Raw genomic sequence first — 143,107 nt, 5'->3', positions numbered from 1 at the left:
TGGATGAGCAAGGAGCTCCTGGCAAAACTAAAACAAAAGATGAAATTACACAGAATATGGAAGAAGGGACAGGCCACTTGGGAGGAATATCAAAATGTTGTCAGAGTATGCAGGGATGCATACTCTCCATCATCTTTGAAAGGTCCTGGAGAACTGGAGAGGTGCCTGAGGACTGGAAGAAAGCCAGCATCACTCCAGTCTTCAAAAACAGCGATAAGGAGGACCCAGGAAACTGTAGGCCAGTCGACCTCACCTCCATCCCTGGAAAGGTGATGGAACAGCTCATTCTGGATGTCATCTCCAGACATATGGAGGATAAGAAGGTGATCAGGAGTAACCAGCATGGATTCACCAAGGCGAAATCCTGCTTAACCAATCTGATAGCCTTCTGTGGTGGAATGCCTGGCTGGGTAGATGAGGGGAGAGCAGTGGATGTTGTGTACCTTGACTTCAGCAAGGCTTCTGACACTGTCTCCCATAACATACTCCTAGATGACTCAGGAAGTGCGAGTTAGATGAGTGGACAGAGAGGTGGATTGAGAACTGGCTGAAAGGCAGAGCTCAGGGGGTCGTCATCAGTGGTGCAGAGTCTAGTTGGAGGCCTGTGGCTAGTGGAGTTTCCCAGGGGTCAGTACTGGGTCCCATCCTGTTCAACATATTCATCAGTGACCTGGATGAAGGGACAGAGTGGCTCCTCAGCAAGTTTGCTGATGATACCAAACTGGAAGGAGTGGCTGATACATCAGAGGGCTGCGGTGCCATTCGAAGAGACCTGGACAGGTCTGACAGGAGAAAATTGGGTGGAGAGGAACCTTATGAAGTCCAACAAAGGCAAATGCAGGGTCCTGCCCCTAGGAAGAAATATCCCCATGCACCAGTACAGGCTGAGGTTGACCTGCTGGAAAGCAGTTCTGTGGAGAAGGATCTGGAAGTGCTGGTGGATGACAAGTTGACCATGAGCCAGCAATGTGCTGTTGTGGCCAGAAAGGCCAATGGTCTCCTGGGGTACATTGGGAAGAGTGTTGCCAGCAGGTCAAGGGAGGTGATCCTGCCACCCTCCTCAGCCCTGTGGAGGCCACAACTGGAGCACTGCATCCAGTTCTGGCTCCCCAGTGCAAAAGAGACATGCAGCTACTGGAGAGAGTCCTACATAGGGCTACAAAGATGATCAGAAGACTGGCACATCTGCCCTCTGAGGAAAGGCTGCAAGAGCTGAGCCTGTTTAGTCTGGAGAAGAAAAGACTGGGAGGAGATCTTACCAATGTATACAAATACCTTAAGGGAGGGGTTAAGAGGATGGGGCCAGACTCTTCTCAGTGGTGTCAAGCGAAAGGACAAGAAGCAACAGGTACAGACTGAAACTCAGGAATTTGCACCTGAATGTGAGGGAAAACTTCTTTGCTGTGAGAGTGACAGAGCACTGGAGTAGGTTACCCAGAGAGGTTATGGAGTCTCCTTCTCTGGAGATATTCAAGGCTTGCCTGGACACAATCTTGTGCAACATGCTCTAGGCGACCCTGCTTGCGCAGGGGAGTTGGACTAGATGATCTCCAGAGGTCCCTTCCAAGCTCTACCATTCTGTGAAAGCAAAAAAGATAGAAGGAAGGAGGAGAAGGGTTCCTTTTGATAGTCAAAACAACTGCTGGATTGCTCCCCTTAGCATCTCACTTTTCATTTTGTCAGACTGCAGCACTGTATTTTTGACCGGATTCTGATTTGAACACTAATGATGTAATGCATGATGCAGTCACTGCAACCAGACTACTATAATGACTACTAAAACCCAGAAAATATGACTACCAAATTCAACAGGATTAGAAAAACATTACAGCTTGATTGGTATTTTGGAACACTGGAAACAGAGATTACCTGGCAAAGAGTGAGTCATCCATTAACAGTCTAGAGGACAACAGCCATGTATAGGTTCTGAGGCTCCTGACCAACTTAAATAGGCTGTAAATTCAGTAGGAATAGTGCGAGTCAGAGAAAAACACAGAGAGAGAAAAAAGCATATGGTCATAGTCTAAAAAGTGGATGAAAGTTTGAACTGGAATAACAATTCTAGGGGGAAATCACTCTCTTCTGCTTAAGAATATAAAGTAAATTTTGTTGAGGAGATTGTGTATGATATTTGTTGCAGGCAAATAATTTGAGAAAGCCTCAAATGGCTATTTTAGTTCTGGATACCTCTGAACTTAATATTAGTTTCCAATTTCCATCCTTATCTGTGTAGTAGGCATGTGACTTGAACTCTTATGAAATCCAGATGCTCTGACCCCCCCCTTCAATAAAACACAACCTTTAGGCTGCTCTGAAGTTATCTGATTACTATTACGAGGTGACTCAGTAATTACACCCAGATGTTAAAAGGTTGTGAACTAAAGCTTTTTATAGAAGAGCTTAACTAGCATGGAAGCATGAGAAAGGTTACCTAGCTCTGCAGAGACATGAGTGATGTTCCTTACCAGCTGGCAAAGTAGCTGGTGTCCTATGCAAGTGGTTTCAAGTTAAAAAATTTCTTGTTAAGTAGGCAGCATGTTTTGGAAACCTATTTTTTTTTGTACAAGTTCCCTGATGAGCAATGCCTTCTCTTGAAGAGAGTTTGCACCTCAATGTCATTCATTTTTTGTCTATGTGATTACTAAGCTCTGTGCTGAATAAGAGCTTTTGTATGAGGACAACCAGCAGTATATAGCTTTGCAAGACCCCAGGCAAGATACCATTCTGAATAGCAGAATATACTCAGTATTGATAATTAATCCCAAGCATCTCTGAGATCTGATGACAAAAAATTTACTCGAGAGCTTATTTTATAACACATACACAGTGACACATTGTTTTCTATATAAAATGGCATGGTACTGTAAAGTTTTACTTTTGGTGAAAAGAATTCATGTTAGTAGGAAAACTGAAGTGGATTGAGGCTGTGGAGTACTGACAAACTTACACTCAGTATTGCAAGGATTTTATCTTGAGCATTATCATACTTCTGGTTTGTGTTCTTTTGCCTTTCTGGAAAGCTATATTTGAGACACTCATCACATTGCACCTCAGTCAGGTCATGCCCATTTCTGAACGCTCCTTCTGCATGGTGAGGCAATGGTGGCTACTGGGACAACTGTGACTAGAATCAGGGGTTGTGCTGTGTTTCTTCAAGAACTGACCCAGGAGCACCGTGCTCCTCAGGCAGCATAATGAAAGCAGCTGGTTAGACTGGAAAAGAAGGAACTAGTCTGGATCTGCTGAGCAAAGGCTGGGCTTGCAGTCTGCAATGAAAATAGGGGATAAATGCTGACCAGTTAAAAGCTGTCAGCCAAGTTTTCAGGTGGGCAGAAGAAGCAATTAAAGTCAGCTTTCGGGTGACTTGATACTTTCAGAAGGTACAAAGATACTAGAACTGTGCTTGTAGTAAGCTTTTGGAGGGAAGAATATCTGCGTTTGGTTTAGCATAAGTGCAGTGTGCATTGACCGTATACAGCTGTGGACAATGGCTGACGTGTGTATCTGCCTTCTGCTTAAGCAGAACTTGTGGTCTTGGAGAATACTTGTTCTGGCAAGCAGGTACAGAAATCTTATGTGGGTGTAGTTGGGTGGCATAGTCACAAATACAAACCAGAATTCATTGTTAATTGTTAGTGTAGATTTACCCTTTGTCCTTTTTATTATGGCTTTAAACAGACATAATAAATACTGTTCATTACTCAGTTTTATTCTGAAGGAGTCTAAACTTTCCCAGCTCCCTCTCTTTAATAATCCCCTGGCTTAAGCTTTTGTCTTTCCTTCCAAAATGCTAGTAATAAATAAAGCTGTTGAAATGGTCGCAGAAGTGTGGCAAGCCTGCTAACTCATACATCATTTTGTATTTTTTTAAACTATCTAATATACAGCTTCTTTATCTCTCCATGTCAGAGACTTCAGAACTTAAGTATTTATCAGCCTGCATTCTTCCTCAGACGTCTTGTCAAATGCCTGCTAATAGTTTTTCAGTAATGTTACTAACAATGACAGCCAAATAAGAAAAACAAGAGAGCAGCTGGTTGATAACTGGGGCATAGGACAGGGAGTCAGGGAAATGTGCTGCTCATTTGTCTCCATCTTGGCTTCCATAACTGTACATGAAGAGAAGGGATGTGCTTACCTGTGATACAGATTTTGGGCACAAATTGAAATACAGAAAAGTCCATTTAAGCATAAGAAAAGCTTTACTGTAAGGGTGATTGAACACTGGAACAGGTTGCCCTGAGAGGTGGTGGAGTCTCCATCCTTGGAGACATTCAAAACCTGAGTAGACATAGTATTGGACAGCCTGCTTGAGCAATCAGATTAGACCACATGATCTCCAGAGGTCCCTGCCAGCCTCAGCGATTCTGTATCTTCTCATCTGTGACATAAAAATGCTGCATATTGTTGCTTTGATATCTTATTTTCATCATCTGTAAAACAGCTATTACCTCTTCCTTTGCTGTGGTTGCTGGGAATCTTTACTTACAAGTATTTTTCTAAAGCATTGGATGGAAGCTACCAGAAAAATTCAAATGACTTCTAGCTGTTGGAATCATTAATGAATTTGTCCATCAGAGACTGTCACCTGCATTTACCAACGGATGCAAAAGCAAATTAAGACTTTTCATTTTGGTGCATGCAAACAGGGCAGTTACAGAACAATTTAGGAGACACGGTCCATTCCATACTGAATTTGAACTCAAGAAGATGGAGATTTTTGGATCCTTCTTCACACATTGGTATATATAGCTATCTATTAACACAAACTATTATTATGATAAATAATTTTGGAAGGTGGAAGCTCAAAGGTTCTTCAGGCTGGAAGGCTGCACTTCTAGATATTTGTGATTGGATTCAAGGTTAAGGAACAAATCAAGATAGATGCTCATTGGAAAGCTAAGGAGGAATGTCACTTCCCTGGTTCCTGGACCAGTCTGGTCTGCTCAGTCCCCCAGAAACATGTGCACTACAAGAACGAATTTCCACTAAAGGTAAAGTAATTGCTTCCTCTCTATAAAGCTGTATTCAGATTTTTGTATTGCTTGCGGAGGTATTCTAATAGCTATATCTTTTAGAAAATCATATGTTATTGAAATATGTATTGATCATATGTTATAGCACAATATACACACTTGCAATGAGTGGTTTTTTTTTATAGATGTTGGAGACTAAACAGAAGGAAGAGTAATAAAATCTTAATTGCTGAATTTTAACAAAACCCAGTCTTGCTCTGAGCATGTGATCCAGAAGATAATAAAAATTAGTTCCACTGAGAACTCTTGAGTATTGTTTGGAAAGTTTTACTGATGGACATTAGTACCTTTTCCCTATTTGCTCATTTGTATTCTTCATTAGTACTCATGGCCTCTACCTGGCTCCTGTGTAACTAGAGGAATCTGCTCTTAGGTGAGAAGCAAACATGATTATACAGCTTCCACTCCTAGGTAGGTCTGAAATCCTTACTCATATTGTTAATGGATGTTCTATCATATACCAAACTCCTTTTTTGAAAGTAACACATTATGATTTTTACTAGTTATTGAATCTCTTTGTGTATGCCCACAAACGCTTTGCTACCCCAGTAGTTCTCAGATCTCAGCTGGCCATGGGATAATGCTGTGTTCTTTCTTTTTCAGACAAGTCTGCCATATTTTGATGCCAAGTCATGCAAAGCAAACAGGAAAAAAGGATATAACATATAGAGAAATCATCATTACAGCATATTCTCTCTACTGCATTGCAAGAAAACAAGCCAGGTATTACAAGAAATCTGAAAGTCGGTGTGAAATAGGAGCAAGAAGAGATAATAGCATGCATTCAGCAATCAGAGATTCCAAGACTGTTGTTGATTTGGAGAAGTTAAGGCTGGAAAGGCAGCTGACCCCAGAAAAAGCACAGAACATAGTTTAACTCCGTAACTTCCTCTCTGAATCTCTGGAATGATGGATCCATGATTAATTTATTGCTCTAGTAAATTCACCCAGATTGACAGTGTCAGCTGCATTGCTTTCAGTGGATTGAGTTTAATTGTTTGCATAAGACAATACTGATAGAGGAACTGTATGATGAAAGGTAATGTGAGTTTAAGCTATTTAGATTATTGAGAAAGAGTTACACTGTACAGTATTGCTTCATCCAACTTCTGTTTTTAAGTTAATGAACTCCATTACACAATTGTAATCTATCTTTTTTGTGGATTGCAAGCATTAATCAATCAGAACACAACACTGATTAGACTGGAGATGTACTGATGGCAAACTCCTCCTTTGGAGGAGAAGCTAGATATTTGCTTGAAACCTGAAGAAAACTTCAACTGCCTAAATAAACCTGAGACATTACACATTAGCAAATAATCAGCTCAGGACAGTTCTAGGATATCCCTGCAGAAAGAAAATATCATAATCTGTTTGGTATAGAGCTGTCAAGCACTGAAACAAAGACAATTTGTTCTCGTTTGGATTCTTTTGGCAAAGGTCTCAAAGACCAGGGTGTGACTTCTTTCAATGCTGCTCACTAAGTATTGGGCATGTTTTCACACGAACTGCCAATCACAGTCAAAATGCCAAGGAACTGCAAGGTCTCAGCATTCCCTCTAATTATTTTCCAAGCATTCACCAGAGTTAAAACTTTTAATTCCAGTTCCTCCATAGTCTGTCATGGTCAAGTCATTCAGTCTCACCGTAAATCAGGGATAATATTCAAGCAGTGATCTTAGAATAATTACAATGATTTCATATATATGTTTATGTGATAGCAGTTCTCAAGGTATATGGCCTTGAGCAGATTTCCAATCACCTACTTCTACTTGCCAGCATGTTTTCATAAGCACTCAAAGTCCTCTATATAGTCAAACTAGAAGAGATTTTGATTATATAAAGAAAACAACCAAACAAAAAACCCAAGCTGCTCTGGGAGAGCTTACTGAAATTCTTCAGAGGACTTAAAGAAGAATAAACAACTAACTTTTGCTGATTTCTTCTTGAGACTTGGAAAAGATAACATTAAAAGGAAGAGGATCTAAGTTTTATTGAAAACAAAAGCAAAGCTTGTCCTAAAGCCAGAATGGAGTTGGCATTTCTTCCCAATATATGAAAAAGGCAATAAAAGAAAACATCTGGAAACTACCAATCTCAGAATCCTAGCTACTATTAGATCAAACTTAAAATAAAGTTTGATGAGTATGTTCAATAAATTAAAAACTAAACACAAAAAAAACCTTATGTGAGTTCAGGAAGTATAAAGCTGAAAACAATTATGGATGAGATTTTCCCCATATCCCCATTCTCAATTTTCCATTGAGAATGACAAAGTACTCCACAAATATGAACCAGCTAAAAATCTTTACTGATTAAAATTAAAAATCAAACCATTTTTAATTTTACCTTAGTAAAAATGTCATATTTAGGACAGCATTGCTATTTAGGAAAGATATGAAAGCACAGATACAAAATTTTCATGCTTACAAGTTTTCATATGATTCATTGAAAGATTTTAGAATGCCGTGAATCTAGGATATTGAAAAAAGACAGTGCTGCATTAATGCTGTGCTCAAGCTGTATCTGAGTTCTTGGAAATGCAGGGGAAAAGGAGCAACAAGGAGGAATATTTGTATATTTCTTGGGCAGTGCAGGCATCTAAAAATTGCCTTCTCTACCCTAACCATGGAAACTGCAAATACTCCTTTGTCCTGAGTCAAGGTAAGCAAAAATACAAAAGAGACAATGTATCCAGAGGGTAAAGATATACCTATAATGATAAAGTGCGAGACAACCTCCAAATTTGTGTGCACACTGGCTGACATGCAACACATGGATTCTGGACAGTTTTATCACATTTTCTCTATGCTACAATCTAGTCTGTAAATAAGTATCAGTTTTGTGAAAGATACCATCTTTTGTTTAATTCTATCTTTGTTCCTGATAAATAAAAACAGCAGGTGCTGACCTGACTTCAGATATACTAAAGTGAGCACAGAGTAACACAGAGAGACTGCAACATTAAACCTTCTGGGAAAGTGATGCAGGTTTTCCTCTGAAAAAGAGATAATGAATGAAATCACAAATTCAGAAAGGAATGCCTAGGAGTAGCCCCAGGTTAAATTCTCCCAGATTTCCGCAACTGAAAATGTGTCTCAGGAAAGGCCACGGAAATTATGTATATAGAGCACATGCTTAAATCACTCTGTCTTAATCTCTGTCATGGATAAGGAAGTGCTTTCTAATGCATTTTCAGGATAACCGTGCTGTTATCACCTATACAGCATCATTTAATTTAGCTTCACTCTGGAAACAATGCACAAAACAATGACAGGAAGCCTCCTGACGCTTCTAATGGCTGGTTTCGTTCCTGCATGATCTGCAACTTTCCATCTACATCAGCAGTCAAAAATAACAGTATGTTGATGTGCCCCCTTGCTCTTGACTGTAATATCTGTCCCAGGTTACTCTGTTTCTACTGCTTTTGGCTATATCTTCATTTCACCATTGCCTTTTGCAGCTGCTATGGAGCATTTTTATTTATTATGAGATGGGCCAAGTTCCAAGATCAAAAAGTAAATAAATCATTAATGATGCCTGGACCAACTTACAATGTCTCCAACCTTTCCACTTCTATCTTCACTTATTCTATTAATTTCATGGCTGGAACAAGTCTAAATATAAACAAAACTTCCTCCAGCTGTCCATCCACATAGACCAGACACAAAGCTTCAAAAGTTGCTGACAATGTTAAAGAAATCCTACAATATGAAAATCTACCAGTTCTCAACCTTTCCTAAACTGCTGCTTACAAGCTCTAATTTGAGATGAAATCAGGAGTCTTCAGCCCAATAAATAACACAGGAAATGGAGCATATCCATTACTCTGACACGTGTTCACAATTGTTCTTAGGCCTGGGGCTTCTCAGGCTAAAAATTCATGCAGAAGACCAGACTTTTCTGTTTTGACTGAAGTAAGTCTGGTAGCCATGAATATCTGGGTTGAGATTGCACAATGGCTGAGAGACTATGACTTATCTTTTAGAAAATATCATCAAGACCAAATATCTGGAACCTGCTCATAGCAATGTGTTTTTAAGACAGGGAAATCTCCTACTGAAAGTGGTTAACACACTCATTCAGAAGCCTTTCAAAAGCAAACCTCACACTGTTACTTAAGAGTAGGTGAATGGAAGAATGGATGACTTCAAGGGTTCCTCACATTTCCAAGCTCTGTAATTCCGTTTCTTTCTCTGCCTTCGTACAGTATTACTCAGCCCAGATGCCTCCAAAAATGGACAGAGTAGCAAATGCATCGAGGTAGAAGGTCTTGAAGAACACTAAAAATAAACAGATAAACATAGAATCATAGAATCAGTACAGTCGGAAGGGATCTCTGGAGATCATCTAGTCCAACCCCCCTGCTCAAGCAGGGTCACTTAGAGCATCTTAGACAGGGCTGCATCCAGGTGGGCCTTGAAGATCTCCAGAGAAGGAGACTCCACAACCTCTCTGGGCAACCTCTTCCAGTGCTCCGTCACTCTCACAGGGAAGAAATTCCCCCTCACGTTCAGGCAAAACTTCCTGTGCTTCAATTTCTGCCCATTGCCTCTGGTCCTGTCACACGGGGCAACTGAAAAGTGTTTGTCCCCGTCCCCTTGACACCCTGCCTGAAGGTACTTGTACACATTGATAAGAGCCCCCTTCAGTCTTCTCTTCTCCAGGCTGAAGAGGCCCAGCTCTTGTAGCCTTTCCTCAGAGGGCAGGTGCTCCAGCCCTCTGATCATCCTTGTAGCCCTATGCTGGAGACTCTCCAGTAGCTCCATGTCTCTCTCGTACTGGGGAGCCCAGAACTGGACACAGAACTCGAGATGAGGCCTCACCAGGGCTGAGTAGAGGGGCAGGATCACCTCCCTCGACCTGCTGGCAACACTCTTCCCAATGCACCCCAGGAGACCATTGGCCTTTCTGGCCACAACAGCACATTGCTGGCTCATGGTCAACTTGTCATCCACCAGCACTCCCAGGTCCTTCTCCACAGAACTGCTCTCCAGCAGGTCAGCCCCCAGTTTGTACTGGTGCCTAGGGTTATTCTTCCCTAGGTTCAGGACTCTGCACTTGCCCTTGTTGAACCTCAGGAGGTTCCTTTCCACCCAACTCTTTAGCCTGTCCAGGTCTCTCTGAATGGCACCGCAGCCCTCTGATGTATCAGCCACTCCTTCCAGTTTGGTATCATCAGCAAACTTGCTGAGGAGCCACTTTGTCCCTTCATCCAGGTCACTGATGAATATGTTGAACAGGATGGGACCCAGTACTGACCCCTGGGAAACTCCACTAGCCACAGGCCTCCAACTAGACTCTGCACCACTGATGACGACCCCCTGAGCTCTGCCTTTCAGCCAGTTCTCAATCCACCTCTCTGTCCACTCATCTAACTCGCACTTCCTGAGTCATCTAGGAGTATGTTATGGGAGACAGTGTCAGAAGCCTTGCTGAAGTCAAGGTACACAACATCCACTGCTCTCCCCTCATCTACCCAGCCAGGCATTCCACCACAGAAGGCTATCAGATTGGTTAAGCAGGATTTCGCCTTGGTGAATCCATGCTGGTTACTCCTGATCACCTTCTTATCCTCCATATGTCTGGAGATGACATCCAGAATGAGCTGTTCCATCACCTTTCCAGGGATGGAGGTGAGGTCAACTGGCCTACAGTTTCCTGGGTCCTCCTTATCGCTGTTTTTGAAGACTGGAGTGATGCTGGCTTTCTTCCAGTCCTCAGGCACCTCTCCAGTTCTCCAGGACCTTTCAAAGATGATGGAGAGTGGCCTGGCAACAAATCTGCCAGCTCCCTCAGTACCCATGGGTGCATCCCATCTGGGCCCATGGATTTGTGGATGTCTAGCCTGCCCAGGTCTCTAATCCTATCCTCCTCAACCAAAGGAAAGTCTTCCCTTCTCCAGACTTTCTCCCTCACGTCCAGGTTCCGGGATTCATGAGGGCTGCCCTCAGCAGTGAAGACTGAAGTAAAGAAGGCGTTCAGTAATTCTGCCTTCTCTGTATCCCTTGTCACCAGGGCCCCCGCCCCATTCAGGAGCTGGCCCACATTTTCCCGAGTCCTCCTCTTGCTGCTGATGTATTTGAAGAAGCCCTTCCTGTTGTCCTAGACATCCCTTGCCAGACTCAATTCCAACTGGGCCTTAGCCTTCATTGCAGCATCTCTACATACTCTGACTGCATTCCTGTAAATCTCCCAAGTAGCCTGTCCCTGCTTCCACAGTCTGTGTACTTTCTTCTTCTGTCTGAATTTGGCCAGGAGCTCCTTGCTCACCCATGCAGGTCTCCTGCCCCTTTTGCTGCACTTCTTACTCATAGGAATGTACCACTCTTGAGCTTTGAGGAAGTGATACTTGAATACTAGCCAGCTCTCCTGGACCCCCCTTCCTTCTAGGGCCTTAACCCGTTAGATTCCACCAAGTAGGTCTCTGAAGAGCACAAAGTCTGCTCTCCTGAAGTCCAGGGCTGCAATCCTGGTTTACTTCTTTCCTGCAGGATACTGAACTCCACCATCTCACGGTCACTGCAGCCAAGGCTGCCCCCAACCTTCACATCTCTAACCAGTCCCTCTCTGTTGGTAAGGACAAGAGCCAGCAGGAAACCCTTCCTCGTAGGCTCCTCCACTATTTGTGACAAGAAGTTATCATCAATGCATTGCAGGAGCCTCCTGGACTGTTTGTGCCTAGCTGTGTAGTTCTTCCAGCAGATGTCAGGGTGGTTGAAGTTCCCCATGAGAACCAGGGCCTGTGATCATGAGGCTACTTCCAGCTGCCTATTGAAGGCCTCATCAACTTTCTCTTCCTGGTCAGGTGGCCTGTAGTAGACACCCACAACAGTGTCCCCCATACTAGCCTGCCCTTTGATCTTCACCCATAAGCTCTCAACTGGCTCCTCCTCTCCACCTAGGCAGAGCTCGATGCATTCCAGTTGCTCTCTCACATAAAGAGCAACTCCACCACCTCGCCTTCCTGGCCTGTCTCCCCTAAAAAGCACATAGCCATCCGTGGCAGCATTCCAGTCATGTGAGCTATCCCACACGGTTATAGAGATCTAAGCAGTTACATACTGGGAAGGACTTTTGGTCCACTTCTATCAACCTGTTTTTAAGAAAGGCTAACATCATATTTCCACTGTCTCCAAAACATGTAGGTATAAATTAATACATAAGATACAGGGTACTTTTGTTCTTTCCCTGACTATTAGACTGTGAGGTTTGTTATCCCCAATTTCTATCTATGTATTAATGGTCTATATACGTGATTGATTGACTAACCATGCCTGGCCACAGAAAGTACAGTTTTTGTTGTGCAGTCTTTTCTCCTAATATAACAAGAAAGAAATCTGAGTCACCTGGGTCACCATGGCCCTGTGAGGCTCTTTAGGCAGTCACCACAGTCAATCTCTTTAGTAAACAGTATAGCGCAAGGTAAAGTTCATGAAATTGATGAAACTTTTACTAAAAATATCATGTGAAGGAATATTTCAATGTATAGCCATCTTAATTTTCTCCATATATGTCACTGTAAGCTGCTCCTATAATACCTAATGAGTATAAAACTGCCTAAGAGAACAGTCACTGCACAAAAAAAGTTGGGCTTTGGATTTTTGCCTCTAACATACTCTGTATTCTTCAAGGCTAAAGGAGACCACTGTGATGTCTAATTTGATTTCTAGAACAGAAACTGTAGAAATTTTGCCCACTAACAGCTGCAATGAAGGGTATTAACCCATCTTGCTGTGTGAAAAAAACTTTCATCAAGCTCAGTTAACTGCTTATGGAACTAGACAGTACCTTTTATAACAGCTTCTAGTCCTGATTTACTTATTTGAATGCTGAAAAATTAACTGCTTCTCTTGATAGCCTGGTTCAGTTATGGCCTACCTCCACTATTACACATCCATCCCATGTTCCTGAAGTGCATTTTCCTAACTTGAGTTTTCAACCCTTGAATTTTGTTATCCCTCTGCTAGGCATAAATAATAGTACACCCTGTTCTTTCTGGGATTCTCTCTTGTGATATGTCTCTGTGATATAAGTTTCATTTGCCTCAGGCAAAAACTATGGTGAAAGCTTTTTTTTTCAGCTCAGCTTCTCACTGTGCAATAAACAGCACCCTGCACTGCACTTGGTATGAAGCTGTGAGCTTGAGTTTAGTGCCAATCTATTATTGAACACTTGCTTGTTACACCCACGCAGACATTACCTGATTCCCACACGTCCAGCACTGTTGCACACCAGTGTCACACTCCTGGCACTGTTGCACTCAAAGTTATCCTTTAACAGATGTGCTTGTGTCTCAGGGCTAATCCACCTCGTACTGCTTCCAGCTATGGCTACCCATGCAATGTACCCACCAGCTTTTGTTCGTGCCTGTGTGGGAAATAATACAGCATTGCCCAAAAAATGAACTGAGAACCTGACAAAAACACGCACATCTGGGAGATGGAGTGAGGTGATGTGGGAGTAAAGAAGAATTATTTTTCCCTTTGCATACTTCTCTTCAATGCCTTATATTGCTTTTACATGTCTCCGCTTTCTAATCTTTTATCATATTGTATTGGTGAGTGCAAATCTGACAGGCACTGTGTTACCGACTTCTCAGTTCCATTGCTTTCTTATTAGTATTGGACTATTTGGGCCTTGAGCCTTTGACCTCATCAGTCAGTTGCTGGCCCCTAAATTACTTCTACCGGAGACACATTCCCCGTTGTCAGCTAACAAGAGTTTCTTCTTCCATCAGAGTGGATTATCTCTCTCTCACACACATATACAAACACCCAGCTCCACCCACGCATTATCCGCTTTCCCATTCCTCTTTTCTCTATTTGCTCTCCCTGTATTGAAAATGAAAAATGCCATTTCACTTCTGGCTGTGACTATACTCAAAAATAAAAGATAAATTCCTCTAAGTATTTCCTTTCCATGCATAACTCTTGTCAGATTTCACAACTCGTACAGGGTACCAGTTTTTGCAATGGTACAAGGATGGAAGGAGATGACACTGACTATTTTTTCTTACATGCTGGCCATGGGGATCTTACAGAAGGATCACATCTGCATGCTTTTTCCAATAAAAAGCAAACTTACAAATGAAAATATGATATAAGCATGGCAGGACATCAGCATCAGAGACAGACATTCATATTTATCTTGTTACAGATGTCCCAATTCTGCCTACCAGAGTGTAAAACAGAAATTCTAGCATCATTACTGCTTTGTGAATTAGGTCAGGCTCTATTTTATGCCTGGATTTTTACAGTCCTTGCCCCAAGACTTTCCAGTCTAGAAAAGAAACACAGACTAGTAGCACAGACAAATTCACAGGAACAGAGAACATGAGAGATATCCCATGTTCTTCATATCTTTGATCACTGCATCATATGATTCCACCCAGAAAATTATCAAACATCATTGTAAGAAGTAATTACATTGTTTTCCCTCCTCTTTTCTGCTCCTAATGAAAGGAAAACAGGGCAAACTCATGCACACAGGGTTCTCTGCTTGTTTTAGTCCCCTGGCTCTCTAGTTAAAAGACAATCCAGATACTTCTATCCTATATGGCACTCTGTACTTTGAGTATAACTCTGGTCTTTGTATACTAGGCTCTTTGTTTCCTTATCAGCTGATATTCTTTCTTGCCTTTGTTCCAGTTTGAGTTTTAGTTAGTAAATCTAGTTCTAAGACAAGCATGTTGGAACAGTGGCACAAGACAGAGTTGACACACCATTTAATTCCATTTGTAATCTGGCATCTTATAAAAACCATTAGAACACTGACTGTGAAATTCTTATAGGATATACGAAAGGTGCAGCTCAAAAATACAGCAAGGAACTACTAGGGAAAAAAAAAAACGAAAACAAAAACCTGATATCCATCCATTTCCTCCTCAACTTCTTGCTCTACAGAACTATCAGCTCCCATCAGACCTCACACAAACGAATCTCTGTGGTCCGTAGGTTGTAACATTGCTTTCTGCTGAGGACACAGTGACAAACAATAGCTTTGATCAGCTAACCACTGCAAACTTTTATTTATTTATTTAATTTTCACATAGCAGGCATGGTTTTGCAACCAAAGGTCATTCGAATAAAGCAATTTGGCCAGTGCCCAGTGCAGCAATGTTTACCACAGTACACTCCGTTCAACTGTATTGACTCTAAAAGTAACTATGTCTACTGTTTTTTTTTTATCATCATGATTATTATTTATATTTTTGGATACATTACTTTTACTTCAGCTTTTTGAATGGAATAGAATAAATTTTTGCCTGAGAAGTTTGGTCTTTTACATTTTTACTGTGTCAGCGCCTGTTTTAGTGACAATATTGTTTCAGTGTCCATTCAGCATTTGGTGTTTGTTTTGGGGTTTTTTTGTTGTTTTTTTAACTGCTAAATGATTTAACTTCAAATCCATGAGAAAACAAGTGATGCAGATAACCAGGGAACTGAAAGCCGACTTGACTGAATAGTGTAGCTGTGTTTGGAGACAGGTCTGCCACAGGCATCTATCCAAGCAAGCGCAATAGCACTGCAGTTGTCTCAGTGGCAACATGAAAGAACGGAGTGAATTTTTTCTCTTTTCTAGATCTACTCTGGTCTTTAAAGCAGTACGCTATTACTTACATCCACTCTTATGCTACAGATCTGCTCCCTGTGTGACTCAAGAGTGCCATTTGCTTTCTTGAAGGGAAGTAAGATGTCATTATCTTTTATTCTGGTCACCACTGTAGGCAACTCAGGAGGATTCTCTTACCTTATGCACAGGTTCCACTGATTTTATTTCATTTCAGTGAGGTGTTAATACGCCAAGCCATGGAGTTAGAGCATTTTCTGAGGTGTCACCAACTGTGTAAATCACTGAATGTGTAAGCCAGAGGCAGAGGAAGAACTGGCAAAATTTGACACAAATTTTACCTTTGATTGGTGATGCAAGGTGAAGTAAGGCTGATGGCTAGCAGCTGGAAACAACTTGAACAGATTTAACATGGAAGTGATAGGGCAGAAAAAAGACAGGACAGTGCTATTTTTACAGCATCTTTGTAGACGTAATTAGTGCAGTAACCTGTAAATATTTGGTCACTTTCCTTCATCTCTAAAGTCACATGCCATAATCTTACATTACCCTTCTGCCATCACCCTGTACAAGTCCTTTATCCGGAGATCAGCTTCCTAAAAAATAAGTGCTGAAAGCAAATTTGTTAACAAGGAATTGAAGAGTTAGTTAGGAACAACTCAGGCTTCCCCAGAAAAGATTTCCAGTGCATTCTAATCACAACTTTAGTACTATTATATTCTGCCAGGCCTGGATTTCTCCATTACCAAAAATTGCCTTACAGCCCAGTTTATATGGTAACTTTAATTTTAACAATCACTAGGTGTTGAATTAGTATATGTTCACAGAAAAGAAGATGAAGTGTGGATATAGACAGAAAAGGAAAGCAGAAAGGCCAATTTCTTCTTCACTCTTTTGTATCCTGTGATTTGTATTTTGAGAACAAATACATATGCACTGGGTAGATTTAGCAGGGAAATGACACTAATGAGAACACAAGACAGTACTCTTTCCACAGCATCCTTATAGATGTGAGTAACACTACAACCTGCAAATATCAAAACCAACTATTCATACATTTTAGCTTTGTGAAAGCTATGTACGTGTACATCTGCTTATAGATCCTGTTTTTTCATGACCTTTATAATTTCAGGCTTTGAGGACCTTATAAAGTTCCATACCTCTGCTGTACTTATGAAGTGTTGTTACACTAATTTTACTGACAAGGAAACACCCTTTTAGATGAAGTGACTTGCTCACACAGAAATAAATGAGAGTTTCAGAATCAGAGCCTGGACACCTAGAAATCTCATCTGCAGTAATATGAATCGTAATATTACCAAAGAGAATAGTTAGAACGACAGATCTCCTGTTGAATTTCTGAAGTACTAGAAAAACTATTGTACTTAGTAAAAATAAAGCAGATTTAGATCCATCACCTTTCACTAAAGATGACAAAGTTCTATGCTCTCCACTGATACTCCTTGGTGCCAGCTGAATCTCTTCCCTTCCATCTTGTATAGCACAAAAATCTTAAAATATTAATTCTTAGATCATCTCTTATGGAATTTGTTGGATAATTCCTGAACTACTCTTCCTTTACTAAATCCTTTTATATGGGAAAAGGAGTCCTTCTCCGCTCTGCTTGGATAAAAGTTAAGACAGGGTTTTGTCTTCATGTAAATTGCAGTATTGGGGCCCTTGTTTTCTATTTCATAAATATCTTTATTAATCAAGAACAAGACAAGGGGAATGTAGCAAACTGCTGACACAAAAGCAGACATGGTTGCAAGGAGAATGCTTTCCAAAGCTTGCCAAGAACTGACAGATGTTCAGTAACTTTCTTAATTTAATAAACAATGAAAAGAGGGTGCAATTTAATTCTGCATGTTAGAAGATAGGGAACTTTAACCTATTTAAAGCCACTAAGATCTGCATGCTTTACAACAGAGATAAATTTAGTCCATTACCTTTTTGATTTAACAGTAAGCAGCAACTCGGTCATTATTAAAAACAGCTTTGTGTATAAAAAGCAAGTAATTATGTCAGTGCAAAGTAAGCTATATTAGAATGAAGCTGAAGGAAAAAGCTTTGTGAAGATAATTACTGATGACTGATTTCTCTTTAGAAAACAAATTTATTTTGTAATATCCACTGTTGAAGAGCGAGCTAGCCCATTTGCCAAGCTAAGAAGTTACAAAGTTTGGCTTCAGAGCTGAACTCAAAGCTATTGGCATTCAGATTATGTTTGGCTCTGCCAAGTTCTGGGCTGCCTTGCATTTCACTTATTTCATAATAAGTTTTTTCTCGTGGTTACTCAAGAAGCCAGGCATGATTGTTTTTTAAAGAGAAAACTATATTGTATATGAGGTCTCTCAAACAGTCGTGTTAAAAGAAAGATCATATTGTTTCTATTTAGTAGCATGTTGACTATTATCAATATATTTGTCAATTTTAAAAATAATTTTATGAATGGGTTAATTGCATAAAAGCAACTCGGGCTTTACAGAAAAAGTGAAAGGCTTCAGTTATCTTTTTTTTTTTTTTTTTGAGGAGGGTTATGGGCCCAATATTTCAAGTGCTGCTACTGCTCAAAAAGAAGAAAATTTTGATTGATTGATATGCACGGGAAAGAGTCTCAGCCTACAAAAGAATCCCTAAAGCAAAAAGGTTTTGGATTCTCGGAATAAATAAAATTCTACTCACTAAGTGGAGACCTTGGGGTGCTTTTCAGCACTGTGTCTTCTGAGCATTTCTAATGATGATCTTTTGAGCAGAAGTAAAACTTAAAATATGCAAACCTTCAGCCAGAAATTTCTGGCTGTCTCTCAGCAGAAAGGAGCCTCTTGCTTTTGACTTTATAGCTTCAAATTATAAAAGACAATAAAACAAATAGAGGGCAGAAGAGGCCATGATAAAGTTGACCTACAACTGTACTTGTAAGACTTGAATTTGCTGGGAAAGTGGAATAACTGTAATTATGAAATGGAGCAATGGGAAACAAAATGAGCAGCAGGGAAATTGAAGTCACTAAGAAAAAGTCTCAAAATCTATTTTAAAAGAAGAAAAACTATAGATCTTAGCACTGTTAAAAGAATAAAATGCTAAAACAAAACTTTGTTTATGCTAAAACAAATGCTAAAGTGAGTAATTCAGATAGAACAAGATGGAGAATCTGTTCAGCAACTTGCAGTTGATATGTCTATTTTCAAAAGGCCCAAAGTTCAGGAGATAGTAGTTCCCCAAATCATACAAACCAGAATGGACAAAGGGACTAGCAGAGTTACTGACAGAACTTCAATCATGAAAATTTTGCTCAAAGATGTGATCACTGCTCCACACATATCAGTGAAGTGCAAAAAGAATAGAAGCTTTGAGGTATGTACTTGATTACAGCAAATAAGAAGGGAGAGAGGGGCAGGCAGCAGTTGAATCACAGAATAACTGGCATTAGAACGGACCTTTAGAGATCATCTGGTCCAACCCCTTGGCCCAAGCAGAGTCAGCTACAGCAGGTTACCCAGGACTATATCCAGTCAGGTCTTCTAGAGGTCTTGAATTTGTTACAGGATGTTGGAAAACTTGAGCAGAACAAATGTTCTGTGTACTACTCTAAATTAAATGTTTGTTGCATGGTTATGCACCTGGCAAATGACACTAATGGAAAATGGTGAGTTAGGTGGGGAGTCCCATCTGGGAAAGTTTTCATTATCACTGAAGAGATAAATTAAGATAGCTTAAGGAAAAAACTCATGTCCCTTTCTCAAAGTCTTTAAAACAAACTCCATTCTACCAAAAAGTGGTAAGCTAAACAAACAAAAAATCATTCATCTAATAGAGCAGAAGAACAGGGGAGTAGAGAATATTTACACAGCAAAAAAGAGAAGATAGAGATGTTTATTCTGGAAGTTTTCTGAAGTATGTGGATTGAAGCATTTCTTCCTGATTATATATAGAGATAAACCATAGCACTACATATAATAGATGAAGGGCTTGATATTTTCAAGCATCTAATTCATTTTCCCAAAATAAACTCTCATCTATTTAAAGTGAATATTATATCATCACAAAGAGAAAAACTGTAGGGAGAAAAGCCCAGCTAGTCTTTCCTGGTCGTCTTATGTAACAACCCCTGACACAACTAGGATGCCCCTAAGAAAAAATGTATATGAAAGAAAACATTCCAACCTTTTCTGGTCAATCATAAATATATACTGTAAATCTCCAGAGAAACACAGGTCCCTTCTTTCAGCTTGCAAAATTGCATTAAGAGAGAATAGGAAGTTTACAGAAAACACTTGGCCAAGACCGTTGCAAGGCCAAGTCAATTTAGAGTGATCATAACTTCAAAGGAGATAAACAATCCAACAAGACTCCAGACTAAAAACTGAATAATGGCACTGCCTGGCAAATGTACAGCAAAGTGAAAATGTATATGAAAGATTTTAATTGAAGATTCACAAACATGTTTAAGCTATTTTACTATTGTTATGTCTGGACATCTTATACATGAAATCAAGAGATTCTTGATAACTTAGATGGTAATTCAGTGTCCATTTTTGATCACAGAGTTTGTAAGCAATGACAACGCTCACTTGGTAGCCCTCACTACACCATGATGGTTAAAAGAATGTGTTCACACTCCCTACCAGATGTCCTATAGCATGCCAGGACTTTGGGGAAAAAGTACTCTAATGACATAAGAACAAAACAACAGAATCACAGAAAACAAAGGTAGAAGGGACATCAGAGACCAGCTAACCCATCATTTAGCACAAACCAAGTTTAATAAAAGCTATCTACTAGAAACTACTATTTTAATAAAATCACTCCCGACAGATGCATGTCCAACTTATTCTTAAAGACCTCCAGTAACAAAGGCTACACCACCTCTTCAGACATCCTATTCTAGTGATTTCATTGCCCCTTGCCAATATTTTTTTATGTCCCACTTCAATCACTCTTGCTGCAATTTAAGCACTTTATTCCTCATCCTACCCAGGATGAAGCTAAAGAACAGATTATTCCCTTTTGTGCCTTTTACATATTTGCAGACAGCTATCATGTCTCCTCTGTTGGCTCCCCTCTTTCAACTAATCACTTTTCTTTCTGTCTTTATAGGTTATGTTTTATAGATCTCTGATGACGTTTTGTTATTCTGTCTGCAGTCTGTCCAGTCAGTTCATTATCTTTTCTGGAGAGCAGCCCTAAGGCTACTCTTTCTATATGAGGCTTTACCAAAACTGAATTGAGATGCAAGATTACTTCATTTGTTTTACTGGTCATATTCCTAACTAAGCCTCATATTATTATTTTTCTTTCCTCTCTCCAAACAGTGAAAGTTTATTTTGCATTCAGTTTGTGATCCACTATAACTCTCTGGTCCTTCTCTAGTCAGCCATTCAACTCCCATCTTGGATCTCGACATTTGGTTACTCCTAAGTGACTGACTGTATTGGTGTCTTTATCCTTTCAGTACAAAATCCTATAGTTTCCCAATCACTCTTATTTGCCGAGAGTACTTAGAAATGTAATATTCAGTGTCTGCCACCTTATTTAGTCTCTGCAACTGCAATTTTAATAAGTTTACTCCACATTTCTTCACGCAGCCCATTAAAGAAGACATTGAGCAGAGTCAAACCTAGACCAGACGACTCTGAATTCTCATCTGAAACATTTTATCAAAAATTGTTGATGAAGTCTTCCTGGGTACTGATTCCAAGCACTTTTGTACCCAATAAGTTTCCTATTGCCTCTGTTTTTCTAGGTGCTTACGATAACATCACATAGAATCAGTAAGGTTGGCAAGGACCTCTGGAGATCATCTAGTCCAACCCCCCTGCTCAAGCAGGGTCACTTAGAGCATCTTAGACAGGGTTGCATCCAAGGGCCTTGAAGATCTCCAGAGAAGGAGACTCCACAACCTCTCTGGGCAACCTCTTCCAGTGCTCCGTCACTCTCACAGGGAAGAAATCCCCCCTCACGTTCAGGCGGAACTTCCTGTGCTTCAATTTCTGCCCATTGCCTCTGGTCCTGTCACATGGGGCAACTGAAAAGAGTTTGGCCCTGTCCCCTTGACACCCTGCCTGCAGGTACTTGTACACATTGATGGGATCCCCCCTCAGTCTTCTCTTCCCCAGGCTGAAGAGGCCCAGCTCTCACAGCTGTTCCTCACAGGGCAGATGCTCCAGCCCTCTGATCATCCTTGTAGCCCTATGCTGGAGACTCTCCAGTAGCTCCATGTCTCTCTCATACTGGGGAGCCCAGAACTGGACACAGTACTCGAGAAGAGGCCTCACCAGGGCTGAGTAGAGGGGCAGGATCACCTCCCTCGACCTGCTGGCAACACTCTTCCCAAAGCACCCCAGGAGACCATTGGCCTTCTTGGGCACAAGGGCACATTGTTGGCTCATGGTCAACTTGTCATCCACCAGCACTCCCAGGTCCTTCTCTGCAGAGCTGCTCTTCAGCAGGTCAGCCCCCAGCTTGTACTGGTGCCTAGGGTTATTTTTCCCCTAGGTGGTCAAACTTCAAATCACATTTCACAGAATCAGCAAGATTGAAGGGACCTCTGGAAATCACGTAGTTCAACCTCCCAAAGATTTCCTGGTGCTGGTTCCACTAGGGCTTGAACCCAGGACCTTCAGCATGTAAAGCAGATGTGATAACCACTACATTTTAGCCATCCTCTCTATCTATAATGTCTGTTAAGCATGTCATGACAAGAACTCCAACAATTTTGACATGATTTATTCTTGACACCTTCATATTGATGCCTATTCACTTCTGTTATCTTCCACTTTTATCTATCAGTATTTATGTATAGCAAAGACTTCAGTGAATTATGTCTATGACAATAGGAAATCATTAAAAATTAGAAAAAAAAGTAGAATCAGATTATGGCCAAGATAGAAAGGGACTTCAGGGAAGATTGTTATTGCGGCATTTGTTTTAAAGAAAAATAAGCACTATTTAGGAAGCATAGTGTTATCTGAGTAAACAGGAAAGATACATTTTGAATAACAGCAGTGTAGTCAGAAGTATACTGTAGAGTGTGGAGTGGTTGCTTCATGATCTGTCTAGTCATGGCATACACAATGTATAGAAAATGCTTGAGGCATGGATTTACCAAGTAAGTAAGTCTTGTACCAATGTCAAGAGACTACTCCGAGTAGCATTTGAACCCAGAACTTCAGAATGTGTGAAGATAAACTACAAGGCAAATGCCTGTAATCACGGTCAGATTTTGGAGCTCTCAGTTATTTTGCCACAAAAAATTATTCAGAGAAGGTGAACACAGAGGACCGTTAATTATCAATGGACTGTTAATATACCCAATTTATGCATACAAGATTAGACTCCAAAAATATTTTTTCAAGAACAGTTTTTGTTCAACTAGTATACATGCAGGACATGTGGGGACAATCTCTGCAATTACAGCAAATCATTGTGGCAAGTCTATTTGCCAATGAATGACTATAAACTATGGATTTAAATAGTGGGAAAAAATGTCTTAATGAGCTAACACCTGATCAAGTCAGAGATTACAAAACTGAAAGAAACCTAGAGCCTAAAGAAAGCAATTATAATTTGAGTTTGAAGGAAAGAAAAAAAACACTCTATGGAGTTCAACAGAATGAACATAGCTTCCCACTAAGAAGCAAGTATGAGACAAATTTGCAAGAACTGCAGGAGAAGGATTATTAGCAAATCTAGCCAGAGTGCGCTACTTTAGTCCAAAATGTGGCACTGCACAGAGTATCATGTCACAGGAGATTGTGGTGCAAGACTACCAAGTACTTCCTAGTATATTATCTATATATAATTCCTATGGTACTAATTAAAATGAGGTACAACATACACTTTTCTTTATATGACTGATTTGACTGCTTTGGTTTCACCTTGTAATTAGTAAATCTTGTAAAAGTTGCTCAGAAAAATTATGTTACCTGAGTTTATAATGAATTTGGATTCTCCAACAAGACATACCATGGTAAAGGAAAAGAATATGAAAAGCAGCTAGTCTTCCAAAGAAGAAATCCTGAAGTGTCTGAAGTTCCAAAATAACTCCTTCTTATCCTCAAGAGAACAGACATGATTTTTTTAACTAGGCTTCTCTCCACATTCAGCCTTTAAAAAAGCCTATCTTTTAAAAAAAAAAAAAAATAAGGACAATAAACCAAGAAGACAATTTGAAAAAAAATTATAAATCTGTAATACACAGAGTAGCCATTTTCTTCACTTTTTCTCTTTTATGATCATGGAAGCTATGTATTTGCTTACATATTTGGACTAAGACTAACAAAGGAATGTGGTAACTGTCAAAGAAATGGCAGTTACCCAAAGAAGCAGAATTTTACAAGACTGTATAAATCTACTGAATCATATTTGAATGAAGTGCTATTACAGCAAAGTGTAAAACTCTGAATGGACCTTCAATACTATTTACTGGTAAGGAAGTACAAACAGGAATAAAATAGAGCAGAGAAGACCATGAAAACAATGAGAAAAGGTAAAAAAGCTGGACATACGAAGTTAACAGAAAAATGGAAAAGTAGACGTAGAGTAATTCACCACAACTTGTTAATGTCTTATGATGAACACCAAGGTCAAGAGAGATCTAATGGGGACACGTTTTCAGGAGTGCTTTCCCAAAGAAGATTATGTTCTGGAGGCCCTGAATACACGAAAGGAGAAAATGTTGAACTTGTATTGATTTCATCTATTGACATAAGATGAAACATCCTTCAGAGATAATCAAGGAAATGACCAAATCCTGCCATGAGAAAATTAATTGCATGTCTGGAATAATCTTGACATAGGAGAATTAATTCCCTCTGTTCAATCTTTTTTGGAGAGAGAGACATGTTTACTATCATTCTAGCACTGAGAGCAGCATGCTCACATCTTTCATATGCAAAAGTATTCTTGTCAACAACAGAGTGACAACAGTGATTCCTTTTAAAGAACAGCTCAACAAATAACACTTTTTGTCCAGAAAACAGGACATCTGGACATTCAACTTTTTCTCCAGCTCTTAAGTGTAGAGCATGAAGGACACTTAAGGCATTGCACCTTTTCCACTCCACCTTGTTGAAGCTGGGCCAGGATGCAGCAGACAACTCAAGACATTAGTTACACTGCATGAGAATCTTCAGGGCGATAAACTCAAACCAAGACTTTCACAATCCAGTATGATGGCCCAAGCAATAGGCTACAGAATTATCCACATACTCTCTTTCTGGCTCCAAAAAAAAAAAAAAAAAAAAAGATGAACTTTTTTTTGGTGCAAGAGCATCTTTCATTGGAGAGGTGGGGGGTGCACTTGTCTTCTCCAAGGCTACTGATCAGGGCACACATTTTAGGTATCTACTTTATCCCAAAACCCTGTGTAATGTCCAACTCAGTGTCAGGTGTAATTCTAGCAGGGGAAAAGCACTTATTTTTCATGAAGGATTGTTAAGTGATAGCATACATATTGATAGCCCATGTTATCCATAAAATAAGAAAGCATTGTAAACTCAAACAACGCAGGTAGGGCACAAGTAGTATTCAGACTAGGCACCGTATTTGCCTAGTTATTTAAAAAAAAAAAAAAAAAGTCTGGCAAGGTAGTCAAAGCCCCTAACCAAGGCACTTAGGGTTACTATGAAGTCAAAAAGCAGTGTAAGTATTGAATGTCTAAGTCAGACTGGATAGAGAGCCTGGTATTTACTAAGCAATTCACTGTATCTGCAGGCTGATAGGGAATCTCTGAGCGCAGAACAATATGCATTGAGTATGTCTGACCAGGCACCTGTTCGTCAGCTCCTTTGGCTCTTCACCAGTTAGAATGTGAAGACACTGCTGTAGAAAAGGCACTTAAAAGAGGAAGGGTTCACAGTGCTCACTTTTTTGCAAACCTAGTGGGTAAAGCAATCGCTCCCAAAGTACTTTTTAAACTTTCTAGGCTTTCTAAGCCACAGACGTTTCTTAACCACTTCTCCAGCATGCCATTCTCAATTGCAGAGCCATCACTGTAACAAGAAGGCTTTGCATCCTTTCTTCTGAAGAGGAACAGTTGTGCGGTTATTAATGCAAGATTACAAAAAAGAAAAGAAGACCAGCAAGAGAAGAAGAAAGAGAGCTTGATTCTGAAGCTCACTCATGAGGACATGGCTGGAGTTAGGAGGCTCTGCTTTTTGTAACCAGTGCTCTTTATATATTTTATCCAATGATTCCTTTAATACATAAATACAAAAGTAACCCCCAGAACACAGGATTCTCCATCCCCTTCTTTAACAGGATAAGAAAATCAGGTTCCCCTTTGTCTTATTAGCTATGGTCCTTGCTTGTCTAAAAGATTGATTCCCTCTAGAGAGCTATGTGAAGCTGAAGCATCTCCATGCCTGGCTTTGAACCCTGATGGGACTCAGCTGTTTTGAGCAGGACACTTCAGAACACAGAAGACACATAGGACACTTGTAGTTTGGAGATCCAATGAGGTATCAGACATGCTCTAAATCAGACAGTGCTGAATAACAGATATTTTAGTCATCTCAAATCCATCAAGGTCTGGGTAGGAAAACAGTGAGACTTCCCACTTTGGTGTCAAAGTAACTTTCTCTAGCCAGCCAATAACTCAATGGTAGACTTGCATACTGGATGGAGCTCTCATGAATTTCATGCATGTATGTGCTAGAACAAAACTGTTAGGCTCTTTCAAATGTGAAGTGGAATCTAGTGCTTAATTGCTTTTGGCTAGAAAAGGCAATTAAAGCTTCCTATACAATCAGCAAATGAACACCTAAGTTTAGTTATATAATTGCCCCATGCCAGCTTTTCATGTGATGAAGTAAGTTCATCACAACTACACTGTCCTTAAAAAAATGTTAGCATTATTTTCCTCCTACATTTTCTTTGGAACATCTGAATTTCTATGTTGCAGAATATCATTTGCGGCTCATATGGGACAGACAATGAGAGATGTCAGACAGTTCAAAGACTGTTGTTTGAGATTCCTGTTGCTGAGGTATCCAAAATGGATTGGGAAAACTTTAAGCTGGAACAATATTGTGTTCCAGGTTTCAAACAGAATGTCCAGACTTAGTTCCAGCCAAGCCCATAACATGAGAACACCACCTTCTCCGTGGGTCCTTTGGTACTTTTTCTTCTGCCCAATGTCAGGAATTTTAAGATACATGAAAGAAAAGGGAAGGGAGCTAGTGACTATTTGAGGCCTTTCAGAAGCTTCTGTCAAGTGGACATAGTGAAGGCATGTGGCACTTTTGACTTGTCTCCATTATTCCTCCCACTGTCTGATGTTACCTGGTACCTGTACTTGATACCTAGTTCCCTGGTGGTACCTGTCAGCATCCCAATAGCACATCTGAATAAATTCAGAGTAGTTATCAGCTTATCCTGTCATCAGTTATCAGCTTATCTTGACATCACCTCCTCATTTCTGCCCAAGAGAAAGAGGATGCATTTCTACAGCAGCAAGCAAGGGATCTCTAACAGCCCTACCCCAGCCCCAGGGCTCTTATTTCAGTGAACTTGGCCTTAACTTTCCTGAAAGCCATGTAATACCTCCTCTACCACGTATGACCAAAGCACAGACTGATACAGAAGCGTTACTCCAGCTTACAAACTAAAGCAAGAGCCCGATGTCAATATGCAGCACATCCAGCTTCATATCCAACTCCAGGGGTGATGACAGCAGAATTTTAACAGGTAAATTCAATGTTAACACACATAGTCCCGGAACACAGACAGACTCATCCCATTCTTAGTGGCCCTCCTCACCAGGGCTCTCTATGTCATACTCTAAATCTCTCAGTTTGTATCCCTGTCATCCATTTCCTTGCTGTCATTACTTCAGCACCACTTTCTATAGGGTTTGCATAAGGTTTGAGAGGAATACTCTTGGCAAAGACATACATTCTTAAAATAATCTGTAAGAGAGTGCCCAAGTTAGAAGAATACGGAGCCTTTTGTACTAGATTATCTAGTTATATGAGCAGGTTGTCTTCCACTATGGCTCTGAAAAAGACTTAGCGGTTCTTCAGTTACCTTTTATTCTGTTCTAATAAAGTAACCATCCTTGCAAGTCATCTAGTATACGGAGGTCTGCTGCATATGAAATGAGAAAGGTGCATCATTAGCATAGATTTGAGGAGAAGAAAAGAATCCATTGAAAATTGACATTAAGTTATTTTGAACTCAAGTACCAGCTGCCCGTGAGGAAAAGGTCCTTAATTTCCCCTAGCTTGTAATCATCTATAGAGGTTATGCCAAAACTGCTGTCCGATTGACACACTGCTGAGGCAGGTTTTACAGGTCACGATGACTCCTGTGATGCCATGGTTGGACTGCTACTGGTGCTCAAGTACAACTACATCAAGTACCCCTATCACACTACAGTCGCTTCTGAAGCAGCAGGCTGGACATCTCCAAAATCTTCATCAACCAACAATTTTGACTGGAGGATAATTTTCTGCTTGGCCTCAGTTGTCCTTGCCCAGTGAATGATTCACGATATCTTAGTTGCAAGAAAAAATCATGTTTTTATTTGGAATTCAACTGAGATTTGGAATAATTTCTCTGTGACTAAACTGGTCAGGGAGCAATAAATCTAATGATACTGTGACTGGGTTTTGATTATGCTGTTCATTGGGATTTGCTGAGCATTCAACTTACAAATCCTGCCCATAAATAACTGCCTCTAAATCATGTTACTCTTTTGCTTTTACTAACTATATGTGAAGATACATTATATTCTGTTAGGAATTAGTTTATGGCTATTATGCTGAAGACAGTTAATGTTGCACACTGATTGAACAGTTAAAATTTCAGGAGTGTACTTTATGACTCAAGATTTTTCTGCTAGATAATCTGGTAAATTTCTGAATCACAATGGGATTTAGATCAGGCAGTATATATATCACAGAATCGGTAAGGTTGGAAGGGACCTCTGCAGATCATCTAGTCCAACCCCCCCCTGCTCAGCAGAGTCACTTACAGCATAGTAGATAGGGTTGCATCCAGGCAGGCCTTGAAGATCTCCAGAGAAGGAGACTCTCTGGTGCCTAAGGTTATTTTTCCCTAGGTGCAGGACTCTGCACTTGCCCTTGTTGAACCTCATGAGGTTCCTCTCTGCCCAGTATGAGGTAAAGATACCAACAGCTTGATTTTTTTACAGTCATAGACATGGCACAGATCTCTTTTTAAAGGCTGATTATTTCCAGGCTTTGTGTATTGTGCTGTATTTTTGATGTCAACATGATCTATACATTAACACCCATCATAATGCACACTATTGCTAACAGTTCCATTCTATCTGACAGAACTGAACACTGCTCTCAAGAACATCATACATATTCTTCCATATGACAGGGATATCAGGGTGAATCTTCAAGGTAAACAGCTAAATCTAGCTAACCTGATAAATTCTGCATCACAAACTGCTTTGGAGTCTGCTTTGAAAGGCTGTTTTGTTCCTACAGTATTTGTACAGACTCCAGGAATGAAAGAAATGCTTATTTGTGAATGAGGACAGCAACCAATTATAGACATTCTCTTGACCTGGCTTTGTTAGCTGAACCTGATTCATCAGCATCCATACTCTGAAGGCCTCTGCTCTCCCAGTTTCACAACTGAAAGCACTACGCTAACCCAGCATGTTGTGTCTAGAAGGGAGTGCTCACATGAATCCATCTGCCAACAGAACTGTGGGGGTGGTAACTTCTAGCTTGCAAGTGGAGCTGAGCAGCTGGGACACTGCTGTCTTCAGGCAGCACAGCTGTTTGCAAAATTAATGTCTTTTTGTGGTCTTCCAGGACAGGTCACTGAAGAACACAGTGCTAGCCATTTAAACTAAAATAGCAGAAAGAGACTGTGAGCAGGCATAATTTCAAATTGTTGCTCTCAAAAAAATGTCTACAGAGAAAAGGGATTAGAGGAGCTCATTTCACTGCTGCCAGCTGCACTGATGAATCTTTCATCAGAAATAAGAAGTGGAGCATAGTGAAACGAAGCCCAGGTGTACAATCTCACAAAGACCCCCGAAGGGGTGTGGCACAATTTGAGAGCCTACCCCTCACTAACAGAGAGTTGTACTGCTTCTCCTTCAAACCAGAAGAGCATCCTTAGGGTTTTGCAGGCCCACTAGTGACCCAGGGCTGGGGAAGAAGGAAGCTCACATTCTTCAAGCTATGCCTTAAGCAGGCCTCAGTGCCCATCCATGTCATGGGAATCATAAACGCAAATGTCATTAGTTCAACAGATAACATCTTATTTTGGAAGGTTTCTGACATGTTAAATAACCAGGAAGTGTCAATACCAAAAAGCTACCGTGAATGTTGCCAGAATGGAGGAGGAAAATAATTTATCAAAACACAAGGCCTAAATGAAGGAAAGACTTTTCAGAAACCTTAGTTCAAAAATCATGCTGTAATAGTACTCCTATGTCTGTGGTATTGTGCTTTCTTGGAAACTACGTATTAGCAGAGGAATGAAATGCTCCAATAAAAGGAGTATGTTAAAAAGTCAAAATGACTCAGATCACGCTTGCCTGGTTCTATCATATTTACTCCAGTTTGGAGAGGAGATGGGTAGAGACATGGACCTGTGTGTCATTAGCTCAGAGTGGGTGGTCAGAAGGCAAAGGTATAAAGCTCATTCTCCAAACTATTTTGACAGTGTTTCTCCACAGGAGTGAGAGAATACTCTAGGTAGAGCAATTCAGACCAACATCAAGAAACCAGCCTGTGCGTGCCTAACTTGTACTCTGTAAATTGCTGAGCTACCCCTGTTTGTGACCTGCAGACTCCACTGGCTAGACCTTTGATTACAGTTCCCACAAACTCCTGATGCCTGTTGATAAATATGAAAACATTTGTTTTTCACAACTTTCCTTTTCTCTAACTCTAGTTTTAGTATTACCTGTTCCTATCACTTTATTTGCACTTAAAATAAAATTTCTCCTGATAATAGGTATTTTTCAAACCACAAAGAAATCTGTTATGCAAAGATTTAAAGTTCTTACTGGACATTTTTCCCAAATGTCAATCACTACATTAATATTTAGAAAAGAGAAAGAAAAAAGGGGTTTGCATCTATAATTTGCCTGGCAGTTGCAAGTTTAAGGCTCTGTTTTAAATCAAGATCACTATTTTTTTTTAAGAGAATGTTCTAAATCTGCTGGCAATTTTTCCTTCTCTTATTACAAATACATTTTTCTTTTAAAAATTTGACTGTTCTTTAAGATATAATTTGCCAGTTGTCATCTGTCTCCACCAAAAAGCTTTGGATAAGTTCCATTAAATCTTAAACTACATGGTTCAAAACCAAACTGGACTCCCAGAACACCTAATGTATATAATATTCAGAGACACAATAGTTGTAGAAGACTTCTCTTTAAAACTTGAGTTTAAATTTTTTTTTTACACATAAGGATAAGATGAACCCACATCTATTATATCCACTCAGAAGATCTAAGGACTTGGTCTTTAGTTAAAGACATACAAGCAACAATGCACTGAATGCCTGAAGCTGTGTGCATTCAGTCAGCTGCCTCAATATTAAGCACTGGTTGCTGAATGCTGCAATACCCATGAACTTTCATGGGCTTCACCCTTGCTGTTCTGAGCCTCAGTTTGCAGCCTGTTAAAGGGAATCCTAAACAGATGCTACAGTAATGCATGCCATATAAATATGGAGTATGTTATTATAGCTGCATAACATCTATATAACATCTGTTCAGAACATAGACTCAAACTGCAAAATAGCCACATCTATTTATTTCACCATCTTAAAATGATCTCACTAGTCCTCTGTAACAGAGTAAGACTAATCAGCTTTTAAAAGTAAATGCATAAAGGAATTAAGAAGATGCTGCCCCAGCTTTTAAAGTATCTAAACAGACACACATATTTATGTGGAAGAACAAACATACATCACAGAAGTCCTTAAAAACAGGTTAAAATATCTTTGGAAAATGTCTAAATGCAGCTGATCCTACTTAAGGAACGGGGATATGCAGAAGATGCTGCTCCTTCTAACCTAATAGACTAATGATTTTTTCCTGTGGGCAAAGGTTAATGTAACTAAAAAGAAAAAAAAGAAATGACACAGAATAAATCTAGCTCCCTAGTTCCTGCACCAGGTCACTTCTTTTTTACCTGCTAAGCTATAGCAGACATCTTTAAGCACTTACTGGAGAGATGAAAGAGATGGTAACAGCCAGGAAAAAATAAATCTTAAGAAAAAAACCTATTATTAAACAAGCTTTTAGCTAACCTTCAGTAATTATAATTTTAAACCACTTTCCTATTAAGCTTTATAAATTCTAGTTTAACAGTAAAGTTACTTCATTCTGCTAGACAACAAATAATTCTCTGGCAATTTCCCCACCTTGGGTGTATGTTGGAGCACTTTCTGAAAATGCTGCACTTAATTCAAACATCTCACTGAGGCTGATATGCACCAACTGTTGCAGTAAGAAGAAAATCCATATCCAGCTGAGTTACATAAGCAGCATATGTGTACCCAATAAATATGACTAAAGATCAGAAATTCTGTAGATTGGCACTACAGCTACATGCTGTCTCAGCTTTTCCCTTTTGGGAACAATGAGGAAAGCATTTAGCTAAAGCATTTGCCTAGGTAATGTTGCCTTCTTACTTTTGTTCTGAAGTGACAACTGAATGCATTTTAAGCATGAAATATGGAGCACAAATACTACTCCATCAAGAGGAAAACATATTATGCAGTAGAGGTTCAAAAAAGAAAAGGAGATTAAAGGGCCATTAAGACTCTTGCATTGGTTTTAATAGCACTAACTCACAAATATTTTTGCATACTGATGGCCTGTCTTTCACCACAAATTCTACATGTGGACTCTGGGACTGCTCAAAAGGAACATAGCTGTATATCAGCATTTGCAAAGACTGAAGAAAATGATACAAAAGGACTGAAAAAAAGAAGTTTTAGGACTGTTTGTTCCACTATCAGCAAATTTAGAAACGTCAGGGGAGTACTTAGACAAAATTTCAAACTGTATGATAAAAGATCTGAGAACTAGTGAACATCTGACAAATGAAGAGTCCTGGGTCATGTCTGTGCACTTTTTCATTTTGCATCTATGAACATTGCACGTATTAATTTGCCTAATATAAACCCATAAATGATTGTCTTAACTTCATCCAGCTTCTGTTCATGTTGCCTATGGTCTTGTACACTTAATAAGATAGTTCTCCATGTCCCTACACTTGTTCATCCCATCACAATACTAGCTTACAGTCAGCACTCAGCATTATTGACACGACAGGGCAACTCTTAGTGATTTCCAAATGAGGAATATGCCTAAATCCTGTCTGCTCCCGCTGCCACTGCCCAGGCAGAACACCTCATAGCAAAGAGGTGGAGGACGGGGTAAACATCTGGTGTTGGAAACCGCTCAGCAGCAGGGAAGCTGTCTTGGCTGCCTGGGACAGCCCCCCCAAATGCCTTGTGTGAGCTGGGTCAGCCTCTGCCATGAAGGAAAACACCTGGAGTTCACTCCAAGGGCAATGATCATGTGTCCTCCTGCCCTCCAGCCACAGCTTCCAGACATTGCAAATGCAAACGACAAAAGCAATTCCTTTATATCCTACAGAGAATTGGAAACATCACTTTTGTTTCCAAATGAGGGGGATCCATTTTAGTCAGTGTCAAGCCTCAGCTGCAATTATTTCAACAAAGCTGTCCTCAGCCACTAACTAGCATTCAGCCCTGGTGCGAGCAGCTACCACAGGGATCCTCTAATAGCTCAAGCACATTACATCAGCTGGCAGTGACTCCAAGGCATCTTCCCCATGCTCCCCTTCCTGCATCCTCATCACACAGAGCCATAGCAAATGGACAAAAGCTTCAGCCAAATGAATAACTTCGACTGCTGCATGCTTTAGACTCAACCTATTCCCCTCCAGCCAGGGGTTCTGGAACAGCCCCTGGGACCGCCTGTCTCTGGGCCCAGGCCCTGCCTGCAGTTCTGCCACTGTGAAATGCAGCTGTGCTGGCGGGTCGCAGACAGCGGAGCAGCGCGGGCTCTGCAACACGCCGCAGTGATACATGGTGCTGCAGATTTACATGAAGCTTTGGAATGCATTCCAGAAGCAAAGGACAGGTCGGTGGGTTATGCAAAACAATGCCATTATTTAGAATATTTAAGCTGTGCTTTTTTGCTAGATGCTGCTTTCTGCATGTCCTGTGAATTGCAGGCTACATCACAGCCCACCTGAATTGGTTTAGATACCTTTGGATAAAGCAGCTAGTGCCCACCTGAGAGAAACTGCAAATGCTATTCTAATGCAATCATGTTAAACCAACATACCAGTCCTGTTTACCACAGCTGGAGCAAGTAAAAGAAAAAAAAATGCAACAAAATATTGGTAAATACATTTGCCCAGACTAGTATTTATATACATACATACATATATATATATATACATATACACACACACACACACACATAAAGCTATTTTTCCTCCAGAATATGAGTTCTTAGCAATATAAAGCAGGAAAATCAAAGATGAACCAAAATGTTTTTACCTTTCTTAAGGAAAAATCCTGGGAAGTGCTGTTGACCATCTTCTCCTATCGAAGGCAACAGAAGAAAGTGGATGAGCAATGCCTTAGCAAAGGGACACTGATTAAAAGCAGCACTGTGTAGCCAAAAAGAAACTGCTTTTCTGTAGAGCTTACTTCTGATTTAAAATTCGGCTCTTAAGTCCACGTACAAAGAGTCCTGTGCCGTTTTTCTCCTCTCTCAAGGAAGCTCGTGGTCGCACTACCGTGGTCGTGCTCCCTTGAACAGCGGCAAGGCGGCAGAGCTGCTGCGTGACCGTGGTCACCGTGCTGCCCCTTGGCCTGTTCTTACTTCTGCCAGCACTTTCTTTCCTTCCTCCTTTATCTTTCTTTTCTTCCCCTCTCGCTGCTACGACATGGCCAAATACCAGAGGTCTTTCTGCATGAAAACCTCAGTAAGAGACCATCAGGTATCAGGACACCAGGAGCTGCCACGTGCCACTGTCAGGCCCCTGCGCTGCCATCGGCGCCTCCTCAGATGCCACCCTAGGAGAGCCAGGTCCCGCCGGCCCCCACGGCCCGGCCCGTGCCACCATCGGCGCCTCCTCCAGAGAGCCAGGTCCCGCCGGCCCCCACAGCCCGGCCTGCACCGCCATCAGCGCCTCCTCAGATGCCACCTGAGGAGAGCCAGGCCCGCTGGCCCCCACGGCCCAGCCTGCACCGCCATTGGCACCTCCTCCAGAGAGCCAGGTCCCGCCGGCCCCCACGGCCCGGCCTGCACCGCCATCAGCGCCTCCTCAGATGCCACCTGAGGAGAGCCAGGCCCCGCCGGCCCCCACAGCCCGGCCTGCGCCGCCATCGGCGCCTCCTCCAGAGAGCCAGGCCCCGCCAGCCCCCACGGCCCAGCCTGCGCCGCCATCGGCGCCTCCTCCAGAGAGCCAGGTCCCGCCAGCCCCCACGGCCCGGCCTGCGCCGCCATCGGCGCCTCCTCCAGAGAGCCAGGTCCCGCCAGCCCCCACGGCCCGGCCTGCGCCGCCATCGGCGCCTCCTCCAGAGAGCCAGGCCCCGCCGGCCCCCACGGCCCGGCCTGCGCCGCCATCGGCGCCTCCTCCAGAGAGCCAGGCCCCGCCGGCCCCCACGGCCCGGCCTGCGCCGCCATCGGCGCCTCCTCCAGAGAGCCAGGTCCCGCCGGCCCCCACGGCCCGGCCTGCGCCGCCATCGGCGCCTCCTCCAGAGAGCCAGGTCCCGCCAGCCCCCACGGCCCGGCCTGCGCCGCCATCGGCGCCTCCTCCAGAGAGCCAGGCCCCGCCGGCCCCCACGGCCCGGCCTGCGGGGGAGCTCACCAGGCATCTCGACGCTCCAGAGGCAGCGCACGGCGCACACTCGGGGCGGGAGCCCTCAGGCTGCCGCACGCGGCGCCCCAGGCCCTTCCCCACAGACACGCAGGCGTCACCGAGCGTCAGGCGGCCCTCGGCACAGGCTGCGCAGTGGTAACGAAAATGACGGTTTCTGGACAAAGCTGCCAAATCCCATTTAACTCTTTACTCAGACACCTCGATCCTTTTCCGCCTAGGAGTCCAGAGTGCACCATTTGTTTTTTGAAGTCCCTAGGGCTGAGCAAATTTTCCAGGAAATCTGCATAAAAAGCACATTCTGAGAGCAGTCTCAGGCTCTGCCTCAGACAAACCACCACAGGGAGCCCCGAAACCCACAATTTAACGTCAGCCCGTTAAACTCGCCGAGATTCAGGCACGTGCGGCGACCCCGCCCTGGGGGCGGGGCGACGGGCCCGGCCACGCCCAGCCGCCGCCCCACCGCCCCTTGCGCTTGCGCGGTGTCTCAGCCGCCAGGCGAGCCCGAGCGCCCTGCCGCGTGGCCCCGCCCCTGCGGCGTGGACACGCCCCCCGCTGCGTGGCCCCGCCCCCGGGCTCTCGTTCCCGCGGGGTCGAAGGGGGGTGGCGCCATCTTGTGCCGCGTTTGTCGCCCCGGGGCGGGAGGAGCAGCGCTCCCTCGGGGGGCGCCCGCCCGCCCCGGCGCTGCCCGCGGCCTCTTGAAAACCCACCTCAGCCCTCCCTGCCTGAGTGAAGTGTCACAGTACTGCAGCGCTCCGCTGTGATACCTGTCGGTGTCAGAATTGAGTGCTGAGAAGCGCCGATGAGGGGTGGTGTAGGGAAAAGACAACATCCCTGGCGTGAAATGTGTCTGCTTGTCTTGTTTTTGTGGGTGTGCTGCTGGCTCCCTTGGAGCGGTGCTTCAGTGAAGGCTCGCTGCCTCCCCTTGCCCAGGCTCTCCCTCCTCCTCAACTTCACCTTTCTTCCCTTTCTCATTCCATTATGCTGTTAATGATCAGGGATGCGTCGCAGCTCCGCTTCCGCACGCGGGGAGGGAGCCGCGCGAGCGCGCTGGACGCCCGGCTGCTGTGTCGAGAAGCTGTCCCATCCGCAGCTCCCTGAGAGCGCTGGTTGCTCCAGGCGTGCTTTTCTACACACCACAGAGCAACTTCATGCCACGTTTTTGCGCCCATTTGTTTGAAAAGTTTTTTCATCCTTTGTACTTGTCTTGCTTCTGCTCTCTCAACATACTTGCATAAGTACTTAGAACCTCTTTAATTTACCTTCATTTCTATTTTTGTTGTTTTTTTTTCTTTTTCCTACCTTTACCATTTCCTTGGCAAGCTAAGATTTAGCAGAATGCGCCAGATTTATTTTTCTCCTTCTACCTCTGAGAAACTTCTGTCAAAGCCACCTCATCGGTCCCATTTCATGCAGTTCTCTTCACGGTGAAACTGCTGTGCTTTCATCGTCATGACTTCGTATTCCACTAGTTTACTAAACCCTGTTTAACCCTGTGAAAGTTTAAGTGAGGAGTGAAAGTTAGATGTTACTTGATGAAATGATGGTATTTTCTCTACCCACTTTGCCCTGGTGATACCACAGATGCCAGGCATTGGAGACTGTGTATACCTTAGGACTTTCTTTACCCTGCCACAGCTTCTTAATCACTGATTTCTTTCCCCCACCTCCTGTTGTTGGGCTGAAACCATCCCTTACTCAGTTAGCATACCCCTGTTCTCCCAGGCTCCCCAGGCAGTCTCATACTCGCCCATCAGTTCCTCCCTGCACAAATCCAAAGAGGCTAAGATGCTTCTTTCATGATGCAGGTATCTGGCTGTCTTTGTTACCTACCGACAGCTCCCCGAGTAGCCCACATTTCTGAACTTTCCCTCAGTGGTAATCAAGAATTCACACTCTCTTCTGGTTTTGCTTTAGTTTCCTTCTGTTTGGTTTCCTTCCAAAAGGTTTAGGATTCCAGCCCAACCCATTAATCAGTCATATTTGCCACAGTCAAACTGTAATATCTTAACATGGTAAATATTACAGATATACAGAACTACCCTCCTGTTAAGCCTTGCTTTTCTGCCTCTTTTGTCTACTGTGCTTTTATGAGTTCTGGCATGCCACTGAAGAAGCTTAAGTCACTGAATTATGCCCACCTATGCACATCACCAGTGAATCTCCAGTTTTCCAAGAACTCCACTCTTACATTAAAAGGGATATCATTGATGGCTTCTAGAATTCAGTACAGAATACATAAATTAAGGAGGAGTGGTTCCCTGTCACATAGAGCATAAAGCTTCTTCTTTTTTTCCTACATCGCTTCAGAACTTTCTCCACCTCGCTCTGACCTGAACCGCTGCCAGATTTATCAAAGAGGTCACTGCGGAACAGCAGGCAGCATTCACTCCCACTCCATACAAGCTCCACTCAAGCTTTATGCTTTTTCCAAGCCCTGCTGCTAGCTCTGCAGTAAAGCAGTCAAACCCTAGGCACAAATCCACAATATATTTATGTGCTATAATGCCACTGGAAGGCAAGGTCAGCCTGGCAGCATAGGGTATGTGTTTCATATGTAGAGGTTCTGGAATTACCATATACGGAGTCAATATTAGGGCTCCAGCTGTAAAAAAAAAGGTACTTTTACATTTTGTCTGCTTGATTGCCTTGTCATGTGTTGGGTTTGCTTAGAAACTCAAGAAGCAAATCATTCAGCAAGTCTTCTTGCTTTCAGTTCTTCAGATCTGGTTCTTCTCTTTCCTCCTTTATTGTAACATGGCCTGTTGCCTTCTAGACTTCCATTACTGACATCTACTTGTTCCCCCCTCCCTGTTTTTAATCTGTAGTGGTTTTACATTTCAATTTCTTTTCTTGTAAGCTATGATACAAAATCAGAATATCTGATATCTATGACTTGTGTACATCTTCCACTTACAGTTCCATTCACTCACCTAGAGAGCAGGAAAAGAATCCATTTTTGGAAAAAAAATACTTTTTCACTTTCCTGTTTCTCTGATCATGTAACAGTAGGATAGGTGTCTTCATTGAAAAAAGTCCTTCTTCATGAGCTTCCTTAAAAAGAGAGAAAACACAATTTAAGTCTGCCTTATTAAAGAAAAGCAGCTGTTCAATCAGAAGATATTAATGATTGCTAGCAAACATGCTTGTGATGTTGGCAGTCAAAGTTCTAGATAAAGCTGATGGGTGAGCTAGCTACCTTTCATCCAGGCTAGTGGAAGATACCATAACGCATCTTTCTGTAACACCAGTATAAACAAGGTAAACCATTGGCCAGGATGAAATGCTGCTTTGCAAGGCCTGAACAAGAGCTAACTCAAGGGAAATGTTTTTCTCGGAAACTGGCTAGCAATGCTGAAGCGACATTGCAGCTTTGCCTGACTTTGTGTTAGTGGCAGAAAGCAGTTGGAAAGCCTGAGAATTCTTTGGGAGTCTGATGCAGGGAGAAAATAGAAACAATTCTGTGGGGCATGTGACCGGCTAAAAAGGTGAGCTTGGAAACTTTTGGCAGTGAAACTTCTGGCTATTGCTGGCCTTTACTGCGTTTACAGAAACAGTACTTTGGACACTTGTAAATAAGAAGGAATGAACTGAAACAAGATCTGACTCACATCATCATTTTCACCTCCTAACAGAAACAATTTGGTAAGGCTTCAAGTACTGGTCATGTAGGCCAACAGGCAACATAGCTTAAACAAGCTGTCTTTTGAGCACTGCCACCTGATTTCTTTATGATTATGCCTTCTACATCCTTTTTCATCTCTCCCAGCAGCACTCTGATATCTTGCATTGCAGAGCCCACCCCTGAGTTTTAGTCCTTTATTTTACTCCGTCCCCTCGGCTCCCTCCCATTCTCCTGACTGCCATCCTGGTGACAGGCTGCACACAAGCCAACTAGCTTAAGCTGCATGTTGACCGGCCAGCCAGGAGAGCCAGCAGGGGAGAGAGCACCTGGGCTTACACTATAGCTCTTTCTCTCAAGATAGCATTAGTTGGGGTCTCTCTCATCCATTGTCACCACTGCTTGCATAAAACTTATTAACAATAAGGGTATTAACAAACAGGCAAAAGGACAGAAAGGTGGTGTAATCACATAAGCCTTATGTACTTAGGAAACCATGTTAAAAAGAGGTGTTGACAGACAGCTGCTCGTATGTTCTTTCAGGATAAGCAAACAGTAATGCGGTTATCCAGTTTACACATTCTAAGCTGAGGCCCTAAAATATCAGGACACAATGCCTAACAAATCATTCATTATTCATAATTCTCAAAAAAGCACCATGGAATTTTTTTTCTTGAGTATTTTTGAACTTTCAGAGTATTTTTTGGCTATCCTGTGCAACTGAGAGGGTTTTGCTTTCAGGTTGTGCTTTAAAAACAAAACAAAACAAAACAATGAGACTGGTGTTTGAACATACTCATCTGGCACCAGAATTTGCAACTATAAAATCTGAACATTGCAAGATTAATGATGAAGTTCTGGGATTTGGCAACATGGAGTGAGTGACAGTTCGACTGAAATCCAAGTTTCAAACAGTTACCTGTAGGAGCTTCCCCTAATTGTTGAAGAAACTCTCAGTGTTTCCTCTTTCTGCAAAAGATTTAACTGATTCCTTTCTCTTAACAAAACAACTTGTGACACCGGGTAAGAAAAAGCTTCCTTGAAAATAACCTTTTGACTTTTTATTAACACCTGATTGATACCAGACTATGTTCTTTTTTCTTTTTAAAAGAAAAAGATATCCTATCTAGTTCTTGTTATTCTAGTTTTATATTAAGCATATAAGTGTGACCCTGTACGGTTTTTCCTACTGAACTGAAATCTGTAGAGTGGTAGTAATGTTCTTTTTTTTATTTAATCTAAGATTATTTATTTACGTTAATGCTAGGAATTGATATTTTAAATATCAATGACTGAATCAATGTTAATCAGTGCATAGCAGGGAGAAATATGTACACATATTTTTTGTCTGTGAAATTTTAATGACCAAATGCAAATGAGCACATTGATTTTTATGTTCAATATCTGCAAGAACAATTCCAATGATTATTGATTATTGCTAGAAATACTCTGAGCAGTGTAGGCTGCAAAATTTCCATACCGATAGAACTTTTTATTTCAAAGTAATACTGTTACTTAAGTCTTGGCAATTAAATCATTGTTTTTAATAGGATGGGATTTAATTATCAAACTCAGTCATTTCTGTATTCAAATTCTGTCTAAAAGATTAGACTAATGGATCCTTGGGGAAGAGTGATACAGAACTCATCTTAGTTAGATGTGCATCCCCAGGCCAAGAAGCCAAGACATTCCTATTTTATCGTTTGAATACAAAATGGTCTCAGCAAAGTGAAAGTTAGCCATTTTTCCTGGATATTTAAATGATGTAAACAAATTTCAGATTATTATCCAAGTTCATTGATGTCCTCACATGAGATTTTAAACCTTATCTACTTCAAATGTCTAGGTTAAGTTTCTAGTTCCCCAGATAGTCAATGTACAAAGAGAGAGAAAGACAGACAGATTGGAAAGCTTCAGAGGTGTCAAAGACAGAAGGGGAATCTCTCTTTTCCTCTCTCTGGCAGGTCATTTTGATTTAAGTGTATATAAATAGTTATGTGATACTGTCCCCCAATATTTTTTATGTTTTTTCTTTTGTTTGTAGTGCCAATGTTAACCCAATTGTCCTCAAGAAGGAGAGTTTTCTAAACATCACTTTCCAGACAAGTAACTTCTTTGACCTAAAGATATTTTGTGCAATGAGGCTGGCTTAGTCTCACTCGAGGTGGAGTAGAGGGCAATCTGGAAGGGGCCTTCCGATCTTACATGCTAACACCATGCACAGAGATGGTTACCAGTTGGCACATTCCCCCTTTTTCTGGAATGTGACCTCTCCCTTTCTAAATCTGCTTAGCGCTGATTTTTAGACAGTTACTTTCTTTAATGGCCAATGGGAGCTTTGAGTACTCAGTCCCTCTAGACAGTTAGGGTTGAAATTTTAGTTCCAAAGGAATCACCAGGTCAAAGGTAAAAATACAACTTCTGTCTTTTTGATCAGTGAAACAGTCTGACTGGCATGAGCCCTGGCACAGGGTGGGAAATGGAGTCCAACGTTCAGTCTATTGTTAGCTCTGAATATTGCATTCTCTGAATGCTGATTAGTTACCCCCCTGCTTTGATCATAGCAATATGCTATGCTACCTTCTGAGAATATTCTAGAAGCAAAGAAATGCACACTGAACAATATTGAATTAGTCTTGTAAATGACCTGATTTACACTACATGTGTATTTAACTGGGAGAGCTGCCAGGATGCAGGTCTAATGCACTGGACTTTGGCAGTGTTTTGTAATGAATAATGGAAATCAGATGATCAGTCTGCTCCAGGAATACCCCTAGTGATTTTGGAAGCACACTCACAATAATTAACACATTTGAACTGGTGCTCTCTGTAAAAGGGTTCATGCTGTGTGGATCTTTTGTTCGCAACAGACATCTCTAGCATCTTCTGCCTGTTAAATGAGTGATTCTTTCACTGAGACAGTTACTAGGATCTTGTGTAATCCTCTGCACAGGAAAGAAAAGTCAAGTCTTCTTGCTGCAATACTGTCCTAAAAATTCTTCCTGACCCTCAGGTAGTGCTGACATACGCTCCAAAACTTCATATCTAGGAGGTTAGTGTTGTTTCTTTCACTACATTAGTGCATATGCAGGGGCAAACGTTTAGAGCTACTGTCAGTTCTGGTTTACTTGCAGTGAGTATCTGCCCTTGTTATGGCTCTTGCCTTCCAGTTTTGTGCTGTTCCCATATTACCGTCTTTATTAGTGACATCAGAACAATTAGTATGAGTGTTAATTCGTTCTGTGATGGGATGAATGAAGTACTCAGCTTCTTGGTACTTTCACTGAGTATGTTTCATTATATGCACTTCTGTTAGGCGCATTTTGATACCTCTCCCTCTAATAGTGGGAGTCCATGGGAATCCCTGTATTCTCAGAGGAGGGAAGGAGGCTATTTATTCCTTTTACTGGCAGCAGCACATCATCTCTTTTGTTTCAGTTGCAGGGCTAGCTGATTGGTTACCAGAATTTCTTGTGATTCAGAGGGAAACATATCTCTGGATGACTCCTCTTCATCTTGCTTGGCTCATGGTCACTCAGGCAGAATTTAAAGATTAATAACAATTCAATAATAAATGTAATTTATTTATAATAATGTGTGAAATGAGAACTTTGTGGAGGCCAATTTCTTATACTTCTGTTTCATCAGCTAATTCCCAAAACCTTTCTGCTGCTATTATATTGCTCTCAGTTGCCTGCACCTGTCTGCGATTAACCTGTCTGTGTTCATCTTGCAGGATGCCACATCATGTACAGTTGAAATGATAGAAAAGATTATTAATGTCAAACATAATATAATGTCTCAGTTTGGACTGTCTAGTTATGCAATGTGTTACAAATGGAAGCGTGGGAAAATGCATTGAATGGCCGTGGCCACGCAGAGGTCAAGCGTGAAGCCAAACTCTGAGGTCAGGATGAGGCAGAGTCAGGACCTGCAGAAATCCATGGAGGCACCTGGTCAGAGGGTGAGGCATGACCAAAGGCCAAAAGACCAGGACTCGAGCAGAAACTGGAGTCTAGAGCACTGGTGTGACAATGAGATACAGACCAACAAAAATTGTTTGTGCGATTTGCTTATGTAAAAATTTGTTGGGGAATCCTACCAGTGTGGATCACAAGCCTGATTTCAGCTGGTAAAGTTTATCAGGCCCTATGTTGTCATGGATCCTGGCTGTGAACTGCTTCAGGGTTGGAAATTACCAGCTGGCCAGCTGTAGGTCAGGGTACAGTCATAGACATGTTCACTGCTCTGCTCAAATGCATGGAATATGCTAGGTCTGCTCTTAAGTACAACGCAGTGATCCTTACTTGCTGACTGAACTAAGGTAGATCATTCTATTAGTTCTCTTCAGAAACAGTAAAATTTGGAGCTTGTGTTCTTAAGATGGCATAAGCTGCTTTCATTCTTCAAGTGTCTACTTATGGGTCCAAGATCATTAAATCACGGGTGGAAACAGGACATGATGATAGCCATTGATAGATGATCTTCCTAAAGGCTGTTTTTTAAGAAGGCCTTAGGCATCTCCAAGCAATTTTGATGTCGTGCAATCTGTCTGGGAAGTTGTGCGCAAAGAATTTCTTGCTGTGTTTTAGCACTTCCAGCTGGGTCACAGATACATGCAGACAGGCTTCCTTGCAATGTTTTGGCACTTGTTTTTCTGTTTTGGGTTGAATGTGTTGAGTAAAAGAGTATTTCGCTATTAAAATTAGGCAGAGTTCCAGTTCAGCCTGACTTTAGATGAAAAGTAAAACAGAAAGTGAGAGAATGATTTTTTTTAATTGATAAGTTGAAAGATTCAACATCAAGAGGTACCGTCTGAAGTGGCAAACCGATGGTGCTTTTTGAAGACATATGTCTCTATGTTCTTAAACGATCTAATACCACATAAATTTTTTTTACACAGAGCAGGGCTTCTGATAACATTTTTTTGGTCAAAGAGGAGATTTCTCGTACGAGGGATTTAATTATATTCATTGCAGAGATACATAGCACATTTTCCCTCACTGAAAGCAGTCACTTGGAAGACATTAAAGGTGTTATTTCAGGTATCCTAATTTTCCTCTGCCTCTCCTTATTTGTTGATAACAAAGAGGGATTGGAACAGAAGATAACTTCAATCTTTGCTTAGTACAAGATTGCAGCTTGTACATTCCTGAGTCTGTTACTAATGCATTTGCATACTAGAATTTGGCAGGGATATTCACAGTTCGTTTTAAGACACTCCAGAACAGATCTGAATTGTGCTGGTCTAATCATCCACTCAGCATCCAAATTAATGTGCAAATCAGCTTTCTATCCAGAGGTTATTGGAGCCTGAAGAGTAGATTCACATGGCTTTTTATGCAGTGGCTCAGTGAGTGGGAAGTAAACAGCTGTTTCATTTAATGCTACAAAGTTCTTCTACAGCTACTTGCCTCCCCAAGTCTGTCAACTTTCTTTCAAGGTAGGCTGGCATTTGCAGTGTTAGTTGGCAACTGAATATTCTTTAGAGGATGCTGATCCTGTTTTCTAGAAGCAAAGGGATGTATCAGTTGCTTCAGTTACTGAGTAAGATGCACAGTAACCCAGTTTGGTTAGCATTTATAGACTGCTGCTTCTGTGCAACTGTGGAGGAAGTACCGAAGAAGAGTGAAGAAGAGCTATTTCTGTCCTGAAATTTGACTATGTCTAAGTGATGTATACTGACTTATGCCTTTTTGATATTTCAGTCTGCTCTCATGGAGACTCTGGTTCCAACTCTGAACTCCGACCCCAACTCTGACATGGTTTTAACAACTTATGTGCTAAAGTTGTAGAAATGTGTGATTTAGAGCTTAATGGTCTGTGATTAAGCACTAATACTGGGATGTTCAATTTCAAAATATAAAATGCCTCATAATTTCCAAAAGCAATCATGATCATTAACTGGTATTAAGAGGAGAGGAGAAAAAAGAATAGAAACTTCCAAGGAAGTATGCTGTCTCAGTCTAAAGAGATTGTGTTCAGTGCCAGACTCTCACTTGAACAGGCCGTTATGTCCTGAGATCTGATTAGCTATTACTTTTCTGATACTTATTTGCCTGATTTGTTTTATATTTTCACTTTCTATTTCCTAAAAATGAAACACACCACTAACTGAATACTTGGGTCAAGTATTATTTGTCACTTCAATTTATTTTGGCTACAACCTGAAGTCTAATACACATAAGAGAAAGGGTGGGTAAAAGGAAAATAGACCGAATGTGAAAGAAAGTGATCCGAAAACATGGTCAGCAAGCTAGACTGAAAAGATCTTGTGTGAAACTCACCACTGGGGTCATTTAAGATGGCTCTTTAGAAGTTACAGTAGACATGATAACAATATGAAGCTTGCCTATTTGGTGGGCTAGATGTGACCGGGGCCATCTTATTAAATACATTCCACAGGTAGCTCAGTTCCCCTATTTTGTTCATCTAACATATTCTGGTGTCAGCAGTGCTTCACACTTTGGTATATTTTCTGGCGTGACTGTTATCAGTAATATCTACATACTGTGTGGGATAGGAAAAAAGATGAATGTGACAAGTAAATGTTTAGGTTTATATCTTTCAGGTTTGTTGTCACATAGCAAGGCACAGAAAAATGTAGCTTGGTCTCGTGAAAAGTTTTTTTTTTCTTTAAAGAAATTAATGTAAGGAAAAATGAGTTCAGCACACACACACATTCAGAGAGCGGACACAACTGACAGTACTAAATTAGCATGCATGTCCTGAATAAATATGCTAAGGCAATGGAAGAGAAGATAGTTGGAACTGGAAAACACAGCACATCATCTGTCTTCTAAAATGATTATCATGAACAGAAGCAATCTTTAACTGGCCAAATGCAGAGAGAAATCAATTTTATTTTCCTTATTATATTTGTTGATATTCTGCAGATGCTATTATTGCCAGAACCTTTTGGCAAGAGGATTTAAGGGAAGATGCTTTTTATCACCATTACCATATTGCTCAGCTAAAGGAGTAGGAATAAAAAGAAAGACAAGCAGATCTTTGCAAGTCTGATAGCTACCCTCCCAGGGGGACTATTTGGGTAATGATTCATTTTGTTTTGATGCATGAGAGTAGCACGATGCCGTTGCTCTTGCTGTGTTGCTAGATCATCACAGAGCTGTTTCCACTACACCTTGGTCTTGCGTGGAATGGACATTGAGCATTGAGCACCGCGTGGTCAGAGGTTATGGATATAAAGTTATTCTTTGCAGAAATTAGGTAGTATTTTATCATCCAGGAGGCTAGAGAATTGCTGAGCACATCCCTTGAGCAGAGGTGTTCTTCTTACAAGAAAATCAGTAGTGGGATGGGGGGCATGGGAGGAGGAGGAAGAGTAACATTTAAAGTGAAATAAGAGAGACGTTTATTTGTTGTGTGTTACACTGACAGCTAGGAAACTGTGATGACAGACACTGCAGAGGGCTGGAGATTTACTTACTAGTTGTACAAATACAGGGATCTGTTTGCTTTTCCCCCTTAATAAAACATACTTTGCTCTCCTACCGAGTGTGACAGGCAGGACAGAGTGGAAAGAACAAAGAAGACTGCCTGTTAAAGGCTTCTAGGAAAGAAACCTTGTTTTGAGGGGTTTCTTAATTTGGAGAAGAATCTTACATGTTTGAACCTAGCCTTCACTGCTGCAACAGATATCAGTTGAAGTAGTGAAAAGAAAACATATTAAATAATCTAGGACAAGATCATAAGGATGACAGAAATCCAAACTAGCTAGGATACCATTGTGAAAGGACCATCTGCTAATACATGCTATCAGCATCTCCATGTTTCCATAGATAAGACAGTATACATTGATTTGATCTTGCATATATGCTTTCTGATTCTAGGTTGAGCATTCTCTTCACATTTTGTTTTCACTCTGCTTTCCCCAGGTAACAGGACTGCAAAATGTAGTCAATATATCCATTATTATTTATCACTTACATAATGTAAGATGTACATAATGTCCTTTGCAGATAGTAAAATCATCAAGGTCTTGAAGGTCCAGCCACATGTGTCATCTGAAGTTTACTGTACCATGATAATTGCATTATCTTGTGATTAAAGTGTTGAAGTAGCACTTCCTCAGCGGTGGTGTTGTGTATGGACAGGAGCATTTCTGATAGTTCTGCAAGGGCATCAGTTGTATCACATTGATTTTCATGAGGAGAAATACAGGTAAGAAATTAGGAGTATGCAAAGATACTATAATGCAACAGCAGCAGAGAAAACTTTTGCCAAGTGAATATGCTTAAGATGGTAACCTGTAGCAGGGAAGATAGAAGGCCAGGAGCAAATTACTTCTTTCCTGTCTTTTCTGCTCATTTTTTGTTGTTATATCACATTAAAAGGAGCCAGTAACATACATCTCACGAGAAATGAGCTTTGGTTTTCCATATGTTTTTCAGTGAAAACTACTTTTTTGTAAATGCAGATGTTCTAGATAGTGTTTACCTTAGAAAAGTTTTCAGTATTGTTCTATAATAGTTTTAGTGTATTTTACCAAATTTTATCTGAAAATATTTTTTGAAGTCAACAGTTGCATTTATTATTTTACCAATCTGTGATGAGAAAATATATCAATCTTAAAATTGGAGGGTTTTTTTAAGATAAAATACTGCATTAAAAGCTGGATACAATTTCAAGAATATTTCTAGAAAAACTGAGGAGTTCTGTCAAAAACTAGCTAAAGGTCAGTCTTCACTGATGCTGAACTCTGTGAGGTGAAATCAATTTCAAAATGTAATATCCCTCTAAAATCTTTTTCCTATTTCTCATTCAGTTCCAGTGCTGTTTCCCTGTGTAGAAAATTTCTGGATTTATCTCAGGACTGTTGAGAGAGTTCCACTGGGAGGGAAATTGTGCCCAGGCTCACAAAAGAGAAGAGTTATGTCCACAAAAATACCCATTTAATAGAGCACAGTCCAAAGTATGAGTACTTTGGAGTGTGGCCTGTTCAACAAGCCAAAAAGCATAGCAAAAAATATTTTACAATTCGAATTGCTTCCTGATAGTCTTTTACTTTCTTCTCCATTTTCTGGGGACACTTTTCCTAACTCTGCTTCACATCATGTTCTTCAACAGCTTACAGTAAGAAGGCACTCATACTTCTACTTTTACTGCTACAGTTGTTACCTCAAGCTGCCATGAGTGGCTTTTACAGGTATCCTGACAAAACAGTTTTGATGGTAGGCTTTGTTTGTTTTTCTTCTTCTAGCACATGTAGAAAATGTGCAAAGCTAAAATGCAGAATAAATGCAGCATAGGCAACAGCTCTACGAATGTCATCTGAACCATATCATCATGCTTTTCCTTGAACTGAAAGGGAGGATACCTGAGGCTGAGAAATGCTTCATGTTAGTTTGAGAGTGCTGATCAGACTGTGTTTTCTTGCCACATTTTCTGCATGGAGCGCACCTGTTGGGCAAAGAGGGATAAGCGTCATTTGAACAAATGTCCTATAGTAACTCCCTCTCATGACTCACCTGTGACCAAAGGTCAAACCAAGCTGGAAAACCTTGAGCTGTAGGAATAAAAGTACCATCAACAACTACCTGAGATATTCTGCTGACTCTTAGCTGCTATCATGAACAGCTTGGGCTCTGTTACTCTTTTTGCTTCTAACAGGAAAAAAATGAATGATCCCTCTAGACCAGAAGGTAGCATTGCCCATCAGGAAGACAAAGTTCTATTTATTACCTTCTCCTAAGTTCCCTTTGGAGTCAAGGATGTTGCATGTGAGTGAGCAGCTACAAAAGAAAAATTTAATTAAGAACTAAAGCCATAAATCTGTGAAAGTTTGTTTTCACCACAGCTGAAAGGCCCAAATGGTTTTATTTGATATTTGCCTTGAAAAGAGTCAAGGGCAAAAATGACTATAATGAATGAATTGATAGATTCATGTATTGTTTTCTGTTACGACAGTGGAACTCAGAATCATGCAAGCTGGCTGCGAAAGGCGTCCTCCCTTCATACTGTCAGAGACAAGTCCATGACGCTAGACACAGTGGTCTTGGTTAATCATCTGTGCTTTTGTTCCACAGTACGTCAAACCAACCTCTCATTTTCCAGACTTCCTAGAAGTACACTAATGCATACTTTATTGTGATACGGGTAAATGTATGTGGTCCTGGAAATACACAAATGGTGTATATTTTCTATGTAAATGAGATTTCCATAGCACAGAGCGTGCTTTCCTCTGAATGTACTAGCACTATGGGAGAGGAAGAGCCTTGCTGGACCAAGGCACAGCAATACCCTATCTCAACTCCCCAACTCCCAACTCCCCTGTTGGAGTTCTCTTTCTCATTTCACTTGAGTGTTCCTTGACTTGGTGCCAGACGCTCATCCCCTAGCAGCTCTCATTTTCAGACACTCTCCCTTCCCTAATGTTTTTCTTGTGTGTATGTCTTCCTATTCGGATGCCCACACCATTCCCCTTGTATGGCAAATCAGGCAGGAAAATGGGCCTAATGAGGAATGCCTGATCCTTCTCTCACTGGCTACTGGATTCTGATTTACTGAATTTATCTAAGTCCTTGTGCTGTAGGGAGTCGTTGAGGTAGTGATTGACTCTGGACATACTTCATCCTGTAGGAAAATTCAGAACTTGGATAAGTTGAAGTCTGTCATTAAATGAGCAAAATAAGAGTTGTATTAAAACTGTTCAGATTGAATTGATCCAGAGAAGAGTCTGGAAACAGGAGGAAAAGAAAATAATCTGATTTGCTTCTATATTCCAGAAGAAAATGAGCCCAGAAAAAAACAAATAGTCAAATTGCCTAGATTCCTAAGTGACTTTTCTGGGAGCTCCAGTAGCCTGGGCCAAGAGATCTTTAAGCTATGAATGCATTAGGTATTTGTGCAAATGACTGTTCAGCACTCTCCACCCAACCTTAAGAGAAGATTTGTGCTCTGCCCACTTTCACCATGAAGTATATATAGAGAAATTATGATCCAGGCCCCTCTTTAAAACAGGTTTGTATTTTTAAGGACATGCATATCTGTGTGCATGGCAATGCTAATACTATCTGCCCCACAGCAGGCCAGCAGAGAGGTTCTGGCAGGCGGCCTGCCCAGTGTTTATGACCAGTGTACTGTGAAAATGACCTGGAATACTCTCATGGACACAGCTTCTGGTTTATAGTACAGCAGAAAAGTCATTGTCACTGCCAAAAAAAGACAAAAGGCCACCAAACAATAACACAGCCATAAATATAAAGGCTATAAATATGGAGATGGATGGTAGATAACTACAGGCCTTCTCTCACACACATAGTATCCAGCTTGGAAAGTGTCCTGTAGGTCAGGTTGTTACTCGTTTGATGTGACATGAGAGTTAGGTCCAGCTCCCTATTTAAACTCCCAAATAAAAGGGTGCCCTTGCTTATAGCCCTCGAGGGACTGTGGACACTTAGAAAACCTTGACTCATTTCTAGAAATTTTTGCTTTATTCATGCTCTAAATCCTAAACGAAACAGGATTTTTTCCTCATCGTGTCTTCCAATGGCTGTGTATCTACATCACTAGTCTGGTCTACTGTTGGCCCCCTTCCTGAAGGTGACATCTCAGAGTGGTATAACAACTACTCATTTTTCTGTAGGTCCTTTCTTCAGTTGTGACTCCCAAACACTTAAGCTCTAGTTGAGCCATTGTTTCCCAACAGCAGAGAGGGCAGAACAGAATGGCAGAACTGCTCTCAAAAATCAAAGCTCTTCTGGGTATATGAACATTGGTAAAGTTGTATGAAGAGGATAACAGAGAGAAAGGCAGAAAAGGGGCTTTCTTCCTGTATTCTTGTTGGCCTTTAAATGATGTGCTAAATGCAGTTCTACTGGATGTTAGTTTTTGTTGTCCTCCTGCGAGACTATTGTATGGTATTTAGGGAAATGGCCTGGGAATCAGGAAACTTGAATACAAATCTTTGCTCTACTGCTCTCATTCTTTTTGTCTGTGTGATAGGTCTCATTTTTCATTGAGAGGGGGAATTTAAGCCTTACTCAGTGTGAGCTGAATAAACTTACCTGAGGGTGATAACTGGAATCTGAAATATATGTAGGTTACAACCAGAGAGACTCTTTCATGAGCAACTGAAATTGCTTACCTCTTTCACTGTTTTTTGTATTCAAAAGACTTGATGCTATATGTACATTTTCCTTTTTGTTAGGTGAATGTAGACTTTGTAGGGCCCTAAGGTGGTGTTTTAAAGACAGCACTGCAAAGCACCTCTGCATTCAGAAAGAAATGAACAGAGATCTCTGCTACAAGCTATTGGTGATTGACACCACTAACACTCAATGTTTGGCTTGTAGTGACTCAAAACTGACTTTGTAAAAACAAAGCTTGTAACTGGCTTTCTGTTTATTTATTTCAGCTCATTTTCTTACTTGTGTATTAAACAAGCTTGACTAACACTGTCCAACTGGAGCATCTCTTTTTGTGCCTTTGTAAGAGCAGTCCAGCATATTCCTGCTTGTTGCAGCACTTTGCCTATGGGTCAAATATTCTAGATGAGTATAAATGGCATGGTTTTGCTGGGATGTGCCATTTTAAATGGTAAAGAAGAGGCATAAATTCAATAAAATCTGATCTTGTTGAATGATTTTACAGAGGTACACACGTGATGGGACCCAACATGTGATGTTTTGAAGAACAACTCTGTATATGTCTTGTGTTCCCTGTATGAGAGCAGTCAAGATATGCCGTGCTGAGACGTAAAACAAATAATAAACAAACAAAACCCAAGTAGGTATTTATAAGAGGGAAAGCTGAATCTGCACTGCATTATCCAATACAAATGCATTCAAATTCATATTGCCTGTGATGCGCAAGAAAAACTCCCGATTTTTGATTCCAGCCTTTTGAATATCTGCCTTCAAGGGAGCAAAAAGTCCGTTCTGAATTTGAAACTAAAATCTCTCAAGTGTTTTTGTGAAATGATTGTCCTGAAATACCTCTTCTAGAAAGAAAAGCAAAAGGTCAGTGGTTTGGGTCTCTCTTTTACTGAAAGAAAGCACCTCAGAAAGCTGACAAAAACTCCTAGATCAGTATGATTCCCAGCAATGTTTTGATTTTAATGAAGCAATGCTTTTCAACAAAAATGTTATTTACTGAATGACTTCAGCTGCCAGTGAGTTTGAAAGGAGCTGGCAGTGTTCAGTTCTGCTTAAAAGATAAAGTGCATTCACTACTCTGGTTGTTTTGTGTGTGTGTAATAGCATTGAAAATTAAATCTTACTTATAGTGCAAGTTAAAATAGCTGAGTACTTAAGGAAGAGAGAAGCAAAATCTGCATTATATTGTATGTAACAGAGCTCTGTGACATTGACCACTAGATGGGTGCTGTCTTGCATATATATATTAATTCCATGCTGTTCATGCTACAGGGAAAGCAAAAGCAGCACAGCTTCACAGCTAAGCGCACCACATGACTGTATGGACACTCAGCAACTTAATCTTCAGTGTAATCCAGTTTACCTAAGTATGGACCAGCACCTGTTCTATGTTATTTTTATAAACAATTTTGAATTTATCCTTAGAAATAAACCTGTATTAGCTAATGCTAATAACACTTTTTTATTCAATAAAAATACTTGCCTCTTTTGACCAGAAATGTTACAGTGATTGAAGAAAAAAAATCTACTTTTCTTAGCTTCTGTGGCTAAACATTGAAATGCAAGACCAGGGCTTAGGTTTTAGAGGAAAACAATAATAAGTAATGCCTGCGGCCCTTGAACACCACAAAGTCTCTTGTACACAGGAAGCACTATCATGAATTTGAAAGTAAGGTTGAAAAATCAATTCAGAGAATGTAATCAATTGACATTAAATGTGGCTGTGGATACAAGTGGAAGCAAAAGGTTGTTCAAAGATCCTGGTATACGGAAAAAAACACACTGATTTGAGCTGATTTCATGCTGTGACCAACCTTCTGAAACAGCTCTTTGTAATGTTCATTTTTCAAAGGCTGAAATGTTATTTAACTGTACAATAAACCACTGTAGCTGTATAACACTCATAGCTAATGCCAGGTGGCAGAGAACAGTAGATTTGCATAGATGCCTGCAAATGCACCTTAGGCAATAGGTTGTTACTGCCATTGCTGAGTGTTTAATTATTTATTCTGGACTGCTGACTGACTTTGGCACTTGATGTATAGAAACATTTAAGGTCATGTTCTGTTCCGTTGCAAGTGGACTATGTATTACTGAAATCAAGGGAGTTATACATATCTGCACAATCAGATGGATTCGATGAAAACAAGTGAAATTCTTCCTTACAAAAAGCTTAAGCTGTACTCTTTACTATAAACAGACTGGGAGATGTATATAAAGGTTTTTTTAATGTTTTTTTATGGTTTTTTTGTTTGTTTTGGGTTTTTTTTTTTTTTAGTTTTTGCAGCTGCAATCTGGCAGTACCAGTCATGCAAGAAAGAAGAAAAAATGTCAGATAGAGCTAGCCTGAAGTGAACCTGCCAAAATAATACGCTCTTTCCTCTCATTGGCTTGGTCTGGATGTCCAGGGTGGATTTCGTATTCTCTTCTCTAATACAAGAATGGGAGGCTGTCAAAATAAGTTATGAGTGTTCAGTTCAGAACAATTAAGAGGTGCTTCTTTATGCAACAGGTATTTGAGTTGTGAAGCTTCTCATCAAAAGAGTCTATGGATATTACCTTTGTACATGGTTTTGGGAGCAAACTAGAGAGTTCAGGGAAGAGAAATCTGTTGAGGGTTACTAAACAAATGCTTGTGTTCTGTTTTTATTCTCTTCCTTCTCTCCCCACTTCTGGCTGTTGTCAGATGGACTATAGGATCCCTTTGTATTGCCAGAAAGGCATTCTTATGTTCTTAGGTAATTCCCTTTCTGGAATCTTTCCTTCCAGTATTAAATCAAATCCTTGTCTTTACCTGCAAAGCCTTACATAGCTCTGATAATCCATATGCAGTCCTTTTTGTCAAGTTTATGTCACCTTGTCCTTCTCTCTGTGCCAATGCTCTCAGCCACACCCCAATGTTTGTCAGATTTTCATATCAACACCTTTATGCAATTCTTTCTAGGCAGCTCCGGTGCTAGCTCAGACTCCCTGTGCTCATCATCATTTTTCTTCTGACACTGAGATCTGAACTGAGAGAAGATCTTCAGGGTAGGGGCTATCCTTGGAGTTTGGAAGACACCTGTCATTCTAGGTGCTGTGCAAATGACTGACAAGAATAGTCATTAATCAAGGTTAAGAAAGCAGTAAATGTAGTTGTGTCATCAGCAGAAGAGGCATCAAGAAAGATCTGAGCAGTGAGGAGGTGCCTAGGGACGGCATACCCTGCATTTACGAAAACAGAACAGAGAAACCCCTATCTGACAAGCCAGAAGTGGTTTTTGAGGGGGTCAGAATAGTGATGTAGCTTTCACTATCTACTTGATTCTTCATGTAAAATTAATGCAAGGATGAAGAAGAAATAGCAGTGTCTCCGTGGTATCTTCTTCCAGAAATGAAAGGCAAAGTTGTATAAACACTCAAACATATTCTGATATACTTTGTGTGTCCCACAGCTACACAGGTTATGGCATAAGGGCTGGTTCAACACTATTTAAACAGTTTTTCTATCTTTACTCTTTCTGGGAGTGAAGCCAGCTTGCCCTTAGCTAAGATGGTGAGTCAGTAAAGAAAAAAAAAACAATATTGTATCCAAGTATGCTTTTTTAACTATGGAGCAAAACCCAGTGACCTTTAAGCACGCAATTCCTACTTTTCACAAATATGCAATTATTAGGAGTATATAACAGTAACATCCTTGCTTGTTCTCCTACAACATCTTGGGGCTCCCAGAAAGATTGTCAGTAACATTCTCCTCATACTGCCAAAAGAAAGTTTGGTAAAGGCACTGCAATGTCCTCTAAATGCTGCAGGGGGGAAACGTGTACAAACAGTTTCCATCTGTTCTGTTTTTACTTTGAATCAGAACAGGTGGCCAAAAATGGATGTCATGAAAAGCATTAAAGATTGTGCAGAATTATTTTCACTCTGCAGGTAAATCAAAGCATCTTTCCTGCTAAATGCCAAAGACTGATTCACATAAGATTTTCCTTAGAAGTGTTGGAAGGATGTGTTACTGAGGGATGAAAAACAGTAGGTGTATTTCCCCGTGTGGCCAGTGAAGGACCACACTTCTTCTGACTGATCAATCACCTTCATGAGCAGAATCTTCTTTCATGGTTTTTTTCTTCTCTCTAAAAGTTGGGCTCATGAAAGAAGACAACTGGAACATGTTAACCAGGTTACAGCCAACTGTAGCCAAGAACTACAGTCTTCTGCAAAATACAGCAAAGTATCAAGGCAACTTTTTCATACATCTGCTGGTTGTAGTTTTTCCCTATGAAAATATAAGGAATTCTGGGAATTCTGCCATTCTCACAGAATGTACATCTTCAGGGGATCTTCCTTTTGGAATTCTGATCTGAATTTTGAGTGACCAATGGAGCTTTTGTTGCAGTTAGGGCAATTACTTTCATCCTTGCTGTTTCTGTATGTCCTCTGCACTGCAGTGTTATAAAATGGAGGATATGTAGACAACTGATGACCACTTCTTCAAACCCTGATGGCAGTGCTCCTATAACACAACCATTCAGCAAACTAGTATAGCTTTAAGAAATTTCTCATGATCAAAGACAAAACATCATCCTGCTCTTACTTGGTGTAATTGCCAAATTTGCCTCCAAGTCTCCGTTTGCTCCTGAGACAGCAGTAGTTATAACATGCCTTGTAGGTCCTAATCCATCTGGTGAGCTCTGTATCTTCCAAGGAAATGATCATAGACAGCAGGAATCTGATATCCCATGAAGCATGAAATACATTACATATCCATTCCTGCATAGCTTTGCCAAAATCTAATACTTTAAATGGAAGATTTATGTCACTTGTGAAAAGAATGGATACAGAATATATTTGCTTTTCTTCTTCAACATGAGAACACAGCAAAATTGACATGCAAAAATTAATTTTATTTTAACACCAAAACAGACATGGATCTTGTTTTGAAATGGCTGAGAGAAAACACAAGAGGTGTTTCAAGATGGAAAATAATTTGCCATATTATGTCTTTTACTTTCCTAATCCTCTAATACAGCTAGCTCCTTATGGCAGTTACCATAAGCAGGACTGTATGTCCTTCTAGACAAAACCTATTCTAGCATACATACTCTCGTAGATGACCAAAGGAGCCCTTCACAGTTGTGTTGCTCAGAGGGTTCTGAAGGAATTGATGGTCGCTTTGGGGATATCTATCCAATATCTGAAAAACAAACACCTGTAAGTAGGTAACATGCCTTCTAATGGATGCTGGCAGTGATGAATAGGAATGTCCTGGAAAAATTATCTGAGACATCTTTACAGGCATCTCTCTTCTTCTCGTGTCTCACTGCCTATGCAAAATGATCTAGTGATTCCCAGACTCTTTTGGACCAAAATCAACTTTCATCCCTCGGTGTTTTTATGGACCATCAGCAAACTCATTGGCCAACTTTGTCAAACCTCAAACAGAAAAAAACATGAACATGATATGTTGTACAGTTTCTGTTGAACCAGGCATAGATAACAGCTAGACTAATGGCACCCTGCAGACTGCAGTTTGTGAACTGCTGAGCTAAAACCTTCTCAGAACTGGTCAATGGGACAAGCTCATTACAGTAAGGTTTTAGGATGGAGGAGTCTGATGCACAGGAGTGCCAATGCCTTATACGAGGCAGTATTTACAACCTTCATTACATTACAGTGTAGCCAATTCACATTCCACATTGTTTTCTGCCATGTCCAGATTTCTAATTCCTCTGAGTACATGAATTACCAAAGAACATTTTTACCAGGCAGATTTCCATTCTCCCGTGGGTACATTGCTATGTTGAGTGCTGACCTATACAGTGTTGTACGGGATGTGAAAGAGTACAACCTGTGCACTGGGGAGGTAGCTGTTTAATAAACTGGGAAGATGGGATATTCAGAGATAGTTAATAGAGGGAATAGACATTGCTTCTGTTCCTCAAAATAGAAATGTGTGAAAAGGGGATAGTTGTTTCATGGGCTCTTTCTGCTGCAGACCCAAGATGCCCAGCAAGGAGTTAGACCTATCAGCTGAGGTGGGGAACGTGAAAGTGGCAAACGGGAAAGGTACAAGGACAGTGGCCTCAGGAGATGAACAACTCCACACTAGCTCATAATGAGGGCCTTTACCTCTGCCCCTCAAATGAAATTTGGTTTATTTTCTTTTTTCTGTTTTTTCTCTCCTCTGCTTTCCTCACCTGTAGGAGGAAAGCACCTTCTGTAATAGGGCTATTGATATAGTTAAGGATTTACCTGAGCAGTATAGGAAACTGATAATTCTGAGATTTGCAAAGCTGCAGGAGGATTCTGAATCCACTTAAGGAGAATTGCATATCCAGACACTTTAGACATCTTCGAAACATCAGCCAAAAAAATTCCAGTTTCTGTTTTTTAATAATGTTTTGTTTAACATTTTCCCTTTCTTTTTGGTTTCCTGTTACTTCTCAGATAGATCTTTGCACCATCAGTAATTTACCTCCTGCAGGGCTGCTCATTGATGATGTTTCAAATAAAAAGAACTCAAAAATTATTCATACGTAAAGGTGGCTCTTGGGCTTGGGCTGGATGGTTTTTTGTGAAGAGCGAATGCATAGTTTAATCATCTATTTTCTTAAATGCGCACTGAGGAAGTGCTTGTGAAAGCATTTCCAGCCCTTGAGTCCCTCTGCTCATGGCTGATAGGGCCCACAAGGAAGTGCTGCCAGTTCCTGCTAGGTCTGTGTCTCTGTGTCTGGGTTTTCCATCTCCCCCTGAAGACCTCTTTCTGTAAGCAATCAGAGAGTCACTCTCCATAGCATTCTTTCATTACTAACGGGCAGCTTCATTTCACTCAGGCATCCACATGAAACACACAGCACTCCCACACACTGACAGAGGCAAGCAAGCAAAAGCAAGAAAAGAAAAATAGACTACATGAGAATAATAGTCCCCTGTTAGGGGAATATTTTGCACTTTTTCTTTTGCCAGATTAATTTTTTCACTTGATTTCATTCATTTGCCTTGATTGGTTGATCTATTTATTTATTTAAGCACTTCCCATTGGCAGGACAGTCATGAACCTGGACAGTTTAGAGTACCCTGGCGCTGACCCTCCGGACAGGTACTATGGGAATACATCAGCAGATGTGCTTTCTGTGCATGAGCATCTTTGCTGTAGGAGCTGGAATGAGCCCTTGTTTTGCTGTGGTCCCTAAGTAAATCTAAGCTGTTCAGAGTGGAGTCAAAATCTGAACTCCAGACTTAATTGCAACACAGATATGAAAGTTTGGTGCTTAACACTCCTCATCTTTGTGCCAGGGTTCATGACCCAGCTAGCTGGAGCTGTGACTTGCTAGCATGAAATCTCTACCTTTGAGAGCTCTTCATCTTCCCATTTGGGAGCGTGAAAAAAATTAAAATCATCCCTTGTCTTTCTTCTCTCAAATTCAGTTTCTTTTTGTTCTCTTCCCTGCTGCCAAAGATTTCCAAGGCTCCCCTGCAGTCCTGCTGGTGCTCTGCAAAGTAATGTTGCCCCAGACAAAAGCTTGGAGAGCTTATGGGGAATTTATTCTGCAGAAGCACTGAAGGAGGGTGAGGAATCTGATGGATAACTGCCTCCTTGCTTTTCCAACCCAGCTCGTGCGGGGAAACACAGATTGTGCTGCTATTTCAGGAGGGTGGCAGACAACCGATGGAAAAGCAGTAACTCCAGGGTTGTAAGTTGGTAGAGTCATGCCATCAAAACTACTTCCGCTTTACTGACCACATACTTGTGACTGTTTCCCATTGGAATTTTATGTAGTCTTGGATCCAGTTTTGCTCATAGCTTTAATTGTATGAAACCAAGTGGAATTCTTCACTGGATGTTCCTATCCTTTTTCTTCTAAGAAAGACCATTTTAAAAACATTGGAAGGAACACAAATCAAGTATGTAAATCCAGCAAGACTTATGTAGGCAGTAGGACCAGAGGTAGGAGTAGTGCTTTCCCCCCAAGAGTTTTCTGGGAAAGATCTGTTCAGTCCAATAAGTCAGTGTAGCCTCTCTTAATGTTCCTCAGAGATCTGATCCTACCTCCACTAAAGTCACTTGGAACTGGGCCTGTTTATGGCATTTGTCCTAGCTAAAGAAAATAAGCAAAATGTTGCTTAGAGCATGATTCCCAAGGAAGAGTAATCTGCATGACTCCAAAGCCTTACAATGAATATGCTGTTTTAATGCATAACACATCACTTTGCTCCCAGACTTGAGCGCATTAGAAATGGAGCCACTGGAATGGAGTGAGGAATGGCAAAGATGCCATTTTCAGACTAGGATCCTATTTGACATATTTCTGATTCCATTGTATTTATCACAGCAGGGCAGGTAAATTGTTGAGATAATAAGATAATAAAAATGGATTTAAAAAACAGAAAATTAGAGGCTGTAGAAACCCAAAGTGCCTGGTAATGAATAATCACACCAGACTGGCAAATTTGGTGTACTAATTAGAGTTTGCAAAAGATGCAGGAAGCAGGAATTAGAGGCCAGTAACAAACCAGTCAAGTTCAAGATGTCATTTGCCTTGCATGGTTCTGTATCATCACTATGGCATAGATTAAAAACTTGGCTGGAAAGCAAAGCACAGATAACAAAGCCAGCATCCTGATCAGCCATGGGAGCAGCACAGCCAGGTGATCCAGGGTGTGGAAGGCTCATGCGTTTCTGCCCAGCTGGTAGTACCAGGGCTTGCTGGAGAGCCTGGAGCCAGGTACAAACAGAGGGTTACTACAAGCTTGATGGTAAGACTGCTCCTGTGTGACTCAATGGGGAGAAAAATCAATAGCCCCTTACTGAAATTTCCTGCAAGTGAAAGTAAATAAACAATGAAGCCTAAAAACCACTAGCAGTTACTCAAACAAGTGAGAGAAATAGCAAGGAAAGAGCAAAATGCCTCAGTGTGGGAAAGCAAAGCAAAACAAAACAATCTGAAGCATACAGAAGAAATCCAGGCAATGGAAGGATGGCTGCAGGAGATGGTGTTGCCCATTGGAGATCTCTCATCGGAGGCTCTTGAGGGCAAACACTGACTTGCTTTCTGAGGCAGGCATAAAAGACTTTTGCTCTCTTTTTTTTTTTCTTTTTTTTTTAGGGTGGGGGGATCCATATCAGCCCTGGACATAAACAGTGGGAAGGGGAAAGCCAAGAAGAAGTGAGGCTGAAGCCCACGGTGGTGATGGGAAATCCCTACATGGCCCAGCGGCAGTGACAAGAAGAGGTGGAGCCCAGTGTTTCAGTAGGTGGTGGTGGCAGGATAGGCATGTCCTCTGCAGGACAGGAGCATTGTGCTTTAACTGCAGGGGCCTCAAAGGAGACCATGCTGTTAGGTGCCAGCTGTGCAGTGGTCCCATGGTGTCTGCATCATGGTGGTGTGGCTCAGTTCACACCCTCTGGCTCCTATGTGCCTTCATGATCCCCTTCTGCCCTCGGAGCTGGGGTGGTATGTGGCATCTGTTTGAGCAGTGGAAAAGGACTGGAGATGGACTGTGCCCTCCAGCACTGTTTCTGGGCATATTTCTCTGCTCAGCTCAGGAAGGGGGTCCAGTTTCCCAGCCTAGTGGTGTGTGTACTGAAGTGGAGGGAGGGGAAGCAGTGCTGGAGATCATCTTCCACTGCAGCATCTCCTGTGGGATAGTGTCTTCCTAAGACAGGTCCCAAGCCTTTTTCTCGTGGATCACTTGGAAAGCAGTGAGTTAAGAAGGAATGGGGGAGAGATCCACAGTATCCATGATTAACTCAGAGGCTTCAAAACCTCCCCAACTCCTCAAGAAGATGTCTCTTTGTCATACTTATTCTTTTGGAAAAGTTCAAATGGTTTCTCCCATCTCTGATATGTGGATGATGGCCCAGGGTCCTGCATCACCTGCTTGTAAGCAAGAGCAAACATAGATAAAAGGGTCAGAGTCCACTTTCTTGCTTCATCTGCTGATTTTAAGTGGGGGAATTTGAGCAATGTGTAACTGTCTGAAGGGTCCAAGCCCTGGTGGGAAAGAAGGTGCTTTAGCAGGGGTATGGAAAGGAGCGAGGGGTATGGAAACGATGGGATGAGGCAAAGCACAGCTCACTTGGGGCTTGCTGTTGCAAAGAATAGCCTGAAAGCAAGATCTATCTGGCTGTGCAATACTGAGCTCTCACACCTCATCTGTTCTGATGGGGGTACCCGATGCATGCTTCTATTTTTACAGTTAAAACTTCCAGTTGCACATAATTGTATGAAACGGGGAGGTCTAAAGTATCCTGTCACACTGGTTATGGCAGGAACAAGCTGTGTGGAGTGAAAGGGGTGAAGAGCATGGTCAGTGGGATCGTGGGGAAGAGGTCTCAGTTACTCAGAAAATCTTGCATTTTATGGCTGAGAAAGAACACAGCAGACGAGTGGTAAGGAGAAACTGGAGAAAATGAGTGAAACTGTAGAGGAGAGTAGGAGGAAGAGAGAGGGGAAAATTTAAGGCAAAGTAAAAGTAAATCTGTGCCTCTGGTTGTGTAATCTTCATGAACTAAGCTTGGAAATGAGAGTATAATTTGCTCTTAGACTTGCTTTGTGCAACAGAGGAGACCAGTGCTGCCGGCTGCCGATTTAAATTGCTTCCAAGAAAGCATTCAGTGCCCTCTGCTGACCGACGTCGGGTTAGCAGCTCGTGCAAGGAGCCCTCGAGTTGCTTAACTGCAGACAGCTTAAAAAATGCTTGACAAATTTTTGAGCTCTTAATTCATTTTGCAGCAAGAAAAAACAACAAAAAAACCTTCCGGTGATACGTGAAAGTCAAAATTGATTCTGACCTTCCCCGAAGTTCTTGAGAGCTGCGTCCTGTTTCCTGCCTGTGCCCGTCCGCGAACATGTATCCTCAACCTCCCAAAGCACGTGAAAATACCCATGTTTCAGCCCTGTGATGTGCTATGGAAAATCAGTCCTACAGGAGCGTTAGAAAAGGCAAGGCCTACAGCAAGAGATAGACTTTTTTATTATGTTGAGGTAGCTGGGAAAAAAACAAACAAATGAGCTTTTAGGCACAGAAATGATAACTTTTAGTTTGGAAACTGTTTTTTCAAACATAAAGATCAGCAGGTTTGGAACAAATTTAACCATTAATGTCCTGCAATGGGTGCTATAGATCTCAGAAGGACTTTAAGCATCAACAAACTAGATGCTGTGAGATTAACTTTTACAGGACCGTATCCAAGAGTGAATGTGCAGGAGAGGTGAATATCCCCAGCGCAGGCAAGCCTGGATTCTGTACACAGGCAGGCTGAGGATGCAAAAGCTTGCATGGCTTTTGTGGGCTGGACAAAGTCATTGAGAAAATAAACCATCAGAATTATTTAATGCAAAGATACCACTTCTGACTGATTCATGATGCCCCCAAACCACAGTTTGCTGGAGGCTGGGAGCCAGCTCTGGAGAGGCGGCCCTGCTAGCTTTGTCCTTATGCTCTTGATCACTGTCAGCGAAAAGCTGTTGGCCAGATGACTTCCTGGCCAGCGGTGCTTGTTCTGAGGTGAGCCTGTGACTCCTCAGGCTGAGAGGAGGGCTGAACTTCCCTCTTCCACTTCATAGCAGAGTGATTTAACTAACGGGTGCTTATGTACAAGCAGGTGCCACCATCAGTCCCCTTAGGCTGTGTTCAGGAAGCCGACATAGCTGCCCCTGCACTCCGGGAAGCGCCGATCCTGCCCACTTGCTTCAGTGCACACCCCCGGGGTGAGTCCGTTGGGTACAGAGGGGAGAAAGCCTGGTTGCTGGATGCTTACGTTGGCAGTGAAAGTGTCATGAAGTTACTAAATCTTTTCCAAGATAGTGGCAGTCTGGAGGGGTTTGGAGGCACAGGCCTGTTTGAGAGAGCTGTAGACCCTCTGCCAGCTTAACTGGATTTAGGTGGAACCTTAAAATCTGTGTCCTGGCTGTATGTCACAGGTAGCTTCAAACTCAGACTTGCAGCGTGCAGTGTCCCAGGCTCGCAGCAGGGGGAACATGCAGTGAGCACTGAAAATGTGTGCTGCTCTTGGGAGAGCCCTGTTAGTTTCCTGGCCTGGGCCTTGGAGCACCACAAGATAGTATCTTAAAGAAGCTAAGCTTCTTCTAAACTCCTTTAAAAAAAATCAGCAACAAATTATAGCTGATATGTACAGCACAGGCATAGCTTGCCTAGAGTGATAATGTAGAAAACCTGATTTATTAATGGTCCTAGGAAAGAAACCATAGCCACTGATTTAGATGGGTAAATGCAGTAAACTACTGCAAAAGTAAAGAACTACCAGGCAAGAGAGTTAGTTCCTCTGAACACATGCCTTTCTATGTAGAGCAACGTAAATGGAAGGGGCATCAAAGAATCAAAAGAACATAAAAAGTCACAGATCTGGCAAACATGACATAGCTAGTCACTCTTTGGTGCAATTTTGCAACCCACTAAAGCCAGTCTAAGTCTGCATTGCTACCAAAAGGGCATTTCTGCCATCTCCCCAGGTTCCTTGCTGTAGGTTTTCACTGCAGTTCTTGAGGCAGCATCAGCATTCGTATGGTTGTGTGGCGAGTTGGATCAAGTTGCTGATCTGACTGGTAAAAAAAGACCAACATAGTAATAACATTTTCAGCTCTATCAGCAACTTATTCTGGCTCCTATAGGCAGCAGAAACACACAGCCAAGAACGGGGACAAGAGAGGGACTGCTCATTTGAGTCTCAATCTCAGCTTAGGTGGACTTAGGCCAGCCATGAAATGCACCTTTCCAGCTCCTCAGCACTGCTGTGCTTTACCCACCAGCAGGACCACACGCTCTACACTCAGCGAAGCTTGGACTAGTCAGAATGGTTTGTTCAGACAAGCCACTCTACCAGTCAGCCAGTGTCATGGGCTGGATGCTCCATCTGCAGATCTTGCACCTTGATTCAATTACTTTTTTGAGGAAAAATAATCTCACAGATGTCCTCTGTTGACATAATTTATCTCAGTTAAGTGGCTCTTATTATCAGCTGTGCAGAGTGCAGGAGCTGATGCAGGCCTTGGCCCCCTGCCTTCCTCACACTGTCCTGCAAGGCAGCCCCTCCGTTAGAGCTGGCTGCTTGCTCACAGCAAGCATGATGCAAGAGGAGCAGCAACATTACAGTGCAGTCCAGTTGCATCAGATGAAGTCATGCTTATCCCTCTGCAGCTCAAGCCCTGTAGAGCTTTTTCCCTGTGGAGATTGCATCATGAACCTGGCTGAAGCAGTGAATTGTGAGAAACCAGAAGACTTAGTGAGAAAATGGTGAGCAAATTGACTGTTTAATTGCATTTCATATCAAATCCTTCCAATTATTTCAATCTGACAGTCTAGCTTCTCTGTAACACAATGACCAGGGGAACTTCTAGGACTTCTCAAAAGCATTTGCAGAGAGAATGCCTGACTTTCAAAGAGAAACAGAGAAATGGGGAGGATGTCCCAAAATAGTAAGTTTACAAACAAATCCAGTTCAGATACACATCTTTGTGCAACAAATGTTATCTACTGCTACTTCCAAAGCCACTAAAATGAGCAACATGAACTCTGCCTCCTCCCACCTCCCAAAGCTTGGGAAGACAGCACAATTTTGCAATGGGTCTGGCAGCTAAAAACTGGAGAGCTAATGTACTTTGGAGGCACAATAAGCTGGACAGGTTTTTACTGTCCAGTCAGCACTGGACAAGCCAGTACTACTGAAGAAGTAGGCTCCCTCCTGCACGAGAAAGTTGGACTCCGTGGGGCGGTCTGGTGGTGGACTAAGCCTTCCGCGCAGTAATCCTGGGATGCTTCCAGGATAACTCCTCTCCACCACCCCATCCTGCCCGAGACACTGGAGAAGGCAGCAGCCCGGGACAGGCGGTGCCGCGCCGGGCTCGCGGGGGCAGCAAGGGCGCCCTGCGCGGGTGCCGCCGGCGCCGCGGGCAGGGCAGACGCGGGATCCTGGGCCGCGCGGGCGGCTGCCCCCTGCTCCGTCCGGCTCTCCTCGCTCCTCACCGCAGCCTCCGGGCTGCCGCGGCTCCTGCAGCGCCTCGGGGGCAGCCGGGGCCTGGGCTGCCGCTCCCGGCTGCGACCCCAGGTCCCGCCACCTGCCACCGCCTCGCAGGGCCACCGCAGCTGCCGGCGGCGGCCGCCGGGCAGGCAGGAAGCGCGAGCGCCCCGGCCGTCTCTCCGGGGCCTTCTGCCCCCGCCCGCTGCGTGCCCGACGGCCGCGCCGCCGCCGCCGCCGCCCGCGGTGCTCGGCGCTGCAGGGCCGCCGCCGCCGCGCTTTGCATAGCCCCGCCCAGGCCGCCGGCGCCCGCCAATGGGCGGCGGCCCCGCGGGCGGGGGCGGGGCCCGCACGCCGCTGCGCGCCGCTGGGTGCCGCCGGGCGCGCGGGACGGCGCGGAGCGGGGCGCGGAGCGGAGCGGAGCGGAGCGCGGCTGCCGGCGGCTCCGCGCAGGTGAGGCGCCGCGCGGCGCGGGCGCGGGCCAGCGCGGGGCCCCACGCGGGGCGGCTCCGCGCAGGTGAGGAGCGGCGCGGGGTCCCACGCGGGGCGGCTCCGCAGAGTGCGCTGCGCGCGGCGCGGGACAGCGCGGGGTCCCACGCGGGGCGCGGAGCGGGGCGGCCCCACGCAGGCGGGGAGCGGCGCGGCGTGGGAGCGGTTGTCACCCGCGCGCGGTGCCCCTGCGCCGCTGCTGCTCGTGCTGCCGTCGCGGCCGTCGCGCCGAGCCCGGGCGAGTCGCGGCTGCGGCCGCCGCGGCGCGGGGTCCCCCCGGGGCTGCCGGCGCCGCTCGTGGGCGGCCCCGCGGCTCCGCGCGGCGGGGCGGGGGCGCCGGGGGCCGCGGCCGCGGGCGGGCGGGTCGGAGCGGCCCCTCGCCGGGACGTGCCCGGGCAGGTCCCGCCGCGGCCGGGGGCGGGGCAGGGGGCGGGCGGGGGTCCCGCGGCCGGGTCCCCGGCAGGCCGGGGCTCGCCGGCCCCGCCACGGCTGTGGGGGCTCCGGCACTGCGCGACGGGGCCACGGCGGGGCCACGGGGCAGCTCCGCACCGCGCACGGCGTGCACAGCCCGCAGCGTGTACTGCCCGCACCGTGCGCGGTGTGCACCGTGCGCGGTGTGCGCAGCCCGCGCCGGGCTCGAGCCGGCACGCAGCCCCCGCGGGACACGGCACGCACAGCAGGGACACGGCACGCATCGCCCGCACTGTGCACTGCGCGCACGCAGCCCGCGCAGCACCCTCCGCACGTGGCTCGCACAGCCCACGCGCCACACGCTGCACACCGGCAGAAGCGCGCGTGGCGCACCGCACACAGCTCACAGCGTGCACCTAGCGCACGCCCCACGCAGCCCGCGAGGCGCACGCCGCACTCACGGCTTGCACTGCGTGCGCCACACACAGCCCACAACACCCACACCGCACTCCGAGCCTGCGTGGCCCACAGCACACACGGCCCACACCAGCCGTGCTGGGCATAGCCCGCACAGCCCACAGCCTGCACCATGAGCACAGCCCACACCACCCTCACAGCCCATACAGCCCGCACCGTGCACAGCCCCACTGCATGCCCCACATGTGCCTGCGCAGACCACAGCGCACGCGCGTGCACCACGCACATTGCATGCGCCGCGTGGACAGCACGCAGCAGACGCTGCGTGCGGGGCTGCACGTGGCAGGCGCAGCCAGCCCGCACACCCTGCGCGCCAGGCTGTGCGCCACACAGGCAGCCCGCCGCACACACCGACCTGCGCACAACACGCGCCGCGCACCCTGTGCCCGGCTGTGCATCATGTGTGCAGCCCGCACAGCACAATGCTACTCTGCACCACACACCGGGCTGTGTACCACACGCACACCACACACCTTGCACCCAGCTGTGCATTGCGTGCGCAGCCCACACTGCTCTGTGCACAGCCCACACATGCCACACACAGCCACACCGCACGCATGGCTGCTGCCTGGCTGTGCACCACACGCCTCACGTGCAGCCCGTGCACAGCCCATGCTGCACACCCTGCGCACACCCTGTGCATGCCCTGCACAGCCTGCAGCGCGTGCCCCACGCACAGCCCATGCTGCACGCCCTGCGCACAGCCCACCCCGCGCACAGCCCACGCTGCACGCCCCAAGCACACCCTGTGCATGCCCTGCACAGCCCACGCTGCACGCCCCGCGCACAGCTCACCCCACGCACAGCCCACGCTGCACGCCCTGCGCACAGCCCACGCCGCACACAGCCCCGCGCAGCCCCGAGCGCCGGCAGGGCTTTGTCCGGGCGCCCTCCGCGCTGGGGCTCGCCCGAGTGTTGGAGGGGAGCGGAGCCGCCTCTGCCGGGCTCCCCGGGCTGCGCCTGGCGAGGGTTCGCTGCCCCGGCAGCGATCCCTCTGTAGGGGAGCACCAAGTGCGCTCGGCGGCTGCGGTTCCCACTGGTGCGTTCAGCGCTTGTAAACACGTGAATATTTTGTCTGCCGAAGGGCTCCAGGAATTTTTAGAGGTACGTTTAGATGGTTCTTGCTAGCACTCGTTACCCAACCGACACTTCTCCCCGCTCAGTGTAACCTGCATGGGTGTGCTTATGGCAGTATTAAGACTTGAGGAAAAGAAAAGGCCTTTCCGGGTGCACTGAATTATTGTTGTAAGCAAGAGAGCAGCAATTGTCAAGTACATGTAGGGAAAAAAAAGATTAAACCCCCAAGATCTTACAAAAATATTTGTAAGAATATTGGAAGTCTTATTTGGGATAGCTAATAAGGCAGAGTGGACAGCCCAAGATGTGCCCGGGATGGACAGCCAGAATTTGACAAAAACCCGTCGTTCTGGTCCCAGTTTATACGCGGCCGACAGAGCCGCGCGGGCCTGGCGGCCGGCGAGCGCCCCGGCTCTGCCCCGCGCCGTGGCTTTTCCCTTTCTGTGGGAGTGTTTCGTGCCTCTCCCGTGCAGGCGGGGAGCCGGGGGCGGAAGCAGGGCTGAGCGTGGCGGACGGTTGTCCTCAGCGCCGGGACGAGAGGGCCGCGCCTCCGCCGCGAAGCCAGACCAAACCCGCAGCGGGTCGTCCTGTGAGTAAAACCTCCGAGCCTCCTGGAGGACGCGCCGGCTCCCAAGCCACGCTCAAGGACGCAGATTCGTCCTTCCCTCTTCCCGTCCTTGTTGGTTCGGTTCGGTCCGGCGGGATCCGTCGCGGCGGGCCGGCAGCGTGGCCGCGCCGCGGGAAGCGCCCTGGGAGCGGGGGCAGCGCGCCGGTGCGCGGGGCCTGGGGAGCGGGATCCGTCGCGGCGGGCCGGCAGCGTGGCCGCGCCGCGGGAAGCGCCCTCGCAGCGGGGGCAGCGCGCCGGTGCGCGGGGCCTGGGGAGCGGGATCCGTCGCGGCGGGCCGGCAGCGTGGCCGCGCCGCGGGAAGCGCCCTCGCAGCGGGGGCAGCGCGCCGGTGCGCGGGGCCTGGGGAGCGGGATCCGTCGCGGCGGGCCGGCAGCGTGGCCGCGCCGCGGGAAGCGCCCTGGGAGCGGGGGCAGCGCGCCGGTGCGCGGGGCCTGGGGAGCGGGATCCATCGCGGCGGGCCGGCAGCGTGGCCGTGCCGCGGGAAGCGCCCTGGGAGCGGGGGCAGCGCGCCGGTGCGCGGGGCCTGGGGAGCGGGATCCGTCGCGGCGGGCCGGCAGCGTGGCCGTGCCGCGGGAAGCGCCCTGGGAGCGGGGGCAGCGCGCCGGTGCGCGGGGCCTGGGGAGCGGGATCCATCACGGCGGGCCGGCAGCGTGGCCGCGCCGCGGGAAGCGCCCTGGGAGCGGGGGCAGCGCGCCGGTGCGCGGGGCCTGGGGAGCGGGATCCGTCGTGGCGGGCCGGCAGTGTTTCCTCTGAGATCGTGTTATTTGCTGCCTGTTCTGCTTCTTCCCTGGAGCGGTGAGTAGCTCGTGCGGTGATGCAGCAGCTCGTTCTCTGCTATTCCTTTGACTGGGACAAGTCAGAGCTTCTCGGGGAAGACCGTTCCCCTTGCCTTTACAGGGCTGAGTCTGGAAATACTGGACAGATGCATACGCAAAACAAAATACATTTCTTCTGTGTTAGAAGCGTAGCCAAACTGGGGCCAAACTGAGCCACAGCCGGTCACAAAAACGCTCCCCGAGACCTGCGCTGACGAGGGCTCGCTGTGGGGCCAGTCTCTGCTGTTTGTGTTCACTTTAAGGGCAGCTAACAAATCCAAATGTGCAAAAACCAGGGAAGATTTTGCTTGAATATGAGAGATCAAAATGAGAAACTTGGGTGCGAGGCAAATTCAGAACGAAGGTGCTGAGCGGCGCCGCGCCAGCGCGTCTCAAGTTTGCAGGGGCATTTCATAGCAGAGCAGGCGGGGGCGAGGGCCCTTCGCTGGCTCCCGCGTCGCGCGGCCTCGGAAGGTGCTGCTGCCTTCGTGCTGATGCTCACAGGCATCTGGAGGCATGTGCTTTTGGGAAAATTAACTTTTCGCAGGAAAGAGAAAATCGGGGAGCAGCAGGATCGCCGCTTGTTTGCCCAGCAGCTTTGCTGAAGTCCCTTTTATCGCATGCAGTGAAACTCGTTCAGCAACTCATGTTTTCCCTGTTTGAGTAACAGTACAGCAGGGATCTCGCTCTGTTCGCTTTACTCGGGCAAGTTGTCCTGCTAGGGCAATAAAAGATGATTTTTAACAAATTATGACTTTTTTTGAGTTAGGAAGTTTTATACATCTTGAAACAATGTCTGTACATTTTGCTTCCCTCCGACTTCCAGTGGATTGATATGTGTCATGTTTATGTTCCTCTTTGGCAAATAAAATCCATAGTTCCGGCAGTCGCTTTGAGATCCAGTGTAGTTTCCAAAGAGGTGGGAGGGTTTGGTTGTTTGCTTTTGTTTTTTACTTTCAGCTAATTGGGACCAGTTGTTTTAGTCACTTATGAGACTAGCAGAGGTTTTTGCTTTGGTAGGGCAGTGCTGTGTGGTTTTGGATGCGTGCTTCACTTACAAATTAAATGTCTTGGTTCTGGTATTGTTAAAAAGTAAAAGCTTTGAATTTCATGCCAGGTATTTAACAAAACTTTCATTCCATGTATCACTATATTGTGGCTTGAGAAATAGCAGGCCTGGTCTCCGTTTAATAGTTCTGCTGGCATGGTTGTGGTATGATGTTTCCCCTGCCATCCCTAAGTGATAGAGTTATGCTGGCAAATGTCCTAATGTACATGTAGTTACACTGGCATAAGATTCCTTTTGCTTGTGTAACTTTTTCTATTTGGGAAACTGGTTTAAGCTGTTCCTCTTCTAGGGAGATAGGCTGCTAGGGATGTACCCATATCTGCATGCCCTTCTGAGGTGTAGAAAAGTCCATAAATACACATGAGAGGAAAAGATCAGGTAAGCTGAGGTTCTGTTTGCAGGGCAATTTCACCGAAGACTTCCTTTTTCATCTGTATCTCTTTTGGGTGATAATGGTAGCACTTAAGAGAGCCAGTGAAAAACAGAGCCGTGTTGTTCTCAAATTTCCCAAGTGTTGTCTCCTTTTCTGTTGCCTGCAACTATATTTCATACCTCTTTTGCTCTTGTAACAAGTGTAAGCCTAAATTCAATCCCAGACTCCAGACCAGTAGCATCAACTGAGCTTGTGCTCTCCTCAGTGGGCAAAAGCATCTAGGCAGCAGATGGGAACCAGGAGGCAGACTGTGATCTTTTCCAAGCTTGGCAAGCTAGAATTCAAACCACTGGAGAAACAGCCCTCAGAAGTGGTCATGTGCCACCCGTATGGGGCCTCTCTTCCTCTTTTTATTTTTTCTACTGCATTTAGCCTCTGTCTAGTCCCTGACACTAAACCTGAATGTTTCTCCCTTGACATTGGCCCGTAGTTCCCTGTTTGCCACCTTCTGAGATGGTGACAAATTTCCTTTATTTATTCTATAGTGTCAGTAACCTTTACAGTATTTATAGACTGTGATCATGTCCCTCCTGAGATGTTTGCAAGATAAATTTAGCTCCCTTGGCTTCTCATCGTCGTATGTCTTCACATCCAATCCTCGCTGACTTTCACTGCCTTTCCTTGCAGCAAATGAGCCACTGACTGTGAGCATGAACTGCAGTAATTAGTGACTCACTTTCTATGCTTATCTGGGAGAGACGTCATGTCAAATGAATCTTGATCCTTCAGAGACTAGCAAGCCTGTCCAAACGTCCGTTTCCAAAAGGCAGCCCACATGGGAGCGGCAGGAGATTAGATAGAGGAGTGCAGAAAGAGCCAGCACGGGAAGGTATGCAGATGGGACCTTTGCATTTAGTGTCTGCTAAGGGTGCCCATCGGATACGAAGAGTAGGGGGATTTGTAGCAGGAGAGAGCTGTGGGAGTGCTCAGAGATCTAGGGCTACACAGTCATGCTTCCCGTGTGTTTGTAGAGCTGTGCAGGGGGACCATCATCCTGGCCTTGTCTTTCCTTTTGATGAGGCTATTGGTCAGCACAACTCTAGTTTAAGTGCCAAGTTTTCCCAGGTGTTTCAAACCGTTAAGTGCAGTGTCCTTCAAAAGAGCATTTTTAAGTGCTTCATACTGCTGTTGAATGTTTAGAAATTAATTAGGGGTTTAGTGGACAGTGGGTTTTGTTTTATTTCTGTCATCAAGGTAGAAACTCACCCAGATGATGCAGAAATGAACAAGCAATCCCCAAACTTGAAATAAATTGCCTGCTTTTTGTAGCTTCAGTTTGAGTTCTGCTTGTTCTGCAGTGAGAATCAAGTCCCATGTTCCCCAGTGAGCCGAGGTCACTGAAGGTGGAAATTGTGGCTCCAATAAGGCTAGTGACAGTTCTGCCACTAGTTTCAGCTGAGCCATTAATTCATGTAAGAAAAGCTATGGATGATATTTGACAGGGAGACGGATGTTTGTTCTGCTTGTCCACCAACATAGCTGAAAATGAGTCCACAGTGAACTGAAATCTGTGTGGAACAAGAGCATGAGCAGACTGCGTGACTCTGGACTGGAGTAGTAGGGGGTTGGATGTGTGTCCTGCTCTGCTGACTCTGCTGGAGAACATAGATCATCTATGTCCTGACATAGGACATCAGTGACCAAACTGATCTTTGATAATGTCAGAGCAAAACAGCTGAACTGACCGAAGTTCATCTGCCAGGTCCCTAATGAGCTTTCTATCTGATAGTCTGGGGTATCCAAAAATACAGTTGGAACTAGTAAAATTCACTGATTTCCTGCCAGATCAGTGGCTCAGTAATCAGTGTGTCTAGCTTAATGTTGAAAAAAAGTCTGTTCCATGATAAAGGCTGCTATACGGCAACAAGAATGGACAGTTCATCTGCAGGCTTAGCGAGAAATCCTCCTCTTTCCTTTCTTGGCTCTTAGCATATGCTGCCCTTTGGATGAGAGCAGACAGCCTCACTCCTGCCAAAGTGACATTCTTGATGTGTAAGAAATGCAGGCTAATGTCCGTGCGAAGGCGGAAACTTTTTTCCAGAAAAGGGCACGCTGTTTGACTTGAGAGTGTTGAGACTTGCTCTGACCTCTTTGCTTACTCTCCTTGCCTTCTTCAGGCTCCCGGCACCTCTCCAGCTTCAATGGACTGCCAAGAGAGTGAGTGTTTGGATGAGCATGAGAAGAGCACCCTGTGTAGATCTTGTATGCCTGGGCAGGAACTTTCCAAGGTAATTTTGCTGCTCTGGAAGGAGCAGGACTCGCCTACCACCAAGGCTCTCATGGTGCTAGATAAATCCTCTGCTAGTCTTTATTAGAAAAGATAATCTTAGATCCCAGCATTTTAAGAAGAGCAGAGACTCAAGCAAGGGGAGGCAAGAAGCTTCACTCATCACTGCAGTGGACACTGGATAGGAGGATGAGCAGGTGGAAGTAGCAAGCAGGAAGGGATTTCAAACTGATGCTCAGGAGCCTTCTTCTTTCCTGTCTGCTGGTAGAAATCCAAATTTCCTCTCAATCTGTAACCCCAAGTAAAGCAGTAGCTCTGGACAGTCCAGCCAGGCCATGCTGGATGGATATAAGCAAGACGTTTCGCTTAAGTCTTTGAATTTGGTCCAGCCTTGGCAGTATCAGTTCATGCTTCTTGACCCACAGATACCAAGCTTTGTCTCTTCCACCAACAGTTGTTCCTGGGCTGCATAACTGTGGTAGGTTTCCTGTGGGCTATTGCTGGGCAGAAAAATGGCTTCCTTATTTTTCTCTGTGCGATCAGGTCTGCCACTGCCTGCTTTGCAGCTGTGTACTGAGATCTCTCAGATCTGAGGATCTCTCTGCATAAATCGTATCTCTTTCACTGTCTGCCCTGAAAGGAGTGTCATTTCCCTCTCTATGACTTTGGGACCTGAAGTGGCTTCCCATGTCATGAACCCAACCTTGTATCTTGTAGGATTGTGGAGATGGTGGAGCAGGGGATGCGCAGTGCGTTGCTTGCCCTCCTAGGAAGTTTAAGGATAGCTGGGGACACCATGGCTGCAAGCCCTGTCTGTCTTGCGCCCTCATCAACCGTGTCCAGAAATCCAACTGCACAGCAACTACCAATGCAGTCTGCGGAGAATGCCTGCCGGGGTGAGTAGAGCTGGGTCCTCTGCACAAAGGGTAATGGTAGTGATTGCAGCTGGGAGGGAGCAGGTGGGGAGGGGCTGGGCAGAGCGAGCAGTTATCTGAGGCTACTTGTCACATGGTACTTAAGAGGAGCTGTGGTTGTCCAGAGCTGTCTCTTTGAAGACACTGCCAATGATAGGCAAATCTCACCCACCAAAGGCTCTGAAGAAGGCAACCTGAGAGCTCCTGTGAATGAGCAGTGGAAGTATATTCCTTTCAGGCCTAATTTATAGACCGAGTATTATAGAACTTATAGAAACGAGTGTCTATAGACCACTACTGTTAGTAGCCTCCAAAGAGGGCAATAGAGACCAACCCTAGAAAGATGAGTTGCTGTGTCCAAGCAGTCATATGGAGGAAGCGTCATATGTGGTTTCTGTAACTGTCCACTTTTAGTTAATTTTTTAGAAGAATTACTGAGTTAAGACTGCTGTGTACAGTCAGCCTGTGAAGCGCTGTAGAGCTTTAGAGCATTTACTGACAAGCAATGAGGTTTGTGACAGAGGGATGAACGTCAGAGGCCTGGGTGTTTTGGTCTCTTCCCAGCCAGACTTGCTAGCTGGAGTTTTTCTGTCATTTTGTTCGGCTATTGATCACTACCACCCTCTTTGGGGGCTGTCCCAGAGTGATTCTTGGCAAATGTGGCTACAGCTATGAAAAGGTAGGTCTGAATTTAGCCAGCATTCGAGACAGATGTTTTGCTTTGTGGCTTCCCAGCATGCCATGGCACCAAGGAAGATGGATCAGTTTTCTCTGAGCTGGCTCCTGGTAAATGAAGCTACTTGTTTTTTCAAAGCAGCGTTGGGCCAGGCTTTAAGCCAGCCAGCCTGCAGGAGCAGCGCGGGCTGACATCGGCTGGGGAGCGCCGAGTCCCTTGCCCGTCGTGTGGCTGACGCGCTCTGTGCTTTGCTTGGCAGGTTCTACCGTAAGGCCCGGATCAGCGGGCAGCTCGAATGGGAGTGCATCCCGTGCACCAAGCAGACGCCCTCCTCCGAGCCTCAGTGTACGTACCCAGCAGCCCTTCCGCCTGCTGCCGTTCTCTGTCACGGGGTGCTGAGCTGTTTGCAGGATAAAAGGAGTGGTGAGGACATCCTAGAGCAGGTTCATGGTGCATGTTAAGTCAGCATCCTATCACTAGTCATTGTGATTGCATTGAAGGCAGACACAAACTCAGGCGGGTATTTGAACCATTCTTTGGCCATTTTTCATCGTTGGCCAGCTTACTTAACTGGAGAAAATACCAAAACACTGCCCTGTGGAAACCTACTGGAAGAAGGGAGAGTAAATACATGTATATTCATTATATAGCAAGAGGGAAGGGACAGGGAGAGGAGTGGCCTGAAGCCTCAGAAATAAACTCCAGTATTTTGTGACTGGTTTGCTTGCAGGTCGGACCAGAACAAACCTGGTGAAGGTAGCTGTCCCCACTGTACCACCACAAGACACAGCCCTTCTTGCACTGACCAGCAGTGCCCTGGTCATCATTGTACTGGTACTTCTGGCACTCTCCATCATCTACTGCAAGCGTTTTTGGAAGAGCCAGTGCCAGCGAGGTGAGTCAATGCATACAATATTTTTCTGTTCCTTCTTCCTTTGCCTTCTTCTGTTTACACATGTTCTTCACTCTTCCCTTGTAGTGTAGAGCATTGCCATTAGCATTGCTTTTCTTGAAGCATGAAGTGAACCAAACTTTCCTCTGTTCACAGAGGATAAATACCTCATCATGCTTTTTTCACCTACAGGGCTTCTCTTTTGCTTTTTCTGCTCAAAGACATGGAGGAACCTTTCTCTTCCCTAGTACTATAATTAGTAGAAGGAGACTGTTCCATGCTTTCACTCATGCATTCTCTCTTCCTGACGTTTCTTAAGGGCAGGCTGAGTCTGAATGGCTTTTGGCAGGGCAGGACTAGAGCACCAGGAAATACTGAGGCAGAAGAGGAATATGCTTGATAGTTAGGGTTGGGGTGCACTGGCATCCATCAAACAATATACCAGTATGCTGGCGTCCCCAGCTCCTCGCAGGCAGACATACCACATAACTGAGGACATTCTAGGGAAATAAGCCAAGCCTTTGCTCAGACTGGTTCTCCTCTATCCTCCAAGTCTTCCTGAGGACTCAGAATTTCTCAAGCCAGCGAGCAATGTTCCCGGCCTCAGCTGCGCCTGGCAGATTTCTGTGTGAAGAACAGATGTCTGGTCCCTGCTGCCTGGGTGTAAAGAACCTGAGCCCCTGCTACAGGCAGGCAGAAGGTAACTGCTCCTTTTTTTGGGGGGGGGTGGGGAGTAGAGGGCAAAGGGAGACTCATGCTTGGTTCTGATTCACACAGTCTTAAGACATACTGAGTTTCTGTTACGAAGGAAGGAGCTGGAAAGTATCTAAGTTCACCAAAATGAAGCATTTTTTCATGACACCAGTTCTTTCTACGATCAACCCTGTTGTGGCTCCTCTTCAGCACAGAGTTTAGTGCTACTAAGGATCTGTTCCTATGGTCTGTGTGGAAAGCAGAAGTCCCCCTGAATTCCACTGCAAGAAACACAGGAGATACGCAGTGTTCTGGGACTTCTTTTAAAAATCAGTTGCAGATCTTGTGCCAGCAGTGGAAAATACTCAAATTCAAGTCCTGTAGCTTCTGTGTCTCCCTCCAGTCAACTCCTGCTGTCATTGTAACTCTGGGAGTAGGATTGACTGAACTTAAGGAAAGGCTTGAAAATTGCCTTGTTCAGCAGTGGCATGCTGGGATAGAAGTCTGAACACTTACAGAAGGCTCTTTACCCCTCTGTGCGCTGGACATGTGGAAGATGAGATTTAAAGGATGGGCCAGTAGACCTTTTAAAAAGGGGGAAGTGTAGCAGAGGAAGGGAGAACCCAAATATTGCTAAGCTGCAGAGATTTTTTATTTTAGGCCCTGTGGAAGCAGTTCAGTTCATTTCAGACGGAGAAGCCATTGGTCTTCAACTCCCAGCTCTCCAGCCAGAGTTGGAATTGCCTCAGGTGACTGCCATCAGCCCTGCTCCCAAATCCCAGCTGGTGAGGAGCGTCCTGGAAACTCAGCCCCTGATCAGAAACTCGGGCTGCGGCGACTGCTTCCTGGGGGTCTTGTCTCCCTCTGACTTCAGGCAGGGCCCAGCCGGGGTGGTGGAGGCCCTGGCCCCTCTCTCATCGTGTGCCTCAGAAATGCAACACAAATGGCCCCATGCCCCAGTGGAGTGTACAGAGCTCGATCTGCAGAAGTTCTCCACCCAGATGGACTTTGTGGGCAATGAAAGATCAGAAGATGCAGCGAGCCAGCTGGCTCAGAGAATCCCAAAAGAGAACAACAATGGAGCACTTGAAGCGAAGAATGGACTTGTTTTGGATCTGACAAGGGGCCTGTCCTCAGCCTTCCAAAATCCTACTGCTGAAAGAGGGGAGCAACCGGTAAGTTCTTCCAATCTCATCTCTTCTCTAAAGTAATATTGACCAACTCATACACAGAAGGCTGGAACTGCAGGCAGATTAGGCAGGTAGGTTACTAGTATTAAGGGTAATTGATATCTAGAACTGCCTAGTAATCAGCAAAAATGATTAGCCAGCTGTTTACTGATATATTTGGGAGCAAAGAAGCTCATTTTCTGTGGGTCAGGCAAGAGGCTGGACCAACTGGTGAGACAACGTAAGTCCAGCTTGTCTACCAGAAGAAAATAATTGTGTTCTTACTAGGGATGGTTTTTGTGAAGTGGATGTGACTGGGCACTAAAGGTGGCATAAGGCCACCAGCGCTCAAAGGGCCACATTCAGATATTCGAAGATGTAGAATCAATTTATTGAATATATAGGCATATCTTTAGCTATGCATAAGTGTTGCTGTCTTGAGAGAGTCTTGTACCCTTGCTCATCTAGAAAGCTGACCTGGCACTCGAAGGCAATGATTCCTATCCCTCACCAGTTAGTTTGAAATGATCCAAATGATTAACATAATTGAGGTTCATAAAATGCCTGGTAAAGAAATGTATTTAATAGCTTAGCTCCAGGTCATGATTTATGGAAGCAGTTTGTTAGAAGGCCCTGGAGTGTCCTGAGGGGGTTGTTAGCTCTACAGGATGGTAACGCTGGATGGACAAGAGCCGGTCCTTTGTACTCCTGTGAATGTCCTAGGAGCACTGGCAAGCACAGTTGTTGCTCATCAGACTGTCTCCAACCTTGAGGTCTTTATTTTGCCAGGTGAATGATGCCCAGAGCCTTGTAACTCAGATCAGCAGCACTACAAAGGGTAAGCATCTTTTCACCAAATCTTTGGGGTGGTAGAGAGAGGCAGATTCTTGGAAAGGAGCTCCTCCAGAGGCCCACCATCGCTGTGTTGGGGAGCCAGTCTTCACAAGGATTTATGTGACTTCCGTAGGCTTTGGTGCTAGTTTACAGAGTAGATTTTCTGTGATACCGCCTGGAACAACCTGAGGGTGGGTGGTGAATGGGTGCTCAGCTTTTACCTGTTAGCAGCCTCCATGGGTCTGAGAGCTAGCTCCATGTTGCTGAGCTCTGAAAATAACAGTGGAGGAGATACCTGCCTTGGCAAGATGGCATTTCACCTGCTTTGCAGGGGCTTTAAAGTGGCTACTCTGTTTGTTTTTATCCCAGCTGGGTATGTTGGTTTCTAACCACACTTCGCTGTATTGCTGCCCCCAGGTCTCCTAGTGGCAGAGCTGCCCCATTCCTTGGTGCAGTCACTTGCCTTCTTGCTAGACCCTTCCTTGAATGGTGTGAAGAATTTCAGCCACGTGGCACTGGAGCTGGGTGTCACACCCCAACTGTTGGGAAAGATATCTGGATTTGAGCAACTCATCACTCACTTCACCTACTCAGGAGACACTGTCACCATTCCTGTCCTGGCTCAAGCTCTGCAGCGACTCCAGCGGTTTGATGCCTTGCTTCTGCTGTGCGATCACTTTGCTCTCAGCCATATTCACGGCCACCAGTGCTAAGAGGAGACAGGGAAGGCACAGAGGAAACTCTAAGCACTGTCTTTTTTTTGGTAGGGGAGAGGATCTGGTATCACCATGGTCACATAATCTCTTCCATGTGCATGTGGTGATTATGTGGAGATGATATTTGCATCATGGAATAGAAGCATGTGAGCAGGAACATCCCTCCTAGGAGAAGAGCAGAGGCGTGCTGGGGAGGTGACAACATCATGTATCCTCACAACCTTCACCTCTGCCCTTGTGGGTAGTTGTGAGGTTTTTCTCAGGCCCCTCCAGAATCTGTTTTTCTTCAGCTATATTTACATTCTTGTCCAGAAACTGAGTGGCCTCACAGTTGCTGTGCTGTCTGCTCGGTGGATTGGTGATGGTGTGTAATATTCTTTGCAAACTGTTAGCCTTCTAGGCCTTATGATTATTTCTGTAAGGTTCCTCAGCCACGTTTGGTGCTGAGCTTTGGTGTTTGAGGACGGCCTTTGAGCTGTCCCTACTTTAGTGATGGAACAATTCTTCGGGGGCTGTACAGGAGGGTCCTAAGGTATCTTCCACTTTAATGGCATTGAGTGTTGACTTCTCCTCAGTTGTGCAGCTTTCTTACAGGCCCAACAATCACTTCTTTCCCATTCCAGCTTTTCAGATGTTGGACCTTCTTTATTTGGCCCATACTGTGTTTTTTTGGTTCCTGTTGCCACTTTTTCAGTTTACTTTTTGTTTGCTTCTTCCTCTGCACAGTTCTTGGAGGAGAACCTGTTTGATCACTATGGCAGAAGGGGTTAGCTGTTCAGTTCATGTGCCACCCCAAAAAGTGGCATGTTTATTCCATTTCCCTTTTGTGAAATGGTATAGTTTTCTTAAAGGAGTTTTGGACTGAAGATCAGGACTTTTAGATATCAGTTCTTAAAGTTTATTGCTGTATTGCTCTCAGCCAGGGCAGCAATTTGTTTGCTGTCTTCCCCGGTCTCCTGTGAAACGCGTCTGCTCTGATTTCTGGTTTTAAGACCTGATGCTATGGTGACACTTTGGGGTAGCAGAGGCAGGGCCACGTCCACTAAATTCTGCAGATCCCCGTGAGACGGCTGGAGGCTTGTGACTAGAAAGCAATTAGTGTCATGCCAGCACCAGGCGCATACAGATTTAGCTGAAGACCGAAGCTCCTTAGCACAGCTTCATTGCAGGGAGTATAAAGTCACTGTGCCAATAATGGCAGGGCAGGCTTGTTTTAAAATGATCTTTTTCTGCCTAAAAATGATGTAATTTTCTGGTCTCTGAGAGCGCCTGTTGTGGAGGGGAACACCCTTCTGTATTTAAATTGCTCTTGGAGGATCTGTCAGAGCTTGCAACAGTTTCGCCTGCGTTAGACTCTCCCATGTTCTTGGATGTCATCCCCCAGGGCAGATTCCACGGCTGGTGGCTACAGGTTCCCGGGCTGTTTTCATGAAGCTGCCACCAGCTCCTGGGTTTTTGGTGTTGAGCAGGATTTTCCTGGGCAGTTTGGCGGGCTGGATTTGAGGGGATGTGATCGAGTATGAGACTATCAGGGTCAGCCGCGGGGCTGGAGAGGACCTGCCGCTTGGAAGCTATGCGGGCAGAAGCAATGTTAATCCAGGCCTCTCGCTCCGGTATTTTTGTCAGGGGCGCATACTTGAGCAGAAAAGGAGGCACACCCCAGCCCCGCAGCCCCCGGGGAGAGGCCGTGCGGAGGCGGGAGGAATCCGGGGCTGGCCATCAGCTGCAGGAAGCTGCCCCGGCGAAGCCGCGCCAGCCGCGGGCGGCTGCGGCACGCGGCGGGCGCCGGTGCGGCTGCGCGGCCGCCGCGCTCGCCCCGCCGCGCTCGCCCGCCGCGGGATTCCTGTCGCGCTGGGGTCGTCCGCGGCAGCAACTGCGCCCCGCTCGCGGGGCCGGGAGCGGGGCCAGCGCCGCGGGCGCCCGGCCCACCGCGCCTCGCGTGCGCGCGGCCACAGCCCCCCGGTCGCCTTTAGGTGGCATCCGATAAGCAGCTTTCAGACAAGCTGCGCGGAGGTTTCCGAAGCTGGAGCGTGTCCGCCGCAAGGCAGCAGGCAGCGAGCCCCGGGGCTCCCGTCCAGTCACCGCAGGAAGGCGAGCTGGTTTGGCCGGGGAAGGCAGGAGGCCTGGATCCCCTTGGATCCCCTGAGCTGTTGGGAAAGTCCAGGCAGAGCCCGAGGACAGGGCTGCCCCACCATCCCGAGCGCGGGATGATGCTGGCACTTGATGAGCAGGTTACCTTCTCTGTAGGGTGGGCGAGAAAGCCAGAGGATGTCTGCACACCTGAGCTTCCTCTCTTTGGTCAGGACAAGAGGACACGGGTGGAGAGACTGCTGCCTTCAGGGGGAGAAGCAGGCAGGAGGCTTCAGCGTGGTGAGTTCCTCACCAGGCAGTCTGAAGCGGTAGTGAAGCAGCCCCGGGATGCTGCTTTTGTAGCGTCTCTCCTATTGGTGCCGTGTTGTGCCGTGCCTCTGTGGGTGGAGATGGCTTCTGCAGCCCCCCTTGCCTGGGCAGGGTTGGTGTCTGCAGGCAGGGGTCCGTGACTCTGGTGAGCTCTTTCCTGGCCATGCGGCAGGTTAGAGTCCAGCAGAATGTTTTTCTCGTAGTGACCGTTGGGATGAGCTCAGGTCCTCAGTATCTTGGTGTTGAGCAGTCGGGGAAACCAGGAGGCTGTTTGCCGGGCACGTGCACGTCTGCATCGGCACGGGATGAGCAGCCAGCGCTGTCCACTTAGCGCCGCAGGCAGCAAGTCCTGCTTGTCGCCTGTGAGCCTCTGAGTGAAGGATGTTGTGCTAAGCTGCTTTTCTCATCCCGAAACCTAAATTGTCCTTTGGACTGCCTTAGGATTTGCAAAACAGCAGGGCCCCACAGCACAGCGATACTGCTGATTTTTGCAAGAGAAACTGAGAAGATGGGAAGGACCAGTGAGAAGAAGGCAGGGGCGCCCCAGCGCGAGGAGTGGGGAGACTGAGCAGCTGCCAGTGAGAGGAGCAAAGTGGCGGGGAGATCCCAGGGACTGAGGGCTGGAGGGGCCCTGCTGCTGGGCCGTGGTGAGCTGCTGAGCTTGGGTGAGCGTGACCTCCACGGCCATCAGCTCTCTGGCCTCTAAAGGGAAGCCAGAAGCACTGCTACCTCCCGCGCCGCAGTCGCTTTGGTGTTTACATCTTTCTCTGAGAACCGTAGACGAGCAATGACATGGAGAGATGGTGCTCGCTCGAGTAGCATAACGTCTGATCCCATTTAAAATCGGAGTCCAAACTGTCTTTAAATTGGTGGGATCGGGACTTAACCTCTACTGTGATACACTGGGCAAGAGAACAAGCTTGTCTCGTTTCTCCCTTTCTTCCTGTGCCATTTCTTGGCTCCTGAATCTCCTTCCTGTCTGGTTTTTGCTTCTCCCCTTCCTCTCCTCTGCCTTCTCTGTGCACGCGAGTCCTTGCTGGGTGGCGGGCAGCACGCTGCTCCTGCTTCTCCCGACGGTGCTTCCCAATCACGGTGCCGGTGACCTTCGGGGAAGGCAGCTCTTTCTTCAGATCAGCCTGAGCCCGGTATTAATAGCTGCTTTGTTTCTTTTTCCCCTGCTCAATGCTGTTAAGACTTGAACGTGCCCGGGATGTGGTTAGATAACGCAGAGGCATGGACTGTTTCAGCTGGATGTGACACCTTCCCCTGCTCTTTACTTCTCCCAAAGCCAAGGTCACTTTACTGCTCTTCACTTTGCGGGAAGCAGGAGTATTTCTGTATCCCTGTGCCCATTTTAGGCCGGGGTTGGTCAAGCTCTCTTTACATGCTTGCTCCATTGCGCAGCAGTCGTAAAAACTATTTGAAGAGCAAGTGCAGACTGGGGTTAGATATTTTTGTGTGTGGTTTATCTGCAGCGCGGAGAGAATGTTTGAATTAATAATGTAGCAAAATCAATTAAATGTTTAAACTCTTTGTGGGTACACTTACTCACTTCCAACAGGAATTAAGATAAATTCAATACAAGCATTTAATTCTGACTGAGAGAATTCATACAACTTATCTAATCAGCTATGGCTTTGAATTTGAAGCCAACCTGGGTGAATTTTCCTGCCTATCCCTGTGTACATATGTCACAAGTGCCACCACTGGTAGGTTCAAAGTGCCACGAGCAACCTGGCTCCAACTGTGCCACATCGCAGGACGCGGCCCGAGCAGAGCGGCAGCGGCTCCCGTGCCCTTTGCTCACTGCGGCGCCTGCTTCTCTGCAGCAGCAAAATCCTCCGCGTCGGAGCACGCGACGGGCAGGCGTCACTGCTGAATTGAAAGCTGAGCGTGTAGTGAGGAATCCTCCGTGCTCGTGTGCTGCAGACTCTTGCTGTTGGCTAATGGCTCGTCTGGCCCTCTTGAACTTGTTAAGCAGTTTTGTTGATGGATGGTCTCTGAAAATTAAGAGGATCTTTTTTCTTTCTTTAGAGAAATCAATCCCATTCCCTTTATAGTGTTTAAGTTAAACTATTGTTTTTCAGCTGTTTGATGTCTGAGCAATGTTATTTGTGGTCAGAACAGGCCGTGCCTGGAGGAGGAGATGCTGGCGTGCGCGGTCCGTGCGGGCCACGCACGGTCCGTCCGTGCAGACGCACGATGCTGCGCTCGCCAGGGCCGGGAGCTCTCAGCGAGCCCCGGCGCAGGCGCTCGGTCGGGCGCGCGTGGGGCGGCTCTGCGACGTGTCAGCTCTGCGGGGAGCACCGGGCACGGGCAATTTTAGCCAGGTTCGAGCGTTTCCCGTGTTCTTCGGCCACCTGGGAGCCTTCGGCGCGGGGGAGGCTGGTCCCGTCCGCGTGGAGCTGCAGGGCTGGGCTTTGTATCTGCCAAGTACGAAGAACTTGCAGCAAGCGCCGCTTTGCGCTTGCCTGGGTTCGGGGGCAGGCTGCCTCTTCCAGCTTCCATGGTGGCAGTGCCAAAATCAGCTGTGTTTACAAGGGCCCAAATTTCATGGGCCTTAAATTTTAGGTACCCAAGTCGAGACACCTGTGATCTGGTTTTCCCAGTCCAGCTGAGGCCCTCGAAGGAGGGGGAACCACCTCAACCATGAAAAGCAGGGCATAATTTGGCATTTTGGACATGGGAAAACTGACGGTCACAGGGTGGGTAAGCTTGAATTTCTTTAGCTGGGAATCAGTCAAATTTATACTTGACTTTTGTTTTTTCTTTCTAATAGTTTTTCAGCATGGTAAGTGGAATGTAAGGGAAGGAAATTCCCATGGTGCTGATTCTTGCATTTCAGCCTCAGGAAGCTGTTAATGCCAGTCAGGCACGGCTCAAAGAGAGTTGAAACAAATAAAGTAATCCAGCATCTGTGCAAGCTTCAGCTGGGAATGAGCAATGGAAATACACACTTCTGCAGTGGGAATTTTTACAAGTGATTGTTTTGATACCAGTCTTGTCTGATTTAGGGAAGAATTTATATGGTGTGTTTAAGTTCAGTCCTGCACACTCTTAACAATAGGCAAATACTTAAGTCCTATTAAAATGAGTAAGTAATGAGCACATCCTTGGGTGCTGTTCTCGAACAAGGTGCTTACAGAAATTGCACCTGCAATATGCTCTTACGTGAGCAGGCAGTACTGAAGAAAACTCAGTTTTTATGATACGAGCACATTTCTCAGAGAACTCTGCAAGCGTTACGGGGGAATGCCCTGTGTGTTTTAGATTACTTAACAATACAAATTCTAGTGCTTTTCTTTAAAAACAAAACAAAACAAAAAACAGCCATGATACACCCATGGTGGATGTTATTTTTCTTCTAAGGTTGAGAATAGGTTATTTATATTTTTGTAAACCTTGTGTCATTAGCATTGTAATTCTGAACTGTAGTCGTTTCCACTGTTACTTGGAGTGATGTCCGTGTTCGGACAAAGACGCGCTAGAGCTCCTGATGCTCTTGGTCAGAGGGGTGTCTGGAGTTCCCCACATTCCACCCAGGCGTGGTGCTTTGGAGTGCTGTGTGTTCCAGTTAAATAAATTTCTCAATTAGAGGCGATGGTCTTCAGTGAGTTTTTCTTCTCCCCTTGTGCCCGTGGGTGTCGGTGTGCCTGGCTGTGATAGCCCGACGCGACGTCCGCAGTTGCCTGCCCGTGCAGGGGCCAGCGGCACGCGACGGTGCGTGGTGGGAATGGCCGGGAGTCCCTGCGCGAGGCCAGGGCTGCCGCAGCCCCGCGGGCACAGGCACAGGCACGGGAACGGCGGCAGTGGAGGTTTCTCGTGGCAGACGAGCCTGGCTTGCCTGGGGGGTCCCGTCAACCTGGACCCTGCTCCCACGCCGTCCATCGACCCTCAAGGAAGCGGTCTCGTGCTGCTGGCGTGGCCACTGGTTGTTTTTCCATTTGCTTTTCTTCGAAACGCCCATGCTCCCAGTGAGGTTCGGTGCGTGGCCTGCAGCGTGGGGATGGGGGAAGAGGCTGAGGCCGTGCCATCTTGCTGCTCAAGGAGCCACGGTCTCCAGGCCCAAAGCTTAGCTGAGGAGCAGTTGCTAATGTAATGTAATTACATTGCTTGTGATGACTGTTCATGCCCTTAAGCTTGGTCTGCTCTTTAAAATAACTGTTAGAGAAAAGGATATGATTGCTTTTAATTAAAGCTATTATACTTGTCCAGACTCTAGCGTATTTTATAGGTGCTTGTACTAATACGGCTTATTTGTATGGTAAAGAGTATCCACATGCAGTGTACTTACGTGCAGTCCAGCGAGCCTGCATCACCAACTATACCTGTACTGTTAAAGCAATACAACATGGACAGATAAAGAAGATTCTGAAATTAAGGCCCAGAAGAACCATTCATAACTGAAGGTGCATCATCGTTGAGCATAGTAATTATAAAGGTATTTAGCTTGCACAGTTTCTAGAGAAGTCATTTCCATGAAGCTGCATGGATGTGTGGGACCTCTGTTTTGCAGGTGCTTGAGATAATACGCTCCATGTTAATACTGGAATGAATTCATGGCCATACGGAGAGCAACCAGCCTTACTGAAGGCCTGCAAGGAATAAAATGATCCTTATGTCTTGGCATGTATTGGGCCTCAAGTAGAACATGACAAGGATTCCTCAAGTAGGCACGCTGCATGGGTTGTCTCAAACCTAAGGCTTGAGTATTTCCAAGGAATGAGGTCAGTCTTGGGATCTGGGCTGTCAGTTGCAAAGGCAGCCCATGCATAACAGCTTGCCTGAAGCTAGTAGCTGACTGCAGGAAGGTCACATTTGGAGGAGAGTCCCAGAGGCGTCATGGTTGGGAGAGCAGGATTTGGGGAAAACAGTCTCTTGCAAGTTGTTTGGATAAGAATTCAGAGTATAGCTTGCCTTATCTTCATGCAGCTCTTGTTTTCTGGGGGTTGGAATTTCCACTCTGAGGTGTTTGAGGACTGGACACACTGCAGTAGGTAAGGTGTGAGCAGTTCTGGCAGAGATCTGTAGTGGAGAGGTGTTGGTGGTTGTTGCATTCTGCTTATTTCTGCACAAGAGCAGGTCATTACTACAAGGGTCTGCTCTTCTGGAGAATCCGCTGGCATGACCACACCCATAGAAATGAGCTGCTTGCATCTGAAACAAGAGTTCCCTGTGAACTCCTGGGGCTTACATCCCCACCGTGCTCCTTGCCGCAGAGTGTGTTGTCCTGTCTCTGCTTGGTTTTGGCTGATGCACAAGGAGCAATGATAAGCCACATTCTCTTCAAAGTACTTGGGATTCTCGCTCTCGGCAGTGAGATGAGAGTAGGAATCTGTGGTCTAGAGCTGGCAGGAAGAACACACTCCATGCGAAGAGAGATGTGTGAGGTGGAAAACCAACTACCAGAGTAGGCGGGCTCCTAACTTTCTGATTCCTGGTGCCCCATCAGCTACAAGCTGCGCAGATGTTGGCACCCTGTCAAGATGCAAGGGTACCTGCAGACCTCATCTTGACTGCCTCCAGGAGGAACATCTCCAGCTAGGATGCAAAGCTGCTACAAAGACATTCAAAACACATAGGCCACCTGTTTGACCAGCCTCCAGTTGCCGAGGATGATGTTAGCAAACGCCATTTAGACCACAGAAAGCAACACACTGAGCATTCTCCAGAGACAGTCTTGAATAGGAATGCAAATGCATGTCCCCACTTTCATAGCAGCCACAGCTCACAACTAGAGACCCCCCAAGACAAATACTCCTGGGTGGTGGGATTTTGCTTCGGAAGAATGCTGCTGAAGTACGTGAGGCCGTCAAGGTACATTACTTCATCCTCTAGAGATGCAGCTACAGTTAAGGAAATGCTCGGTGGGAGCCCGCTGTGATGCCTCCAGCAAAGCCAGGGTAATTAGCCAGCCCAGCACTGACAGCAAATGCCCAACCCCTCAGTGCCTGTGTCAGCAAAAGCTTCCAAAGCTTTTCCCTTGTGTGCGGAATCTGAAGGCACCAAAGAAGTGCTTTTATAGTCTGATTTTTTGTGCAAACTCTGTGTTTGTCCATCTTTAGTCTGATATGATTTGGCTTAAAAACAACATCATTGCATGAAAATACAGAGCAAAAGACCGCACTGGCAGGGAGGAGAGGGGATGAAGAGGGAGCAGACAGATGGAGAAAGGCAGGTCTTTTATCCTGCAGAAAAGGGTCAGAGGAGGAGGCCTGTGCTCAGCAGGGGACTTTACCGACTGAAGGGCAAAGCTGGGGAGGAATGAGCAAGCAGCTACGGCTGAAGCCTGAGGAGCAGCAGGAGCACCTCGGCAAATGCCGCTCTCCCGCTTTTGCCCTCCGTTTACCTGCCATATAGGAAGCTATGACTTTCTTTTTCTTGAAACACAGACCAGGTGGGTCCGGGGAAAAGGGAGCCACAAACCGTGTTGTTTCCTGCCTTCTGGCAACATTAGGGTTGAACCCTGAGTTTAAGAAGTCAGGAGGGCTCTCGAGGCTCGGTGGGAGAGGACTCCCAGTCCTGGGGTCGGGGAAAGGGTAAGAAAGGAAATTAGCTGTTTGCAACCAAATCCTACCACCTCTCTGGTGCGTGTGCTTCTCATATCGCTCCTCTATCGGCAGGACACAACGCGTTGTAAGTGACTGCAAAGGTGCATTTCAGAGCCCGTAACTGTGTGTTCGCAGCAGGCAGAGGCGTTCCCCTCCTCTTGCGCAGTTTGCAAAAAGCCGCTACAAAGCTTCACGGTTCGTAGGCTGGGGTGACCGATGGCTCTTCCAAGCAGTTGGCATCGCCAGCGCGGTGGGAGCAAGGACTGCTCCAGCTCGCTCGCCCTGGTCTGTGGGTCCCCAGTGGGGATGGGGCCAGCCCGGCCGGGGCTGGGGGCCGCGAGCGAGGGAAACCCCCTGCAGCCAGGCAGGGAGCCAAACCAAGAGACGAATAAGAGGACGATGGTTCCTTCTGCTGGAAGCAGAAGTTCATTCTTAAGGGCAAACATTGCAGTACTAATCATTACACCTTGCTCATTAAAATGAAAGCTTGCTTTCCTCAGGGACAGCCTAATGCCAGTAATTATTGCTATCCATCAAAAGTACATCATTATCCCAGAGAAACTGCTGTATTGCTTCCCTAAATCCTGGTGGTAAACGAGGCTTTTTGAGCCTGGAAAGCCTATTTTTGTGTAATGGAGCCAACAGGCTGGAAAAGGGGCTGATATTGGATCCAAATGCAGCTGCATTGCAGAGCAGAGTTTTAGAAAATGAATTATGTGTTTTTGCAAACTCTTCAAACTCCTCTTTGGCTCCTGCTCTGAGCTGCTTTTAAGAAATTAACGGTTTACAAACAGATAAATATGCCGATCGGCTACAGCAGAACGGCCCCAGTTGTCGGAGTTCGCGCCAAGTCGCCGGAGCGCCGAGCAGGCAGCGCCTCCGAGGACGCGTCCCCGCGGGCCGGCGAGGCCCCCGCGTCGTCCCGGCCGGAGCCGCCGGGCTCTCGGCGCCGGGCCGCGCTCGCACACACGCACGTACTGGAGGAAGGCCGATACCCTCCATTTTACACAAGGAGATGGCGCAGAATGTATCAACAACGCTCAAAAATTGCGTAGGAAAATACTGCACTCGCTCGCACCTGCGCTCGCTCTCGGCCTCCTTCCCTCGGCCGGGGGAAACGCGAGGGCGGAGGGAGAACCGCTGGCGCCTCGGCGCTGGCAGGCGTGGGCCGCCCTGCCGCGGGGGCCGGCGGCCGGGCCGGGCCGGGACGCGGCGCCCCGCGAGCTGAGCCGAGCCGGGCCGGGCCGGGCCGAGCCGAGCCGAGCCGGGGCGGGTTTTCCCGAGAGCAAGGCTGGTGGAGAGTGTCGCCTCCTGCGCACACGGGAACGCGGCGGGAAGCCTTCGTTCTAGCGTTTCCTATCGTTTTACACGTGATTCTCCGGCTCCGGAGCTGCGTTTCGGGGATTTTTGGAGTACGGTGTTTGATAAAACCGGGTAAGCGCCCCGGACACGCCGCTGCCCGGGCTCGCGCGCCCTCCACCGCCGCGGCGCGGCCCGCTCCGGCACGGCCTGGCTGGCCTCCGTAACCATGCTGCCCCGAGGAGGACAGCTCACGCCCTGACTGGAGGCATCTTCCTGTGGGGAGAACGTGGGGCACCCACCGCGGGCCGCCGCGGAGGGCGAGGGGAGCTTCTTTGTGCCCCTTCAAATCTTCCATTTCAGCCTCAGAAAGCACTGCAAAACCAGAAGTGCTTAAAGCAAAGGAGCAAACAGACAAAGCTCTAACACAGAATTTCCTCACGTTTCCAAAAGAGCTTCTGTATCTCTGCTTTCTCCAAAAATAGGGACAAGAAACATCAGGACTTGAAAACTGCATGGGACTTGGGTCTTTCTGTTACACTTGAAGTATCTATTGGAAGAGATATCAGCTAAGCTGGTGTTGTCGTGGTTCCCCGCTAAGGACTGGGTTTGGTTAGGATTTCATGCACTTTTTTCCTGATTTTAAACACAGAAGGAAAATATAACTGCTGAAAGCTCACAGCACTTCCCAGTCTCTCTGCTGCCCGTGAAGGAAAGGTAGACGAGTCTCTTGAGTGCAGACTGGCAGCGTGTCCAAAGATCTCCCCACCTAGCCGAGCCTGACCCTGCGGCAGATCTTCCAGGGGATGGGAAAAGACGGGAGCAACCAACATAAGGTAAATGAGATGAAGGAAAAGAGTCTGAGAGGAAACAAAAGAAAACAAACAAACAAACAAAAAAAAAAACAGGTGAAAAGACTAATATGAAAATCAGCAAAGCTGCTGCCGCCCAGCTCAGGGAGGCAGCAATCGGGTGGAGCGCGGGGGACGCCCGGCCCCGGCAGCCCCGGGGAGCAGCTCCCGGCGCGCACGGCCGCCGATGGCCCCGCTGCCACCGCACGGGCAGGCGCCCCGGGCCGGCCCGCGCCCCGGAGCGTCGGCAAAGCTCCTTTCGGTCCCTACCTGCTTACATGCAGACTTCCAGACTGCGCTACGGCTCGGCTAGCCACATAAATCATGGAGGAAGCCAGAGGCAGAAAGCTTTTGCAGATGGTTCAGATTTCAGTCCCAGCAGCACCAAAACTCTCTTCAGCTTTCTTCTTCTGCAGCTCACACAAAGGGAAATATTTTATTATTTAAGAAGAATAACCCCTGCAATGAAGCTGCTGCTCCTTTCTGTGATTACTATTCCTGTGTGCCATAGTGCTCTCACCAGGCCGGACCAGGCTGCTCCTTTCCTCTCTCCCTCTCCCTCCTCATTAAAACAATCAAGGGTTGATGCCGGGTTGTAAAGGCTCCCATGTGCTGTGGGCCAGATTTGTCTTCCTGAGCACAGCTGTGATTTGCCTTTTTAAGCGGCATGCCCAGGGCAAAGGGTTCTTCAGAGGGCGACTGATGATCCTGCAGGGTGGGGTGGCTGGTTGAATGGAGGGTTGGGGAGGTCACAGCCCAGTAGCAATGATTAGTAAAACCCTCCATCCAAAAGGAGGGAGCATTGCTTATCGCCCATTTCAGAACGGCCCTGTCCCCGCTGTCTTGAGCAAGCTCTCCTGATTCCCCCCTTTCAGATAAGGCTCAGGGAGTCACAGGCTCATCCAGTCTATTGCAACTTATAATTAACTTGAGTTTGTAGTAAATCCATCATGGAATTTCTGGGTGATCCAGGAACTCCTTACGATTCTGAATTCTGCTTTCTTTAACGTGTTTTATAAAATACAAAAAAAAATAAAAAGAAAGGTCTCTGACATCAAAGCATGTACTTCAATGTGTTTGAGTCATTCTGGTTTCATACCAGCGAAAGGGCTGTTATGCTTTAACTCCTGCCTAAGAGACTTCCTCAATCTGCAGCCTGATTTGGAAAGAGTTTTATATAACATCTGAGAGTTGAAACATGGCCTTTGTTTAAATGAAATTAAAACATCAGCTCGGTACAATGCCCATAGGTTATTAAACTATTAAAATCTGGCTGCCAAATGTGGTTTGGGGCAAGGGTTGTAGTGCAGCATGTGCCACTGATGATTATCTCTGCGTGGAGGAATATGACGAGTAAAAGCTTTTGAATTTCAGTTCTGGAATTGCACTTGGATTTGTGGGTGTGTAGGAGAGATCAGGTTTCACCCTTCTAGCAGGACCAACACTTAAAATGGTTTTATTAATCCAGCAGTGCTTGTGCTTTTTGCTTCCATTTATACACTCTTAATTCTAGATGCCATAAAACTATTTATAAAATAGAAGTTCCAGTAAAAATTCCATCATAGATGGTAGACTCTGGGGCTTGGGCTTAAAACTAAGATTTAAATCCACATTTGTCATTTAAGCATATGACTTAAGCACCAAACCCAGCTGACAGGTTCCTCTGATGTGGATTTGGAGCCTGAATTGCAAAGTGTGAACAAGTCCCAAGCAGGGATCCCATAGCTCTGCAAATGTGTTGAAGGTGGGGGAGACGGGTACCCAAAAGAAAGTGGGATGAACTCTTTAAATAACAGCATAGCGATTTAGAAAAAAATAAAAAGGCCTACGTGATCACAAGTAAGTTAAGACTTGAAATTAACGGAGGGCTGAGAGGAACACAGTTCTGGACGGCCTCGGTTGGGCGCGTGTGAACAACCCAATGAATTTTCAAGGTGTTCCCCTTAAGCTCGTCAATGAAACTAAATGATTTTTTTCACCCCAAAATGATGGACTCAGTGATTTGGGAAGTCCCTTCTCACCCTGAACATGACTGGACTGGCAGCGATTGCTCTTTCGCTGGCAGCGGGAGTTGATCAGAAATTCATCTCTGGGCGAATGTGTCAGAGGCAGGAGAGAGGCTGTCTCCATGCGGTGCTGGGCCATGCTCACAGGGGGACGTTAACCTGGAAACCTTCTAAGGAACTGGTGGATTACACCTGCAAAAAACAACAAGCACATAAGTGCTAGGAAATGACTTCTGGGCTTTCAGGGCCACCACCCGCCCTAGCAGGGAAGGCAGGGGGTGGCACAGGACTAGAGAACCTGGCCAAAAAGAGAAAACATCTTGAACAGAGACAGTGTTCATAGCTGATTCAAATGTCATGGAAAAATAGGTAGACTGAAAGCGATAGTCCATGTGGGAATTAATGCAGGTTTTGCTTCCACCACACAGGAAAGCGGTAGGTGCTCTCAGGGGGCAGTGACTGAAGTGGGTGCTGCCTCCCGCCGGGATCCTCCGCTCAGTTTCTTCCGCAGACAGAGAGGAGAAGAGTTGGGGGAGGCACAGATAAGATCCTGCAATTATACAAAGATGGGAAACTGCCGCTCTGGGAGCGCTTTAAGAAGCTTAATCTGCTTGTTTTGTACTAAGAGGTGATTTCAATGCAAAAGCTGTGGAAGTATGACACTGTAAGGGTATTCTCATGGAGAGGACACAAGTTCTGTGAGCCTGTACCTCCTGGGGAAAGGTGTGCTAAGAGCGAACGGCAGCTGTGCAGCCACCATCTCTTGGTGGTTTCCACTCAAGGCTGAATGATATTCTGGAAAACATGGTGGCATGGGCTGTGGATGAACGTTCCTAGGAGCACTCTGCTGGAGCAGGGACCCAGAGCCGGATGCTATGTCCAGGCTGGCGTGGAGGGGGCGGCTGCTCAGACGCCTTCCAGGAGGCCTTCTACCCCCTTGCACCGTCCTGAGGGTCAGCATGAGCCTCTTCAGCCACCAAAGCATGCTCTATAGGGCCTGGTTACCTGTCAGATGGATGTAACCGGCTGCAGAGGAGACTAGAGTTGTTCATGTAGCTGAGGTGGAAGAGATTTTTGTAAACATAACCTATTCCAGAGAGTGCTTTTCTTCTCCGAATGCCTTTCCACAGCTCTCTGTGAAGTGTCTGAGATGTCACCTCCTCACAGCTGTACCCATGTAATTTACTTCTTCTATACACAACTGTACTTACTTTTTCTTGGTCATCCTTAAAAAAAAAGTTGCTTATTCCCTATAAATGCTTTGGGCTTGCTGGTTAGGAGGCTGCTATATGGTAGTGTGTCTGTGCCAAACTTCAGGTCATCTCATCAGCAAGCAGCTAACAACCAGGAGCTCTTCTCTGCCTTCGCTTTCGTTAGTGGTTTGCCATTTTGCAGCCCATATAGGCAAAATTGGCTTTTTTTTTTTTTTTTTTTTTTTTTTTTTTGAATCTAAAGGCAACCTGCATTATCCAAATGGATAATGCACCAAGTGGGGTTAGGATGCAGTACTTCATTTGTCTTGTGGCTGTTATTATTTGAGAGGGAAGTTTTGCTTTGGCTCAGGGCTGGCCTTTTCAAAGCCGACGGGTGGCTATTCTCAGGGGAATTCAGCAGGGTGTTGTCCTCCCTCACGCTCTGCCGAAAGAGTTGGCAGAACTGATGTATTTTAATGAGTTGTGTCATGAGGAATTTAAAGCATCCATTACTTTCAAAATTCCCCCCTCATTTAAAATACATAAGTAGGAAGCAGTAGGTAGGAAATATGCCCTTTTTAATGGTAGCTGTTCTGCTTGTGAGTAAATATCCACAGAAAAGCCCATTTTTGCCTGAAAATGCTAGAAAACATCCTGGAAAGAGCAATCCTGTTTTGGCCCCAGAATTGTAAAAGGACGGTAGGAAAGAAAGCCAGGTAAAACCTCCAGTGATCAGAGATGTGTGTCTTTTTATTCAGCTCACGTTACATACAGATACCTGCTGGCTAAATTCAAAATAATGCCTCCAGCAGGGAGGTTCTCCTCAGTTTACAGGCTCCTTTTTAGTACATAGAACAATGAACAAAATTCATTAATCAAATACAAAACCTGCCCTAAAAACGAAGACATATTTCAGGAACGTTGAACACTGGTGGGTTTCTTGCTGCAGCAGCAGCTCCACACCGCAGCACGCCTGGGGTCAGCAGCAACCTGGAAACACAGCCACGGTAGCAGGGAAATGCAGTAAACCACTGTTTTTCAGGAAATGTACAGGAACCACAATACCCTTTCTCAGGGTGCTCCCATCAGAGACTTCAGTACCATTCTAGGTGTTTCCTGGTGATTCTGGGGAAAAGATAAAAAAAATAAAGGATCTTCTAATGAGGAGAGGTTTAGTAAATCTTCTTGCTTTTCTTCTTCTGTCTAGTCTATTCTATTTTGTTTGATTCTCTTCCTCCTCATCAAGGCTTAAAAAAATGGAGAAAAAAATGTTGTTCTGCCACCTGCACCGTTGTGTCTCAGTGAGTGCTGCTTGATGCAACATCTTCCCTCCAGAGGCACGAAGTTCACTTGGCCTGCAGAAGCAGACAGAAAAGCCACAACTGTCAGACATCTGGCTCCGCTCCCTCCCTTTCTGCTCTTTCACCAGCGGCGTGCCAGGTCAGGCAAACAGGGCTTGAGAGCAGTGACGAGAGAAAGAAGATGCCAAAGACTTAGGTCACTGATCACTTAATTCCTTTTTGAAATAGCCTGACACAAGACATGGCAGCAAACAGCCATCGTGTCTGTCTTGAGAAAAGAACCGAGGTCTGTTGCTCTAAAACTTGCCTGCCGTTATTTTTATTACACATCGTAAATTATCTTCGTAGCGCCATCCAAAGACTGGTGACCTTGAAATCGCTCTGGTGACCACGCTGAAGTTGGCTACAAGTGCAGATTTTCAATAGCAATGACTTCTGCAGATCCGCCTGAGGAATACGATGCAGTTCTGGCAGAATGGCATGAACTGTCAAAATAACATTTTCAGCATCACTGGGGCTACTTGCAGCTCCAAGCACCACTGCAGCTCCTTGCCAGCGTGACACCAAGGCTTCACAGTCTGCCAGGACACAATGTGGGTTACATATTTATGCATATAAAGTAAGCCTATGAATACGCTAGACAGACACGACACTTGGAGAGGATATAGGCCTTTATGTTCTAGTAGTAGTATCAATTTCAAGGTAATAAGCAGGAATTCCATTATGGAGACAGTCCCCATAATTGTCCCCTATAGTGTCAGATAAAGCAATTATTTTTGTCTCCAGAAGACTAGATTATATGTTGCATCAATCTGATTTTATACAGAAATTCTTACATTCCTATCTGCTAAGGAGATTTTTTATGGGGCCGTCACAGAAACTTGAAAGGAAGTGTGTTCGTGTGACAGCCGGTGGTGGTGTGAAGTCAGACACAAGGCTTCTGCAGGGCTCAGCTGGTTGACTCGGCCCCCTCGCCGCTGACTAGTGACAGCTGCTCCTCAGCGACAGTCCGTGGCACCGCGTGGTGTGGTCGTGAGCTGCGGTGTCGGTAAGCAAGGGGCTTTAACCCAGTCCTGGCTCATGAGAGTATAAACCTGTATTATGTAGGCCAGATGTGGTAATTTAACCTTTATTACTGGGGAAATAAAAAAATACTGTGGGGAGGCAGAATTGCTTTTGTTTTGATCAGGATGGGGACTTGCAGTTATTTCTTAAGGAAGGGTCTGCTGCCGCTCAGTGCAGTAGCTGTTTGCAGACTTCCTTTGTTCGACCCTGTTAATTTGCTTCCATTCTGCTTGGGCTCACGTTATCTGTCCATTTTGGGCGCAATTAGGAGCATTACTCAGACACTCACCAGCGCAGTGGCAGCATTGGCAATGTGTTGCCATTCTCTGGTATCACACCATCAGTTCTGCAGGTGAACTGAGATGACCTGAGTCCTCTTCCGATGCAGCCACCCTACACACGGTGTTGCCAACACATCTCAGCAGTGACGTTACTTCTGACAAACCTGCGATTAAACAGCAGGCTAATCGAGACAGGCCAGGAGGTGCTGTTATCCTTGGAAAGGTGGCACTTGGGAGCACTTGGAAATCAAACCCCAGGAAGTGACCCTGGAACATCTGTCGGAAAGTGGGTAGGGATTGCTGCTGCTGTCCCACCAGTGGTGGAGTAGGACAGTTTGTAAAAGCCTTGACTCCGAACGCTGATAGCTGACTGCTTCGTTATGCTTGGCTTAATGAACCTGCTTTATCCTTTCAGTACTCCTGCCTGGGCTCCATCCAAAACATGGAGAGATCAGAAGCATTTTTCTCCCTACCACAGCGTAGGAGGCGATAGCTCGAGGGAGCAGGCGTGTTTACTTTTCAGTCAGTGAGACGGTAGAGCAATCTGCCCCAACTTGAGGAGAGCCTCTTCATCTCTGTCTGTGGCAGAAGTGGCTGTTCATCTTTTTCCAAGCGTTAACTCCGGGCATGCACTTTGCAGCTGAACTTCCTGTGTGAGGTTTGGGCTTCTTCCCCCTCTTCTTCCCTGATCTTGTAATGAACAAATCTGGTAACTGCATCTTGGTGCAAGAGGATGGTCTCCAACATGGACCTAGCTGCATTCCCACTTCCCACAGCTTGGTCTGGAGCTAGCCAGGAACATTCCCATTTATTCTTCAGCATTCTTTGGACAGCCCTTCTCTTCTGTTTTGCACTTGAAGAGCTAACTGCTAATAATTTTATTCTGTTTCTTCTTTCTGAGCTAATTTTCTGACTCATTGTGAGCTTTTTTCTGTTTTGTTTTTGCTAATCTGGTTGGCATTTTGTGGTTTCTTTGTTCATTATGTGATAGGGCTATATAAGGGGATTTGTCTCTGGAATTCAGGTATCCTCTGCTCTGTGTTTTCTGTTATCTCCTTCATCAGTAATTATGCTGAAGGCAGTTAGATACATTTGGCATGAGCTAACATTAATAAATCTGGGTTGTTAATCACTCAGACATCTCTGCTGAGTCGTTGCATACTGATGTGTATGTGCTCAGATCATTTCTCTGGAGCAGGCTCCTAGTAACGCGGTGGTTTAATAACCTCCCCTTTACCCATCCCCCACTCCAGGGCCCTGTGTCTCGAGGCTTCACCCGGACACAGTCCAGCCACCTCTGCCACTGGTGCTGCAGTGGGCTGGGGCGTGGGACGCAGGTCCTGCCAACAGAGCAGGCAGGAGGAGCGCTCCAGCATCAGCCTCGCGAGCCCTCAGCACGGCCGCGGTGGGTGCCTGTTGGAAATGGGGAGAAAATACCCCCCAAAATCCGTGGTCTCTCTGTCCTTTTAGGATGCTGCACATTCACAGGGGTGCTCTTCCCAGGCTGCTGGTCTGGGCCCATTTTGTCCACCTCCATAAAGCCACACGGGGACAGCGATCCTGGTTTGGGGCTCTCCCTTGGTGCTGATGATCTTGGATGCAGGTCCCCTCGGCCACATGGGTACAGCGATCCTGATTTGGGCTCTCCCTTGGTGCTGATGATCTTGGATGCATGTCTCCTCAGCCACGTGGGGACAGTGAGCCTGCTTTGGGCCCCCGACTTGGTGCTGATGATCTTGGATAGAGGTCCATTCAGCCATGTGGGGATGGTGGTTCTGGTCTGGGGTTCCCCTTGGTGCTGTTGGTCTTGGATGCAGGTCCCCTCAGGTACATGGGTACAGCAGTCCTGGGCTAGGTGCTTCCTTGATGCTAATGATCTTGGGTGCAGGTCCCCTCAGCCATGTGGGGCTAGCGGTCCTGGTTTGGGTTCTCCCTTGGTGCTCTGATCTTGGATGTAAAAATCAGTTCAGGCGCTGGTCAGGAAGCAATCCCCAAATGCCAGGGGTGTGGCTGAAGACAAATTGATGTATGCTGAAGCACATCAACATCTGGTTACCTACGCAGTTGACTCAGACCTTGACCTGCTATAGCAAAACCAAAATTTCCTAAACCCTGTTTCCTGACCTTGGTGAGGTAAACCCTCAAAGTGTCGTAACACACCTTGTGTCTGCAGTTTGGTAAATACCATCTCTTGCCCCTCCATCACTGTGCCTTTCCTAGTTTGAAGACTGCTCAGCTTGTCCTTGTTTTGTGTCATGCAACCTATTATTCGCCTGAGTGTGAACAGTGTCCTGTGTTAATCAGGGCATCCTCAAGCATTGCGAGAGCCTCAGGCAATGAGCAAAGCATGCGAGGCTTTGAGTCCCATTCAGGCATTGATAATTGCCAGTTTAGATAGCAAAGTCATTACGAAGACTCAAGACTCGGTACAGTCAGCACTTACACCCTGCCCATTTAGGGCAGAAAAACTCAGTGAGCAAGAAAAAGATGCTGCAATGGACAGATCCACAGAAAACCAGCCAAGTAATTTTTCATGGCAAGAGGTAGCCAGCTGCATGGCAGGGGATTGGCAGTAAACCAAGGGAGTACGAGAAAAGACCTACTTCTTTGGAAGGGGTCCTTTGATTCCTCCAGAAAAAAGAACATGCAGCCATTTAAAGAAAGAAAGAAGAAAAACACTAAGCGATCTCAAAGATGGGCTAGAGACAAGCTTAAAAGACTTCACGGAGCTCCTAATTCATCCGCAGCGGACAGGAGCAGCACGTGCTCCCAGGGCACCTTTCCCATCGAGCAGATGACGGGGGAATGACTCCACGGCTTGCTGGCTGCCTCCCAAAACACGGCCATTCCCGAGGAGCCATGCCACGTACGGTCGGTCCGTACCACCGTTCCTGGATAACTGCCTCAAGGAACTGGTGAAAATGCCTATCTATCTATCCTGTACTGGAAAGCAGACCTGGAAATGAGATTTAATCCCAGGCTTGGCTCAGACCGAGAATTTGCCAGCAATGCAGTAGATTTCATTTCAGAATCATAGCACGAGTAGTAGCTTTATATTACTTTTGTTGTTGCTATGGTTATTTCATAGAAGCTGAAAATATAATATATATGTGGAAAGAATGTAGAAAGGTGCATATCCACCTGAAGAAATATCTGTTTAGCAACAGAAGAGTTTTGTGTGTACAGTGCTTTATACAGTGGAGAAGAAATAGTGAGAACGAGGCTGAGGACACATATTAACAGATCTTAGGCCTGGCTTAATGGAGCTCTGTTTTTGAAGTAGTGGCTTTGGTCTTTCTTGGTCTAGCTGCCACCAGGAGTTTTATAGTACAGACACAGATCTCTGTGTAACAAGTCTAAGCTCGGGGGCTGCCTGTAGGTTTGTTTAAAATTTCTGCTTTGAGGAATACCAGGTAACTCAGTGGTGGATCGGCCCCAGCTGAATTCGGGTTGGCGTCAACGCAGACATCTCCGCCCCGGTGCTCAGCTGCAGCAAGCAGCTCCCGAGCTGCTAGAGAGCTTCTGGAGGCAGCAGGCAGTTTTCCATTTTCTGTCGTTTCTGTTTGAAATGTTTTGCAGGTATTGTTGTAAGAGCCCTGAAAAGTTTTGTCGGGGACAATAAAGCATAGCAAATAAGGGACATGTTTCCCCAGGATGATATTTTAGGTGACTTTTTTTAAGACTGTGCAACTTTCAGAGGATACCGGTGGTGTTTTTTCCACGAATATCTGAATCAGTTGAATAACTGTACAGCAAATGAGCCCGTGATTCACTGCTAACCAAGCTCCGTCTGCCTTATTAGCTGATGGATGCTATTATTACAGTTCACTTGGCACTACTCACACAGCACTAGATAAATGAGTACTCTTTCTTTTAGTTATTGCAACTTGGCATGACTCCTATTACCTCCCGGCAAATGGTGAGTTTAAAGCTTGTTTCCTCAAGGGGTCCTGCAAGAAAATATTGGAGAAATCCCACAGCCCAAACCAAGTCCTCCAGAGCCGCAGCAAATGGCAAAGCTGGGACCTTCGGTGATTTGGGGCTGTTGTTCCACCCTGGCTGCACACCAGATCTTGAGGGAACGACCCATTTTTCCAGCATCCTCTGTTGCATTTTCTTTTCTGCTGGTTTTGTCATCCCTGTTCTGGACTTTGAAAATGTGGTCTTTTTTTTTCCAGTTTGTTATCTTAAAGAAGTACCTTCTTGGATTTTTTCTCTTTTCAGTCTTGGTTTTCCTGTCTCATAAAAACTAGCTACTAGAGCTGCTGTCCAGTCTTGACAGGCTTTCTGGGCCCTGCCAGCAGGACAACCTGCTGCCCCAGCACGGGGCACACACGGCTGCGGGCAGCGAACCTCTCGGGCTGCTCACTGACCTGCGCCATCTCCCTGGCTTGCTCTCAGGGTACCTTTACTTGCATTGCCAGGCCCAGGGGACTCTTTCCAGCTGCTGAGAGGAGCCCGTTTACAGTCCCTTTTAATTATGCCTCAGTTACATCTTTATCTCCCCTGAAGACTCATGCAACAGCAGCCAAAGGGTGAAGGATCCAGGGTTTTTACACTCTACAGGGAAAAGCCTCTCACGCTTTGGAGGCTATTTATATGGAAACTGGTTGAAATCTTTCTGTAGTGGAAGCTGAGTATTCCATACAATTGCCTTTCCATAAGGAATAAATAAAATTTTAATAATCTGGAATAATGCATGGTACCTTGAGGGCCATTCACTAACAACTGATGAGGAATGAGGGGCAGTAAAAAGGCAAATGACAGCCTTTTTATAATAAATGAACAAACTGATTTTAATTACAGCTGCTTTGAACATTTTGAAACATTTCAATGATGTTCTTAGACTGTAAAATCATGCTATACTATAGAGAGAGGGTAGTGCCTGGCACTCAGTGGGAGACTACTTTGTATTTGCATATTCAACTAACCATTAGTTTCCAAATGAAATACTGTAGGGATCTAGCATCCACCTATTTTTCAGCAATCACACTGCTCTGCTCTTCGTAGAGATGCTGAATGTGTAACTGAGATGCAGGGATGCAGCAGAAGGAGGTCAAGTCAGCTGGAAGCCAAGACCCCCCCCCCACCCCTTTCTCTTCTCACCGTGAGAACGGGAAAATGAGCAGTCCTTGGCTTCTCTTCCTCGGGTTCCCTCGCTCCTTCCCTGGAGAGCTGGTGGGAACGCGCCCGGCGGCGCGGCTCCTCCGCCTCCTGCCCGGGGAAGCCGCAGCCGCGGCAGGCGCAACGCGAACACCGGGAGCAGCCGCGACTTCCCTCGGGTTGTTGCAGCGCCTGCCGAAGAGCCGGCCGGGCTGCGGACAGGCCGAGGGAGGCAGGGACAAGAGCCCGGGGCCGCGGGTCGCTCCAGCGGCGCCCGCTGCTTCCCGCGCACCGCGAGTCCGGCCAGCCGGAGCTCCTCGTGGACGCTGCCGCTCCTCAGAGCAGCCGCGGAGGCTTCACTTAACGCGTGGCTTTTTGGCCCCTGAGAGCGGTGAGTGGGAAGCGCGCCCGGGGACGGCTCCGAGCGCTGGGCTGCTCGGACCCGGCGCACCGGCCGCGGGCCCCGGCGCGGGGCGCCGGCAGGCTGCTCGCTGCTCCGCGGCGCCCGCCACCAGCAGCTGCCAGCGCACCGGTGTCTCATGGGGCTGTTCTTATATAAAGCTGTCTGCTTGGGGTTTTTTTCCTGCTGATACAATGTTCTCCTCTGAATTTCAGGTCCAAGGAACAGGGACCAACCAACCCAGCTAATCTGTACCAGTGGTCACCAGCAATCATTAAATTAAGTCCCCGTCATTTTTTTTTTCTTTCTCATGTACTAAACCTTTCCTTTTTTCTCTCTTCTGCTTTTCAGCTACCTCTGTCAGATGCAGCCTCCCAAGCACAGCTAGACTGAGCTGTAATTTTCCCAAGACTGTAAACAAAACCTCCCCTCGTGCTCTGAGTCAACTCGGTTGTTTAAATGAAACTCTCTTACAGCAATTAGTAATTACGCAGAATGATTTCATTGTTCAGTTAGTGAATGCTACAGCCCTGACAAAATATTCTGTGGCCTTTACTTAGTGCCATTATAGATTTATTTGCTGAATTAATACAGCTATAATGAAAATTAAAAGAAATTCTCAATAGACTGAATGAAATTAGGATCTACTTCAAAACTGGAGTCCTAGTGTAAAATAGTGATGTGGTTATGATCCCTCCCCACGCAGAGGATCTGCTGCCCCTGGGGCTGTGCCATGGGTTGGAGTGTGGTTGCCGCATGGCCGCAGCACATCATTCTGCTTGCCATGTTCTCTGTTAATCCTACGGTGCCAGGATTACTAGAGTCCAGGCCATCTCCTGCCTTCTCGACACCTTTATTCATACAGTTCTGGTGGCAGGATTAAATTATTCCCCTAACTCTATCTGCATAACCCTGCTGGAGACCTCCACCCTCCCTGGTGGGCCGCCAGTGCCACCATCAGCTGTTCCCACTGTGCTTCTCCCTGACCTCGGTTGCTTGCTCCCTCTCCTCTGCCACTTGCTTAGCTCTGCTACTGCTACTCTACTTTTATTTTGGGGGTACTTTTCAGCTGTTGCTTCTACAGATCTAGAGGAAGAGCAACCCTATCTTAAGTCATTATTGCTGTTGACTGTGGCACTTACCCTGAGCGCTGTGTCCACCTGGGTATAAATTACCTGGAGAAACATCATCTGGATAGAGTCAACCCTTGCTCTCATGGTTCTTCCTTTAAACACATGTCAAAATGTGTACATTCCTGTTGCTCTGCAAACAACCATGGGGTCTGAGGCAGAGGTTATTTGAATGCTTCCACAGCATTGAGTAAAGTGGGTGCTACCGTGGGACAAATAAGCAACATATGAAAAGTTAGTAGGAGCAGCAATGTAGATCTCTCAGGAGCAGCTGGGAAATGCCCTTGAGGCTCCCTGGAATTCAGCTAACTCACCTCAGTGCTTTGGCTTACAAATCAGTGTTGGCTGTCCGGATGTTCACAGTAGAGCAAAAGGTCTGTGAGGAAGGTCCCTTCTTGTATCTGGCTTGCTCCATCCATGCCTCTCGGCAGGACATGATCACAGGTTGCAGCACATTGTCCTGAGTCTGTGGCACCTTCTGACACATGCAGAGCAAGGACTTGAGCTCTGAGCGGAAGCTCTCATTCAGCCAGCAGTAGATAAAAGGATTGTAGCAGGTGCTGCTCATGGCAAACCAGTGCAGAGCAAAGTAGAGAGAGTTCTTTGCCTTGATACCCAGGCTGGAGATGAGCACAACATAGCAGTTGAGGGGGAACCAGCAGACAGCAAAGACCACCACCACCACCACCAGCATCTTGATACTCTTCTTCTTGTTCCTGTGGTGGGTGATGTACTGCTGCGTGGTGATGTCTCCTATGGCATTGCGCAGCCACAGCTTCTTGGCCAGGCGTGTGTAGGTGACAATGATGATAAGCAGGGGCAGGAGATACAGGAGGAGAAAGGTGGACAGGTCCAGATATTTCCAGACCAGTTCTGCAGGCTCAGGAAAATCAGGTAGGCACAAACTCCGGACAGTGGCTTCCCTTGAAAACAAAGAAATACATATATAGCATGTGGCCACTGCTGCATAAATGGATGCTGCTGATCTGGTAAACCACAGTGGGGCTTTCATGCCACCCACAAGCACATCCTTGTGTTTGTAATATGACAGAAAATGGCCAAATACAAATAATCTCACACCGGACAAAACTAAATTAAAACTGTTTCCCAATAAGTGGTCTTCTCATGATACATCGCCTGTGTTTCTGTATCTATATCTGTCTCAAGGGAGGTAAGACTGGCTACTGTGTATTGCTATCTCCTTTCCCCCTAAATTATTGTGTTGTTGCTCCTCCCCCTGGAAAGCTGAAAGTAGGAGGAAAGAGGGCAGTGAGTGAGACCCTCTCTGCTCATCTCTGTTTCAAAATGTGAGTCCTACCCAACTTGAAACAGGACGATTATATCCAGGTTTAAAGTGTCCACCCAGAAATCCAGACCAGAATGTTTTCTTCTGCATATGGGCTGTGCCAAATGTTGTCTGTCCATGAGTAATTAACCAGGGACAATGGTCCCTGGTTACTGGCATTACTGGGACACAGTATGTTTATAGTACGTGTGTGGATCATCACTGCAGCATGTTTGCAATAGCTCTGGTTTGACGCTTGGGTCTGCCATCAAGGCACTACACAAACACGCTCCCCTTTCTGTCCAGGAACCACAGACAGAAACAGGACCTCGTAAGCCAGGAGCTGAAAGCTGCTGTACCTGCTGGGAAACTGAGGCCATCACAAATGAGAGAGGGAGAGGCTGCTAGGTTTAGAGATTGAGGTGCAGAAGTGATACAGGAATGAGCCCCACTTGCAGAGCTCTGTAGATCTTGCTGACAGTGCTACTTCTTGGTCTGTCCATTCCATTTTCTTGAGTTATTCAGTAGACCAGTTGTTCAAACTTTGTTGTTAGTGTAATCACAGAATCACAGAATGGTAAGGTTGGAGGGGACCTCTGGAGATCATCTAGTCCAGCCCTCAGCGTAGTCCATACAGGGATTGAACCTGTGACCTTGGCATTAGCAGCACCACACTCTAACCAACTGAGCTAAACCTGCCTGCTTCATCCCAAAACAGATGTGCTTGTTAGAATACTTGATAGTTTATCTTATATTAGCAGGCAGATACCTAGCTAACAGAGTTGCTCTTGGCTCACGTACCTCAATGCCATCTGGAAAGGACTAAGTGTTCCTTCCATATGCCACAATAGATGACTAGAAAAGATAAAAATATTAGGAGGAAGGGGCACTCGTATATTTATTTCCTGCAGATGTTTTCTGCTTTTCTTTCCTTTTTTTTCCTTCTCTTATTCCACTTTGCCCTTCCTTCTTCAAACCTTGTCTGCTGTTCGCTTTTATTCCTCATAGATTTTAGTCTCCATCAAGCTATGTTATTTATTGCAATATTAATATCTTTAATATCCTGTTGTCAACCTCTGGAGTTGGCTTTTGTGCCACAAATAGAAGACTGCTTCAAAATGGACTGCTGTGAATAGGGACCGTGCGTGTGCGTTACAGGATGACAAAGGGCACAAGAGCATCACTAAACCATGCCAGCCTGTGAAGGACTTTGATGACTCTTGTTGAGTGAGGAATTGATGCAGAAGGGCAAATCAGCCTTTGAGAAATGCACTCTTGACATTTTTCTCCTCAGGATCGAACTCACCACTGGCTCACAAAAGGCAAGGCCATACTTTGAGCACAGCTGTGCCTGTCTGCTAGGTAACCTGCTAAGAATAACCCATGAGTTGGCATGGGAGGAGTCCATGGCGCTGTCCAAGGGCACGCTGCAGCAGAGGACATGGAATGGGTCAGACCTGGAGTCTGTCTCACTCAGGATCGTCTCTCCAACTGTGGCCAAATAGCAAATATTTACAGAGAGAGAGAGCAAGTAGACGGGCACAGCTTGAGCCATCATTCCTTGCTACCTCTCCAGGAATTGCCATTGCAGGATCCTCTCGAGCTCAGGCTGCTTCCAGACTGCTGTGTCCACTACAGAACTGCTCCTCAAAATTTGAGGAGTCCCATGTCGAGGCCTTTTATCCTCTGTCCCATTTTACCCTCGGGTGGCAGTGAGTTCTTCATTCCAATGGCCTGATCTTCGAGGGAGAGCACAGCTAACACAAGGGGAGGGGGCTCAGTCGCTTGTGCAGCTTGAAAATACATTTTGACAAATTGGGTGGCTGAGTGAGCCACTGTTAATCAAAAAGACCAGCTGCTAACCTCCCCCTCCTGTCTCCCTCTTATGATCTAAGGGAAGGGCACGGACATGTCAATGAGGCTGCCAATGTTTTGGGGAAGGGGCTGTTTGAGAGCAAAACCAGACACTGTAGCATTTTGCTAAATTCCGGGATAACTGAGGATCTGGCCACGCTATTGCACCCTATAGCCAGTGAAACCTGGTGCTTAGGGATATTCTCATATCCCTAAAGCTTAGGTAACTACCTGGCAGGATATCTCAGGAGCTCTTAGCAGCATAAGGTTTATTATGACTGATATTTCAACTGTAGTTTTTATTCAATGGAAGAGCGATGAAACTGTCATGCCCTGAAAGTCCTTACATTATTGAGCCCCCTTGTGCCAATTCAAGGCTAGGTTTCCTCTGGACATGCTGCAGGACAAGCAGAGGCAGGTGCAGCACAAGAGATAGCAGCATTTGTTCATTCATAAGCAATTTGTTCTGTAATACTCTGCAGGCAGCTGCAAAGCAATGCGAGTACTGGAGTAACCCAGTATTTTGTTTACAAAGTCCAAGCAGTTGAAGATACCGTATCCCTCAGGAAGATATCACTCAGGCAAATAAATCACAAGCACAGCTGAAAGCCGTGAAACCCCAGATTACACGCCCATTTTCTGTAACTTCTTGTATACAAATAGTGATAAAAAGCCTGTGCGGATAGTTAAACCATCTCCCTGACACGTACATAGGAGGGAAGCGGCTGTGCAGTAGAAGACAGACATTTGTCCCTAGTACAGAAGCTCCACGACATAAATGTCCCTCTTGCTACCCATTACTGCCTCCTTGCTCTGCTCTCTGGGACTCAGCTCTCGAGTTGAAGACGCTGTTCACCACGGTACTACTCTTTCAGCCCTGAGTCTGGTATCCCTGTGAAACACGTCTCCAGCAGCACCAAGGAAAAGCATCGGTTTGTGTAGCATTTAGCTGCGCTATGGATTATCTTCTAGCCAAGCCACAAGCTTGCCATGGGCTGCGGCTTTCCCACTGATTTGTGCTGTGCATCCGTGTTCCCCCAGCCAAGAAGCAACACGAGGCTTTGATGCTGCAGTGCTGAAGCCTAATATGTGGATACGTATGAGCCTCTCCTGAGAGACCTCCCTCTTTGCGAGGCTTTTGCGGACCTAAGGACCATAACAGGTTGGACACAGGGAAGAACAAAAGGTCACAGGGGCAGAGCAAAACAGAACTTGTGGTTCTTTATTTCCCTGTGGTAGAAAGGATGACTTCTTAGCAATGAATGTCATTGCTGGACTAGCTGATAGAGAGGAAGATAAGCATATTTTTCTGGGTTTTTTTTTCCTCTAGAGTAGAATCTTCACTTTCTTCTGATACTTTAGAAATCTTCATGTGTATTTGAAATTCCACTTCACCTCCTTTTAGTAGATTTTGTTGTGTTCAGCCAAACAAAACGCCTCCACTGCTAGGCCAGGCAAGGCAGCATAATAAGATTTCATTTCCCCATCGAAGCACTGCTCTTCTCATCAGCATTTCACTGCAGAGAAAAAGGTGGACATTTCTCTTTTGCTTTTCTTGTTTATTTAATGCTGGGTGGAGGATTCTCAAGCTTGGAGGAAAGCTGATCCTGTTTTTATAAATCCAGATAGATAAAATGCCAAGAAGCTAAAATAAGCAGGCCCCCTTCAGTGAGTGAATCAGCTTACGCGGTTTTGGTAACCTGCAGTCCATGGCCCTGCAGACTCACAGGGAGGTCCTCTTGCTTTGCAAGCTTTGCTGTACTGCCTTGCTGGCATAAGAACCAGAGGCTCACACGGCTTTTTTTTTCCCCCCACATACTTTCTTTTTCAGACTGGCTCCATGCCTGCGTACTGGGCAAGTTGGCTAGTAGTGGTGGTCTTAGGACTCAAAAGCTGAGTGAGGAAAGAGGAGAGGCCAGGAGGAAAGATGCCTTCTAACAACAAAGCTGAGTGAAGATACAGTGAGACTCTGTAAGGCTCTGCCCCACCAAGCTGCCATGCTCCGTGGAGCTGCACTGGCCACAGGCCTTCAGCCTGCCACCAGCACCAGCAGCACCAGTGAGAGGAACCCGAGAAGCAGACACGAACAGACTGAGATCCTGAGCACTCCTTGCACCAAAGCGAGCCAAGTGGCCCTCCTCCATGGGCCAAGTCTGTCCTGTAGGAAGGAAGGTTTTATCCATACAAACATTCCCAACCATCTTCTCACCTTCCTCCCTCAAACCTGAGGGTCCTCCGGCAGCTGTGGCCTCTCACTGCTGACTGCAGCTGCCTTCTAGCAGAGGGCTGGAGGCTTTGCACTCTCCTGCGCAGGGTCAGGCACATAGGGAAGTAACTCACCTGTAGTTGTACTGGAAAAGCTTCTGGTAGATAGCATGGGGTAGGGAGAAGCAGGTTGCCATCAGCCAGATAACAGAGATGCTCAACGCTCCTTTTGTCAGCGACATCCTTTGCTTTAGGGGGTTCAGAATGACCTGCAATAAAGACTCTTCATGGTGACTCTTACCTCATGGAAAGTAAAGTCCCTTCACCAATACACAGAGATTTTTTTGACAAGATCTAATGCTATTAAGAAAATCACAGCCATGATTAGGAAAATCATCCTGCTTATTAGAGATGACCCAGATAAAAATGAAACCTTGAACTTTTCAGTATGTTCAGAACTGCTTTCAAATAAACTTTTTCTCTATTTTGTTCTGCGAGCATCATTTTCCTTAAATCATGGATTATATTAAGAAACCATGCAAGTCTCTTCACTGTTGGGTGTATTTGTTTATTTTACTTGAATCACAAAAAGAAGTATCTCCTGACGCAGTATCTAAACAGATACAGCTGAGTCCACCTCCTCTGTTTGGAGTTGTTAGTTCACTTTATATGAAATTTCATTAGTTAGAGGACAAGATAAATAAAAATCCTGGGATCTGGAGAACACTAATCAGGCTGATAGGGAGGTATTGTACACAAAGGGAGAACAGTTGCTAGGAATAAGCACGTGGCCTTGTCTACATTTCCTTTTCTGTATTTGTAATAAATTGTGTTTCTTGTAGTGGGGAATGGATACAGTTTGGCTGCAGCTCAGAAAATATAAACAGATGCTGGGGTATAGCCTTCTCCTAGCTCAGAAATGTCCTCCCAATATTTCCAACAGAAATTTCCCTCTTTGCTATGCCCCTTTATACTGTTCCAGCATCAGTCCCAGAGCTCTGCGTTGGAACGTTAATCTCAAAATTGCTTTTTATTCACTAATATAGTGAGCTGAGAATTGCTACCAGCTCAAACTTTCCTGCAGCTTTTTGATGTAGCAAATGCCCAATGGGAAAAGGAGAATAGAAAAGCGAACATGTGGCTGTATCAAAATTGAAGCTCGAGATCCTATGACTGATGTTTATGATTTTTGGACAAGAGAAGTAAAAAAGCTTTGAAGAATTTCCTGTACAGCTAAACTGACACCTAGCATTCAGCAGTGGCTCTGCCGCCTGTCAAAGCCCACACTTCAAACGAAGCCTTTTGAAACCATTTTCCCTGCCACAGTTTCAGTGCTAGAGTAGACCTGGTTTTCAAGTGATCGCTTGGCAAAGGCATCCTCGCTCAGCTCCACTGAAAGTTTGAGAATATCCTGTAAAATCTGTGATGTTGCATTTTGACTTTTCCTCCTTCCTCCCAGGTGTCTGGAGGCTTAGCACCCTGACACCTCAGGAGTCTCTCTGAATTTAACTTGAGCATTTTCACTGGATGTGAGTTTAATCTCCCAGATTTAACCACCCTGAACCCATGACTCAATCAAACCTGACTGAGATTTGAAAGAGCCCTTCCAAGGAAACTGTGGACATGCAGTGTTTTACCTGGTGCCTGTCCAGGGCGATGGCTGTTAAGGTCAGTGTGGAGACGTGGAGGGAACAGTACTGCACAAAGCGGCTGATATGACACATGGCCTTTCCGAAGATCCATGTGCTGTTCACAAATCGAACCTGAGGGGAGAACAAGAGTCCATCAGCAAGCCAATGTAATGGATATATGGAAACCATTTGGATTGCTTCTGAACTCACGTGCACTTTTCGTGTGGCTGTCTGGTCTACTCTATCTGAAACACAAAGGAAGATTAGCTATGTTGGATTTTGAAACCCCTTTAAATAAGAGTTTATGAAGCCATGACAACCTGTTCATATAGACCCTATTTGTGAACAGGGGTAATAATGTTTATTAGACTAAGAATTGCATTTGGAAAAAGTGGGCCAAGTTCTGGTCACTCAAACCCTTCTTCAGGTCCAGAGAGCTTTCACTGAGGACTTTTCCCAACTGGCTAGATCTGAAGAAGAGCTTGTTTACTTCTTTTTACGTTTACCTAAGTAACACTAGCATTTGAGTTGTTTTGACTCATTAAGTTTTAAGTTTGGCTGTGTAGTTCTTGTCTGAATTTTAATTAAAAAGTATAGATACATCCATACATGGATTTTCTACATACCACAAGAAGCTCCTGTGATTTGCTATGGTTCAGTGGCAATATTTGGAAAGACTTTAGAGCTCTTTTAGGAAACACAGCATCTAGTGGAGCAAACGGAGCCCACAGATTGCTTAAGGGTTTTTACTTGACTGGGAGAGGTGTCTATTAGACTCGTTTGTGGTGGGTTCATGGCTTGGTCCCAGCAGCACATGCATAGAGAAGGTGTGACTATCAGGCAGACCATTTTTGTGCCAGGCTTCCTTCCTGGCTGACAGGACAGCACAGCGTGCCACTTACCAAGGTGAAGGGAGTGTTGAGCAGTGTGATCATAATGTCTGACACTGCAAGGTTGACGATAAAGAGGCTGGTGGCTGAGTGCATCCTCTTGTTCTTAAACACCACATGACACACCAGCATGTTCCCAAAGAGCGACATGATGATGATGACCGAATAGGCCACAATTAGGAGAGCTTTCACTGTTGGTTTCTGGGATTCTGGCTCATATTTAGCCAGCTCAGCAAATTTCTCCCACTCAACAATTCGGCTGTCTGTCCAGTTGAAGAAGGTCCTGTTGGTTGCTTTGTAGATTGACATGAGTCTGGCCAAGGAAGAGTAATGGTGAAACTCCTCAAGGACACCTGTCGTCTGTGACTTGGATGACTGCAGCAGTGAGTGAGGCATGCTGAGTTAACCCAAGTGCAGACTCGGTTCAAGGCAGCTGGGATCACAGCTTCAACCAATACAACAAATGATCCGTCAGCTTCATCTGCTTGGGTTCTCTAGAAAGCTGAAGAAGATGCAGTTGCCATTAAGAATGACACCTTAAGATGCAAAGCTGGAGGGAATCTCTGTGGTGCAATAGGTTCTCCAGGGGCACCATCAGAAAGGCTTCAGGGAGCAGTTGCAGTGGCTGCATTGGAGAGGGTTTTGTTCGGGACCACGCACTCTCGCAACTCCTTCAAATACCAACGGCAGCAACAGCCCCACAGGCAGGCTGGAAAGAAAAACCTGTCACTTGAAGCAAATGTCTAAAAATTTCAGATAGGGTTTGAAATTGTTTTAATCCCACATCAACTTATTTTTCTTTGTTCTCAGCTGAGTCCATTTTCCTTCAAGTTTCAGAGAAGGCTGCTCTGCAGGTGCTTTCATCCCCTACTTCAAAATACCTGGTTCCGTCCAGTAGAAATGTAAAGGCATAGCCATTTGTGGAATTGTTTTTAAGAGAAAAAGTAGTTTTTGTCTGCATCTATTATCCTAAGGTGATTCAGAACCTGGAAATCATATCGCAATTTGACTTTAGTCTATTTTCTCTTCCAGATAATAACTGTGAATTTTGCTCCCAGTGTTTCAGCTTCTATGAGAAAATGATCTCTCTGGCAAAAGGTAAAACTTAATAGCAGCAAAGAAGCATGCAAGTCACAAAGGATCCACTTATATCATATACAAATAAAAAAAATACATAGACCTAGATGTGCAAGAACAATTCCGTAGACATAAAAATCTCTGCTTGCTTGCCCTTGTGCCTCCCTTTACTAGTATCCAGTTTTAGCTATTTCTAATGATTTTAGATCATGTTGATCTTCTGTTTATGTTAAGTGAAACTTGCTAACTATGCACATCAGTACTTATGGATATGCTACACACAGGAGGAGAAAGTTGTTTAGAAGCTTTGTCAAGTTCTCTGCAAGGGTAGCCAATTTGCTTTGTACCTGCCATTCCTGCCAAGCTCTTTGGCTATGTGCACAAACCAATGGACCTCATATGGAGCGAGGGATTAATAAGCAGAGATTTCAGAGCTCTAAAAGGATCCCTGAAACACCTTTCCACATAGTAAACTGGCAGGCTATTGAGGGCTACAAACTCCCTGCAGAGCAGGTGATGGGCCTAAAGCAGACTTCCAGCAGATCTCAGATTCTAAGATACAGCTCTGTCATGCCAGTGGACGTCAGCTGTGAACAGCAGCAAGCAAGAGCCAGAGATCATCTGCCTGTTTTACTAAGGAAATACAATATAGGGGACTGAGTCTCTGTGTGTCTGTTTGTCTGTCCATCCATGCATTCCCATAAGAAAATCTACCTTGGCTTGTTGGCTTACACTGGTGAGTGTCATGGAGAGGATGCCTCTCAAAAGCGTATGGTGTTAAAATGCTTTTGTCATGTAGGGTGGGAAGAAGAAAGAATTATCCACAAAATAGAAGAAAAAGTCTTGAGAACAGCCACTGGCTGTTTCTCGGGCACATTATGAGTGAAAGAACCCTGGGAAGGACAGAAAGTTTGACAAATGGTCTCAGCTTCTGCTAGAGCAAGACAACTGTAATGCAACAGGGAGAAAATCATTGACTCCACATTGTACTTAATTATTCTCTATTCCACCTCCTTGCTGTTTTTTCAGTGTTGATGGCACTGGGAGCATCTGCTTAGCCCTAGACCAGGTCCTAGTCTGACTCTCTGACAAGACACAAACCTGGGGAGCTGCTACGAAACTGAAAACCAAACCAAAACTGGGGAAGGGGATCATTCATCTTGTTTACAAAAGATGATTGGCACCTGAGCCTCTTTGCAGTGACATCTCTCCAAGGCTAGCAGCTTGGCTTGGAATTAACATTTATATGTGTAATGGGAGAACCCAGAACTACAGAGCAGAGTGGCTCTCCACTCCACTTAGGGTGTTAAAAGACCTTTGAGTCCATCACAGATTTATCACAGGCCTGGATAAGTGTGCAGGACTCCACACTTCTCTATTGCCTGGTAAGGTATAGACTGAGAGCATCATTCTGCATGGGAACTGCTGCAGGTGTGATGCAGTATTTCTGTAATAAAGAAACATGCTTTTAGTCAGCTCCAGCTGAAACACTTGAAATAATACAGCTGGGAGGCTCATGCTACACTGAAACAACATCACTGAACTTAGGAGCTGACACTGTAGTATAAGACATGAAACCACTTACAGTCTTCCCTGCATCAACTTATTTTGAGTTCTCATGTTGAAATTTTCTTTGCTGCCATGAGAGATGGGCTTTTAATGGAAGCTGTGTTTCAGGAAACTACAGTAACTTACAAGTCCATATCAGGAAGAAAGAAACTCTGGACAGATTATTCAATTAAAAAAAAAAAAAAAAAAGTTCTCTGAAGCACCTGTGTGACTGACTGAGAAGCTCATCTCTCAGGGAGTGTTTACAGCATCTGTACTCTTGAGTTGTTCAGTGATTGAACCATAGCCTTTACTGTGGCTGCTGACTGGTCACAGTTCTTCTTACTGCACAAAGCCATTTCCCACATGCCTGTGTCCAGCTTGCTGCACTACCAAATAATGAAACTGATTCAGCTAAAAATTAACTAAAAAAGCATTTTTCAGCTGAATCAGGTTCCTGACCTGACTTAGTGCATGGCTGAACATTTGCTCTTTCTAGGGAAATGTCTAGGAACAAATGGCAAGTTGGCAAGGGAAACAGAAGAAGTAAAACATTACTTCCAGTAATTGTTGAAGTACATGGCGCTGGCCACTGACTTGGATAGACCACAGGTGCAGCAGAGAGGGATGCCCCATTTTCCTGAGGAAAGGCGTGTGCGTGTGTGTACGAGCAGATTATCCTGAGAAGGTGAAACACTATGGTTTCATGCAATAAGAGAGTTTAGCTTTCAAGTTTTATAAGTTAATACGACCTGAGGAATCACAGAGAAAGATACCATCTCAGTTCAACTTTTCATAGCTCTTCTACTATCTGGTTCAAACAGGTTGCTGAATACATCTTGCTGCTTTAGAAATCTCTTCCAGATGCAGAAATGTTAACCTTTCATTCTAAAGATTTAAAGACATCTTTCCAATAGCAGCCTATCAAATGATTTCAATTCTGAATATAAATCAAATAAATCTTTTAATAACACCATATATATTGCAAGTACAAGTTATAAACCATTTCTGGGCAAAATCCACATAAAGAGCGAGAAAATTGCCCTCAGTAATTTCCCCTCCTGCTATTTATCAGTTTGCATCATTCTGTACCAAAATTCCCAATAATTACAAAGGTTTGGACAGCAACTTGCAACAAAATACACCCCCCATTCAAAAACGGGAGCTGGTCACTACCCGCACGGGACCTTACCGTGGAGCCCGTCCCGCTCCGGAGCGCCGCAGCCGCCGCCAGCCCCATCGCCGCGCGCAGGGGGCGGAGGCCCCGGCCCCGGCCCCGGCCCCGGCCCCGGCCCCGGCCCCGCCACTCGCTGCCGCTGCTGCCGCCACGACCCCGCGCGGAGCGACCCCCCCCCCGCGCCCGCCCCCGCCGCACGTGCAGCCCGGGCGGATACGGAACCACCAATCAGCGCCCGCGGTTAGGGGCCGGGGGCGGGGAGGAACTACTCCCATTCATAAAAAAAGCCCCCGCCGCGCCGCGGCGTCTCGGCCGATGCCAAACATCGCCGGCTCGGTGGGCGGGGGCAGCCTGCAAGGACCCCCGCGAGCGCCCTGCTTGCACCGCGCCTGCACCCCCGTGAGGACACCACTAGCACCTCGTTTGCACCCCCACGAGCGCCGTGCTTGCACCCCGCGTGCACTCCCACGAGGACACCACTAGCACCTCGTTTGCACCCCCACGAGTGCCGAGCTTGCACCCCGCGTGCACTCCCACGAGGACACCACTAGCACCTCATTTGCATGCCTACAAACACCCTGCTTGCACCCCCACAAGCACTTTGCTAGCACCTAGCTTGCACCCCCATGAGCACTACCGTGAGCACCCTGCTTGCACCCTGCAAGGACCCCTGTAAACATCCTGCAAGTAGCCCCCAAGGACCCCTGCGAGCACCCCACTAGCGCCCTGCGAGCACCTCGCCTGCAGCCCTGCAAGCACCCTTGCTGGGAGCCTGCAGAGCCTCCCTTATTTCCATGCACTGCTTCCCCCCCCCCCCCCCACCATTTGTTCCAAAGATAATTTCCTATAGCTAGGAATAGCTAGGGAGGTGGGAAGGCAAATTTAGTGTCCTTGCTAATGAGGGGGGCTGGCAAATCAACCAGATACAGGGCCCCTGCAAAACATGCTGGAGGAGATACTCCCGCCTCAAAGCAGGCTGCTGATCCCACAGGCTCCGCGTCGTTCCTCGGGCGCAGCCGATGGCACTTGCTCGCAGGCCGCCGGGACCGCTGCGGGCCAAGCAGCCGCGGCCCGGCGCCCTGGTGCCGGAGCGGGGCTCGCAGGCGGCCTGCCGCGGGGAGGACCTGGATCCTTCACTGCTGGCAGAGCTGGTAGCGCTGGCTCCAACGGCAGCTTCAGGGCAGGCTGGAAGCGCGAGCTAAAGGGCACTTCTCATGTCCTTAGTTTTTAGCATAGTTTTGCTTTCGAACACGCATTGGGCACATGCCTCTACTATTGATCTGAGCCCCGAGAAGCACAGTTAATCTCCAGGCATGTGCACCTTTAATTAGAAAGCAACAGCACGAGTTAGCGATGCTTTTTTAATGTGTTTCTTTGTCATAGGTTTGCAGGTACTTCAGCACATGAAAGAGAGATTGTGAGGAGCAAACACAGAGACATCAAAACATTTCTGACACAGAGAGCTCACCTGGGGTCATACTCATGGAGATCCTGCCTGGCACGGGGCAGAGACAAGTGCTGTTTACAAGTTTTATATTATTCTTCATTTAAAAAATGTAAGAAACAGCAGTTAGCAGGCTTGCTACCTCTAGTAAAACCTGTCACCTTTCCTTCCGAGTATAAACTCTTTATAAGTTCTTGTGGAAGAGAAGCAAGACTTTTTTCTTCCTCTGAGCAAGCGGTTTGGTTAGCCTCAAAAGTCATTAATGGGAGCTAATAACTGCCCGTTTTCCTGCGTGTGTGATGCCAGACCACAGACCCCCCGACGCAGGGGACCGAAGTCTGCGCGGCCCAAGTTTTTCCCCAGAGGAGGGGTGCAGCGTGGCGGCGGTGCGGCCGTCGGGAAGGGAAGTCCTTGGAAAGGCAGCCGGGAGTGCAGTGGAGCCGGTGCTGCGGCCGGGCGCTGCTCAAGGCTGTTGCGGAGGAGCCGAGCGCTCCTGCATGGGCTCCAGCACTGGACTGCAGGTAACGCTTACACACGTGCCTCAACGCACCCATGACCTCAACACCCCAGTCTGCAACCTGAAATCCAAGCGGAGACTGGAACCTGCCTCTGCAGGCGGCGCCAGGCCGGCTGTTTGGAAGGACTGGTCCGGCCGCATGGCCACGCTGGCTCGAGGTGCCTGGGGCCACGGGGCAGCGGCGTCGGCCTCGCTCCCAGCCGTGCAGCACCCGCGGCCCCGGCCCCGGCCCGGCCGCCGTGGGGCCGTCTCCCGGCCCCTCCTCGGCTGGGCTGCTTACCCGAAAACGCTGGGGGAGCAGGAGTAGCTGTGCTGTGGAGTGACGCTGCTCAGCACTTCGTGCCTGATTTCCTTACGCAAAATTCAAGTTACCCGCCAGTCTCTGCGGAGAGTTTGCAGACAGGAGATATTAAAGGCAGCCAGTATTTTTCCTCTGAGTGTCTCGACTCCAAGTGTCAGAACGTCTGTGTGTCTCCGGGAGGGCCAGGTGCCCTCTGGACAGGCGAATTAGTAGTACCACAAGTACACAAACGCTGGTGGCGTAGCAGCCTGTTTGCTTCAGGAATGCATCCATTTGCTCTCAAAAGTCCATGGCCACTCTGTCATCATCACCATGTTTTAAGGTGCAAGAGGTGCAGCGAGGTCCCCGCAGGCACCTGCCGTGGCGGGTGTGCGCACGGGGTGCAGCCTTCGCTGCCCCCACCGCGCGGGGCAGCAGCTCCGCCACGGGGCCGCTCGCCCCGGCGCTGCCCCGCGTGCGGACCCCTCGGCCGGGCCTCAGCGCCACCGTCCCAGCGCTGCAGCGGCAGCCGCCTCTGAGTTCGTCCGCTCTGCTGGTCCGCGCTCCGCGCTGAGCCGTGGAGCTGCAGCCCGCTCGCGGCACCGCTCCCCCGGAGGCACCCGCGACTCCCCGTGACCGCAGGGCCGTCGGGCCTTAGCTGCCCACTTGAAAGGGAACAGTGCTTTCAAAAACGTGCTCTCAAGCAGAAGCCTGGCATTAGCATGTATTTTAAATAAAGCTTTCATTTGTTACAAGGAGTGGGGGGGGGGATCGAGTTTTACAAAAAGGTCTTGAAACAGCACAACAAGAAGAAAGCAACAATGTAATAATAGTTGCATTTGGTTTTCTGTGGACAGTTACAATTTGGGCTTTATTATTCCAAACACAAACGGCAAGTACCTAATAGCTACTAAAAATGCAACTTCAGAGAGGACAGAAAAGAAAGGTTTTGGAAACAAATTTGATAGTCCATGAATTTTCAGCTTAAATTGACAGTGGAGGCTTGGGTGACAGCACACAGAGACCCAGGAGGACATGGTAAATCCACCTTTTCCCGGGCTGATGGACACTGTCCAGTGACTCTGCTCGGCCCACATCTAGAGCCACAGGCATTTCTGGCTTCCTTTTTAACTCCTCAAAATCCCACTTACGGTGCACACACGTCCCCTCGGTGCACGGCCCGTGTGATTCCCGCTGCTGTCTGCAAATCCAGCAGCTATCGCTGCCGGACGGCAGGGCCCAGCCGGCGGCCCGTGCTCAGGGTGGCCGGTCGCGCCGGGCAGTCTTCAGTCCTTACAACTGGGGCACTCAGGAAGACCAGCGCCTCCAGCGTTTTCCCAGGAACGCGTCTTCCCTTGCTGCGGTGTTCCCGGGGCGCCAGGAGGCCCCAGCCCTGGGCACTCGTTGGCATGCGCTTTCTTCATAGGACGCTGCTAAACCTCGTTCTCCTTCACGACCTCTGTAGGAATATGGGACAGAAGAAAATAAACACATTTTCCTTAATCACAGAAACAACCATGACAAGACACTGAGCAGAAAGGCTAAGTAATTTGGTGTGTGTAATGCACATGTGGCTGTTACTGTGCACGTTTATTTCTTCATCTGTGAAAGCTATTTGCTCTTGCAGTGCCAAGCAGCGTGCACTGCTTTCAGCCCATCTGCAAGGTGGCCGAAAGAGCAGACAGAGAGACGCCCACGTCCAGCCGAGACCACGCAAGAAATATATTTAAAAACATGCTTCCCTTTGAGCTCCCAAGGAGTCCTGTTGTCTTTGAAGAGAAGTTCAAAAGTCATTCACTGAGGCTTTTCGCAGCCTTGAAAATAAATGTAACTCTAAGTGCTTTGCTGGTTTGAGGCCAGAGAGCTGAAACTGTGCAGGCAAGAGCAGGCAACGGGACCTGCCCCCCTCCCCATCGGCACTTTGAACCTCATTTCTGACCCAGAGCCAAGGGACTCGGGAGACACAGCAGAGACCTCTCATTTACACCTCACCAATGATGAGCGAAAAAGGCAAAGCTATTCGTCAGGATTTGGATGCATTTGACATGTCGAGGAAAAGTCTGGTAGCACCTCAGCATTCGCTGTTAATTTTCCTGGCTTTTAATTTGCTCCTCATCTCTTTTCCCCGTAAAGGCCTGGTTAATCTGAAGGGGATATGTGGAAGGTTTGCCAGGATGACTCATACGCAGAGGGAGGGAGGAATGAAGGAAGATGAAACTTAGAAAGTTGTGGTAAAATACATGTTTATTCCCAAACTCTGTCCCTCTGCACAGCTCTGGACAAGGGAAAAGAGGTTATTATGAGAAAAAGGCATAAGCCGAGAAAGAAAGGACTGTCATCTAGAGGAGATGACAGCAACTAGAGTGTCCTTCCAAACTCTACTTGGTTCAGTCGAGCTGCCAGGCCCATAACCTGAGTCCCCGCACGTGGTGGTAAATGAACCTGAGGGCAGCTGTTTGGGAGTGTGTTGGGTCATAAATTGCTGGGCTGCAGCACCTCAGTGACAGACCCTTCATAGCTGCATGGAAGAGGTCTCCATGCACTTTCCCCATCCTTTGGGCTTGGGAGGCGAGGTGGGTTAAGCAACCAGATGAGTAATTTGGTGATAGACATCTTGCTGCATTTCCCCTTTAGGCTGTCTTCCTTTTGCCTCAAACCCTTTTCCTGCACGGCAAGTGCAAAACTGGCCCCTTCTGAGGGGTCATGTAGTGGCTCCTGCTGCAGCTCTGAGTGCTCAGGCTTTGGGCAGGAGCAGGAGCAGGGTGCTGTTGGTGCTGTGGCTCTGGCTGGTTTCTGAACAGCAGACAATGTCAAAAGCCACACGAGTCAATGGCCTGCTCACTAGGAGAATGGAGCAGCTAAAATCCTCCCCAGAGTCAAAATTTACTTCATGATGGGAGGGTCCATACTTGCAAACAAACAGCAGCAGAAGCAAAACCAATCACAAAATGACCTTTATTTTTGACAATCACTTATGCTGAAGCATTTAATATTGAGTTTTCAGTTATTTCAGGCAAAAGAGGCTACAAAATTACACTAATGAAATCTGAAGAGCGTGTTCCAATGGCGCTTACCCAGGAGGTCTAAAGGAGCTCAAATACAAGATCGCTGAATACCACGCTCTTTAAGTTATGACTCAAATCTGCCTTACCACCAAGGGACTGGTGAGCAGCACATGTGGCACCTACGCTAATATGGGCCCCAGAGGTGCTCCAGGTTCCTGTGGACCTGCACGTCCAACTCCCATCCCAGGCAGATCAGCAGGAACAGCCTGGAAAATGGCATTAATAGGCATGTGGAGAAATATGACTTGACTGGAGTAAAAAGCCAGCAACCTTTGTTTCGAGGAAAGTGCTCTTTGCTTGAAGGAGGCAACATGGATGAGGTAGTCCTCATCCATACAGCATGTTTAGGCTCCTAGAAAGCTTTTGACTGGGTTTCTTGAGAAAATGTTTGATGAAACGAAGCTGCTGTGGGACAAGACACATAGGGCAGTCCACCAATGCAGCAGGGAAACTCAGCAGAGATCCAGGTCCTGCCTGCACTGCTGGTCCCAGACAGCATGGGAGGGCACGCAGCATGGTGCAGCAACTCCCCAGTAAGCGCAGAGAAACTCCTCTTGACAGTGCTGGAAAACACTGCAGAAGAGGAATGACATACTTGACCTGAAATTAAGAGGAGCATTTTTCAGTGTCATGTACAACTGAATGAGCAGGTGTGGTGCCAGAAGCAGTGATACACACCATGGAGAGCAGAAGCAGAGAGATGGAAACTCAGCCCACCAGTGGTGATCTATCTTCAGTCCAGGAGGCAGATCCTAAGGGACTAGGTAAAGTAGGGAAATACAGGCTACAGCAGAAAGTAGGACAAGCATCCTTGTTGATCTGAAGACATGCCATATCCTTAGTTTCTTGGTAGGATCCCTATGGGATGCCTCCCTTTGGTGTCTGTCGTAGGTAGATTTTGCTCTGGTGCTGCTCTGGATTTTAAACATAATTCTGTTGGAACTAGGACTGTAAAATAAGTGCAGGAGTTAGCAAAAATAGAAGGGAAGTGCATGAAGCTTTACTACCTCTTATCTTCTCATGGGCTTTTCATCTCAGAAAGCTTGCTGGAGCTTCCTTGCCTTTGGGGGAGGAAAAAACTGCTGATTGTTGGTTTCTAGTGCCAGGCATAGTCTGTCTGCAGTCTTGGACGTCTCCTGCTACAGGGAAGGACACTGCCTGCACCTCGGTGCACATGTGCAGTGATGCCTGCGCATCCATGGGCATGAGCCCCCATTCCTGAGCACTCCCGCTGGGTCGCTGGTACTGCAGCGATTTACCTGCACGTACTTGCTTTGCATTCACTGTCTCCAGGGAAACACCAAGCATTTGCCAGCTTCAGCTAAGTTCCTGTGTAACTCAGCTTAAGGAAAAAGCACACAGTTTTAGTAAACCAGAACATTAGGTCCTTCTTTGGGAACATGGAAGCAGCTACAAAAAAGAAAAAATACCTAGTATTAGAGGACACTGACAGTAAAGCTCCTCAGCTGTCATGTCAGTGCTGATAGGCCTATCCAGGGGCCAGCACGCCGCAGCCTGCTCTGACCTCTCGGGCTGTGAAATCCCTGCACACATTGTTCTGACACCCCATCGCAGAGGAAAGGGGGCCAGGAAGTGTTCTGGTTGCTACTGAACTCAGTTGAAGCTTCAAAATATTTCTGAAGCTCCTTGGTTTCCCTCGTGGTTGAGGGGAACTCTGTTCAGCTGTGGGTATCTGTCAGAACAGATGAGATGCTGCTCGGGCTGTCTGAAGCTGAAGTACCTCTGATACCACAAGAGGCTTCAGGAATGCTGATTTCCTGCTTCTTCTGCCTGCTTGCTTGAGGGACTCATCTCAGTTACAGCCCTGTGGGGTTCCTCCCTTTTCAGACATGAGAATAAAAATTATGAAACTCTTTCTTGCTTTTATAACATCTTGAGAGCAGCTTACGAGAGCAGGTGCCTACTGTACCTGGTTCTGGTAGTGGTCTATGGCTTTTCAGCGAGACCGTTCAGGATGCTGGTGAAGGGCTCGGGGCTACCCAGTCGTCTGTCCACACCTGCCCTCCGGCACATGCCGCATGGCACCAGGCACGTGACGGAAACCACGAAACTTTTGACTTGAGGCTACGAAAGATCTGATGCCAAAGCAAATGAAATCTATATTATTTCAGTGTCTCCCTGTTGGAAAAAATACAGATGCTGAGTGAAATGCTGGTGATGGAGGCTTTTTCCAAGAAGAAACGTGGAGTAGGATTTCAGAGCTTTTGGTAGGTTTAACTTTAACCTCCATGGAAGCAGAGCCAAGGCTGACACGGAGACCTTCCAAAGCCTGCACACATGGATGGCTCATCCAGCCTCTGTGGCAATCACAGCCCATGTCTGCAGTACTTAATTACACTGGATTATGGGTGAATTTTTGTATTTGGGGCTTAGCCAACCTCTAACTTGGGTCCATTTTTCTTCCAGTTTTTCTCCTATCTTAGCTGGTCCCCTCTGCTTTTCTCTCTTTAGTCTAAGGCATTTATATCAAGTAGTTGTGGGGATCAGGTGGAAATCCCTCACATGCAATTTCTCCTTTTTTGTGGCTGTGCAGTGCCAGAGATTTCAACGCACATTAGTGCTTTGTGTTTTCTGTTTCCCTGATTAGCTTGGCAAGCAGAGGAGCTAAACCTTTCTCAGAGGCAAATGAATGGCTTCAGAAGAGGAATACCATGCACCTCTCTTTGCCCCGTTCTTTTTGTTAAATTAAGAATGTGAACAATTAAAACTGAAGAGACAATCATTTCCTTTTCATGTAGAAAATTTATAGCCAAATGCTGGGCCTGGAGCACAATTTTCCTTTTTCTAGTCAGTTCATTTGTGCTAATCAACAGGGCATAATCTAAGTGAAAAAAAAAGAGTCTGGATAGTTTTTCTAGTTACCAATGTTGCTTGCCCATATGCAAGGAGGCCTGACATAGACCATTCTTAACAGATTTGTGGAACTGAACCCTAAAATTCTTCTGTTATGGAGACAGTCTTCTGTTGCCCTCCCCCCCCCCCAGAAGCAGGATAACATGTGAGCAGCTGGAGCTAGAAGAGTCCATGTTCTAAAACCAGAAGCTGCAGGGAGGTTTCATGGCTGTACCTATATTTCAGGATAGAAATCCTGGTGGCCATGTGGCCATGATTTCACACCTGCTCGCCCACTGCCCATTCCCCAGAGGGAACCCTGCACTTGGGCGTGAGCCCAGCCTTCACGTCTCTGCAATAGTAGCACTGCTTTGGAGTACTTTCATCTCTGTGTCACCCTGCGTCGTGCCCAGTGGCACAGGTCATTGCTGGAGACCGTATGAACGCAGAGACAAGCCTCTGGGCTGTTGCAACCTGCTCAGTCTTGTGGTCCAACCTCTAACATCTGATTCAGGAACTAGTGTTTGTTTTTTTCCCAGGAGAGAAGATGGTACAGAAGTAGCTGTTACAACTGCGTGGGAGCTATGAGCAAAGATAGGCAGATATTCTGCTTTGTTTGCGGTAAAGGTGATAATAATTTGACAGCTTCCCCATGTGTAAGAAGCTCATTGTCAGAAAAGATTTGCTAAAGCTATGGGTAGTTTTCAAGGTAGTTCTATATTCACCCCTTCAGGTCATGCCAGCTGGTGTCCTCTGCTCCAGTGAGCAGCAGGACTGCATCAAGTGGTGGAAGTGACTTCCCGAGCCACCTGCTTGTGCACCTTCCTTGCTGCAGCTAGGAACCTGAGGAGCTCAGGCAATGATGTTCATCCACTGGGCTGTTCAGCAAGTAATTGTCCCGCTCCTCTCTGGAGTAGATGACTGGGGTCACGCACACTGAAAAGGAACCTGCTATGTGTGGGAAATAGGAAGAGCAAAATAAATATTATTTTATAACTTAAACCTGTTAGTTTCTCTTTGCTCCTTAAAGACCATGTGATGGACCTTTTGGCAGCTGCTCTGCACAGCCAGGAACCGCCTGTGCTGCGTGAGCGGCTGTTTATCTGTCACTGGGTTGACTGTAGTCACCACCTTCCAGCAGCACAGCAGCGCAGTGCCGCGCTCTGCAGCAGAGCGTGCACCTGGATCCAAACTGTCCCGGACCCTTGTGCAATCTGCCTGTTTCTCTAATGGTTCGAAATACGTGAGACTGTCTTTTACATACTGCACTAAAACACTCCCATTTTTGACAGGGCTCGGCAATTAAAGCTAATCCCTTCATTTTGTGTATTCAGGGGATGCCCTTCAAGGTTGCAATGATGCAAAGGATGCATCATTTCCTTAAGGGCTGACAGAAAGCCTATTATTTTTAAAAAACTTAATTGTCTTTAAGGGTTCTAGGCAATGGAGTGTAACTAATTGCTAATTTGCATCTCTGTTTACAAGCTGTTTCACTGCTAAAGTTAAATCATAGCAGAAACAAAAAAGAAATACCAAAATACAACTTTTTTGAATGCAGATCAACATCTTTAATGTCAGGTTATTCTATTAGACAGCAAATGTCTTTCATTTTGCTTTTTGGCGATGTCTAAATAATTTCTTTCCCTTCAAATAGTTCTCTGCTGCCCTTACCTGCATTATCTGCAGTCATTTTACCAAATCACTGTGTTCTACTACATTCTGTTCAAACTAGTGTTATCCTTACAGCAAAGGAAATAGGCCACTGATGACCTAGCTCCCTGAATCACCATGGTCCTGGCCATGAGGTAGCTCAAAGGAAGAGTGGCGAGTGCAGGTGTAGGAAAAAAATATGTATTTTGGAGCTCTTAAGTGGAGAAGCAGTATAGAGTCTACTTAATTCTTAGAAAAAGCAAAAGTGCTTGCTCTCTTTGGAGAATCTTTTGTCTTCTGAATACTTTCAAAGCACATCACAGAGGCATTTGAGTGGCTGCTGTTCAAAGCCTGGGTCACAGACTCCAAACAGAAACAACTGGTCCTGGAACGTGCAGGGATTTCTCCCCACGAGGGGAAGCTGAGAGCAGTGTGTGAACAACCAAATTTCCGTGTGTTCTGAATCAGCATTTTCAAGCATCACTAAACAGCATCTTCAGAGTGTTGCAGATCATTTATTGGGTAATTGCTGAGGCTAGCATGGGCAAAAAGGGCAGCCTCGGCTGCCACAGGGTAATGTGATACCACTGAACTCCCATAGCTCACAGTTAGGCAGTTATAACAGCAGAGGAGCCAGCATTATGGAAAGATTTGTAAGAAGAAATCACTTCATGACTTTGAAAAGTGGATAAGGATAGACAATTTTACTTATTTGGGTAGCAAAGAAGGCTTTTAGTTGCAAAGTAAAATCTGAACTCCTAGTAATGCTTCAGGATACAGAGAAATTTTGATTGCATCAATGTGAAAAACAAAGCTGCTTGCAAGATGTGGATACTAAAGTGGTGAAAACAACAACAACAACAACAAAGTGTCAATCAAGAGCAGGCATTGCTCCTTCTTGCCACAGCGTGCTAGTCCCAGCTCTCCTCTGCTGCAGGAGACTCAGTCTTCTGCTCCACTCAAGGACCACATGTGCCAAGCGTCTGAGCCCTAAGAGCCCAGGACATGGCCACCACCCAGCCCATAAAGTTCAAGTGTCTGAAGGCCAAAAGTGTAGGGCCTGAGAGGCACACGTGCCCCGGCTCTGCCCTGCTCCCAGCACGCGTGGGAGGCAGGAGCGGTCCGGAGGGAACGTCTCAGAGCCGCCGGCTCTGGCCGGCCAGGTGCACGGCGCTGCACACGGGTTTCCTCCCCTGCCCCCAGCTCCAGGCTGCTTGCAGGAACACCTCCTGGCTCCCATGCGTACCAAAGATGTGCTACGCTGCGCCACGATGAGCAGTGTGAGCCTGATTGCAAAGTTTAAGGCCCAAGAGGAACTGTCAGATATCCAGGCAATACAGTATAATCCATAAATATTCTAGTTTTCTGTGCTCCTCTGGTAAATTGCCCTGAAGTTTCCTTCTGGTATAGTGCTAAATCACAAGGGAAATTGTTTCCTTATGAATCAGCACAGCCAGTATCTTCTGCTTGGTTTAGCTGGGTGAGTAATTTGTTCTTGGGAGGGAGAAAATCATGCCCACGATCCCGTGAAGCGTCCAGGGTCAAACAGTCACAGATCAGGCAAGGAGGGCGACCCTGGGCCCAGGGTCCAAACCCCGAGCTGAATTTCTGCTCGATCATGCCATCGCCGGGCTCTCGATCAGGCGCTGCCTGCTGGAGCTGTGCGGGCAGCATCTCCCGCTGGCTGCGGGGCAAAAGCACGCAGCACGCACGTGATATCGCCTCTACCTGTGACCTTAAAAAAGACTTTTTTTATTATCAGACACCAAATGCAGACACACGTTGCATTCCTGCTGGCGGCTGTCCAGGTGGCTTCAGATGCGGCAGAGCCCTCCCTGCTCTGCGCCCGCTCCCGACGGCTGCAGGAGGGGAAGGCGACGGGCGAGTGTCTGCAGCGCTGGCAGCCGCTGGCCCTGGGCACGGGCCACGAAAGCCACTGCCCTGCCGGTGCCGTGGCTGCGCACGGTTGGCGTCCGGGACCGCCGGGGCGAGGGGGGACGGAGAGACCACGCGGAGAGGGGCACGGAGCGGGGTGCGCACCTGCGGAGGAGCGGGTGGCTCTGCGCTCCCTGCGGCGAGAGCCCCAAACCACTCTGATTTACGGTCACTTTGGTGAAAGAGCGGCTCTGAGCCGAAGTGGGGGAAAAACCCGCGCGGACTTTAACAGCGGTGTGTTCTGCCACCGCATCCCTTGGACGCTCCTGCGGCGGGGTGCAGCAGCAGTGTCAGCCACGGCCGTGTCCCCCCGGGGCAGCGGTGCCGGGCGCGGCCGTGTCCCCCCGGGGCAGCGGTGTCAGCCACGGCCGTGCCCCCCCGGGGCAGCGGTGTCAGCCACGGCCGTGTCCCCCCGGGGCAGCGGTGCCGGGCGCGGCCGTGTCCCCCCGGGGCAGCGGTGTCAGCCACGGCCGTGTCCCCCCGGGGCAGCGGTGCCGGGCGCGGCCGTGTCCCCCCGGGGCAGCGGTGTCAGCCACGGCCGTGCCCCCCCGGGGCAGCGGTGTCAGCCACGGCCGTGCCCCCCCGGGGCAGCGGTGCCGGGCGCGGCCGTGCCCCCCCGGGGCAGCAGTGTCAGCCACGGCCGTGTCCCTCCGGGGCAGCAGTGTCAGCCACGGCCGTGCCCCCCCGGGGCAGCGGTGCCGGGCGCGGCCGTGCCCCCCCGGGGCAGCAGTGTCAGCCACGGCCGTGTCCCCCCGGGGCAGCGGTGTCAGCCACGGCCGTGTCCCCCCGGGGCAGCGGTGCCGGGCGCGGCCGTGCCCCCCCGGGGCAGCAGTGTCAGCCACGGCCGTGCCCCCCCGGGGCAGCGGTGTCAGCCACGGCCGTGTCCCCCCGGGGCAGCGGTGCCGGGCGCGGCCGTGTCCCCCCGGGGCAGCGGTGTCAGCCACGGCCGTGTCCCCCCGGGGCAGCGGTGTCAGCCACGGCCGTTTCCCCCCGGGGCAGCGGTGCCGGGCGCGGCCGTGTCCCCCGGGGGCAGCGGTGTCAGCCACGGCCGTGTCCCCCCGGGGCAGCGGTGCCGGGCGCGGCCGTGTCCCCCGGGGGCAGCAGTGTCAGCCACGGCCGTGTCCCCCCGGGGCAGCGGTGCCGGGCGCGGCCGTGTCCCCCCGGGGCAGCAGTGTCAGCCACGGCCGTGTCCCCCCGGGGCAGCGGTGCCGGGCGCGGCCGTGTCCCCCCGGGGCAGCGGTGTCAGCCACGGCCGTGTCCCCCCGGGGCAGCGGTGCCGGGCGCGGCCGTGTCCCCCCGGGGCAGCGGTGCCGGTGTCGCCGGGGCAGCGGTGCCGGTGCCGGTGCCGGTGCCGGTGCCGCCGGCTCTGCTTTGCCGCCGTGGACGTTACAGGGCGGCCAAGAGGCGCCGAGCGGCTTCCTCAGCGCAGTTCGGGGCCGGGACAAGCTCAGGAGGGAAAACAGCTGCCGTCGCGGAAGCTTGTTCCCGTTAAGCAGAGATAACTCGGTATTTTAAAAGAAATGACATAAAACCTCGCCTTTCAGCCCCGAAAGGAGCTCCAAATACGTTTCTGTCTCTGTATTGCCAAATTTTGAATTTTGTACGAGTCTCACAACAGATGCTTTTGCTTTGAGGTTCCAACTCTTGCGATCATTTCTCAAAGAATTGTGAATTTCATAAAGTGAGTTAGCAATGCTTCTCTTTTTCCTGAGAAAATCTGAATTGACACAATCATAAAGTTTTTTAAAAATACTAATTGAAAAAAAACTGCAATAATTTATAATCATGTTTATCGGGGCGGGGGGAGCCCCCACCCCTGCCTGGGGCCAGCAATCGTGTCCACACGGAGCTGCTGCCCGCTGCTGGGTCCACGCAGGAGCTGCTCCAGGGCAGGAGGACCCCTCCACAGGCTCTTCCTGACTTCTCCATGGTGGTGCCGTGGTGGGACCTCTCCAGGTTTTGCCCTCTATTAGAAGCTCACCATGCTGAGCTGTCCTGTTACTCTCACCTGGATCCTGTCTACATGAGCTCAGCCTCCTCCTTATGGCACTTGTTGGAAAGGTCAGGATCTGACTCATGGCTCTAGTATTGTGATATTTTTGGCTCCATTTTAATCATTTCTCTTTTATGTCTCATGCGCTGCCTGCTAGAACTTCTTGGCCTCTCAATTACAGTAAAAATAGATCATTAATGACAGACTATAACTGAGAACTACTTTGGAATTGTTGACATAAATGAAGAACCTAGTCCAAAAATATGAATGCTTCATTGATCTTTCCCATCCCAGCGCTGAAGCTGGGATTAATGTTGGACCAGCCTTTCCATAGTGTGACTGGAGGGAAGAAAGCAAGGGAGATCACTTCTGTCTGCTGCTATGAATTTTTGTCTTAAAATCCTGATATAAATAAATTATATAAAAAAAAATGAGTTGCCAATGTGACAAAAAGGAAGACAGAAAATAACCACTAGGACTCTTGCCATTAACCTAGGTGGTCTCCCTTCCATTTCTAGTAAAAGACACTTTTACTAACACTTTTAGACACACTGAAGAAAACCAGTTCCCTGCTACCTAAATCCCACACTCTTACTGCTTCAGCCACAGCCGTTGCAGTCCTGATCACACGAACTGCCAAATCTTTTTGACATCTAATTCATATTCCTCAGTCTTGACCTGTCATGCCCAGCTATTTCACTCCTGAGATCCCAACAGCTTTAAAAATGCATTTCCTCTGCAGCAATTTTGTTCCACATTAATATCATGTCTTTTATGTCTCCTATTATTTGGCAAATGTTAATTCATCTCCAGCACTCCTATGAAGCAGAGAAATTGCTATCATTAACCTCATTTTATGGAAAGGAGGAAGTGAGGTGGAGGAATTATGTGATTTGCTGAGGGCAAAGAGGGAGAACTGGTATCAATGTGGGAGTGAGAGCTCAAAGGTCTTGCTCAGCGTCCCGAGCAGCAGCCAACCTGCGCTGAGCAGCCAGCGCGGACTGCTTCAGCTCGCTTTGCTCACGCCTTCCCTTTTCTTTCATACCACGTAAACTTAATAAATTTTGGGGGTGCCCAGTCCTAAGACCGGTTAGGAGAGCCTCCCTTCCCCTCCTCCTCCGCCCGGCCGAGCGGTGGACCTGGTGGGTCCTGCCCTCGGGACTGTCTTCTGCAGCCTGCAGAAAGCGCCCCGGGGCAGAGGGCCGTGCTGCCCGTGCCGCCCAGCTCCAGCCGCGCCGCCCGTCCCCAGCCCGGTCTCCGGCGTGGAGCAGCAGTCCCTCGCAGGACGCGTCGCCCGGGGCGCGCGCCCGCGGAGCGACCCACGCCGTGCCGCGCCGCGCCGCGCCGGGGAAGCGGTCGCGTCACCCCCCCGCGCTGACGTGCAGCGGTGCTATCTGCCACCGTCCCCGAAGCCAGAGCTTTCTCAGCTGTTTTTATTTTTACGGAGTGACATGCTTGAGCAGCAGGAGCAGTTAGCCGCGTTCCCAGCTGTCTCGGGAGTCGCGGGGAATGTGCCGACGGCGCTGGACACGGGGACAGAACGGGAGCTTCTCCCGCGCCATCAGCCCGCGCCCGTTCCCAGCGCTGCGGTACTGGCAGCCCGTGTCCCGGATAACAGCAGTCTGCATTGCCGCACGCTGGACCAAGCTGGCAGAGGTGGCAGTAAAGATATTTTTGAAGTTCTGGGTGAGCTCAGTCAGTGAAGTGCAGTTATTAAGAAAACTGTAGAGAAGATTGATTTTGTTCCCCATCCCTCCCCCGGGGATGCTGCATACTTGACTACGATAACCAAAGGCAAAGCAGAGTATACAGAGCAGTTTAGGGTATAAACATTTCCGTTACTAATAAGAAACTTATTCAGGCCTGAGAGAGAGAAAAGTCTGGATTATATCACTGTATAATCAAGTTACTGGATTTTCCTTTCTGTCTCTTCCTCACTTTATTTTGCAGAAGATTTTATTTCTCTAATGTATTTTGTATGTTTTTTATTGTTTGTTCATTTTTCCAAGAAGTGTGTCCTTAAGAGGGTTTTCTTAGAGCCTGAAGTGTGACTTTACCTACAGAACTAACTCTACCATAAAAATGATGCTAGGTGGTTGCTGAAGGCTGAGCAGAATTAATGAGATTTCTCCAGCGTTTAGGACTGTATGCTTAAGGACATGCCTGGATTCGGGTCACATTCATGGCCCAAGTCCACAACAGTTCAGGCCCAGAAACCACTGAAGTGGTTTTCTTCGGAAGCCCTTAGCTCCTGAGTGGTGATTGACTGCGGATGGGTCGCACCTGATTAGAAGGCTCCGCGCAGGGAAGGGCTTGCTGCGTGCGCCCTGCCTGCGGAGAGCAGAGGAAGGGAGTCTGCCCGATGAGCAAAACAGGCGGCCGCGGCCATCCTCGGCCTGAGAGGCACACCAAACCAAGCATCCTTTGCTGTTTCCATGTAAGCGTTTGTGCCAGCCCTGCCTGGCAGTAACAGAAATCAGGACGAATCTGGCAGCCTTTGAGAGGGGAAGTATTTTCCTTTAAGACATGAAATGTTTTTTGATGTGAAATTAAAATAACATTAATAAATGCAGTAGCTGGTTGTAGCAGGCTCCCACTTTCAGGCTATCAAGAATCCCAAACATATAATACATGGTAATTTGGGGATCATTCTTAAATGCTTTAATTTTTGTTAGGCAATGTAGCAGAAACTTGAGCGAGACCACAAGAAAAAAAGCTTTTCTGATCATTCTCTAAAATTAGTATTTTCTTTGACTGCTTTAACATGTTTTGTTTGTATTTTAACAACTATATTTAAAACCAGTCCAAACCTGTCTCTGTAAGTTGACAGAATGACTATGGTCTAGACTGTTCTAGCAACTATTCTTTAAACATTATGCAAATATAGGGAGAAACCGTGACACAATTAAGTGTATAAGTTTTTTTTCCAGCTTTCTGTGCCTACACTGCAGGTTATGCTTGGTTAAATAGGGAAGGCTGGGTAAAAAAGAAGAATACCTCTGCTTACGTTGTCCTTGATACTTCATTTAGTACCAGATGGAAACTTTGAGAAGGAAGGCAGGATTGCACCCTTCCCAGCCAGCAACTAAATATACTCAGTTTTGGAGAAGTGTCTGGAGTGGAGCATGGGAAAGACAGGGGAGGAGATAAGCAAGAAATGAAGAGTGTGGAGTAGAAAATCGGCAAATTCGATACAAGATAAATTCAGTTTGAGAGCTACTGAAATATGAAGAATTAAAGGATTTGATCTGTCTCAGCAGACTTTTCAGAATTTTTTCTCTTGAGAGCGTTTCATCAGTGTTGTTTGCTTGGTGACGGTCAGATAAGCCTGGCTTTGGAGATGGGCAGGCTGTGGAAGGAAGGGGAGCAGAAGCAGTCCTACCTCAGGGCTCTGGCTAGCATAGGATCACAGGAAGAACCAGTTTGTGGCACCAAGATGCCATTTGCTGTGTACGAGGCTTTTAAAATGGACAAGTGTCCTGCTGCTGAAAATCCCTCTCTCCTTTTTATCTGTCTTCCCCATGGTTGGCTGTGTCCAAAGTTATAGAGGACTGAAGGTCAGATGTGTGGTGGAATCAAGATCCTATTTCTGTGATTTTGGGGAGACAGTGCTTTACTAGACTGCCAGACTGGCCTTGGGACTACAGGCTAGATCTCCCTTCCTGGGTAAGTGCCCAGCCACCAGACTAGGATGACTAAAATAGAGATGCAGGTGCTGGATTGAGAAAAGCCAGTAAGTTTTTGCCCAGTCTTTGCCAAGATCCCAGGCATGCGATATCATACACGTTTCTATGGAACAGCCTGTATTTCTTATTGTACTCCTTGTCCCTCAGGGATCAAAGGCAAGGTACTGCCTCCAGTGGAGACATCTATGAGGACATGAATGTCTGCCTGGCCTCATAAGCTTGGAGCTGATGCATCTCTTCCTACTTAAATGATCTTTCTTTAAAAAAAATGTTGATTACTCCATTAGATTGCAGGGCAATTCTCTTTCTTTTTCTCTTCCCCTCTCTCTTTCCTGCACCGAGACCTTTTTAGATATATGGAGTAGAACAGCTTTCCACAAGAACATCTGCATGTTTCACACATGCACAATTTTTCAAATTACCTGTACGCTGGAGGTAAGGGCATTCTCTGAAGAGGTGAGAAATACCATCTGAAACCCTTTCAGGCTGAGGAAGAGATTTTCCCACTGAGGAGGAAGGTTTCCCATTCTCTGGGCATGTGACAACCATGCCGCTACAATACAAGTATTGCTGCTGAAAGCAGCCTCTTTGTAGACCACTCCAATTCTGCCTGTGTATGTTAGGCATGCATTATGAAAGCCCATCTGACCAAGCCCTTCAGGAGGCATTGGTGGGAAGACGATCTCTTTTCTGGATCCTTATCCAAACTGCCAGCTTCCTAAGCATACTGTCCCTTTCCAAAGCACGTGGCTTTCATGAGAACCTGGAAAGAAACTGGGGGTTAGGAGCAACCAGAGAGGCATCTTTGATCTCTGGAGCTTTATGGGTTTGCTCTTGCTGCCGCAGTATTCCCTGAAGACAGATGGTGACACACACATTATGGTATCAGCCAGTTACGCCCCCGGCCCTTCTAGCCTTGAGCTGAAATGTAATACTTCAGGAATATTCTGCTTTAAACAGTTTTAGACAGTGAGTCAGTTCTGGGTTATCGGGCTACAGAGGGAGAGTGGTCACTCTTCCTCAAAAGTTAGCAACAAGCTCTTTTCTTTGATAAATGTTGTTTTAAAGACTCATCTCACTTATTAGCTCCAAGTACACAGCCCATTAATCACTGCAAAGGAACACTGCACCCTCTTCACTGTAACTGTTTTGTCCCAGGGTAACTAGTGAAGCATCATCAGAATATGAAAGAGGGAGAAAAGACAAGACGTGTTCCCCACCAGTCAGGCAGGGAGATCATGGGAAAGTCTCCTGAAATGATGGTAAAGATAGGAAGTAGCTCACAAGTGCTTTCAGGACTTCCAGACCTAAAAATATTAGGCAGCAACTAAGCCTATGCCCACCTTCACAGCTTTGCCTGGCCTGGGAGACTATCTGAAGGGGAAATATCCCACAAGGAATTCTGAATCTGGTCTCTTATTGCTATATCTAACACCAACTTACTGATAATCACCCACCCTCTCAGTTTCTATATGAATTGGGCTTATTTTCATTGATGTTTTCTGTCTCACCAGTATTTAACTCCTTTGCTGTTTAAATATGCCCCTCAGTTTGGCCATGAATCTACACTTAACATGTTCTCAGCAAGCTGCAGTTTACTGGCAGGCTGAGGGGGAACAGCACTTAAAAAGATCGTGATATTAGATGAAGTTTCTAAGAAACAGAGAGAAGTTCCTTCTACCTGATTTAGATTTCCTATCTCAGTTTCTGGAAATTGAGAGGACCCATGATTATCCCTATCAGGGAGGTAGAAGTAACTGTGGTGATAACACCACTGAAAACCCTCAGGGCCTTATTTTGAGCAGAAAATGTCCCAGATGCATCAAATAAGTGGTTATTTATTTTAATTTGCAAAGCATCACGGAAGGGTGGTAACTGCAACAACTGCCAAACTGTGATCCAATCTCAGTAAGACCTAGGACTAAATCTTTTCATGGTATAATTCCACTAGTTTCTATGGACACAGAAAAGGTCTCTGAAGGAGATTATATTTGACATAAGGAGTATATATATTTGTGTGTGTACACACACACACACACACATATATATGAGATACATATTTTCAAGGGTGAAGAGGAGGAATCACGCTCTAAAATATTGTGCAACTAAAGATTGATGTTGCTTCATATTTGACTCAGAGCATGGGGAGGAATCCAAGCCTGGTTTAAAAGGAATCTTGAAACACAATGGGGTTTTGCCTGGGTCTGGCAGATTTTAGCCTTTTTAAAAACTACACTGCCCAGATGTTTTGTTCCCATTATGATGTGAGTAGCAAAGGAATGCTGACTGCTTGTAGCTGACTGTTTTCACAGCATCATTTCTATTTATTCCCCATGGCCTTGGTGCCACCTCTAATTTTGTCTGAGCTCAGACAAACTAATGCATATGCTTATTTGGATCACTTGTTTGGTTGGGGTTTTTTTTGTTTTTGTTTTTTACTCTGAATTCTTCCAGGTGACATGATATCTGTCCTTCTGGAAGACTTTCTCTCCTTTTTTTCTTTTCTGGAAGACCCTTTTCCTGCCATCTCAGGAATCTCTTCAAACTTCTTGAACCTATTCTTCTCTGCTGAGACTCCTTCCTTTACCTGAGGCCATGTTTGGAGGTGGTCATCTGAGGTGTTAGGCAAGGTTTTAGAGTTTTGCAGGTAGTACTGGTCTTGTAGACTTTGCCATCTACTCAGAAGGTCAGGGACCCCACAGGCCACTGCACCTGGCTCTGCTTATTGTTCCTTCCGTCCTACTTAATGATGGGTGAACCAGTAAAATACACTGAGGAGAGAAATCAAATCTTCCCTTGGCTTGTTCATGTTTCCCCATTGGCCATAAGTGAGGACAGGATTTCAGTTTTAAACCTTAAATGGTAGCGACTTGCTGTAGCATCGCTCCCCAACAGGACCCAGAGCATGTTAAACAAGGGAATTGCTCTGGCATGTCTTGGCCAGAATGGAGTATCTGAAGCCTACCAGTACTCATAGGAAGATGAATTCTCTTCTCTGAGTCCCATAACCCCAGGAAACTTTTGTAAGGATTTTTAAGGCCTGGATCAAAACTCACTGAAATTTGTTCCGACAGGTTTTAAATTAGATAAGAAAGGGCCATGAAAATCCTCCCGCTGGCTCCACTGGGCCTAGCAAAACAAGGCCATTAGTTTTACAGTTCCTTCTTTCCACAGCTTTTGCATTTCACTTTCCAGAACTTTCTTATTCTGGGATTTGCACTGTTTTATGAAAAGCTCCCTGAAGAAGTAAAAGGAGATGATCATGTTGGTATTAACTTGAAGGACTCATGAGCAAAATCATTAAAATCACATTTGAATGTTTTAAAATTAATAAAGCCAAATTCTTACATATCCAAAGCCATTAAAATTGTGCAGGCTATGATAGGAAACTGGGCCAAGTGCCCGCTTGATTGTGCAACGTACTGAAGGGAACGGTTGTCCAGGGAAGAGAACCAGCGAGCAGCAACAAGGTCTGTCTATAGCAAAGGAAGAATTTCTTTAATCACAGACTTGCTAACTGAATGAAGAAACCTTGAAGCTAAAATTGATGAGCTTGGTGACATGAGCTCACAGGTGGGTCCAAACCACAGCAACCTGGAAGGAAGCCTAGAAACTGCTAGTCAGAGGAGGGACAAGAAGCACAATAACGGCTCATTTTGCTCATCCTCTTTGATGTCTGTACCCTAATGAGAAAAATACAGTAGTAAGATCTTTGCCAAGAAGAGTGAAAGATTCCTATCCAGAGATTTTTCAAGCAGAAAAGGTATTGCTTATGACAGGAAAATATTATAAAATAAGAAATATTTTAGTTTCTGCTGGAAAATATGCCTCCCTAAGATTTTTTTTTTTTTAGTTTTAGGTTGACAATGCTTTTTTGTACTTAAAGCTAAAAAAATTCTGATTTTTCCGTGGGGGCCTGACAACTCCTTTTTCTGACTAGAACTCTTGTGAAACCAGTCTTCTTTCCGTAAAACATTTGGAAGTCTTGCGTGACTGACAGTTGGCATACTGGTTTTATGACCTCTTCTTTTATCCCCCTCCATTTATTTACTCAACTTGCTGAGCCTCTCAATTACCTCTGGGTTGTTTTGGAAGCAGGCAGAGGAGGCTGTTGGAGCAGGACAGACCCCCCGGCCCCCGGTTCTTCGGTCCCGGGGAGCGGGCGCGGATCGCCTCCTCTCTGGCGAACGATGCCGGAGTCGCCGGGGCCCCAGGCAGCACAGACGGGTCCGGGTTGGAGACCGGCCTCCGTCTGCGGGGACGCGAGCAGAGACGCCAGCGGGCAGGAGGGTCCAGGGCTGTGTCTAGCCACATTAATGACGGGCATGCCCCATCAAACGCCAAAGGGCTTCGCCACCCGGTGCTGCTTCTCCTGTGGAAAGCGTTGATGAAGGTCCTCATAAGCCAGAGAGGACGTGGCCCGGCCGGCTGCAAGTCCCCGTCACTCCATGCACCCACCGCTTTGCCCTCGCTTCGCTCGTCCCGCGCGAGGCGGACGTTCGCGCAGACCCAGCGCTGTGGCAGGTTGCTCACATGCCATCCGCGTTCACGAGGAGCAGCCAAAGTCTCCGGGATCTTTGTGCCCACCCAGCAGCGGAGCAAAGCAGGGAGGACAACCTCCCCACAGTCAGCAGCACGGCAGCCCCGAGCCGAGGACAAACTCCTCGTGCCACCTGGCACGCGGGAGACGACCGGCTGCTGCCGAGGCCAGGATCACGCCCCTTGCTGTAGCACCTTTTCTGCCACGGACCTGCTGGAAGTCCTGAGCAAGCCAAAGCACTGCAAATTAATCTAGCTGCATGGCACAGGTAACAGCACCCTGCCGAGTGAAACGTTTTGAGACCTTAAGGCAAGCAGCGTGCAAGACCACCCTAATTTAAAAATAACACAGCTTTGTAGAGAAACATTGACCTCGTGCTATCACAGTCTTAGAGAAAAGGCTAAATAGACACTGGGGGTGTTCGTCTCTTCAGGTAGCCATGAGGGTACCATGATAATGAGGAGAAACACGAGTGCTTTAATGGACAGGCAGACAGGTGCTTATTTTCATAGGAAAAGAAAAACACGATGGTTTTCCTTTAGAAACCTTGGCCACTAAGAAAACTGAGCTGCCATTTACACACAGACGCTCTGATTACCAGAGACGCTACCACCTCACATCTGATGTCTGAATAATATGAATTTCCTAGATTGAAAAATATATCAAACTGCATTCGGTTAGGTGCTTTGCTTTGGGAGATGCTGCCCGAAAGCCCAGCCTCAGATTCAGTGAGTCAAGAACAGCTCAACCACAACGGCGACCCAGCTCGCAGTCAGGCTCCAGAGCTGCAACGGCTAAGATGTAAAGTGAGAAAAAAAAATCTTCAAGGAGAGAAGAGAAATTCTGGGGCAAGATGTGAGCGACTTTGCAGCTCAGGAGCCGCAGGCGGACACGGGAGTAGAGCGTGGTGCTGAGGCACGGGCCCAGGGATGCCCGGGGCGCGCACGCAGCCGCTGCAGCGCCGGCAGCCGGCGCCTGGGACGACGCGCCCATCCTGCCCCGCAGAGTCCAGCTCTGCCCGTCCGCAGCACCCGCGATTCCTTCCTTCGTGCTGCCCAACAGTGTCCACAGCCTCCCCCGGCACCTGGGTCAGCTGCCAGCATTTTGCAGCTCGGGTGCATGCTTGGACTTTGAGAAGAAGTCCTGATTTGTTAAAGTGTTTAAGCATTCATACGTGAAAGCAAAGGGAACCATAGTGCAGAAAAACACATCAGTTTCTGCTCAGATACCTGCAGATAGATTGGTAAGTATTGCTTTATGTGTATTAGTTTGAAAATGTTTGCCCTTGTTTTCCAGATCTGTTTTAAAAATGCCCCCCTTTACACCTAAAATACGATAGACAAAGTAATTTAAGTTGATCTGATTTTTCCTTCACAGTGGGGATCAACCTGACTGGGAAAGATCTGGTCTTTTCTTGAGCAGTTCTGCTGCTGCCTTGTTGATGTGTAAGAAACCTGCTGTTTTAAAAAAAAGCATCTGCTCCAGCTAGTCCATCTTTTCCTCTCATGTGATTTCTATTAATTTCTATAAGTGAATTGCTATCTAAATGACTATAATTAAAAACAAGGTTCAGAAGGAAGGAAGAGGAAAAACACATGAAGAAAAGTAAGTGGGAACATTATGGGTAATAAGAACTGTTTTGCCAATTCTTATATGCAGTGGAAATACCAGAAATTTATCACTCTGTGAGCTCATGGGTTAAAGGGGAATTACAATGCTTGAATCTAAATATCACAGTTCAGGCCTCTCTAGAAATATAGGACTGGAAAACTGCACAGGTAACCAAATCCCATCCTTCTTGCCGTTCCAGCCCACCCCCTGCGTTATTGCTCCATAACCTTTCCTGGCTTTTGAGAGCAAACTCTCTTCTCCAGACAAAGGCACGTGGAGGACTCAAAGGGACCCAAAGCAAGTGTGGTGTACAACCAGGGTCCTCTCAGGTTGTTAGACACTTTCAGGACTTGCCCAAGGGTGATCACTGCTACATTTTGCCTACATTTGACACTATGAGACAGAAACAAGTCAATTCGAGAAAGGCCTGAACTGTTTCATTTCTCCACTTCAGACATGCTGCTATCAAGGTAGAGACTGCGCAGTGATTCAACATAGATCCAACAAGATCTAAGGAAGTCAAAGGGCATCAAGAGTTATTACCATCACAGAGCCCACATCATCTCCAAGTGGCCTGGTGCTCTTTCAGCTGGGAAGTCTCAGCACAGAAGAGGAGCGTGATTTCACCAGCAACGTGGCAGTCCATCGAGTACGAGCAAGGCAGCTGCACTGTTTGCTGCGTTAAACGCTGTTGCACATTTCTTTCATGAACTTCCTGAAAACTTTTCAGCATGCACTAAACCCATCTTATCTACTAGGATCTAGAAAGATAAGTGTATAATTTCCCAACAAGTACGTGTGTGGCGCGTTTACAGATTCTGGCTGTCTCTCCTGCTGCAGAGATCTGATCCTGCTGCCACCTTGTCTTGCTTTCCCTGCGTATTCAGCAACACAAAGAGAAATGTTATGTTGACATATTCTGCGTCAAGCTGCTAAACACCGTAAAAATGCTATTAGGCATAATTTGTACTGGCACAATCTCTATTAATTTGAAACAAATGAGGAGGGAAGGTGGCATTAACTTCTGAACTTCTGAAACTGTCACAGAAAGACTTTAGCATCACTTCACTGTCTCACCTGCTTTTGCGATGATTACAGGTCTTTGCCTGGAATTTTGTTGAACTTTTTCATCCACCATGATAATAATGATACTGTGCTTTCCCCAGGCAATTTGCACAGTTAAGTCTGTTAAAACACCAGGAAGGGTTTCTTTATATTTAGGGCACTCCAATTAGCCTCATCATAGGCAGGATAAATATTTTTGGGGTGGCTCAAAGCCTTCTTATTAGAAGTCCATTTTAGCTCTGTACATGGGAGCTGAGGAGAAAAGGAAACTCTGGCAGAGCTGTTCCTTCCTGTGTAAGCTCTGACTTTAGGCATCTCTCTAAACACCAAGAGTATAGCCCAGGGAAGTGGCTGTGGGTAACCTTGCTTTGCCAATGTTTTTCTGAATTTATCAACTTTTAACTTTTTGATGACCTTCCTCTCTCTTCCTTTTCTTGAAGGAGCACAAACATTGTAAAGCATACAACTCTTAAAAGCAGGATCTGGCAACGTGCTTTAAAGCAGCTCTCAAGTCTGTCATTGAAACTCAAGATGATAACCTCAAAATATTTGTTAATAGTGTTTTGATTGTTATTTCATTCTATCAGAAAGAAAAAAAAGAGGAGAAAAAAAGAACAAACATATAATGAGAATTGCATGTTTTGCTTTTGCAACACACTTTAGTGGAAAGCATTAAAATTTCTCATACAAAATGAAATGATGAAACTTTTTTCTGGTTTGTATTGGTGTAACAAGAAGCAAGCTTTATCCCAAAAGATTTAACAGAAAGGTCAGACCCCACATCTGGGAACCCAAAATTAACAGCCCAGAGGCACACAAAGCAGTGTGTTACGGCCAAACTATTAAGGCAGCCATTAACTCCTAACCCAGGACCGTTCGGGCTCTCAGTCTTCGGTACGAGAGGTGGGAGCAGCGTACAGCACAGGACACCTGACACGCAGGCACCGACCGGGTGCCTGGTCCCAGCTCCTGCTGCACGTTCGGCCCCGGTGCAAACACTGGTGGTGGCCTGTGCTTAGCTGTGGTACAACCATCCACGGTACGAGTCTATTAATTCAGCTAAAGAAATAGTAATTTACTTGCAGCCTGATTCACCACCTTTCCACACACACTAAGCCATGCCCTATTCTCTGTTCGGGGCTGGTTTAGGCTGAGGTAGTACCTATTCCCTGCGAGTACAGATGGAAGAACCTGACCTGCATTGCTAAGATGGCAGGATCTCTAGGTAGAAGAGGAAAAAAGTTAGTGACAACTAACAGCATGATCCAGCACTTTAAATATTCACAGAACTTTTGTAAATATTACGTAATTCCTCTTGGTATCAGGGAGAGTAGGTGTTAGTAAGATGTGGGCATGAACTCTACTTCACTCCACCACAAAAGCTTTACAAAGATGTTAATTTAAAAAAATTGACTGAAGTTTGTCTCCAACTTTCAGATGCTAACAGGGGTGAGAAAATGGAAAGAGACTGATTTTGTCATTTTTGTCTTTTCATTGATGTGACAATGGAAACAAGTGGAGTGGGAAAGCCAGCAAAGCTGTAGTGCAGAATCAGGGCACCGTTTTCTTCGAGGCGTGCCTGGGAGAGCTGGCCCAGCTCCCTGCAGCAGCCGACCTCCGTCCTTCCCATGAACTGCGCTCTCCAAGGGAGGGGAAACATGCTCAGGCTTACAGATGCGGCAGGTCCCAGCCTGCGATTTCTGGTCCACAATGTTTTCAAAGGTGGTCTAAAGGTTTCAGGACCATTTTCCTCCATTACCAAAGCAAGGCTCTCGGGTAAGGGAGATGCAGCACGGCGCCCAGGGGCCTCTGCCATCGGTGGGACTGAGACACTCCAGGAAACTCAGGGACCTGGCACAGTCTGGCCTCAGGGTGCAGGAAAGAGACTTCTCCTAAGGATGAAGATGAGACCACGTGAAGTCTGCTGCAGCCTGGCAAGAGGTTCCTGCTGCATCCAAGCCTGAAGAAAGGACCTCTCACGCCGTGATCCAAAGGGCAGAGAAGGGATTTGTGACACCCTTTTACTTCTCCTCCACTCTTCTGAAATTTCCACTTTTAAAGAAGTTTTAGTCTAGTTTTTTATCAAATAAAACTTTGCCCTGGGGTTTGCAGGACCCTGAGTTTTTGAGGTGCTCCCTCTAAGGATCTCAAAGGTGGGGAGGATCTGGGACCTTGTCAGTTTTTTTCAGCTGAGAAATCAGACGCCTGCAACACTTGCAGCCCACTGCTTCTCCTGGCGTGGAACAGCTTTTCAGAAATATGCAGGGCAACGAGCTCAGGGAAGAACTGTTCAGTCTAGGCATGTGAGGCTGGGTCTCCTGCACGTTCAAGTTTCACGCCGCTGAACCACACCCCCCGTTCAAGGCAGTGCTGAAGTAAACCAAGCAAACAAGAACCTGGGTAAGGAGGGAGCAGAACAGCAGGGACATGCACACCAGCACGCTGTAAAAGTCACAGGAGAACAAGTCTGTCAGAGATGCTGAAAACCCCACTGGGAATTTCAGAAGTGACCTCGGGCTGTTTTTCTGGCGGACTGGTTACGCTGACATGAGAACTTTTCTTTGTTTTCTCACAGCTTTTCTGAAGCAAACCAGCCTTTATGCCTTCTCTTGCTGAAGCTTGTCGTGGGCCCCGGTGGTGCAGGTCCTTGGTTCAGAGCGTGCTGACCCCTCAGCCAGGGTGATCTCAGTGCGGCAGCAGGCAGGTCCCTCTGCGCGAGCCCTCCACCCCGTCAGCGGGGCTGACGGCACAACCAGCCGCCCGGGGGGCATGGGGGATCTCGGCGAAAGCTGAGCGAGCACACGAGCCTCTTCCTCCTGCCTTCCCTTCCTCTGCACCCTGGTCTCCCAGGGCTGGTGCACCTCCAGACCTCACCTTTGTTCACCCCTATGATGAAGGGGGCATTTCTTTACTTCTGATTTCCTCCACAGACACTTTAAATTGCTCTTCCCCCCCCCCCTTTAATTCTTTCAGGCCTAAGCCAACATCTCCTTCTCTGATAATTGCTGCAGAATGTGCTTTTAGCACTCTTTCTTGTACCAGCTCACTGCTCCAAACACTGTATACATTGCTTTTTCTGCATAGAAAATATTGAATTTTGTGGACTTCAGACTAAAGTAGAGGAGCTAGGAGAAGGGTGGACAAAAGACAGGAGGCACATGCGTGAGAAGAAATGGACACAAAAAGATGTCACCTTGGTCAAAAGTTTTCAGAATAATAATCAGACTCTAGAGGACATAATCCTAAGAGGGAAAAATATCTGTGGGATTTCTCCATTTGTTTTAACTTCTCTAGAGCAATTGTTTAGTTCACATCTTTTCCAGTTTTATGCTTTTTGTGTATTTACATGCAATATTACTAACAAATAAAGTCATAAACTGGCAAGGGGAGGGATTGTTATGCCAGAAAAAGAAAAACAATGCTGTCAAAATTTGGTTCCACTCCATTTCAGACTTGTTCCCTACCTTGTCTTTTTTATTAGAGTCCAAAGTTTTAAGTTCAATATGTCACTGATATTTGCCTACTCTGTGCTTTGGCTGACCACTGCAATTTAACCTTCAAGATCTATTTTTAGTCATATGAATAACAGAGAACTTTTTTTCGAGTGAATCATGAGATCTTCTGAGTCTCAATAAGAACATGATACTGGCACTCAGCAGAGGTTACTTGCAACTGGTTTATTTGTTCTTTTGCACAGAACCTTTTTTATCCTAGTGTTTGTAGTGAGCCATATTTCCTCTGCCCACTGCTTCCTTGTAAAATAGTGTAATAAAGAGGAGCTCTTTCATTAACTTAGTATTCAGCATAAGCCCAGGAAGTTAAGCACTTCTATAGATTGTTTTCTATGGTCACGAGTACAAAAGACTGCCAAAGTCTGCTCTTCCAGACTGGCTTGTTAAGATCTGCCAGTGAAGTGTTTTGAACATAACTGCTTCACTTCCTTTGCTGAACTCCGCTATCATTTCTGAGAACTCAGGACTCATTGCAATTACCCAGCCTGACTGCATTAGATACTCGAGGTCTGGCTACCTTATCTTATTTATTTTAATATGCTCTTTTAACTTAGGCACAGAACTCCTCAGATATCTATTATGTCTAAGTCCCGAGAGATTTCTGCCAAGGCAGCAGGCAAAGCTCCAGAAAGACACCACTGGCATTAGTAATGAGTGATAAACTAGGGCACAACATCAAAAAAGGATGTTTGTCTGCTATATCAGGACTTTGCCTTTTCCTGAACTGCACAGGAGCTTTGGGGGGACGTGCACACATGAATAATCTTCTTACGCTATTTCATTTTATTTCTTTGTATTGTATATGACTAAATGCTCGAGGTAGGTGCCCAAATTCATATTTGAGCAGTTCTTAAAACTCCATTTACTTTTTGATGTGATTTTTCAAATTCTGTGAGAAATCTCTCTTCACTCATCCCATTAAAGCACTACTGAAAACCACCACTCGAATTTAGATGTCTGAGCACATAACAATCTTCATCTTACTTCTCGTTCCCCAAAGCAGCCT

The 143,107-nt window shown here is 46.2% G+C and overlaps 2 protein-coding genes across 8 annotated transcripts; one reads left to right on the top strand and one right to left on the bottom strand.

Annotated features, from left to right (window-relative positions):
• Positions 1 to 65,587: 65,587 nt before the first annotated feature.
• EDA2R (ectodysplasin A2 receptor) lies at positions 65,588 to 115,460 on the top strand. 6 transcript variants are annotated; one of them, XM_062584567.1, is made up of 10 exons: positions 65,588 to 65,636; positions 72,700 to 72,810; positions 73,527 to 73,705; positions 74,659 to 74,744; positions 75,130 to 75,294; positions 75,845 to 75,991; positions 76,645 to 77,159; positions 77,943 to 77,991; positions 111,181 to 111,246; positions 115,334 to 115,460. In XM_062584567.1, the coding sequence occupies exons 2-10, from the start codon at positions 72,724 to 72,726 to the stop codon at positions 115,369 to 115,371; spliced, it is 1,332 nt and encodes a 443-aa protein (XP_062440551.1). In that variant the 5' UTR covers positions 65,588 to 65,636; positions 72,700 to 72,723; the 3' UTR covers positions 115,372 to 115,460. The 6 variants fall into 6 exon arrangements, with proteins under 6 accessions (XP_062440551.1, XP_062440550.1, XP_062440553.1 ...); XM_062584564.1 differs by lacking the exons at positions 65,588 to 65,636; positions 111,181 to 111,246; positions 115,334 to 115,460 and adding exons at positions 68,943 to 68,961; positions 71,210 to 71,411; positions 78,405 to 80,449; XM_062584566.1 differs by lacking the exons at positions 111,181 to 111,246; positions 115,334 to 115,460 and adding an exon at positions 107,254 to 108,039.
• Positions 101,650 to 114,015, bottom strand: LOC134145234 (G-protein coupled receptor 83-like). Of its 2 annotated transcripts, none has more exons than XM_062584570.1 (5): positions 113,966 to 114,015; positions 110,161 to 110,857; positions 109,265 to 109,390; positions 107,763 to 107,896; positions 101,650 to 103,206 (listed from the first exon to the last, which is right to left on the bottom strand). In XM_062584570.1, the coding sequence occupies exons 2-5, from the start codon at positions 110,542 to 110,544 to the stop codon at positions 102,612 to 102,614; spliced, it is 1,239 nt and encodes a 412-aa protein (XP_062440554.1). In that variant the 5' UTR covers positions 110,545 to 110,857; positions 113,966 to 114,015; the 3' UTR covers positions 101,650 to 102,611. The 2 variants fall into 2 exon arrangements, with proteins under 2 accessions (XP_062440554.1, XP_062440555.1); XM_062584571.1 differs by lacking the exon at positions 113,966 to 114,015 and having other exon boundaries at positions 101,650 to 102,485; positions 102,598 to 103,206; positions 110,161 to 110,984.
• Positions 115,461 to 143,107: the final 27,647 nt, after the last annotated feature.

Source organism: Rhea pennata, chromosome 11 (assembly GCF_028389875.1).
Source record: "Rhea pennata isolate bPtePen1 chromosome 11, bPtePen1.pri, whole genome shotgun sequence".
In the NCBI taxonomy this organism is placed as follows: Eukaryota; Metazoa; Chordata; class Aves; order Rheiformes; family Rheidae; genus Rhea; species Rhea pennata.
This window is presented reverse-complemented; position numbering and strand designations above follow the sequence as displayed.

What these genes read in the sequence shown, in the direction of transcription:
- EDA2R (XM_062584563.1), top strand. Translation starts at nt 72,724, where the DNA reads ATGGACTGCCAAGAGAGTGAGTGTTTGGATGAGCATGAGAAGAGCACC. An exon ending in TGCGGAGAATGCCTGCCGGG is followed by an intron (nt 73,706 to 74,658) that starts GTGAGTAGAGCT and finishes TTTGCTTGGCAG; the next exon opens with GTTCTACCGTAAGGCCCGGA. An exon ending in CTGCTACAGGCAGGCAGAAG is followed by an intron (nt 75,992 to 76,644) that starts GTAACTGCTCCT and finishes TTTTTATTTTAG; the next exon opens with GCCCTGTGGAAGCAGTTCAG.
- LOC134145234 (XM_062584570.1), bottom strand. Translation starts at nt 110,544, where the DNA reads ATGCCTCACTCACTGCTGCAGTCATCCAAGTCACAGACGACAGGTGTC. An exon ending in TCAACACTCCCTTCACCTTG is followed by an intron (nt 109,391 to 110,160) that starts GTAAGTGGCACG and finishes TTCTCCCCTCAG; the next exon opens with GTTCGATTTGTGAACAGCAC. An exon ending in TCGCCCTGGACAGGCACCAG is followed by an intron (nt 107,897 to 109,264) that starts GTAAAACACTGC and finishes TCTTTATTGCAG; the next exon opens with GTCATTCTGAACCCCCTAAA.